This window comes from Sorex araneus, chromosome 3 (genome assembly GCF_027595985.1).
Source record: "Sorex araneus isolate mSorAra2 chromosome 3, mSorAra2.pri, whole genome shotgun sequence".
Lineage (NCBI taxonomy): Eukaryota > Metazoa > Chordata > Mammalia > Eulipotyphla > Soricidae > Sorex > Sorex araneus.
In genome coordinates this window covers 219,604,930-219,710,514 of record NC_073304.1, presented here as the reverse complement: position 1 = coordinate 219,710,514, position 105,585 = coordinate 219,604,930, and the positions used below count along the sequence as shown (strand labels likewise).

At 49.4% G+C, this 105,585-nt stretch overlaps 3 protein-coding genes across 9 annotated transcripts; all 3 read right to left on the bottom strand.

Moving 5' to 3' along the window:
- Nucleotides 1-5,829: 5,829 nt before the first annotated feature.
- HSD17B1 (hydroxysteroid 17-beta dehydrogenase 1) lies at nucleotides 5,830-8,966 on the bottom strand. Its single transcript, XM_055132257.1, has 6 exons — nucleotides 8,776-8,966; nucleotides 8,321-8,488; nucleotides 8,052-8,231; nucleotides 6,843-6,936; nucleotides 6,271-6,445; nucleotides 5,830-6,024 (listed from the first exon to the last, which is right to left on the bottom strand). The coding sequence occupies exons 1-6, from the start codon at nucleotides 8,870-8,872 to the stop codon at nucleotides 5,830-5,832; spliced, it is 909 nt and encodes a 302-aa protein (XP_054988232.1). The 5' UTR covers nucleotides 8,873-8,966.
- A 170-nt stretch (nucleotides 8,967-9,136) lies between these two features.
- Nucleotides 9,137-18,131, bottom strand: NAGLU (N-acetyl-alpha-glucosaminidase). The gene is made up of 6 exons (XM_004608969.2): nucleotides 17,703-18,131; nucleotides 16,893-17,040; nucleotides 15,991-16,137; nucleotides 15,804-15,889; nucleotides 14,921-15,177; nucleotides 9,137-10,689 (listed from the first exon to the last, which is right to left on the bottom strand). The coding sequence occupies exons 1-6, from the start codon at nucleotides 18,083-18,085 to the stop codon at nucleotides 9,431-9,433; spliced, it is 2,280 nt and encodes a 759-aa protein (XP_004609026.2). The 5' UTR covers nucleotides 18,086-18,131; the 3' UTR covers nucleotides 9,137-9,430.
- Nucleotides 18,132-28,180: 10,049 nt separating this feature from the next.
- On the bottom strand, nucleotides 28,181-102,559 carry ATP6V0A1 (ATPase H+ transporting V0 subunit a1). Of its 7 annotated transcripts, none has more exons than XM_055131516.1 (23): nucleotides 102,426-102,559; nucleotides 100,200-100,363; nucleotides 79,178-79,256; nucleotides 75,549-75,646; nucleotides 73,816-73,944; nucleotides 63,014-63,117; nucleotides 62,595-62,721; nucleotides 61,347-61,429; nucleotides 60,837-60,930; nucleotides 55,936-56,148; nucleotides 53,432-53,582; nucleotides 51,933-52,072; nucleotides 50,849-51,006; nucleotides 50,163-50,253; nucleotides 48,273-48,391; nucleotides 45,896-46,112; nucleotides 44,877-44,984; nucleotides 44,014-44,088; nucleotides 40,242-40,349; nucleotides 39,257-39,274; nucleotides 35,274-35,391; nucleotides 34,848-35,019; nucleotides 28,181-29,397 (listed from the first exon to the last, which is right to left on the bottom strand). In XM_055131516.1, the coding sequence occupies exons 2-23, from the start codon at nucleotides 100,314-100,316 to the stop codon at nucleotides 29,304-29,306; spliced, it is 2,613 nt and encodes an 870-aa protein (XP_054987491.1). In that variant the 5' UTR covers nucleotides 100,317-100,363; nucleotides 102,426-102,559; the 3' UTR covers nucleotides 28,181-29,303. The 7 variants fall into 7 exon arrangements, with proteins under 7 accessions (XP_054987491.1, XP_054987493.1, XP_054987492.1 ...); XM_055131518.1 differs by having other exon boundaries at nucleotides 63,014-63,096; XM_055131517.1 differs by lacking the exon at nucleotides 39,257-39,274.
- Between the last annotated feature and the right edge of the window lie 3,026 nt (nucleotides 102,560-105,585).

Sequence of the window (105,585 nt, the reverse complement as noted above, 5' to 3'; positions counted from 1 at the left end):
TTCCTCTGGCGCCCGCCCGGTGCACAGTGCTCCCGTGGGAGATAACGGGACAGCTCTGTCCGAACCCCCGTTTCCTCTGGCGCCTTCCCGGTGCACGATCCTCCCGTGGGAGATAACGGGACAGCTCTGTCCGAACCCCCGTTTCCTCTGGCGCCTGCCCGGTGCACAGTGCTCCCGTGGGAGATAACGGGACAGCTCTGTCCGAACCCCCGTTTCCTCTAGCGCCTTCCCGGTGCACGGTCCTCCCGTGGGAGATAACGGAACAGCTCTGTCCGAACCCCCGTTTCCTCTGGCGCCTTCCCGGTGCACGGTCCTCCCGTGGGAGATAACGGGACAGCTCTGTCCGAACCCCCGTTTCCTCTGGCGCCTTCCCGGTGCACGGTCCTCCCGTGGGAGATAACGGGACAGCTCTGACCGCGCCCCCAGTTCATCGATGGGGAGACTGGCCCCCCGGGTGTTTTAGGGACAAATAGGTCTCATGGATCGCATGGGGGCTCGCTGGGCCACCCGGAACCGCTGAGACAGGTGGGGGTTGCAGGTGAGCTCAATCTGGAGGGATTTCTGCCAAAAGCCACTGGGTTCCGGGATTGGTTAGTGTGTCTCTGGGATCATGGCCGTTAAGCAGCTTAATCAGTAGCTGGAAGGGCCATTAGTGGGCAGCAACCCGGGGTCTCATTGGGGCAGGGGAGGTTTTTTGTATTCTTGAAGCAGTCCCCAGAGTGGCTCAGCTTGGAGTGCCAAAGAAGCTGGACCTGCCCCCGGAGTCAAGGGTAGGGGAACAGGCTGCTTTGAGGTGCCATCTTCAGGATTTTAGAGAGAACTCCGTGGTGGGGATACACTCTTGTGTTTCGGGGCCCATTTATGGTGCTGGGAATTTAACCTGGGTCAGCTGCGTGTGAGGCAAGTGCCCAGCACACAGTAATAATAATAGTCAAGTGCAGCTTGCAAGATGGTGCTGCCCTGCCTGCCCTCTGTCCAGGCTGCTGCCCTCCCGCCGGCTGCCTTGCCGGCACTGTTCTCCATCGGGAATTGCCAGAGGACAAACCCGACTGGCTCAAAGTGGGGCTGACCTTGGGCGCCACCACCATCCTTTGGGACCTCCTTATCACACAATATAACGAAGATGTTTCAGAATATAAAAGAAGAAATGGATTGGAATACACTTTTGAAATAGTTTGCTCTCCATAGAGTTAACAGCAAGTCCTCTGGATCCACCAATTTGCTGATGGTAACTATGACTAGAGCGATAGCACAGTGGGTAGGGTGCTTGCCGTGCATGCAGCCGACCTGGGTTCGATTCCTCTGTCCCTCTCGGAGAGGGCGAGAGTATCCCGCCCATAGAGCAGACCCTGGCAAGCTACCCGTGGCGTATTCGATATGCCAAAAACCATAAGAAGTCTCACAATGGAGACGTTACTGGTGCCTGCTTGAGCAAATCGATGAGCAATGGGACGACAGTGCTAACTATGAAAGAAAAAGTTTTCCGGGCGGGCGCCAGAGGAAACGGGGGTTAATAATGCCAACTCAGCATTTATTTTGCATCATCAAAATGAAAAACTGAAAATTGTATCTGCGGTGATCACTTGGATGCATATGCCTTTTCATGACTCAGAGTAAAGCTGGGTCCAGTTAAAATAATAATAATAGGAAAGTAAAGAAAACATAATTTTCCTGGAAAGAAAGAAGAGCTGAACTGGGCTTGGAGAACAAGTCCTATGCCTTGGATTTTTGCCATCTGGGTCCAACCCCTTTACAGAACCTTCGCAAAGGAGCCATAGTAGACCAGAGAACCCTAACGGGAAGGAGCTGGGGCACTTCCAGTGGAGCCTTCCTCCCGCTGTGGTCCTACACAAATGCCCAAATCTCAGCAGGCTCCTCAACCCTCCCCTCTAAGCAGGCTCTGCCCACTACTGTTGGTAACTGTTGGTCGATAATTTCCCCCTCTCCGAACCCGCACAAAGGGTTCAGCCAGTAATGTAACACACAAGTGGAGTTTATTAAGCCAGCGAGCTGGGGTCAAGCTTCTAGACACACAGGCCCAAGCAAGATGTCGAACAAGGGAGAAGCCGCAAATTTTCTAGTCAGTGCTTATGTCATAGCCCGGGCTTACAAATTCAAACAGAAACGTAAGTGAAAATTGCAAGTTTCATAATTCAGAAGGAAACAATTTCAAATAGTACAAACAAATAGTTACAGAGAGGCCATCTAGATAGGTCTTCAGAATATTCTGGCAGCTGCCCGCCCCACCTGCATCCCTTCTATAGATAGCGGTTATGCAACTATTTGCCAAGGCCGAGTTTTCAGCCAGTTGTCCTTCCCTTGCAGATGGCCAGGGGGAGAAGCGGGTTTTTAAGAAAAACAAAAAGGTTTAAGTAAAAGAAGATGTGAAGCAGGAACCAGGCATGATGGAGTTGCTCCTGCCCGCTCCATGTCCAACAGCAACATTTCATTTCTTTCTTCTTTCTTTCTTTCTTTCTTTCTTTCTTTCTTTCTTTCTTTCTTTCTTTCTTTCTTTCTTTCTTTCTTTCTTTCCTTTCTTTCTTTCTCTCTCTTTCTTTCCTTTTTTTTTTTTGCTTTTTGGGTCACACCCAGTGATGCACAGGGGTTACTCCTGGCTCTGTGCTCAGAAATTACTTCTGGCAGTGTTCAGGGGACCCTATGGGATGCTGGGAATCGAACCCGGGTTGGCCACGTGCAAGGCAAATGCCCTACCTTCAGTGCTATCGCTCCAGCCCCAGGTTGTCCTTTCTTTGCCCAATCTGTGCTTATCTTTAACCTCTCCTCGGTGCTCTCCCTTTCCCTATCTGTTAATCACCTGGATCCCCAAATCAGGTGATTATGACTTATAAATTGTGACTTATGACAAAAATATGACTTACAAAGTCATATTCTTCTGAGGACTCTGGATTTTGAATATATTTTCTCTTTCTTTTATGCCCTTAACAGTTTTTTTTTTTCTTTTTTGGGTCACACCCAGCGATGCTCAGGGGTTACTCCTGGCTTTGCACTCAGGAATTGCTCCTGGCAGTGCTTGGGGGACCATATGGGATGCCGGGGATCGAATCCGGGTCGGCTTCGTGCAAGGCAAACGCCCTACCCGTTGTGCTATTGCTCCGGCCCCGCCCTTGACAGTTTACTTTAGAGTGATGTCCTTTTTGTATAAACACAGGAAGACAGACAGTGCTATACTTTTGCAACCTGGGAGTTAACTGATTCCGAATACGATTTATTTCTCAGTGTCCATCATATTTACTAAAGCCTCAAATGCCCTTAGTTCCTGACACGCCAAAAGGGGAGTCCTTCCAAGGAAATGGACAGGCCTAGGGCAAGCTGCAAGCTACCCTGGCATCAAAAATGAATAGGCTAAATGCCATAAAAAGTATAAGCTAAGAACACAGTCATGGAACAAACTCACAACCCAAAAAGAATTAACTGGATAAGGACCTGCTGGGGTTAGGAAAGACTAACCTGGCCTGAGGACTGTCGTGTGGGATATATAACGAGATGTCCCAGGAAGAGCCATGCTTTTTTTAAAATTAATTAATTAATTTTTATTTTTTTTAATTGAATCACCATGTGGAAAGTTACAAAGTTCTCAGGCTTATGTCTCGGTCATACAATGCTCAAACACCCATCCCTTCACCAGTGACCATATTCCACCACCAAAAAAAGATAAAACAAAACAAAAACAGTATAACTCCCACCCCCGCTGCCCCCAACACCCCCCCCCCCTACATAGACTGACAAATTTCACTTCCTTTTCTCTTTACCTTGATTACATTCCTTATTTCAACACAAAACTCACTATTGTTGTTGGAGTTTCAACACAGAACTCACTATTCTTATTGGAGTTTATCCCCCAAGAATACAGCCCTATTGACAAGGAAACATTTGATAATTAGTTTTCCACTGATGAGAATGAAGAGATATAAAGATTTTAGGATTTCTGTATTTTAGTAATTAAGTCCAGGGAGATTTAAGTTGGAAATAGCATCATTTCCCTTCCTGGAGCAGCATGGGGCAAAAGCTTAGTTCACAGTCTGGACACATGGCTGCAAGCACTCGCTGGGACCCCAAGTTGTATAGCTGAAGAGCCATTCTTTAAGCTCAATATATCTCTTACTGTGTTCATACAGAATGACCAGAAATATTATTAAGAAAAAATTTAAGACGACTTTAAATGAATACTGGCTAAGGGGGCTGGAGTGTTAGCACAGCGGGTAGGGCGTTTGCCTTGCACGCGGCCGACCCGGGTTCGAATCCCAGCATCCCATATGGTCCCCTGAGCACCGCCAGGGGTAATTCCTGAGTGCATGAGCCAGGAATGACCCCTGTGCATTGCCGGGTGTGACCCAAAAAGCAAAAAAAAAAATAAAAAATGAATACTGGCTAAGGAAAGGGGAAATCCAATCCACCCTTCAATAGAATCTGCCCCTTGCATGGATCTTCTGGCAGGAAGAGTAAATCCCCCACGGCAGAGAGTCTCTTGCCCACATGCCTGGCTGTCTTCCCCGGGGCCTCCTCAGAGGGGATGGGCTTCAGCTTCCCTCCCGGCCCCAAGCAGAGATCCCGGCGGCCGAAGACCTCCCAAACCTGGCCACAGCCATGCTCAAGGCCCCACTCCACACGTTTGGACAAGTCTCACGCATGAAGGTACTGGCAGAGGAACCCAGGTGTGTGTAATCCCATCAACAACCAACATCCAGAGACTTAAAAGCAAGCTCCTAGATGCGATATCTTATAACCTACTTCTCCCTCTGGGAAAAACTAGCAACCTACTGTGAGTTTCCTGCCCGCATGGGAGAGCCTCGCAAGCTTCCCATGGTGTATCCATATGCCAAAGCCAGTAACAAGCTGGATCTCATTCCCCTGACCCTGAAAGAGCCTCCAATGTGGCATTGTTGGGAAGGCCGAGTAGAGAGAGGCTTCTAAAATCTCAGGGATAGGACAAATGGAGAGGTTACTGAGCCCACTCGAGAAATTCGCTGATCAACAGGATTTCGTGAAATCCCCCAGAACTTCCCCTGAAGCAAGGGCTTTATATCTGTTCATTGTTTATGATAATGTTCAACCACACCATAGTGTAATTGCTACCCCCTACCCTTCATGATTTCTCCAGAATGTTCTGACTTGATAGTTTTGTTTTGCTGCTTTTTGGGTCACACCCGGTGATGCACAGGGGTTACTCCTGGCTCATGCACTCAGGAATTACTCTTGGAGGTGCCCGGAGAACCATATGAGATGCTGGGAATTGAACCCGGGTCGGCCTCGTGCAAGGCAAACGCCCTACCCGTTGTGCTATCACTCCAGCCCGGTTCATTTGTCTTTTTTTTGCTTCAGATTTTGCATCACATCCCGCTGACCTTGAGGCTCACTCTTGGCTCTGCACTCAGGAACTACTCCTGGCGATGTTCAGGGGGATCATTTGGGATGCAGGGGTGCTGGATCCCCGGGTCAGCAGCATGTAAGACTAACGCCCTACTGGCTTACTCTCGATCTGGCGCCCCCCTCCCACTAGCCTCCCATCCCGCCCCTATTTCTTGACTCATTAAGCAGCTGGCTGGTCTATTCAGCTGGTCTATGCCAGCACCATCAGGTTGGTCCCAATGAGCCCTTCCCTGGCCTGAACGGGGACAAGACACGCCCGGCTCCCCCTACCCCACTCCCCACCCCGCACCCAGTTCTCCAACTGCAGGGCCCGAACCTGGGAATCCCTCTCTCCGGACCTCCTTTTCTGGGAGGCCGCGTCCATCCCCCCCCCCCCCCGCATGCCGTGGAGGGTGCGAAGGACGACGCTGTGGGGGGTGGGGGGGGCAGAGAAACAAGCGTTTATTGCGGGGCGGCGGGGGACCCCGCGCCGTTGGACTCGTCATGCTCTTGTAAGAAGAGGCGGTGCGCGGCGGCCAAGAAGCTGCGGCCGCTGGGGTCGTCCTGCCGCAGGCGAATCAGGGGCAGTAAGGAGTCGGTGTTGGCGCTGAAGTAGCGCAGGGCCGGGTGCGGGTCGCGCAGCGCCTTCACAAAGAGCTGAGACGGCGGGAGGAGGCGCTGAGCGCACGGCACGGGCCCGGGGACCCTTCCCACCCCGCGCCCGCCCCGCGCCCCCGGCCACCCCGCGCCTGTCCCCGGCCACCCAGCGCCGGCCACCCCTGGCCCGCTCCCCGGCCCTGGCCACCCAGCACCGGCCACGCCGTGCCCGGTCACCCGCCCCTGAACACCCGCCGCCGGCCACCCCTGGCCCGCCCGGGACCACCGGCCATCCCAGCTGCCCACCTCCGCCACCTCCTCTGGCTGTTGAAACTCCTGCACGGTGCTCTCCATGAAGCGGGAGAACTGGGCGAAGAGCTCGCGGGTCTTGGTGTCCCCGCGTTCCAGCGCCCGGCCCGTGCTCTTGCTCACCTTCTCCATGAGTGGGGTGTGCACCGGGCCGCACTCGATGAGGCTCACGCTGTGGGTCCCGAGAGCGGCGAGTGGGCGGGAGCCAGTTCCCATCGCACCCCCCAACCCCGGCGCCTGGAGTGGGGTGTACAGGCGCCGAGGAGACCCTGAACTTTGTAAAAAGCGTTTCACTGGCCCCAAACTTACCCTGATGTCCTGTGGAGGGCGTGAGAGAAGCGGAACTCAACCCTGGCTGGGCCCCCTCCTGCTGTGCGCAGTGACCTGGCACCTCTGCGCCCTCACCACCCCACCATACGACAGACCCCCTGGGTGGGCAGGTGGGAGGGCCAAGTCATGTCAGGGCACAAAACACCTGTGGGCCATGGTGAATGCCCGCCTCCAAGGCACGGGTTCCCCCAGGCAGGGTAGGGAGGGTTGGGGGGTGAGGGGTGCTGGAGGGGACTCACTGGATCCCAAAGGGCAGCAGCTGCAGGGCCAAGCACTCACACAGACCTTCCAGGGCGAACTTGCTGGCGGAGTAAACGTCCAAGAAGGGCATGCCTTGAGGGGAGAGAGGCAACTGAGAACTTGGGGGTCGGGGTGGGGGACCCTGCTGTGGCTGAGCATCCCCCCCCATTGGGTGTTGGAGTCCAGAACCAGAGATGGAATGCTGCCCCCAGAGGGTCCCGTCGCTGCTGTCTCCAGGAAGAATTTCCTCCCAGGAAGCCATTTCCAGGTATGTTTATCCCCATAAACCAACCCCTTCGGCTATGTCAAATTCAAGATAGTCAAGCATCCGACTAAAGAGTGTTGCCGGGGGCTGGAGTGTTAGCACCTAGGGTAGGGCGTTTGCCTTGCACGTGTAAGATGTATAGGGTTGAAACAAAAACAGGGAGGAGGGGGCCAAAGGGGACAAGAAGTGGACACTGCTCCGCTATTTTCCTGGGTGTCGATGGTTATCAGATCCTGTTTTACTGGATACAGTGCACTGCACCCGCTGTGACAATTCCAAAAACTCAGCCCCCCCACCCCCCGTGAAGATTTCCAGCAGTTACAAGGTTGTGGTTGTGCCACCTCACTGCCTCAGCCCCCTGTATAGTGGTAAGATTGGAGCTGGCACATAGAATGCCTGAAACAACTGTATTATGAACAAGTTTGGACACCTGGTGTTTGAATAAAGTCTTAAAAAAAAATGACCCGAGGGGCTGGAGCAATAGCACAGCGGGTAGTACGTTTGCCTTGCACGAGGCTGACCTGGGTTCAATTCCTTCCATCCCATCTGGTCCCTGGAGCACTGCTGGGAGTAATTTGTGAGTGCATGAGCCAGGAGTAACCCCTGTGCATAGCCAGGGTATGACTCAAAAAGTTAAAAGAAAATAATTGCTGTTTTTCTGACGATAACCCATAAACCAATGCCTTTGGCTATGTAAAACTGAATAGTCTGAGATAGTCACGCGTCTGACCACTGAGTGTTGCTTTCCTGAAGATTTCTAGCATTACGTACTGTATTTAGAGGACAGTCGGGACTCTCCGTCCATGAGGCTGGGAGCCTCCGGGCCCCTGCTTTTTCTCTCTTATGCCTGGCTCCTTTCTTAGTCCTAGCATCCTGCTTCAAGCCTGTTCTCCTGGGGCCGGTCCCCGGCACCCCGCCCCCAGCCCCACCGGGGAGCTCTCACCTATTAGGCCTCCTATGCTCCCGGTCACAAAAATGTGTCCTGAGCGGCGGCGTTTCATGTCTGGCAAGAAGGCCTGCAGCACCCGCACCGTCCCGGCCACGTTCACATCCAACACGGAGGCCACTTCGCTGGCGGTCAGCCCCTCCAGGGGCCCCATCAGGCCCTGGGCTGCGTTACACACTGTGGAGAGACACCCCACCCCCCTGCCTCAGCACTGCCCTGGCCACCAGCGGAGAAGGAGTCCCCACAGGAGTCCCCCAGAGGCTCACCCAGCACGTCCACATGGCCTTCGGTCACCTGGGCCTGGGCCGCAGCCAAGGAATCCGCCTCCCTCACGTCCAGCTGCAACGTCTCCAGGGAGCCGGGTGGGCATCCTCGGGACTGGGCGGCCTCCCACAGCGGCCCCTTCGCCCCCAGGTCCCTCATGGTGGCATATACTGCAGGCAGAGGAGGCAACGGGACCTCAGTGCCCTGCAGACCCCTTGGGGTTTCTTTTTTTTCTTTCTTTCTTTTTGGGTCACACCCGGCGATGCACAGGGGTTACTCCTGGCTCTGCACTCAGGAATTACCCCTGGCGGTGCTCAGGGGACCATATGGGATGCTGGGACTCGAACCCGGGTCGGTCGCGTGCAAGGCAAACGCCCTACCCGCTGTGCTATTGCTCCAGTCCACCCTCTGGGTTTCTTGCGCCAGGGCCTGTCCCCTCTCCCCTTCTCTCAGGTACCTTTGAAGCTTCTGGATGGGTCGGACGCCAGACGCAGGGCCAGGTGCATGCCGATGCCAGAGGAGCAGCCGGTGATGAGCACCACGGTACGCGCCATGGCAGAAGGGATCTGAGAGGTGGGGGGGTCCCGTGCGGGAGGACCTCTCCTGGTTTATGCCCCACCCCGGCCCTGGGGCGGTGTTGTGTCTACGTCAGTCTCTGGGTCCCAGGCCAGCGGGGCTAGCCAAGGTTGAGTGAAGGTCAGTGCTCCGATAAGTGAGCAGGGGGTATTGCATAAGCAGGAGGCACATCTCGCCCCGGGTCCCACGTTCCCATCTGGCCATCTGAGCATTTTCATCCTCCATCACTGCGGTTGGGGGGTGCAGCTGTGCAGAGGACATGCTTCCCGTGTGGAAGAAGTGGTCCCCCACTAGGGCCATGTCACAGCCCTCCCAAGCACGGTGGCAAGTAAAGTGCTGACGACAGACAGGTCCCGGGGGCCGGAAGGAGGGGGGGACTCAGCAGTTTATTAGGTGTGAGGAACAGCATTCGGGTCCCCGCGTCACGGTGGAGGGAAGCTTCCCATGCTGGACCCCACCCACAGGTCCAGGCTTCCACTGCCCAGGCCTGAGTCCTCTGGGGACCCTTGCTCAGCTCCGGGTCCTGGGAACTGGCCTCAGGACTCTGCAGTTTGGGAAGAATCTGCCTGGGGGTGACACACGGCTAACAGAGAGCCGGTGACATAGCGGGGGTGATACTTGAGGAAGAGCTCCTTGGCCAGGTCCACGGTGCTGCCTCGGGGCTGGACGGGGTAGCTCCGCGGGCTGAGCACGAAGGCCTGCCCCAGCTGCAGGGCCTTCTGCTCAAACTGGCGCTGCGGGAAAGCACGGCTCTGCACCAGGCTCTCCACCAGCATCTTCAGGAAGAGGCGCCAGCGCGGGGTGTAGTAGTCAGCAACCAGGCCGGCCAGCTGCTTGTTGGCGTAATCCAGGATATTGCCCTCCGGCCCCCACAGGGTCAGCTGGTATCGAGCGTTGCGCTCATACAGACGGGCCTCGTCCTGGCTGGCCGCTGCCCCTCGGGCCTGCTCCAGCCAGCGGCCCAGCAGGAAGTGGCTGTTGCTCGCCAGGACCTGGTCGAGCGCCGGCAGCAGCTCGTAGGCCAGGATGCCCCCCGCCCGCAGCAGGGCCGTCAGGTTCTTTCCCAGGTAGGCGCTCCTCGCCTCCAAGTAGTACAAGGTGACCAGCTCCTGGACCACCTGGCGAGTGACGTCCACCAGGTCGTAGAGGAAGGCCGGGCGAGGGCCGAGGACGGAGGCGGCCGAGAGCAGCAGGCGCCAGGCCTCGAACACGTCCGAGCGGTTGTACCAGACGGTGGTGACCATCTGGAGGGACGGTCGCCGGACCAGTGGGCTGCGGTTGTGTCCCCTGCAGGCCTCGCCCGAGCAGTTGTAGACGCTCCTGAGCAGCAGCCTCCAGGCGGCCGCTGCGGCCGGGTGGGAGGCCCCGTAGCGCCGGGTGGCAAAGCCGGTCACCCAAGCGTCCAAATCTGCCACCGGCTCCTTCCTCCAGCCCAGCTCGGCCATGAGGGCATAGGCCACTTCGTTCTGCTCGATGCCCTCGGGCGCTATGCCCGTGCCCACCATGGTGGAGTTGGGGTAGCGGCGGGCGGCGGCGGGGCCTTGGTTCACGGCTTCCAGGGCCCCGAACAGGCCGTGGTTGCCCCCGAAGTTGTGCAGCATGCACCAGATGAAGGGCTGGCCCCGGAAGGATGCCGTGCGGACGTACACGGGCTGGCTCTCCGCGAACAGGTCCAGGACCAGCAGGCGGCCCCTTGGCACGGCCCCCAGCACGGCGTCCACTTGAGCGGGTCCCCAGAAGTAGGGCTCGTTCTGGAAGAGCCAACCCTGCAGCAGCCACACGGCCTCAGGGTCCACTGGGGGGGGGGGCAAAGCAGGGGGGAGAGAGAGGGGGGCGGGGTTGGATATTAATCCTGAGTGTTTAGGCTTCATCCGTGAGTTGCCCCTTTTCCTCCCGCCAGTTGCCCCTCTTCCTCCGAGTTTATCTTTAACCTTTTCTTTGTACTTGACCTCTCAGAGTTACATTCCCCAGGGCAGTCTTGATTATTTACAAGCCAAAACTTCTGGTGGTGATTCTGGACTTTGCAATTTTTTTTTAAAAAAAATTATATTTATTTATTTGTTTGCTTTTTTTTTTTTTTTTTTGGGTAATACCCAGCAATTCACAGGGGTTACTCTTGGCTCATGCACTCAGGAATCACCCCTGGCGGTGCTCAGGGGACCATATGGGATGCTGCTGCGTGCAAGGCAAACGCCCTATCCACTGTGCCATCGCTCCAGCCCCACAATTTTTTTTTTTTAATAATGTAGAAGTACTGCTATTTGTTCAGCCATTGATTAAGCTGATTCAATTGGGGATGAACTCCACATTACTTTTTTTTTTTCTTTTTGGATCACATCTGGCGATGCACAGGGGTTACTCCTGGCTCTGCACTCAGGAATTATCCCTGGCGGTGCTCAGGGGACCATATGGGATGCTGGGAATTGAACCTGGGTCGGCCGAGTGCAAGGCAAATGCCCTACCCGCTGTGCTATTGCTCCAGCCCCTCCACATTACTTTTTTATTTTATTGTATCACCGTGAGATAGAGTTACGAAGCTTTCACATTTGAGATTCAGCCATACAATAATGGAACACCCATCCCTCCACCAGTGCACATCTTCCACCACTGATGTCCCCAGTATTCCCCCCGCCATACACATCCCAGTCCTCCCCCTGCCTTTATGACAATTTCCCCAGTACTCTCTCTCTAATCTTGGGCATCATGTTCTGCTCAAAATTTCCCACCAACATTCAAGCCTACCTGCCAGGGGTAGACACTAGATAGTTTATTTTCCACTGCTCGTTTTGAATATCATGAGAGCTCGTGCAGCAGCAATTGTAAATGGTTGGATCCCGGAGACACCTCTGTATGGCACTAATCCATTTTGGGATTCAATTGGGAATCTCTGGGCCAGTGGACTTTGCATTTAAAGTGAATTATTTGCTTTTCTATTTCCCCTATAGCCTTTTTATATCTTACTACAGAGCAATGTTCTTTGCTTAAACACAGAAAGACCATTAATGCTGTGCTCCTAATATTTGGAGCTGATGGACTCTGAAATATATCTGTGGCATCTGTCATAATTACTTGATTCAGGCTTCAGTTCTTCTTTTTTTTTTTTTGCTTTTTTGGGTCACACCCAGCAATGCTCAGGGGTTACTCCTGGCTTTGCACTCAGGAATCACCCCTGGCGGTGCTTGGGGGACCATATGGGATGCCGGGGATCGAACCCGGGTTGGCCACGTGCAAGGCAAACGCCCTACCCGCTGTGCTATCGCTCCGGCCCCCAGGCTTCAGTTCTTAATATCCCAAAAAGAAAGTCCCGCCATGGGACTGGGATGGACTCGGGGAGAGCAGCAAAGCTATACCCTGGCATTGAAATGGGACAGTCTAGGAAGCATAAATACGTGGTTTTGATGCAAGCTGTTATGACTTAAAGAAACAGGACCCCCCTGGGGAAGTGTAGGATAACACTGGTTTTTTTTTTCTGCCTTGCCACAGGGAGCTTAGGTTTATTGGGTTACTCCCATCACAGTGCTCCCATTCCTCTGTGTTTATTTGTAACTTTTCTTTGTGCACTGTTGACTTGTAAATATTGTTTTTCTCTTCTCCTTAGGTCCTTTGCATAGTTAATTCAGAGCAATGTCCTTGTTGTATGGGCACAGGAGGACAGTAAATGCTATGCTTTCGGAACATGGGAGTTGACTGACTCTCAGTGAAATTTACCTCCCTGGGCATCTATTCTCTTGACTTAAGCCTCAGTTGCCCTTACTTCCTAGCACCCCAAAAAGCAGGGTCCTGAGCAGGGTCCTTGGATGGCCCAGGGCAAGCGGTGAGCTATGTGCTACCCTGGCATTGAAATGGGCCTGGCCAAAGTGCTATGATGCTTAACTGTAAGTTAAGAGCTTGGTTATGGGCAAATGCTGTCATGATCCAAAAAGTAATAACTAGATTTGGACCCTGCTAGAGTTGTAGCACTGTAGCACTGTCCTCCCATTGTTCATTGATTTGCTCGAGCGGGCACCAGTAACGTCTCCATTGTGAGACTTGATGCTACTGTTTTTGGCATGTTGAATATGCCATGGGTAGCTTGCCAGGTCCTGCCATGCGGGCAGGATACTCTCAGTAGCTTGCCGGGCTCTCCGAGAGGGATGGAGGAACAGAACCTGGGTCAACCATGTACAAGGCAAGCGCCCTACCCACTGCGCACTATCGCTCCAGTCCTACTGCTAGGGTTAGGAATGATTAATCGGGCCTGAGCACTGTAGTCTAAGTCTGTGGCAAGATGTTCCTAGGAGAGCTGCCCTACAAGCCTCAATGTATCTCTTACTGTGTTCATACAAAAATAACTAATATTAAAATGTTAATTAAGATGTTAGGAGAAGGGGGCTGGAGCAATAGCACAGCGGGTAGCGCGTTTGCCTTGCACGTGACTGACCAGGGTTCAATTGCCAGCATCCCATATAATCCCCCAGCACCGCCAGGAGTAATTCCTGAGTGCAAGAGCCAGGAGTAACCCCTGTGCATTGCCAGGTGTGACCCAAAAAGAAAAAGAAGAAAAGGAAAGAAAAAAAAAGATGTTAGGAGAAGAGGAATACCCCTAGGTGCTGTTTCTGCCCTTGAGCCGGATGGGCAGTCAGGAAGGGCTTTCTCATGTTGATTTTGCTACCAGACTGGGTATAGCGTAGGCCCAAGTCGGGGAGAGGGAGAGGTAGAATCCGGAGAGCTGGGATCGAGGAATGAGGGGTTAGGAGGGAAGAGTGTGTGAGACGGGAGAGACAGGCGTGGAGAGACGAGAGAGTTGGAGGAGTTGGGAGAGAGAGCAGGGAGCAAGATGGATCGCGGAGAGATGAGCGGGAGAGACAGGAGGAGACGGGAACGAGGGGCAGTGTGAAGCTCAGAGAGGCTGGAACAGGCGCGTGGGGAGAATGGAATAAACGGCAACTGGTTAACCAACCGGCTTGGCCCTCGTTTCCTCCTCCGTCTGCCCCATGGCACGGGCTGTCCCGGCTGGGCGTGTGGCCTAAGACCACCCAACCCGGGCAGCGAAGGAGAGAGGACAAGGAAGCACAGGGAAGGACAAGCTGGACAGGCCTGAGGACTTAGTTTGGGATTTACAGTAAAAGTCGTGCTTGCCCTCAGAGCCCAGCGGACAAGTTTTGGAATCTATATCTCTTACCGTGTTTATCCAAATAACTGCAAGTATTAATAAGGAGTAAACTTAATTGTTTAATATGTACAACTAAAGGGAACGAGAAAAGCAATATAGACGCCCCTGGGAGACAGAGCATCTCCTTGAATTAATCTCTCCAAGAGAACTGTCTCCACTGAAACGCTTTTCCTCTATAAATGACCACTCGCACCTCCATGCAGTCCCATACCTCGAACCCTCTCAGATGTTCTCTAAGTGTGCTAGCAGCTCTGCATTAAAGGGGGCATTTTGACCATGAGTCTGTGGTCCCCGGCCTCTTTGTTCCTCTGCTGAGGCTCTTGGGGATTTCCCGCCCCCCCAACCAAAACACTTGACAGATACAGAAGCCTCATCATAGGATGGGATGTGTATCTGCATGAGACCCCCCAATCCCTCAGCAGGTCCCCCTGACAGACCGTGGGCAAACTCTCTGGAGCTTTGAAGACCCAGAGCGATGGACTACACATGCCCAGGGCCTGACTCGGGAGGCCTGGGGGTGAGAGTTTGGGAGGGGGGACGGGGAGCAACGCTGATGCTGCCCGCTGGGGCTCATAGTTGGAGCAGCCCGGTCAGAAAGCCAGAGTCAGTCTGTTCCCTCCTGGCTGATATCAAGGTCTCCCCCTCCCCCGACACACATCCCCTACCCTCAGGCGCCAAGACACAGACTAAATAAACTCTGTGCAGCGGTGCTAATGACCCTGGACTCTGGACTTAGCTTCATTTCACCTCTGAGGTCACCCTGCTTTTCAGATTAAGTGAGGTGCTGGATGGAGGTGACTGTGACAGTGCCCAGTCCTTCCTGGAAAGTGACTGATAACCTGGCTCTGAGGTCCAGGATCCCCAAACCCCTCACCTTTGGCCATGGCCTGGTAGACAGCGGCGGTGGCTGCGGCCAGGTAGGTGGGCTCTTCGGACGGAGGCTGCATCTCGTTGAAGGTGTCAGCCCCGTAGATGTGGTTGGTGCCGAACTCCCGGGTCAGCTCTCGCAGGAAGAGGCTCCCGATGACGGGGAAAAGGGGGTCTTTCGGGTCCAGCAGGAAGGCGCAGGAGTAGGAGCAGTTGAAGTGGCCCCAGCTGCCCATCTGGGTGACACGGACCTGAGGGAACACCCTAGCCGGTCCGTCCTCACTGAGCCGCAGGTCCTGGCTCTCCTGGCCCCCGGGGCTGCGGGTCCCCTGAGCTCCGTGTGACTCTCAGGGCCCACCCAGCGTGAGGCTTCTGCCACCACTTCCAGGTCCCTGGCCAAAGCTGCTTCTCAGAGGCCTAGCACGTCCCCAACATTGATGGGTGCACACGCCCCTTCTCACGGCACTGCACCCCTGCTGGGGGGGGGGGCGGTTGGGGGGCGTGGGCACTGTCCTCAGGCTACTGCCACCCAGGTGGCCTAGCAGAAACCAAACGAAGGTTTGGGGGTGCTGGGCGGTGAGCCTGGGAACCACTGCCAGTGACCCCCACGAGGCTGCCTGAGACAGGGCTGGTCTCCATTGGGGAGGGCCGGGGAGCAGCCCTTGGCCAAACCCTGAGACACACCAAGGAACCTCTACAAGGGAGTAAACTGAGGCACGGCGCAGTTACACAGCCAGTCAGAACTGGGTAGTGACCCAAGCCAGGGGTTGACACCCCGCACCCCTCCCCCCCTCCCCCCAGCCTGGGTTTTCCTGTTCATCAAATGAATTCCCTCTGGGGGATACCTTGTGGTAGGGGGGGAGGGGGCGGGGAGGGGGAAACACACTCACCGGGTGAGAGCCTTGGGGACATGGCCCGGGAACGCAGGCAGCACGGGGGTCATGCCAAATGCGCGCATGCGCTCCAGGATGCGATGCTGGGAGGGGCAGCTGGTGAGCAGGGCTGGGAAGGCCCAGCCAAGAGCCCCTCCAGCTCCCTCCCTGGCCCTCCACAGGCCTTTCCCGCCCCCACTCCTACCTGCAGGTTAAGCTGCTTGAGGTGCCAGGAGCGGGGCAGGGGGCCGCCCCACGTGTGCAGGTTGCCCATGCGCCCCCAGGCCAGGAAGGCGGGGCCCGTGAAGTACTCCTCAATCTCCGCCGGCGTCAGGCCCAGCGCCAGGTACACCTGCAGGGGGCGCCCCACTCATCCAACAAGCCGGAGAGACCTGTCGCGTCGCCCTCATCCCACGGAGGGGGAGGCACCAACGCGCCGCCCCCGCAAGTGGGGATTGGCCAAAGTGCGGGGGGGGGGGTCTTCAAGGACTTCATGGAACAAAGGCTGGGGGGCAGCTGTGCCGGGACTGAGTGCAGAGAGCAGCCCCAGGAGGCCGGCATGCTCGGGGTGCAGGGTGCAAACCCCCAGGCCTGGAGGCCGGCTTCGTGCTTTAGAATGGACACACACAGGAGAGCCACACCTCCCCTCAGGGCTCCTGGGAAGCAGTGCTCGGGCGACAGCCCAAACTCAGACTTGGTTTTTTTTTTTTTTTTGGATCACACCCGGCGATGCACAGGAGTCACTCCTGGCTCTGTACTCAGGAACTCCCCCTGGCAGTGCTCAGGGGACCATATGGGATGCTGGGAATCGAACCCAGGTCGGCCGCGTGCAAGGCAAACGCCCTACCCGCTGTGTTATTGCTCCAGCCCCGGGAACTCAGACTTGGGACAAGACTGACCATGTGGCTACGGAGAATCTCCCGGGGAGAGGGGTCCTGGGCTTCCAACACTGCTGTGCTGGCCGCAGGGCACGGGGGTCCAGCCCATGCCCCCTGGCCTAACAGTCCTACTGCATTTTGTCTCTGCGGTCTACACAAACGCTTCTGCCCCCTCCTCTCCCCTCCCCTGCCCCCAGCCCATATGCTAGAGGTGGGCTGGGACACGCACCCGCTCCCAGATGGCCTCCTGACCGCTCCAGGCCAGCGCCAGGTTCATGCCGTTGAGCGCCATCCAGTCGATCTCCTGCTCCCAGCGGGCCCAGTCCCACCACACAAAGGAGTAGCTCTGCGTGCACACGTTCTGGTAATATCGGTACCTGCGGGCGGGGTGTGAGCTGGAGACTGGAACTACCTCCCCCCCAACTATAAACACGAGGGGTTCCACATGTGGTGCCTTCTTCCCTCCATAGAGCTGAGAAGGGGGGCGGGGTGCCTGCATTTCTGAGGGGCCCCACCTGCTGCCCGCAGCCCCTCTCCAGTGGGGGAGAGTGCCAGCGCGCAGGCTTTATGGTGAAGGCACTCCCCATCCTGGAAGGGAGGTGGGGGGTGTCCCTCTCTCCAGCGGTGTAAAGAGCAAATACATGTCCTCCAGGTGCTGGGTCAAGCTCTAGAACGGAGGGGCGGGGGGCGGGGCAGAGGCGGAATTCCTATGCTGACCAGCTGGGCACGGCGGGCTGCATGCCCATAGTCCTGCAACTTTCCAACCCAGTCGAGTCATGGTTTCCATTCTTCAGACCACCCAACAGCGGCTCTCCGAGGCGTGACTGGCTCCAGCATGGACCTTTTCTTTTTTTTCAAGGATTTTTAAAGATGCGGGAGCCACAGCCCAAGTTTCCCTCCCAGTCTCACTGGCTTCGCCGGCGACCCTCCCCGAGCAGGGGTGCGGCGAGAGGGTCACGCCTCCTCTGGAGGGCTGCGGGACAGGCTCGGGACACCCGACAGGCGGGGTCCAGACCACCGCCCCCCTCCCGCCCAGTACCTGTTGGGAGTGGCCTCGGTCAGCTCCACGGCGGGCAGCGGCTGCGGCAGGTGCAGCTGCGAGCCCGACCAGGCCACGTGGCAGCCGCAGTAGTCCCGCAGGTAGCGGTGCAGCCCCGCGGCCGCCGCCACGCCCGTGGAGCCCTGCACGTGCACCCGCGCCCCGGCGCCGCCGCCGCTCAGGCGGAAAGTGTCCAGGCCGGACTCGGCCGCCAGGGCGCGCTCCACCGACACCTCGAAGGAGGCGGCCGGCCCGGGGCCCAGCAGCCGGGCCAGCAGCTCCCGCACGGCCTCCGCCTCCCGCGCCTCGTCCGCGGACGAGCTCCCGGCCCCCGCCAGGAGGAGAAGGCTCAGAGCCGCGGCCACCGCCGCCGCCGCCCCCATGGTACAGCGGTCCCCGCCCGGCCCCGGGCCCCGTCGAGGATCAATTTGGAACGCGGGGGGCGGGGACGGGGCGGCCCGCGTCCAATCAACGGCGCGCCTCGGGACACGTGGGCGTGAGGGCGGAGCTGCGGCGGCGGCCGCCGGGAGTCCCGCTTCCGGGTCCCGGATCCGCTGCTCGTGGCGCGGCAGCGCGTGACCCCCAGAGACCAGGAAAGTTTGCGTCCTGCAGCAGCCCATTCAGGTGCCAGGCGCGTTCACATAGGAACCTCTCCACACACACTTAGCTGTCCAGTAAATGTTAGTTTTGTTTTTTTTTTTTGCATTTTGGGTCATACCCAGCGATGTTCAGGGGTTACTCCTGGCTCTGCACTCAGGAATTACTCCTGGTGGTGCTTGGAGGGACCATATGGGATGCCGGTGATTGAACCTGGGTCGACCGCGTTTATGGCAAACGCCCTCCCTGACGTACTACAGCTCCAGCCCCAAATTTTGTTTTTTTTTTTTTGTGTGTGTGTGTGTATGTGGGGGGGGGAGGTAACTGGGTGCTGCCACACCCTCTCCAAGGGAGCCCCCGAAACCAAACACTTACATAAAAACAAAGCATTAGTTTTGTGAGGCTGTGGATCAGTACAAGGGAACCCAGCCTAAGGTTTCCAAGAGAACTGACATTTCCGGGACTGGACAGATAGTACAGGAGGCAAGGTGCTTGCTTTGCTCGTGGTCAACTTGGGTTCGATGTCTAGGACCCCATATGGTCCCCTGAGCCTGCCAGGAGTGATTTTTTTTTTTTTTTTTTTGCTTTTTGGGTCACACCTGGCGATGCACAGGGGTTACTCCTGGCTCTTCACTCAGGAATTACTCCTGGCGGTGCTCAGGGGACCATATGGGATGCTGGGAATCGAACCCGGGTCAGCCGCGTGCAAGGCAAACGCCCTACCCGCTGTGCTATCGCTCCAGCCTCCAGGAGTGATTGTTGAGCCCAGAGCCAGGAGTAAGCCCTGAGCACCACCGGGTGTGACGCTCCTTCCCCCCAAAACCACAAAAACAAACAACTGACATTTCGCATAAGTTACACTGGCAGTGTATAGAAGAGGAAGGAAGACCTGAAAGGGACATTTGTATATGAAGAACGGGGAAAGGAAAAGAAAGAGATGGAAGATCTGAGGAACTGGAAGGTTTAGAAGCCGGAGGAGGCATGGAGCCCAAAAGGACCTCGGGGCTGGGCATTGTCTTTGTTTTTCATAATCTATTTGGGGGGTGGGTGGGGTGGGAAGGTTTCCATCTCACTTGATGGTGTGTGTGTGGGGGGGCTACTTCTTGCTCAGTATTCTGGGGTTACTCCTGGCAGTGCCTGGGGGAACCAGCTGTGATGCCAGGGATCAAACCTGGTGGTTGTCTTGCTTGGCCTCCTTGCTTCTCTTTCCTGTCCTTCACATTTGACCAGTGGAAACGGGCCAGTAGAAAAGGAAGTCAGGGGCTGGAGCGATAGCACAGTGGGTAGGGCGTTTGCCTTGCATGCGGCTGACCTGGGTTTAAGCCCCAGCATCCCATATGGTCCCCTGAGCACCACCAGGAGTAATTTCTGAGTGCAGAGCCAGGAGTAACCCCTGTGTGACCCTAAAAGCAAAAAAAAAAAAAAAAAGTCAGTAGGAAGACAAGATGATAAGCAGGAGCAGAGCAGTGTGCTTGCCACTATCCCCCACTCGAGGCAACTTTAGGCTTCCCCTCTGGGCAGGGGCGGGGGCAGGGCTGTATCATACTGAAAGGTCTGTTTTCTGCAGGTGTGGATGTACCCAGGCTGTCACACGAAGTGAAGGAGCAGCTCAGAGATTGCAAAGGGGTCAAAGGCAGGCTGCTGGCTGATCCGGGAACTCAGTCTGTGCATGGGTGTCCGCTGAGCTGCTCCCGTTCCACACCCTGACACCAGCTGCCAACCCGCCCCCCAGCCATGCTCAGCAAGCAGCCTCGCCCCTCCCAGTTCCTCATGTTCCCTGAAGTGAAATGTTTCAGAGAGGGCCAGGAGGATGGCTCACCATACTGAAGGACATACTTTGCATGTGGGATCCCCGGGGTTCTAACCCCGACGCCACAGGGTTCCCTGAGCTCCCTATGGTGGCTGAGTCAGGAGTAGTTCCTAAGCACTACCAGGTGCAGTGACCCCCCCCCAAAAAAAAAAGATCTCAATGAAAGACAGTTAATTCCATCACTAATCACCGTGACGAGTTGGAGCTGGGAACAGTCGGACAGATTTTACTCTGAGAGTACCGGGTACCACAGGACTGGGTACATCCAGAGTTGGAGGGCACAGATGCCAGGACAAGGCCTTTGCCTGTTGGCCCAGGCAGCTCGCTCTTTTGAGGTTGGCCCAGGAGGTCGGCTGAAGAAATCAGGGACGTGGATAAAATGACGTGGGTGAGTTAGTGCTAATCAGGAATGTCCTGCTACGGAGCTGTATAAATATTTATGTAAAACTCATACACGTGGGCCAGAGAGATAGCACAGAGCATAGGATGCTTGCCACCTACACAGCAGCTAACCTGGGTTCGATCCCCAGCACCCCATATGGTCCTTAGGAAAGAAAGTAAACACGCAGGGGCTGGAGCGATAGTACAGTCCCTGCGTGTTTATCTTCCACACGGAAGACCCAGATTCCATCCCGATATGGGTGCCCTGAACCCGCCAGGAGTGGCCCTGAGTGCAAAGCCAGGAGTAAGTCTTGAGCACAGCTAAGAAAGAAAGAAAATACTCAATCTCGTAGGGCAAACAGTGTGCTGATAAAAAAAAAAAAAAAGAAAGAAAAAAGGAACAGTGAGTTCTAATGGGCTTCCTAGGTTTTGTTTGGAGGGATTTGTTGGATATCATTGGTTTGTCCTTTCCCCCTTGCCACTAGGAGCTTAGGTATATCAGTCACGCCCATCAAAGTGCTCCTGAGTCACTCCCATTCCTTTGTTTACCTGTAACCACTTGTACCAGTTTGTCTGCTCTTCCTCTAATCAAACTCTGTTAATTTATAAGGTCAGACCTTGCTAGGACAGTGTAAGTTAATATTGTCTTTAAGTTAATATTGTCTTTCTCCACTCTTATGTCTTTTGAATAGTTTACCTTAAAACAATATCCTTTTTGTATGGACAAAGAAAGACATTTATTAATATGCTTTGGTAATATGGGACTTAATTGGCTTCAAATATTATTCATTCCTGGGCATCTGCTTTCTCGACTTAAGCCTCAGCTGCCTTTGTTTCCTAGCACCCTCAAAAGCAGGGTCCCAACGGGGGACGGGACGGACCCAGGGCAAGCGGTGAGTTGTGTGCTACCCTGGCATCGAGATGGGCCTGGTCAAAGCGCCTAATGCTTAACTATATGTTAAGAGCTTGGTCATGGGCTGTCATGTCATGATCCAAAAGCAACGACGAGACTAGGGCCCTGCTAGGGCTAGGAAAGACTAATCTGGCCTGAGCCCTGAGCGCTGTAGTCTGAGATCAAGGTGACTCCCCGGAGAGCAATTCTATAAGCTAATGCATCTCTTGCTATCTCCATACAAAATTATTTATAATATGAATACTTATATGTCAATCGGACAAAGAGAGGAGAAACACACCCATGGAATTCCGCTCTTAGGCGGATGTCCCACTGAGAGAGATTCTGTCCTAATGAAAGCATCCCCTAAGGGATAGAACTTTACCCCCTATGGACTGTAACCACACCTATTGTGTAAACCCCAGGAGGATGTGGGGGATTTAAGGTAGCTTTATGAGGGGGCAGGGGCGAGTTGGAATGGAAGCAGGAGGGAGAATGAAGTAGGATGGGGGATGAAGAAGCAGGAGGAGAATCAGAGGAGAATGGAGAAAGAAGATCGGAATAAACTGCGGTGAGACCAACCATCTTGGCTCCGTCCCTTCCCTCGCCCGCACTTTTCTTTTTATTTTTGTGTTTTACACAGGATTGAAGTGTTGAACTTTCCTAGTGTTTCCTAGGAAATACTTGAGTATTGTTGTTGTTATCTACAAGCCAAGGAGGCAAACCACGGAACAGTTCAGCTGTTCTCACTGTTAAACCTTGCCTGAACTGCCTCCTTTCAGCAGCCCCTGGACTGGGGCTCATTCCCTCCGAGCCATCTGCGTTTCTCTGCCTGTCTTCCCAGATCAGGGCAAATCCATTGTTTTGTTATTGTAGTTTTTCACACCCAGTGGTGTTCAGGGCCAACTCCGAGCCCGGTGCCTGAGGGTGTCCCTCTCAGTAGTTCTGGGGGACTGCATGCAGTTCCTGGGAGCACACCTGGGCCTCTTGCACTCAAAGTCAGTGCTCAGCTTGTTGAACCATCTCCCCAGTCCCCCAGCTTACCTGTGACTTGTGTGCATGCAAAGAACGGTTTTAAAATTTCAGCCTAGACCCAGGGAGAGGGATCTCCAAACTAAACTTCATTTTCTGGAGGGGAGGAGAGGGGTGTTTGGGCTACACTTGGGCAGTGCTCAGGGGTCACTCCTGGTAGTGCTCAGGGAACCACATGCAGTGGCAGGGGCTGAGCCAGGGTTGGCTGCATGCCTGGCAACGATCTTCCTCCCTGGATAACCTCTCCCACCCCCATGTGGAATTTCTGTCCTGGCTGGTATCAAAGACACTGTCTTTCCTGGGGATCAGCTCTGAGAGGGGTGGAGAGAGGGACTCCCTACCCCCCACACCCCAGGGCCCTTCTACTTGCTTTCCAGCATCTCTTCCCAATCTCCAACTGCCGACCCCCCACCACGCGCAACCCCTCCTACCTTCTGTAGGGGAGATTTACCAGACATGTCTGTCGATTTCCCAGTGTTTCAGAGTCTGAGAGCACATGGGTGGGGGTGGGGGCTGCAGGTTCAGGGGGGCCTCCAGTGGGACCTGGCACCATCAGGGAGTGGCCAGCAGGGACAGCAGGTGGGGATGGGTATATCCAGATTTTGAAGTCACGGGTGCTGGCACCAGGACGTTACTGGCCCAGGCAGCTTACTCTTTCCACAAACTGGAGGCCGGCTGAAGAAATCAGGGACGTGGATAAATGACATAGGTGTGTTGGTGCTAATTAGGAATGTCCTGCTACAGAACTGCATAAATCTGTAAAACTCATCCATGTGGGCCAGAGAGATAGCACAGCGCATAGGATTTTTGCCACCTACACAGCTAACCTGGGTTCGATCCCCAGCATTCCATACGGTCCCCCGAGCCCGCAGGGGTGACCCCTGTGTGAAGAAGCAGGAGTGAGTCCTGAGAGCAGCTGGGTGTTCTCCCGGCAAACAGAAACTTATACATGTATATGAAAAGGACCGAACCACTGTTTTGGTTTATCCCTGGGTATTGAGACACTTCCATTTGTAATTCATTTTGTTATTCTGGGGTCTGCACTACACCCAGCGGTGCTCAGGGGCCATGTGGTGCCTGCCAGGTACTGAACAGGGTCGGCCACATGCAAGGCAAGTGCCTTACTTCCTGTACCATCTCTCCAGACTCCCATTTGAGTTTTTTTGGGGGGTCACACCTGGCAATGCACAGGGGTTACTCCTGGTTCTACACTCAGGAATTACTCCTGGTAGTGCTCAGGGGACCATATGGGATGCTGGGATTCAAACCCGAGTCGGCCACGTGCAAGGCAAATGCCCTACCTGCTGTGCTATCGCTCCAGCCCCCTATTTGAGTTTTTATTTATTTTTTATTTTATTTTATTTATTTATTTATTTATTTATTCTTTTTTTTTTTTTTTTGCTTTTTGGGTCACACCCAGCGATGCTCAGGGGTTACTCCTGGCTTTGCACTCAGGAATTACTCCTGGCAGTGCTTGGGGGACCATATGGGATGCCGGGGATCGAACCCGGGTCGGCCGCGTGCAAGGCAAACGCCCTACCCACTGTGCTATCGCTCCGGCCCCTTATTTAATTTATTTATTTATTTTGCTTTTTGGGTCACACCCGGCGATACTCAGGGGTCAGTCCTGGCTGGGCAGTCAGGAATCACTCCTGGCGGTGCTCGGAGGACCATATGGGATGCCAAACCCTGAACCCAGGTCAGCCGTGTGCAAGGCAAATGCCCTGCCCACTGGCTCTGGCCCCAGAATTTGGAATTTCTTCAATCTCTCAATACATCTTAATAAATGTATTTTAGCACATTGAAAGAAAAAGAAAAGACAAATGTGATGTTGGAAGATAGCTCAAAGGCTGCAGCAAATGCTTCCCCCAACACAGTGTGGTCCTCAAGCTTGGCTGGGAACATCCAGAAGCAAGGAAAATAGGCTATGTCTCAGGGGCTCCGACACGGACTGGGAAGTGGAATGGGGAAGTTTGACCTCTTTACCCCGTGACACATCACCTTTCCCACTAATGTGTCTGAGCCAGTTTATCCCGCTCTCTCAGCGCTTTGGTTCCCTTGAAGGCCTCCAGGACTGACTGCTCATCCCCCTCTCTGCAATGAGCTGAGGGTCCCTCCCACCTGGAGGCCTGAGTACGTCCCTGCATGGCCACCAGGGGGCAGCCCACACCTGGCACATGCCTAGGGAGAGCTGGGCACCCCCGTCTAAGGGAGCTTCTTCCCAGCACTCCCTAAGGCAGAAAATAGCAGTTTCCACTCCAACCCGGAAGGAGGACAGGGCAGAGTCAGGAGCTGAAGGTGACTAGAGCGAGCAGGCCCATGTTCACCCTTTCTCATGTTGGCTCCGGGACCTCAGGATGAGAAACATTCACTGTTGCCCGAGGCTCCAGGTGACAGGGATTAATTAGGTAAAGGGAATGCTTCTTGAAAAACAGATCCTGGTGGGCTGGAGACATAGCACAGTGGGTAGGGCGTTTGCCTTGCATGCGGCCGACCAGGGTTCGGTCCCCGGCATCCCATATGGTCCCCCGAGCACCACCAAGAGTGATTCCTGAGTGCAGAGCCAGGAGTAACCCCTGTGCATTGCTGGGTGTGACCCAAAAAGCAAACAAAACAAAACAAAAAACAGATCCTGGGGCTGGAGCGATAGCACAGCGGGTAGGGCGTTTGCCTTACATGCAGCCGACCCGGGTTCGATTCCCAGCATCCCATATAGTCCCCTGAGCACCACCAGGAGTAATTCCTGAGTGCAGAGCGAGGAGTGACCCCTGAGCATTTGCTGGGTGTGACCAAAAAAAAAAAAAAAAAAAACAGATCCAGGGTCGGAGCGATAGTGCAGCAGGTAGGGTGCTGGCTCTGCAAGTAGCCAACCCAGGCTCTATCCCCGGCACTCCATATGGCCTCATGAGTCCCACAAGGAGTGATCCCTGAGCACAGCTGGGTATGGCTTTCAAAAAAAAAAAAAAAAAAGGAAAAGAAAAGGTTACCAATTAATGCCATCAAAGCAAAAAAAAAAAAAAAAAGGCCTCAAAGCAACATAGTCTCAGGTTGGACACTTTGGAGCATCAGGTATCATGTACTGGTGTCTCATTCCTTTTTGTTATTTGGGCCTTGGGGCCATGGGCAGGCCTGTGGAATCCTATAATACTCATCTGGAATCGGCACTGCCAAGACAAGGCCCCTGACCCCTGTACTATCTTTCTGGGCCTTTACTGGTGTTTCTGTGTTTGGGCACAGCTGGCGGTGGCCTGGGTTACTCTAGGCTCGAGGATCACTCCTGGAGATGCGCGAGAGACCATATGGGATGCCGGGATTAGAACCGAGTCAGCCGGTGCAAGGCAGGCTCCCTACCCACTGTACTCTTGCTGGCCCCAAACTTATCTTTCATCTCCTTTTTTGTCACTACTTTTGATGTTCCAATGGCCACTGCCTCGCCAAAGGTCACTAAGATGAAGTCCTATGCTCTCCTCTGAGAACTGTGATATTTTCCCTTTTTTGGGGGGCCATCCCTGGTGGTGTTTGGGGATCAAACCCAGGGCTTCCTAGAGGCAAGGCACTGAGCCACACCGCAAGCCCCAAGAACTGTAGTCTATTTTTTTTTTTGGGGGGGGGTGATGCTGTTTTTATTGCTTGTTATCAAACCACTTGGGAGAAAAGGTACCAGATAAGAGTACTAAGAAGCGGGTGTCTTTGGGCAGAAGTGGATTGTTCTTTTTTTTTTTCCCCTGCTTTTAAGAGCTGTAGTCTTTTTTCTTTTTTAATTTAAAAAATTTTATTGAATCACTGTGAGATAATTACAAGCTTTCATGTTTGGGTTACAATCTCACAATGATCAAACCCCCATCCCTCCACCAGTGCACATTCCCTACCACCAATATCCCGGGTATACCCCCACTTTTCCACCCTCCCCCTGCCTCTAAGGCAGACAATATTCCCCATACTCTCTCTCTCCTTTTGGGCATTATGGCTTGCAACACAGACACTGAAAGGTCATCATGCTAAGAGTTGTAGTCTTAAGTCTCACATTCAGACCTCTGCTCCATTCCGAGTTCTTTTTTTTTTTTCTTTGTCTTTTTTGAGTCACACCCGGCAATGCAAAGAGGTTACTCCTGGCTCATGCACTCAGGAATTACTCCTGGCGGTGCTTGGGGGACCATATGGGATGCTGGGAATCGAACCCGGTCGGCCGCGTGCATGGCAAACGCCCTACTGCTCCAGCCCCATTCTGAGTTCTTTTTATGTACAATGTGTGGTGGTGGTAATAGCCAGTTACTAACACGATTTGCTGAAAACACTCTTTTTTTCCCCTGTGAATTATCTTGGCTCCTTTGTAAATAAGCAATTGCCTGCAAACACTGGGCTTGCTTTCTGGACTGTCAGCTCTGTCTCTGCCACTGATTCTAAGTATCTCCTTGAGTGATGGCAGAGGCCCTGTGAGCTCCTCTGTCAGAATCTCCACCCTGCACCCCCCCACCCCGTGTCCCTGCTGTTGCAGTGACAGGGCCCAAGCATCTGGCTGTGCAGCTTATACACCTTAGTGGTGCCCACACACACATGAACTCACCAGGGCTGAAGCCGTTTGGCTGAGCTCACCAGGGTCAGACTCTTAGCCCAGGTACTGGCCTATCTTCAGCCGCAGAGAGCCTCCTGGGGGCCGCACACCTGAGCTGAGGCTGAGTAATGCAGACTACAAACTGGCCCGAGAAGGGGGGCTGGGGGGCGCAAACATCAGAGGTGCCAGGATTGTGTTCAGCACACGCGGCAGCACCAGGAATGGAACTCAAGGCCTCACACTCGCACGATGAACAAGGAGCCACTGTCTGGGCCCCCACTCTTTTTTTTTTTTTTTCTTTTTTGGTCACACCCAGTGATGCTCAGGGGTTACTCCTGGCTTTGCACTCAGGAATTACTCCTGGCTGTGCTTGGGGAACCATATGGGATGCTGGGGATCGAACCCGGGTCGGCTGCGTGCAAGGCAAACGCCCTACCCGTTGTGCTATTGCTCCGGCCCCTGGGCTCCCACTCTTGACTTTTGGAGGGGCCTGGTGGGGTGGAACCCTCCCAGGGAACAAAGCCAGGGAAGGCAGGTTTGAGGCTGGAGGGTAAGAAATATAAAACTGGTCCCGGGGCTGGAGTGATAGCATAGCGGGTAGGGTGTTTGCCTTGCACGCGGCCGACCCGGGTTCAAATCCCAGCATCCCATATGGTCCTCTGAGCACCGCCAGGAGTAATTCCTGAGTGCAGAGCCAGGAGTAACCCCTGTGCATCGCCAGGTGTGACCCAAAAACCAAAAAAAAAAAAAAAAACAACAAACTGGTCCCCCTTTGGGGGTGCTGTCCGTCGGCCCGTGCACATTCCCGTGCAGAAGGGCGGGCTGGAGGGGAAAGCCCTGCGGAAGAATGTGGGTGACTCCCCGCCGGGCGGCCTGTGGGCTCCTCGGCCATCTGCCGGCCTTGGCACTCCACATTCTCCAGCCGCCTGGACACCCTGATGAGTCTCTGCCTGCCCCGAGGCCAAGTGCACCAGGGCTCAAAATAGCCAGGCGGCTGCCCTGAGAGCCTGGTCTGGCTGGCAGGAGCGGGTGACGGGGTCTCAGGGCCCTTCATAGTGTGGGTAAAAGGGCCCGGGCCTGGGGCTGGGAAGGCGGAGATCAGGTGAGAATCTGCACGTCTGCCCAGCCGGGGTGGGCTCCCCCGGTGAGAGCAGAAGGGCTGGAGGAGCCGGAGGCAGTGCGACAGGGGCTGAGGGAGACACAGGAGCCTTCCGTCCAGGCAAACACTTTATTCAGCACAGAAACGTGGGATCAGAAGGGCCTGGGGTGGGGTTCCCGAGGAAGGGCTCTGCTTCAAGCCCCGTCAGCAGAGGGGAGGGGGTGGGCAGGGGGTGGAGCCAGCTCAGCCTTGGGGTGTCAGCGGCCGCTCCCTGCCAACAGCCAGGGCAGAGGGGCAGGGCTGGCCCACTGCAGGAGGCCCCCACGGCACAGAAGGCAGAGGGGGGGGAGTCTCTTCAGCAAAGCAGCACAATTGCTGCGTCTACACATGATTGAGAGGTCCTAAGGGCCTAAGCCTTGGGGGTGACAGGAAGTGGTCCTTGGGGGTGTCCACAGGGTGGGGCTGTGCAGCTCTCACCACTACTGGCACCAGCAGGCTGTTGGTCACTTCTATCAGCTCCCCCCACTTCCGATTCTCTGGGGGGGATGACCTCAGCCCTGCACTCGACTCATGATCACGATGGGGGGTGGGGGGTGATCTGGGGTCCACAGCAGGAAGGTGCTGCCAAGCCCAGTGGGCAGCCAGGACTCAGGCAGCCAGGCCTTGGCGCTCCCAGCTGGGTAACGAGTGAGAAGAGGGGTCCTGGGAGGGAGGAAGGAGAGGGCATGAGCAGGAGGGAGAGGTGAGGGAGTGAGTTCGGAGGGACCTTACAGGTGCTGGGGAACAGATGGCTCCCACGAATCCCTGATTTAAATAGAAGGGGTGGGCCAAGGACAGAAAGACCACCTTCCCCGATCCCCTTGCTAGCCCAAGAATGGGGGACATGACAGCCCCCCAAAACCCAGTAACCAGAAGGGCAGGGGCTGGGGCACAGTCTCGGTGGGGATGGCAGAAGGGGGTCCAGCGGCTTCACTCTGGGGAGGGGACAGGGACACACAGAGGCCTGGAGGGCAAGGCTGGGGCCTGTGGGGGTCACGGTGGCACGGGGGACAGTCCAAGCCCCACTACCCTCTAGAGTCACGGCACTACACACAAAGTGGGGGTACTGGGGGCCCAGGGGGACCGGATCTAGCTAACGACTCATGGGCATGGAAGGGGTGGTGGGGTGACACAGCGTCCCGGCACCCGCAAGTCACCACCAACAGCCATTGCCGTTGGGAGTGCAGGAGGCCTTGGGCTCACTCGTCAAACTTCCCTTCTCGAATGTGCTCGAAGGAGAAAGGCAGGAATTTAAAACCGGTCCCACTGTAGAATTTATTCTGGAACTCGACCCTGGGGAGAGGGGAGAGGAAAGTTAGTTGTGGGGCCAAAAAAGATGCCCCTCCCTGTCCCGTGCTCCCCACTGTCCTGGCCAGGCCTGGAGAAGCAGCTGTGGCTGAGGCCCACCCGCTACGGGGGGCGCGGAGCAGGACCTGGAGGCGAGAGACCCCACACCCTCAGCTGGCTGGGCCGGCTCCCAGTTCTCGGGAGCCCCAAATTGGCTGTTTTCCTGCATGTGTTTTCCTAGCAACTAGGTTGCTAGTTGAACAGCGGGGCTTTCGCTTCAGGGGAGGAAATTCCCAGGAAAGGGGGAAGCTTGGAGGGGAAGTCTCCTCAAAGCCAGGGCAGAAATATTTTCCAACTACAAAAACATCTGAGCGAGAGAATTCTCCTCTGGGGGACTGGGAGGAACACGAGCCCGTCGACTCCCTTCCCAGCGCCCGGCAGCCCTCTCGGCCACTCTTGGGGCCTGGGAGGGGGCAGGAAGACTCGGCAGGGCCAGGCTGCTCGGCGCACGGGCCCTGGACGGCTGCCCGGCCGCCAAATCACCACCAAATATGGGCAGAAAAACGCATGATTCAGAGGAGAAAAAAAGCAAAGGAACGCGGCCTGAGGAATAGTTTCCACTGGCTCAGTGACCCGGGCACCCGCACCCTGCGACCAGCCCCTCTGTTCGGCGACTCCACCAGCCCACCTGCACGCAGAGCCCGAGAGGGAGGGCTGTGGGGTGGGAAAGGGCCTGGGCCTGCCCGTGGTCCTGAGACTCAAGGGGGCAGGTGGAGGAGAAACGGGTGGCGCCCCTCCCCCTCTGACCCAGACAGAGATGAACTTTTGGTGTGTGGGGGGGGTCAGAACAGCCTGCCCCTCTCCCTGCAACCGAACGCCTCCAAGCCCGGTGGGCTCCCAGCCGTGCCTGTGCCCAGTTCCCCCCAGGGAAAATGAGCCCGGAGGAAGGCTTCGAGCAGGTCAGGTTTGGGGTCCTGGTGAGAGCAGCCCCAAACCAGTCCGTGGGTTTGCCCCCGCCCTCCCCTCCCCCGAGAAGCCTTCCATGGTTCTCTCTGGGAGGCCTCGGGGAGCCGTGCCAGGAAGGGGCAGATACATCCTGCCGGGGCTGTGTGCCTGCGGCGAGGGTGTTTCCCAGCTGTAAGTGGACTGACAGACCAACAGACAGACGTGCTCCCTTTCAGTCCACACAGAGCCCGCTGGTGGGCAAGTCCCCTTGGAGTCTGGCGGTTTCCCCAACTCCGACTGCACAAACAATTCTGACCCCAGATGGGGCCAGTTTGGTTTCTGCGTGCCTGGGGGGCCATCCCCACAGCCCTCTGCATGCCACGCGCACTCTGGAGGCAAGCCCGGGCCGGAGAGGGTACGAGGGTCTGCTGTGGCTGCCCTGACTCCAGCAGACAGGGTGGGCGCAGCCAGGCTCCAGCTCAGCCTCACTTCCGCTCCCTCCAGCTCCCAGCAGCGGGCAGGAAAGTGTCCCCGGCAGGGCCCCATGCCAGCTCCCTCAGGCGAGGCTCTGGGTGCTTCCGGAGAAAGCCTAGCTGAAGTCTCTGGCCACCCCCTCGGAAGGGCTGTCTGCCATGGGACCACTGTCCACTGCTTTGCGCAGGGACCCCTGGGGCCCTCCCAGGCTGCAGCCACTGCTGTGGGGCTGTGAGGCAGCCTCAGGAGGCTGAGGGCTGGTGTCTGTCACCCCTTCTGAGCCCAGCCCTTGGCGGGGGCCACCCATGATGCAGACTGGGAGGCCACAGAGAGGCCCCTGCTGTTTCCTTAGTCCCGCCTCCCTGTTCCCTGGGTCGAGGTGTCAGTTTTAGAAAAAGGGCTTGAGGCCAGGCTGCTTCTCTGCCCCCTTCTGCTCCCTAGGCGCCTCTCTGATGGCCCCAGTGGCAGGGCAGTGACGAACCGTGGTCTAGACCATCAGCTCCTGGGACAGCCATGCTGTCCCCCAGCCACCAGCAAGCATGCACACACGTCTGCCCACTCGTGGACTCTGCTCTACAAAGAGTTGGTCCCTCTGAACAGCCCCTGAGTGAGGACCCGGTTAGTGTTCCGGGTTGTAATGCTGAGTCAGCTCCCTGCCCTTGCCTTTCCTGAAAAGAAAGAGACTTCGGTTATGGGAGGCAGGAAAGCCAAGGCAGTTGCTCAGAAGACAGTGGAGCTGGAGCGAGCAGCACAGGTGAGTCTGTTAACCCGCTCATGGCTGTTCATGACCTACCTTCTTGTGACTCCATATGAAGCTGATGTACAACTAGAAACTAGGGGGACTGGGCTTGCCTTTTTTTGGCGGGGGGCACTGATAGTGCTCAGGGCTTGCTTCTGGCAGTGCGTGGGGGCTCACATGATGCTGGGGAATCAAACCCGGGCCTCCCACATGTGATGTGTATACCTCTGCCCTTTAGCCCCGAGTCTAGTGGTTCTTCTTAACAGATCGTATGTTTTTCTTCTTGCTCCCATGGCAGAGCCCCAGAACTTGTATAATGGGTAGCCTTCACTTAAAATCAGGACGCCCCAGTTGGAAAACTGGGGTAATGAGGACATGGAGACACTATAAAGCAGCAGCAAAACCTGTACAGCCGTGGGCCTCAGGACAGCTGTCCCCGGCTGCACAGCTCCTATTCCTTTTACTGGGCAGACCAGGACTCCCTGCAGCAGTCCTGTGAGTGGCCAGGAGAGGGCGCACGAGTACCAGCCTCCTCCCTTCTCCTTTGGTGGGGCCAAGGGCTTCTGGAAGCTGCACAAAGGCCTCCTTGCTTCCCTTTCACCCAACACTCCACTACCCCAAACTCCACAAAACCCAAGAGCACAGCGTGTCTGCCAAGCCTGCTCCTTGCAAACGACACCTGAGAGGCCCCGGTATGTCGTGTGCTCCCTGGGCCTCCTCGACCCTACATGGCCTCATGCAGTGTTCCCAGGAATCCAGCTTCTCTGCAAGGCAGCCGAGGCCCTACAGGTGAGGGCAGACAGTTCCACACGGCACCCTTGTCTGTCTCGGGGAAATCATTCTCCTCTCAGGTGAGAGAAAGCAGGGTTGAGAGAAACAGGCGCTCTCCTGAGCCATCCAGCCAGAGATGGTAGCCCTGGAGGTCGGCCCCAAGCTGGCCCTCTCCGCTAGCTGGGAGGATCAGGGGAAACGCCATCACTCGAAGGCCAGAGATCTCCCAGAGAGGGGCCTCCTCTGGCCAGAGATCCATGTCACATTCTGAATTGGCCATGAGGCCGCCTTCCTCGTACGGGGTTGTGCCTGGCTCCTTGCATGTGCCCCACCCTGTCCAGGGAGGCGGGAACAGGTTTCCTACTTGGACTGCAATTATGGTGGGGCGGTGACTGTTCCCTCAAGCCCGGGGCTCAGGAGACAGAGAAGTAAATAGGAAGAGAAGGAAGCCAAGAGGGCAAGAACAAGTGAGTCATCGCAGGCTGGCTGCTCAGACATTCCCTCACCCTGAGTGGCTAAGGAAGTGTGCTGGGAGAGCGGACGCTGATAAGCTTAGAATGGGTTGCTGGCCAGCAGGCTGAGCCCTGCAGCACGCCCAGCCCCCTAGCTCTGGCCCTGGCCCTGCCTGGGCAGTAAACAACAGCTGAGCGGGCAGAGGGTGGCTCTGCACCTAGGCCGCTCGGTCACGGGTGCTTTCAAGGGAAGGCTGAGGCCCACTTCTGGGCCTCCCAACATCAGAGTGGCACAGAAGCCTCCAGCAGCTCCCCAGGAGAAAGGGCACAGATGAAGGGATGGGGTGGGGGTGGGGAAGGGAGGTCCAGCTGCAGATCTCCCTCAGTCTGGAGAGCTGAGAGCCCCCCATGGCCCTCAGATCAGGACCACCACAGCACGACTCCTCCAGGGGCTCCCGAGGGAGCTCAGTCAGCTTCCCGCTGGCGACCAGGATGTGCACACAAGATTGGGCGGGGGGGTACCCCAGGGACAGAATTCTGAGCATCCACAGTCACTAAGGCTTGAGGCCCAAAAGCGGGGAGCAGGGGCCATCAAATCTGGAAGGAAAGGGAATCACAGAGGTAGACGAGCTAGATAAAGCACAGGATGCCCACTTGGGACACATCTGAAAATGACTCATTGTTTACCTGACATTCAGTCGAACTGGATGTTCTCAGCTTTTTTTTTTTTTTTTTTGGTTTTTGAGTCACACCCAGCGGTGTTCAGGGGTTGCTCCTGGCTAGGCACTCAAGGGTCACTCCTGGCAGTGCTTGGGAACCATATATGGGGTGCCGGGGATTGAACCCAGGTCAGCCACGTGCAAGGCCTATCCCCTGTGCTATCACTCCAGCCCCTATTCTCAGATATTTATTTTTATTTTGCTTTCTGGGTCACACCTAGCAATGCACAGGGGTCACTCCTGGCTCATGCACTCAGGAATCACCCCTGGCGGTGCTCAGGGGACCATATGGGATGCTGGGATTTGAACCCGGGTCGGCCGTGTGCAAGGCAAATGCCCTCCCTACCCGCTGTGCTATCGCTCCAGCCCCTCAGATATTTATTTGTTAAGCCTAATTTTCATTTGCAACCCGATTGTCTTTTTTTTTTTTTCTTTTTGGGTCACACCCGGCAATGCACAGGTTACTCCTGGCTCTGCACTCAGGAATTAACCCCTGGCGGTGCTCAGGGGACCATATGGGATGCTGGGAATCGAACCAGGGTCGGCTGCGTGCAAGGCAAACGCCCTACCCTACCCGCTGTGCTATTGCTCCAGCCCCTGCAACCCGATTTTGTGCAACCAGGATCCGTCCTCATGGTGGCACTGTGGGGACTCCCACCTGAAGACACTGGCATAGGACAGAAGGCCAGGATGAAATGGGGGCAGTGCTTTCTGTGGTTGACTTAAAGAAGATCCATTTTGGGAATTGGGTGGTGGGGTGGCTAAATTTATTATTTTTTTCCTGCAAAGGGGGTGGCAAATGAAACGAGTTTGGGAAACTCTGCTCTAGACCTATAGCACATACTTGAGCATGGTTCAGAGGACAGGAAGATGTGCCAGAGTGAAAAACCAAATAAATACAGGGCCAGAGGTGGGGAGTTTGGGGGTAGGGAGTCAGCTGCCAGGACCGTGGCCTGTGGGATCCCCAGGCTCCACTGGTAAGGAGCAGCTTCTGAGTATCACTGTATTATCTGGCCCCCAGAGCCAAGAACAAATGAGGAAAAAAAAAAAAAAAGCCTCGCTGTCAAACTTTCGGTCACCATGAATAGCCCTGAAGAACAGCTGAGAGGTGCAGAGAGAGAAGTTGAGAGCAGTGACCAGGCACCTCTCCCTGGAGACCCACATGCATCTGTGCCTTCCAGAACCTTCCCAAGCCTCCCTGCTAAGGGGTCAGGGATCTTGTCACACCCTGCTCAGCTGTGATAATGGAAGTAAACAGAGTGAAGAGACTGGCACTGGCATAGGACAACCCCGCTCCCAACCCCACCCCACCCCTGGTAACCGAGACCACTCCCTGCCACCGATCATGCCCCTCACCAGTGGAGCCGCAGCGCGTGCAGGAAGGCAGAGAGGCCCTCCATGATCAGCAGGATGGCCACGGTCAGGGTGGCGAAGGCAGCAAAGATGAAGAACAGCCCCAGGCTTCCTGCCAGGCTCTTCACGCTCAGGCCGATGTGGATCACCATGGTCCAAAGCACCTCAGACAGCTCTAGGGAGTGAGGAGAGATACTGTGAGGGGATCACTGGGCCATGACCTGCAGTGCTCCTGTAGCCCGCGTGCCCGCGGCCCGGGCTGGCCCACCCTGCAGAGCCAACCTGGCAAATGAATCTGGATTCAAGATGCTTGAGAAGCCAAGCACTGGGTTGCGATTTTGGATAGCTTCCAGTCCTCCCCCCACCACATTCAAGGGTGCCCAAGAAGGGGGAAGTGGCCGTTTCTGCTGGGTGTGAGGTGATACTCACGGGCGTGAGCCAGGCTGAGGGCCCAGAGGCGCAGGTAGGAGGCGGTGTTGGAGATGCAGCCCAGGCAGTACTCGATAGTGTGGATGGCCTGGTGGACCATGGTGTCTCCAAAATCAAACTGCCATGGAGGAGAGCAGAGACAAGAGCTCAGACAAGGAGATGCGGGGCAGGAGGGCGGGAGTTAAGGATGCCTGTCCCCTGGAGACTGGGCACAGGGCGTGGCCTCAGCTGTGCCAGCCACCCTCGAATGGGCTGCCCTGCTCCCTTACACACACTGCACTTTCCTGAGCTCCAGTTTCAGGGTGCCCTTTGTACGCACTGGTCTGCTCTGGCCTTGGGGTGTGTGTCTGGGTGGTTGGGTGCACTGCAGCCTCCCACCCTCTGTGTTACAGCAGCCAGAGAGTCGGAAGGTCTCCACACAGGTAGCATGGCTGGGGCTGAGCAGACGGACAGAGGCTGTCTGCAGGACAGCCACCCTCCACAGCTGCCTCTCTCAGGTCGCTTTTATCACAGTTGTGGGGGCTTTCCTGGGTGGGTGTTGGGGAGGACCCCAGGGACACTTCATAGGGTAAGGCCTGTGCTCACCACTCAACTACACCCTACTCTTAGCTGTCTTTACTTAAAATGTTTTACCTTTCAGGCAATGTGATTTACAAAACTGTTGACAACAGGGTCTCATACAATGTTTCAAGACCCTGGCAGAGCCCTTATTTTCACCACCCTTGGAAGCGAGAGAACTTCCTCTTTCTTTCCTGACTTCTGAGATCACACAGGGAAATTTTGGCAAAAGTATTAGTGATTCTTACTTGGAGAGTTGATTAGAACCAGACTGACAAGTACTGTCTCTGACTCTTTCCCTCCTGGTGCTGCCTTTCACCCATTTTCCTTTCTATACTGAGAGTTAGTTCTAGCATGGAGGGGAGGCAGGAACAGGCTCTACGCCTCCTTCCAGTGCCCAGAGCGGCCCTCCAAATGCAGTGTCACCCACACTAAACAAGCTCATTGTTCCCCTAAGACCCAGCCAACACTGACTGGCCACCGTTACTCCAAATGCCGCCCCTAATCCAGAGCACGACTAGGCCCCCACGTCAGTAATGAATCTTTGCTCACTCTTGCCCTTACACTCACTCAGGCCCTGAGACCTGCATGTTTTACTTCCTCAGCCTCCTGTTAGCAACCCCGCCCACCCCCACCCCCACCCCCGCCAATGCCTCACATCACTTCCGGCTGCCCACTTCTCTCCTGCCTTTTTTTTTTTTTTTTTTTTTTGCTTTTTGGGTCACACCTGGCGATGCACAGGGGTTACTCCTGGCTCTGCACTCAGGAATCACTCCTGGCGGTGCTCAGGGGACCATATGGGATGCTGGGAATCGAACCCGGGTCAGCTGCATGCAAGGCAAATGCCCTACCCGCTGTGCTATTGCTCCAGCCCCTCTCCTGCCTTTTTATCTCCAAACTGTGTTCCTTCCCAATTCTCCATGCCCCAGAAGACCCACCTGGACGTTTGGGCATGAGCTGTGCCATATTTGGCCTCACTGCCCTCCAGTGGCTCCCTGCTGTCCAACTACTCTACTCTGGCTGACTCTTACCAACCTTTTAGCTTCACCTTTTACCCGTGTCCATACTCCTGACTGCTCCGAGTCCAGGGGAATACTCAGGCCCGTATGGGTTACATCTGCAGGCCTCTGTGCTCCCCAATACCCTTCCCCGCCCTCAGGCTCCTGTGGGGGAAGTGGAGCTAAGTTTAGCAATAGTTTCCTTGGGGAGCCCTTTTCTGGTCTCCTCTTTCCACAACTGCACCTCAACAGCTGTCAGGTCTCTGGGCTTCTGAAAATATATCTTGAGTCCACCTTGATCTAGCACCCACTCTTAGCTCACTTATTTTTTTGGGGGAGAAGGGGTTTGAGGCCACACCCCGTGGTGCTCAGGGCTTCTGACTCCTGGCTCTGTGCTCAGGGATCACTCCTGGTAGGACTTGAGGGACCATCTGCAGTGGCGGGGATGGAAATGCTGTTGGCCAATGCAAAGCAAGCAAGAACCTCGCCCTTGTATTATATCTCCAGCTTGATAGAACCACTTTCTTAAAGGGATGCGGGGGTGATTGGGGGGGTTCCCTAATGGTGCTCAGGAGATCCAGGGACCCAACTGGTGATTCTTGACTAACCAGGCTGTGGGTTCACTGCAAGGGCTTGAGGATGCCATGCAGCGTGAGCCCCACAGGGCTAAGAGATACCCAAGCAACTACAGTGGTGCTATGGGCGTCTGGGGCTACACCTGGTGATGTTCCTCTTCCCTGGGGACCACGAGGTGCTGCTGGGAACAGAATTCAGGTCAGGCACATGCGAGGCATGTGCCCGAGCTCCTGCACTATTTGCCACCCCTCAAGAGTCTGTATGCCACAGATCAAAACCAGGGCATCACGGTGCAAATGCTTGACCACTGGGCTGTACGTCACCTCAAGGCATCTGGGAGCTCCACTTCTGCAGCACGAACTATAGTGCTTGGCCCACGGAGGTGAATGAATGGGTGGAGGGTGAACGCAGCGGTGAGAAGCACAGTGGAAGCGCTGCTGGACCTGGCTGACTGGCTTCTTGGGTGACTCCCTGACCTGCTGTACTCTGCACCTAGACTGAGCATCCCCACCCTCCAGCCCCCAAACTATGGGTTAGGGCTGCACAGGCTGACCTGTGAGGTCAGCCGATTTTTAGTCAACCCAAATGGGAAAGTTCAAGAAGTAGGCTGGACTTTTCAAAAGGTTCTGTTTCATTTGCCACCTTTTTTTGGGGCGCAGAAGTAAATTGTGCATATGTCTGATGAACACAGAATGATTTGACTACTTAGAAAGCTGTGGATGCTGAACCCCTATGGAAAGTGGGGGCTGTCAGTGACTGGGTTGGGGGTTCTGATTTGCAGCCCCCTGTGACAGGGCTCATGAGGAGCACTCTGACATCGACCAGTGCTGTGGGTGCTCAGCCAAGGAACTCTTTGGGTAGAGCAGAGGCGAGGCGAGGTTCCAGTGGGGACCATGCTCTGGACCGCTCACCCCACACACCCCACTGGGAGCCTCCCAGCCCGAACGAGGCTGAGCACTGTCTGTTTTATGCAGATAAAACATTTAATCCCACTGCACTACTGCAGAGCCAGAAGAGTCGGGAAAGGAAGGGGCCTCGGGTCTATGAATTTTACAGAAGAATTTGGGAAAGGTGCAAACAGTGCAGCGCAGCCTTTAAACATAAAAACAAACTCAATTCATCATTTGGGTGATACTCAGTGAATTACTGATGAGCTAGAAGACATTCCGCTCCAGACGTGGCCTGAACACTTAGCCGCCTTTCTCTCTGTCCTGCTATTCTATGTGTTTGGCTGGCAGAACATGTTCCCCTCTCACATGGCTGGACTCCTATTTCTGGGGTGCACTTCAGGAAAAGCCTCCTTCTGAAAGCTGGTGAACCCCCTCCCCCGGGGCACATGAAGGTGACACAGATGCCAAGCCAGGTCCAGTGAGTCTCACTAGGGGCATGATGAGAGCAGCAGAAGAGGCTGCTGAGTCTCAGACAGGGAGGAAGGGTGTGCGTTCACAGAAATACTCAGAGGAGTGGGAGGAACAGTGAGTCCCAGTGGCAGAGTGACCGAGGCATCACAGGAGAAAGGAAGGCAGAGGCCAGTGGATGGAGCTCCAGAGGGGAGTCACTTCAAGAATGCCACAGCAGACATTACTTGGAGCTCACTGAAAGCCATTCTCAGAGGTACCGGATCAGCCAGGTCAGTGAAACAAAGACACAGGGGACTGGCATGAGATGCGGTTTGTGGAGATGAGCGTTCTCAGAACACAGGCCCGCGAGCGCGTTAGAAATGGCCAGTGAGATGCAGGATGCACAGGTGTCACGGGTGGCCCCGGGATGCAGCGGGGTCAGCAGAGTGATCACAAGGATGGAAAGGAAAGTCACAGAGAGACATGAAGGCAAAGCCAGCATGGGTCTTACCACTTCATCCTCGGGAGGCTTGAAAACACAAATTTACACTTAGTGGGGAGAGCCAAACCACACACAAGGTCACAAGTCACAAAGCTATGGGCCGCTTCCTGGGAAGGAGGCTTGAGGTGCTAAGTGGGTCCACCGTGGTGGAGGTGGGCCCCCTCGGTCAACACAGCCACAGCAGCAGCAATCAGAACATTCAGATACATATTTTTAAAAGTATTCCCAACCTTTGCAATTTCTTTTTAAAACAGTGATACACAGAGTCAAAGTGGTCAGACTGAAAAGGCCAGTCACCTGGGTTCTCAATTCACGTTAGCTTAAAAAAAAAAAAAGAAAAAGAAAAAAAAAGAAAAGAGCTTTTGGCAGAGGAGATTTCCAACTTCTGTTATTTGTGAAAAGACTTCGTGCTATGAGTGATCAGGCAAGAGGAGTGGAATTTAAAAACCAAGGTGGCCTGGAGGTGATAATTAAAGAAAAATCTAAGCCTGGCCACGTCTCACTCTCCCTATAAAAAGTGGGCAATCACCAATTTGAAAAGCCGCAAAGAAAATGCCTGCAATGAGAGCATGTGAACAGGCCAAGACTTGAAAAGTGCCAGTGGTCCTGGTTCCAGCTGGAGCCACTCTTGGAAGGGGCCAAGGATGAAGATGCTACCCCCTGAGAGGGCTGCTGTCCACGGGGGCCTCCCCTCTGCTCTGTCCCTAGGAGAGCCAGGGGGGGTCTCTGAAACGCGTACATAGAGCCCTGTGGGCCACGTGGAATTCAAGAAATTAGACAAAGAATCAGACTGCTGTGGGCTCTGCTGGCAATACTGGAAGTCAGAGCCGTGTGGAGGGGCCCACTGGAGAAAGCTGCAGTGCCCTGAGAGGTCCAGAAGGCAGGGGCTCGTTAGTATTAGTATTTTCAAGAAGACCACGGGGGGCAAGGAAGGACGTGAGACAAGGACCAAGCTGAGATGGAAGGAGAGGATGCCCACGCCACTGGATCTTACCTCTTCTGCGTCCTCGGAATGGGTGGAGAGCTGGTCATGCTGAATAATCTCAGCATCCTCCTCTGTCGGTCCGTTGCCCACCCTGATCCCACCAAAGTTGAGAGTTCCCTACACAGACGAACAGAAAGAGTCGAATTTGCCTGGGCTTTACATGTGACATTCTGTGAGGTGGGGAAGGGCGATGGTTAGTACATACAAACCTCAGAAAAGCATATCTGCTAACAACACAAGCAAACCCCATGGACTGAGCAGCTAAACACGGGCCACTGGTCCCATCCCGCCCATCACCGCCCCAGCCCTGCCTCGATCTATACTGGCCCTGCTGTAGTGGGGAACAGGCACTACTTCTTCACCAAGAGACATTGGCCTGGTGTTGGTAAACACCACTTGCGAATCCTGGCTAGAATGAAAAGCCTGCTCCAAATGGATTCTCCGAACAAGTGTGGTTCTATCTGGCGAGCCTCCAGGGCCCATGGTTTTCTGAAACGAAAGCGCAGGCTTCCTATGCGCGAAAGGAGCCAGACAGTGACTATAAACTGTTCTAATGAGTTTTCAGCCTCCATGAGTGAAAGACAAGGTTTCTACTGAGGTGTCATGGACTTCTGAGGCCCAGGAAAGGGGAAAAAAATGGTGTAGTTAGAGAACACTAAAAGGGAAGGAAAAAACTGGAAGAAGCAAAAGCAGCTTCTTTCTTTCACTAGAGGCTTCTGGAGTGCGGCAACAACTCTTTCCAGCCCGTGGGCACTCCCATCTTACTTCTCAGGCAAGAGTTTTAAACAGGGTCCCCAGGAGTCAACTTGGATTGGAAAAACGTGTGTTTAATAAAACAAAAGGGCTCTTTGGCTACAAAACCCAGGCAGAACAGAGGTTAATATGCTGGACAGAGACCAAGAGGGATTAATAGGGGAGAGGAGCTGAAGAGACCCACACCCGCTTTATAAGGGTTGGCCTGGGCAAGAGTTTCAGGATTATTTCGAAACAACAGTTTCAGGATTACTTGCAACAACACAAATGACACTTGAGCAGATTTATGGTCAACTAGCTTGACATCAATGATAGAATTCAGTGGCTGGGCTAAAGCTCCCTTTGCTTCCAGTGGGGTTCTCACATGCTGGTCAGAGGACCAGCTGCATCAGAATCAACTAAAAGACTGTATTTCATTAGAAAAACATTCTCAAGTACTACTCTCAGAAATGGTCCACACTGTAGGTCTAGAAATCTGATTAAAAAAAATGTTCCCCCAAAATACAGATTTTTTAATTATTTTGATTGTCTCTCAAAATTGAAAAGGTATGTAAGCTTTGAGACTCATCAGTCCCACTGCTGGGAATATCTATGCTTATGAAATTTAAACAAAGCCCATGGACAAGGATGTTTCTGCTCTGTTTTTGGTTTTGGTTTTTGTGTCATACCCAGTTGGTGCTCAGGCATATTCTTGGCTTTTCACTCAGAGATCACTCCTGGTGGGCTCAGGGGATCATATGGGATGCTGGGAATTGGACCCGAGTGAGCTGTGTTCAAGGCAAATTCCCTACCCACTGTACTAAGGAACGGGCCCCTGAAAGCATGTCGTTTTTATAGGCAAGGAGCATCACAGCAGTGGATGTGGCTCAGAGGCTCAGCAGTGTGAGGCCTTGGGCTTGATCCCCCAGCACTAGAAATAAATAAAAAGTGAGCACCAATGCGAAACCATCTCTGAGATACACTTCATTTTAAAAAGCTGAATAAATCAAGGGTAGAAGAATGCTACAGTTTAAAACACACTTTCTGAATGTGTTTTAACTATGTACCTATGTACATCCATGCTTCTACCAAAAGATGATAGAAAAATGCTGGTTTATGTAGGAATGAAAGGCTGGCAGTCTCCCACCCTACCGTGAGCCATCCCCCTACTCTGGCAGGGTAGGGCGTGTTTTCTTTCAGTGCCATTTGCAGACCTAACCACAGGCACCTAATGCTTTCATTTTAGTTTTTAATATCATTAGGGAAACGAAGTCATGGGCCATGGTTTACTTCTTCCTCTTATCCATAATTTCTTAAGAAGCTTTAAAGTGTCTCAGGTGACTCTGTTGTGGAGACAGATTTTGGAGTCACGGGAGCACCTCAGACCATTTGTGCCATCCCTGCCAGCCCTTCACTGCAACGAAGACACTGGTGACAGGAGTGGACTTCAGTGCATCCCCAGATAGGCTCCGGGGAAATGGAGCCAGCTTCAGGCATCAAGGCTCCTCGAGCACAAAGCCGTTTCTGCTGCTTCCCCGAGCAGCAGGTCAAGGAGAGGCACACGCATGAAAGCTTCCAGGCAGACACTGACAAGTACCTCTCCGGCTCAAAGGTAGTGAGAGCTACAGGAAGGTGGAGAACGCAAACACAACAGCAGAAAAAAAGAAAAAGAAAAACTGTGGCATACCATTACAGACATCCAGAAGGACACGACACAGAATGAAAACAAGTCAGTTTTCATCACTCTAACCCTGGGGTCAAGAATCTAGGGTCCCTATAGCAGAAAGATCACATTAATGTAGTCATGCGCTCCTGGGAAACAGATGTGTAGAGAAGCAGCAGGATGAGAAGACACAGTGAATGTGCAGTGTTCTGGCCTAGGGCCTTTGAACGGAGAGCCAGAGAAGAGGATGTCAGGTTTACAAGCAGCAAGATCTTAGAAGCACATTTTAAATTCACTAAGGCTAGGGGAAAAGAAGAGTACATGGAAAGAAGGTCAATAAATAAACAGTATGTGCTTCATATACTTAAAAAAAATTCTATTTTTCATGGGGAAGGAGCAAATAACTCCCTAACTGAAAACAAGTTAATAATCAGCACTGAAATGGCTTCTGATGGAAAAAAAAATCACTTTCAGACTCATTCTAGAAGGATAATAGTAGTGCTCAAAAATTTAAAATAATCAGAAACACCTAAGAAACGAAACGGCTATCTCCCTAAGTACTGTTTTCTTAAAGAGTCTGATACTACCAGTGTACCACTGTACGAACAAATCAATACTGCTGGGAAGATAAACTGAACTATTTTGACATCAGTATAAGATTTTAGTTCAAGGATTTTTTAAGGGTAATTACTGTCATTCTAAGCATATAGAATGCTTTTACTGAGTCATGAGTTAGCATGGGAAGAAAGACAGGAGCAGGTGACCCTCTTTATTACAACAGATGCTGAGCACACACAGACATGCTGCAGAGTGGAGGGCTCACAGAACAGCTGAGGTGAGGACACATGGGGCTTCAGAGCCTCTCACAAGAAAACAGACATGCATGAGTCTCCACTTCAGAGAAGGGATCAAATGTCCAAGCATTTGTCTAAAGCAGAAGTACCCGGACATCAAATCAAGAACCACGCAGATGTCCTTGCTCTATGCTGGAAAAAAAAAAAAAAAGTCATCCAATTTACAACATACAGACACGAAAGTGAGTGAGTTCAAGAGCTGCCATCTTGGATTAAGAAAAGGGGGGTGGGGTCAGGGGATGGGGTGAGGGTAGGGGACTCTGAAGGAAAAAACAACAGTCACTTTGCTTCCAGAGACATGACTGTACTTACATAGCGGAATGAAACTTAGCGGGCCAATGGTAAAGATGATCTCAGAATCTACTCCTAAGAGGTGGATATCTTTTCTGGCATCATCTCAACGAGTAACAAGGACACACTTCCCAAAGGCACACGTGTCCCATGCTCTCAATCTGGTTAAAAAGAATTCGGCTGCACTGTTTGCCACCTCTTCAAACCAAATGTGATGGTTGGCTGGTTTTAAGTCACTCACTGTTGCAGCCGCTGCTGCCTCTAGTCCCTGTTGGCTCGGGGTTGGGCTGACTGGGGCTTCCACAGGTTGCCCTTCCTGATAGTGAACGGAAGAAAACAGGAAGGGAGAAGGAAACAGAAGAGGGAGGGAGTGAAGGGGGAGACGAATGGAGGGCGGATGGAAGGATGAAGATGACCAGAGAAGGGAGAAGGAGGGTCTTGTAACTCAGCTGCTGTCCAACAGGAGTAATAATCTAACAGCCGTATGAGAGTCATGCAACAAGATGTTTAGGGTCTTCCCAGGCATTACCGCATTAATACTTCCGCATTGCAAGAAACAAAAATGTGTCAGTTTAACTGTGTACGTACAGAATTCACATGCATACATACATCCTGTAAACACATGTATGTATGCTGCTTTTTAAAAGACCAAGAAAAAAAAGAACCCAACAGACTTTAAACTGAACCTCTTTCCTGGGTATCTTGGTTGGTGAGGCATCATATAGTCTCATTTTAAAAGAAGGTGTCTCAGCATCAGCCCTGTGGTTGCCCAGGCAAACCACATGGATGGGCTCACCCAGCCGCACAGTTCTTGCTAGTCTTTGGCTGCTGAGATAACCAGACAGGCCCAGGCCTGGATTCTGCTGAGCACAGCAAGAGCAAACATGACCAGAAAGGGTCAAGACTTTGTTCTCTACTCAAAACTAAGTGCAGATGTTCAAGGACATGTTTCTGTTCTTAGCAGGTGCACTGCTCATGCTGAGAGCTGACACAAATCCACCATAAGTGTCCACAGATGTATGTATGTATAGTTCATTATACTCAATCAGTAACTGCCTTGTTAAAAAAAATTCTAGTCACTTTTGGCAACAGAAATACACTCACCAAATGCTTCCTCCTCAAATACTGATGGCGAAGGATCAGTGGCTTACACAGTAGCATCCAAGGTACACACAGTAATGCAACCACTACCAGGAAACACTGAATTCCTTTCTGCAAAGGACAAGTACATCACATTAAATGATCAAAAATTTTCTGCCTCAGCACATATATTCGTTTTTCCCCTCCCCCTAAATATAACTCTTTTTTTTTCTTTTTGCTTCCAGGGCACACCCAGCGATGCTGAGGGCTTACACTGGGCTTTCTGCTCAGGGATCACTTCTGGTGGGGTTTGGGGTCCACATGTGGTGCCAGGGATAGAATCTGGGTAGGCTGCCTGCAAGGCAAGTGCATTACCTACTGTACTGTTTTCTGGCACACCCAAACAATACCTTCTCCCTATGATATCCAGTGATATCTATGAATATCACTGTTCAGTGTCTCAAAATAACTAGCACACATTACCAAGAAGCAAACTCCAGAAACTACCCACAGGATGAGTTATAAAGCTTTCCTTTCTGGCTACTGTGATTTGCAGCAGCATTAAGGAGGATGGGCCATTTGCGCCAAATACTAAATGCTTTAGAAAGGGTTTTTTGTGTTTTGAGGCCATCATGGCAGGGTTCATGACTTAATTCTGGTTCTGCACTCAGGTATCACTCCTCATGGGCTCAGGGGACCATATGGGGTATTGGGGATTGAATTCAGGTTGACTGCAAGCAAGCCAAGTGCCCTACTCACTCTCCTATCTCTCTGGACAGATTTTTTTTTTTTTACTTTTTGGGTCACACCCAGTGACGAACAGGGGTTACTCCTGGCGGTGTTCAGGGGACAATATGGGATGCTGGGAATCAAACCCGGGTCGGCTGAGTGCAAGGCAAACGCCTTACCTGCTGTGCTATCGTTCCAGCCCCCAGAAAGGGATTAAAAAAAAAAAAAAAAGACTTTTAAAAGGATCACGGCAGTATCTAGGGCTTCCTGATCTTAGGTGACCACCTCAGATAGTCCTCCCCTGATTGACTCACCTGTCCAGAATATAGCATGGCAATACCAGTGTCTTCATAGGAAAAGAGAAACATATTGATGAAATGGATCAGAAGGCTCGGGGCTTCCTTAGACATGTGAACATCATAGGCTGTCCACTTGAAAAAAATGAGGATGACCAAGTAGCCAAACAAAGAAGTCATAAAGATCACTTCTGGAATAAACCCAAAGTAGATATTGAGGGGCTTCTTAAAATACCTATGAAAGAAGAGAAAGCAAATGTCAAAGGAGAGCGACCCATGGGCCACTCCCACACCAAGTGGAATATTCGCAAGATCTTGGACTTGACATTCAACTCTTGGCTGGGGGACTTCCCGGCAGTGCTCTGCAGCCCTCTAGGGCCACTACAAGGTGGTGCCAGGCATGGAATTCAGGGCCAAGAGCATGCAAGGCATGGGCACCAGACCTTATGCTATCTTCCCTGCTGCTGGATTCTGTCTTTATCACTGCAGGAAGCAAAAACCAAAGGCACAGAAGGTAACACAACTGTTACTCCCAAAAGTTTGAATCTCGAGGAGGTCTCTAACCACCCCTGCAGTTTCCCAGGAGAAATGCACTAGAAAGGTCCTGTACATTCTGTGACCATAGCAAGGCATTTTATTTATTTACTTTTGCTTTTTAAATCAGACTGGGTGATGCTCAGGGGTTACTCCTGGCTCTGCACTCAGGAACAACTCCTAACGGTGCTCATGGGGCTATATGGGATGCTGGGAATTGAACCTGGGTTGACTGCATGCAAGGCAAACTCTATGCCTGCGGTACTATCCCTCTGGCCCACAGCATATAATTTTATATGAGGGAGAAAAATTGATTAGTTCTGATGAAAACTGTATTAGATTTTAGACTTTTTCTTTTTTGGGCTTTTTTTAGGTTACACCCAGCGATGTACAGGGGTTACTCCTGACTCTGCACTCAGGAATTACTCCTGGCAGTGCTCAGGAGACCATATGGGATGCTGGGAATTGAACCCGGGTCGGCCCCGTGCAAGGCAAACGCACTACCCACTGTGCTATCACTCCAGCCCCGAAAACTGCATAAGGTTTTTTTTTTTTTTTTTTTCTTTTTGGGTCACACCTGGCGATGCACAGGGGTTACTCCTGGCTCTGCACTCAGGAATTACTCCTGGTGGTGCTCAGGGGACCATATGGGATGCTGGGATTCGAACCCGGGTCGGCCTCGTGCAAGGCAAACGCCCTACCCGCTGTGCTATCACTCCAGCCCCTGCATAAGGTTTTAATCAAAGCTCTTCATGGCAAATGTACATCATTAAGGGACTAACAATTATTGACCCTCACTTAAGAATATAAGATTCTTATAAGAGCTTTCTTTATTGTGGGAGGGGGCATGCCAGACGGTGTTTAGGGGCATAGTGCTTGGGGGCCACTCCTAGGGTGGTATGAGGTGGCAGGAACTAAACTTGGGGTTCCTACACATAACACATATACTCCAGTCCTTTGACCTGTTTTCCTGGTCCCTAAACGTAGCACTGTAGCACTGCCGTCCTGTTGTTCATCGATTTACTCGAGTGGGCACCAGTAACATCTCCATTGTGAGACTTGTTGTTACTGTTTTTGGCATATCAAATACGCCATGGTAGCTTGCCAGGCTCTGCCGTTTGGGCGCTCGGTAGCTTGCCGGGATCTCCAAGAGGGACGGCTCTAAACATACTTCGTTACTTCGTTAAAACACAGAACAGGGGAGCTGGAGTGATAGCACAGTGGGTAGGGTGTTTGCCTTGCGCTCGGCTGACCCGGGTTCGATTCCCAGCATCCCATATGGTCCCCCTGAGCATGGCCAGGGGTAATTCCTGAGTGCAGAGCCAGGAGTGACCCCTGAGCATCGCTGGGTGTGACCCAAAAAGCAAAAAAAAAAAACAAAAAAACCCCAAAATAAACATACTTCGTTAAAATGCAGAACAGGGGAGCTGGAGTGATAGGACAGTGGGTAGGGCATTTGCTTACATGCAGCTGACCTGAGTTCCATCCCAACACCCCACATGGTCCCCCAAGCTGCCAGGAGTGGTCCCTTTGTGTGAAGGGCCAGGAGTAAGCCCTGAGCACTGCTGGCGTATTACCCCCAACCAACAAAATGCAGAAGAGGGTTCAGTTTGTTTAGTTGGCCACACTAGCATTGTTCTGGAAGCCAAGGCCAGTCCTGGTGGTGCTCAGGGGGTGACATTAGGAAACAAATGTGGGCCACACACATAAAATACATAAGCTCTGCGTGTGGACTATATCTCACCATATGATACAGACCATATCATATCCCATGTCCTCAGTTGTTAACCCCGCTCCCCCCCCAATTTCTTTAGAAAAAAGCGGTAACTGTGCACATTCTCAGACAGAAATGGTGGCTCACATGTGGTTGAAAAGGCTCAGGCTGACTCCAAACATCATATGGATGATACCGAGGATAACTGACATCTTCATCTTGAAGGAGTTGAGAAAGGTGAGTTTATTGGTAGCAATGTTCCAAATCTGTCCCAACCAAACAATGAGATATTACCAACAGTTCTTGAATGAAAATATACTATTCACCTACATGGTAAAAGTTTTTGTTTTATTTAAAAAATTTTTAGTATTATTATTGTTAATAATAACGGCAGAGAGTCTCTTGCCCGCGCGCCTGGCTGTCTTTCCCGGGGCCTCCTTGGAGGGGATGGGCTCCAGCTTCCCTCCCCACTCCGAGCAGAGCTCCTGGTGGCCGAAGACCTCCAGAGCCTAGCCACAGCCATGCTCAAGGCCCCTCTCCACACATTCAGACAAGCCTCATGCATGAAGGATCCGGAAGAGGAACCCAGGTGTGTGGGACCTGGGGCTGAGACCTCCAAGGCTGCTCGGATCGGGACTGGGCCTCCTCCGCCCAGATTTCCCATCTCCCAGTAGCTAGGCAGTCACACCCAGGGATAGCCGTGTAATCCTGTCAACAGCCAAGCATCCAGAGACTTAAAAGATACAGCTCCCGGCTATATCTTATAGCCTACTTCTCCCTCTAGGAGAACCTGGAAAACTACTGGGAATTTCCTGCCCACATGGGAGAGCCTGGCAAGGTCCCCATGGTGTATTAGTATGCCAAAACCAGTAACAAGCTGAGTCTCATTCCTCTAACCCTGAAAGAGCCTCCAGTACGGCATCGTTGGAAGGACGAGTAGAGAGAGGCTTCTAAAATCTCAGGGCTTGGACGAATGGAGATATTACTGAGACCGCTCGAGAAATTCGACCATCAACGGGATGATTATTATTGTTGTTTTGGTGTTTGGGTCACACCTGACAGTGTTTAGGACTTACTCCTGGATCTTCTGAGAAGTAGAAAAAAAAAAAAGGAAATCTAAGAACCCCAAGGAAAAAGCTATTTCTGCTTTGTTAAAACATCTGCTAAAAATAAAAAAGCACACTAAACTCAAATAAATTAAACTGGGATGGATTCTTGAAAATCAATCTTTCTGGAGTTAAAGTGATTAGGCAGCCACAGCAGAAAGCAGCTGGAGAGGAAGACTAATTGGACACTAGAAGATGCAGAAGTCTCCAGGCTTGAAAGTATTCTAGACAAGGGTTGGAGAGACAGTACAGCGGGTAGGGTGTCTGCCTAGCACACACAGACCAGGGTTCAATCACCAGTACCCCAAGAGCAATTTCTGAGTGCACAGCCAGGAGTAAGCCTTGAGCATTGTTGGGTGTGGCCCCAAAACAAAATAAACAAACAAACAAAAAAAATAGAAAAAGAAAACAGATCTAGACAGATACTCCAAAATTTTCTATAAATATGTTAACTGAAACCTAAACAACTCTTTGTTTTGTTTTGGGGCCATATCAGTCAGTGCTCTGGGCTTACTCTTGGCTCTGTGCTCAGGGATCACTCCTGGTGGGGCTTGGGGACCATATGGGATGACCATATTGAAGCCAGTTCAGCTATGTGCAAGGTAAATGTCCTACCTACTGTACTATTACTCTGACCCCCTAATAGCGCTCTCTCTCTCTCTCTCTCTCTCTCTCTCTCTCTCTCTCTAAGCTTTTTGGGTCACATCTGGCAATGCTCAGGGGTTACTCCTGGCTCTGCACTCAGGAATTACTCCTGGCAATGCTCAGAGGACCATACAGGATGCCAGAGATCGTTGGATCAAATCTGGCAAGGCAAATGTCCTCTCTACTGTACTATTGCTCGGGGACCCCCAACACTCTTTATCGTCACTTTAATCCTCTCACAGCTGGGAAATCAAGTGTTAGACATCTTGTAAAGAAGCTGTCTTACTGGATCAACGCCAAAAGGATAAGGTCCACCAAAGACTCCACGGATGGCTGGGTCCAGCTGGAGAACAGGGTTCCCCCGGAGCGTCTCTTCCCTGCCAAGTCAAGAGAAAAGCTGCATTTATTTTATCTCAGGAGAGGGAAAAACTACTGGAGTTCAGACACTTATCCCCAGAGAAACTAGTATAGCTATGTTTCTCTTTAATTGAAGATGAGGCACAAACATCTGAGAATTAGAAGACAAGAGAATTAAATACACTTATACAATCAAGTACAAAATGAGGAGGATCTGCTTTTATTTTTAATTTGGGGTGGTGGTAGGACTAGAACTGGCAATGCTCAAGGGCTAACCCCAGCAAGGTGCTTGAGAACCAGGTGGCACCAGGGATCAAATTCGGGGGCCTCCTGCATGCAAAGCATGCTCTCAGAATCTCTGCTGCAGAATCTGCTCTTAATTTGAAACCCAAAAAAAGTCTGTGCTTAATTTATAGTCTTGATTCTCTGATACTGCAGGAGATAAATAATAATCCCAGGGCATCTGGAGCAAAAAATGAGAGGGAATAATGCATTATTCTGAAACAGAGATACCGGAATTGCTTCCTAAAAAAGTGCTAGCTTGCTGCTGTCTGGACAATCAGAGCTGAACATGACAGAAATATGCTTTGTGTTCTAACTTCTTCTGCAACTTACGTCCAATTAGCTATCGTAAACATCGGTCGCACACTCCAGGATGACCCAAAGATATTAAGAGACTTGGAAAAGCAGTCGTTGTAGATGAGACCAGTGTAGATGGAGAACACTCCCATTAGCAGAATGATGTACCGACCACTGAACACAGTGCTAAACATCTGGGAACCAGAAGAAAGAAGCCAATGAAATATAACCCATGATATTCATGTTATCCCTCATTACTTAGAATATAACAGACGCTCCCACTTTATCCAAGCTTGGGTCAGAGAGTATATAATAGGACCAAATACAATGATAACAATATAGCCCATGTTCACAGTATGCCAACCATAGTTCCTTGTAGTGTTATTATGATTCAAAATTTTGGGGGGTTTTGGTTTGGGGACCACACTTGGTGGTACACAGAGCTTACTCCTAGATCTGCTCTCAGGGATAACTCCTGGAGGACCTGGGGGACAAAATGGTACGCTGGGGATCAAACCTAGGTTAGCTGTATACAAGGCAAGCATGCTACCAACTGTCTTATTGCGCCAGCCCACAGTTCCTGTAGTGTTACAATGACTATGTTATAGTGTTACTTCTCTACTCTCTATAAAGTCTCCAGATTTTCTTTTTTTTTTTGCTTTTTGGGTCACACCTGGTGATGCACAGGGGTTACTCCTGGCTCTGCACTCAGGAATCACCCCTGGCCGTGCTCAGGGGACCATATGGGATGCTGGGATTTGAACCCGGGTCGGCCGCGTGCAAGGCAAACGCCCTACCCGCTGTGCTATCGCTCCAGCCCCTCCAGATTTTCTTTAAAAGACTTCCAGATCATACTTTTCATAATGAATGTCTGATGATTAAAAATAGTTTCCACCTGACACAGATTTATCTTTTATTTATTTATTTTTGGTTTTTAGGCCACACCCTGTGACGCTCAGGAGTGACTCCTGGCTCTGCATTCTGTAATCACTCCTGGAAGGTGCTCAGGGGGCATTATGGGATCCTGGGAATCGAACCCACGTCGGCTATGTGTAAGGCAAGAGCCCTACCCGTTGTACTATCTCTCCAGCCCCTGACACAGATGTAAATTAAATATTACCTCATTCTCATTCTTCTGGGATAGGATGCGGCTCTCTCTTAACACCATCCAGACAGCAAAAAGGGTCATCAAAATGCCATGGCCAAAGTCCCCAAACATCACAGCAAATAGGAAAGGAAAAGTGATAATAGTATATGGAGCTATGAAAAAAAAAAAGAAAGAAAAAGTACAGAAAATGGCAATAATTCCTGATATCATACTTCTCTCCGTGTGCTAACACAAAGAAAGTATCTTTTTTTGGTTTGGGGGCTATACCTGGTGGTGGCTCTGGGCTTACTCCTGGCTCTGTGCTCAGGGATCACTCCTAGTGGTGCTCGGGGGACCATATGGGGTTCTGGGAATAGAACCCGGGTCAACCGCATGCAAGGCAACAAGCACCCTACCCACTGTGCAACTGCTCTGACCCCTGATGGCATCTTCTGAGCTTACCACCAACACCAGAGGACTGTGTGGTGCTGGGGGTTGAACCAGGAGTTCCTGCATGCAAAGCATACACTTCCTGTCACCATTTTATTTTGATGGTGCCAGGAATTAAACCCAGAGATGGGCACATGCAAGACAAGTGCTGTGCCACTGAGCTGCACACCAGCCCCTCTCGAGTACTTTCTTATTTTTCCTCTTTACTTAAACACTGTAGTTTACAAAGTTATTCGTGATGCATTTGTTAAAGGTATTCAATATTCCAACACCAATCCTGCTACCACTGTGACCTTCCTTCCACTACTGTTCCCGTTTCCTCAAGTAACCCCCTACTTTGGACCCCCAATATTTTATTTATTTATTTATTTATTTATTTATTTATTTATTTATTTATTTATTGGCTTTTTTGGGTCACACCCAGCAATGCTCAGGGCTGACTCCTGGCTCTGAACTCAGGAATCACTCCTGCCGATGCTCGGGGGACCATATGGGATGCTGGAAATCGAACCTGGGTCGGCTGTGTGCAAGGCAAACACCCTACCCACTGTACTATCACTCCAGCCCCCCAACATTTTATTTTTGATTTCTTTTTTCAGTTTTGGGGCCACACCTGGTGGTGCTCAGGGGTTACTCCTAGCTCTGCACTTAGTAATCACTATTGGAAGTTCTCAGGGAACCATACGGGATGCTGGGGATCAAACCTACGTTGGCTATGGACAAGGCAAGTGTTTTCCCCACTGGACTATAGCTCTGGCCCCACCGCAGGAGGAAGCCAGAACCTGCAGGAAAGCAGATTCTGACCTGGATTTACGTTAGAGTTAAACTTTGAATTTTACTATCCAATGACGCTTTTTTTTTTTTTTTTTGGAGGAAGGGGGATCACATCAATGTACTAGGATGCTAAGGATCCTGTGTTAGGATCCATGGGGTACCATGCATTGATCTTGGGCCTCCCACATGGAAAGTCTGTGTTCAACCAGTCACACTCTCAGGCCCATACCTCAAGGGCCCTGAAAAGGAGCCATTGAAAGACACAACACAAGAAAGCCCTCAGAGGGAGAAGATCCACAATCTCTTACCTGGATTTATCTCTCGGTAGGTTCCAATCCCGTATGCATCCACTATATTCTGAAAGCCATAGGTGAACTTGTTTGTTTTGTTGTAGGTTGGGGGAGTCTGGTTTGTCTGCATCCTGTTCAGAATGGAGGGCACCGTAGAACCACTGTGCTCCTGGAAAACATGAACACCATGTAAAGGGCAGTTCTATCTGCATGTTTGAATTCCCCTCCAAACATGGCAGTGGTATGGGTACATCCATTTATCAAGACCCATCTTACTGCACCACCAGGAGTGACTCTTGAGCACAGAACCAGGAGTAACCCCTCAACACTGCCCAGTGTTGCCCCCAAATCAAAACAAGACCAATAAGACCCATCAAACTATACATATAAGGTATGTGTATTTCCCTTCATACAAATTCAGTCTTTCCCAGTCTTTATGGAGACCTGGGCGAGATCTCATATGCACAATGAGGGCCAGAGAGACAGGGAGGTGCTTCGCTTGTGTGTGGCTGATCCCGGTCCAAATCCCCAGTTGGAATCCCTGGTTCAAATCCCTCCACCATGTATGGTTCCCCGAGCACTGCTAGGAGTCACTTGGGCTGAGTCAGAAATAGCTCCTGACTACCACTAACCCTTCAAAACAAATGAACAACCAAATTTACACAGAGGGGCTGGGAAGGTAGTATAAGCATTGTGTACATCCAGCCCAGTTTGATCCCTGGTATACACAGTCCCCCACAATTTAGTGGGTATAGCCCCAGAGGCCCCTAAACACTAATATATACAGCCCTGGAAGCCCCCAAGCACCCCAGAGGTGACCCTGGAGGCCCCCGGCAGCACCTCAGCTCCCACAGGCCTGAGCACTGGACAGCCCCGTCCAGTTGCAGGGCCCCCTGAATATAGCTTGGAAGTTCCCCCACCAAAGAATGGGAGATTAGGTCATATTACAGCAATTAAGGCACATGCCTCCCATAACCAGCCTTGGTTCGATCGAAGCACCATAGGCGGATGCTAAGCACTGCCCACTGTAGTCCAGTATCAGTCCTGATACTGCCTGATCAGCACCATGGCCTTGGGCCCTGGCACTAAACTACCAGCTCAGCTGACCAAATGTTGGGAATGATCGTTAGACTTCTGGAGTATCCCTGGAGACAATCCCTCCCCCATCCAGCAAAAGAATAAAAATAATGTTAAAAGTTTTTTACAATGAAAACTCAAAATAAGTCTCAGGGAAAATGTCTTAATTGTGAAAAATAAATTCTTGAATGTGTAACTAAAGAAAACACAATGTCTTCTTTAGAGTTTTCCACTTCTGTTTCTGCAAGTATCAATGTTCTATCCTTGTTTTAAGGAGAAAGCAAAGTTTATTTATTCTTCTTTTGGGGTCACACCCAGTGGTGCTTAGGGGTTATTCCTGGCTCTGCACTCAGAATTACTCCTGGAGGTGCATAGGAGATTGTATGGGATGCCAGGGATGGAACCAGGGTTGGCTTTGTGCAAGGCAAGTGCCCTCCCCGCTGTACTATCTCTCTGACCCTCAAAGTCTATTTTTTGACTCTTGCTTTACTACTAATTCTTAATTCCCTAAGCCCTTGCAGGCTATTTGAGCTATTCAAAACAGATGGCCCAGATCCAGAAGTCTTTTCTCTCACATGCAAGTGTCTGACACCAGAAAGCTTCCCTGTTTCACTGGTGAAAGTCTTTACTCCTCAGGGGATCCCTGCTACTCACCAACCATTCCTTTTCCTGCCTCCTTGTTGGTTCTTCCTCCTTTGCTCATCCTGTAACACTGGAGGGCCCCACAAGCTTCTCTCTGGCTTCCTTTTTGCCTCTCTTTGCTGTTTCCTCTTCTACCCTCACAGAACCCTTTTCTTTCTTTTCTGCCTTTCTATCTACGATCACTGCCGGGATTATACAGAAGTGATCTAATGGACAGAGAGTGGATCAGGAAACGTATCCTCTGTTCATGAGCTACCTCAAACAATCATGGGGATATAATCTCTTCCATTTTTTTTTTCTTTTTGGGTCACATCTGGCGATGCACAGGGGTTACTCCTGGCTCTGTACTCAGGAACTACCCCTGGCGGTGCTCAGGGGACCATATGGGATGCTGGGAATTGAACCTGGGTCAGCCGAGTGCAAGGCAAACGCCCTACCCGCTGTGCTATTGCTCCAGCCCCCGATATCTTCAACTTTTTTTGAGCTAGTTTCTGTAATACAGAGAAATACAAAACACACTGTCATGGCCAGATCAATAGTTCAGTGCTTAGGGGGCTTGCCTTGCATGTGGGATCCAGGTTCAATCTCAGGCACCACATAAGGTTCCCCAATCCCTGCCAGGAGTGATCCTTGAGCACAATTGGGTGTGGCCCCAAAACCAAAAAAGCAAGCAACAAGAAGATACTATTGCCAGACTAAAAGATGAGCAAGTTTTAGAACTCTGAAGTCAAAATGTTAATTAATTCATGCTCCTGTTGCTGGATTTGCTCTTTCCAGTCACAGGCTGCCCCAGGAAGACTCACCGTGCCTCTTCGGAGTGCAAACTGGATGGAGTCCAGGTCAGTGACGGGGCACCAGACCTCTGCAATCAGACACTTCTGGGTCACGTCTATGTTGCACAGGTTCAGAGTGTGGTAGATGGCCTTCATCTTCCGCACCTTGATGAACCACACCCGGATGCTCTTAGCAGCTGCCTGCAGAACCCTCTGGCGGTGATCCTCTGTCTGATTCAGAACCTTGTTGGAGAGAAAGGAACAAAGGAGTGATGCTTCTAACAACAGCCACAGACAGCAGGATATGAATGGCAACAATCCACAGGCTTCTAGGAAAGGTTGCTGGATACCTGCTCATTTATTTGTGTGTGGGGGAGCACACCCCGCAATGCTTGGGGCTTACTCCTGCCTCTGTGCTCAGGTATCACACCTGGTGGTGCTCAGGGGATTAGAGGGGGTGCTTGGGATAGAGTACATATGCATGCAGGATAAGTCCCCTAACCTGCCACACTACTGTTTCAGGCTGTGTATCCAGCCATCCCCCACTTCAGCAAGAATAGCTTCTATCCCTCACAAAATTATGAGAAATTTTATTTTTGGGGGCTGGAGCAATAGTATAGCTGGTAGGGTGTTTGCAATGACTATGACTGACCTGGGTTCAAGCTCTACCACCCCATTTTCCCTGAGCCTGCCAGGGGTGATCCCTGTGCACACTCAGGAGTGAGCCCTGAGCACCACCAGGTGTGACCCCAAAACCAAATATCCGCCAAAAAATTATATTTATAGTCACTAATATTCATTTTCCTTTTCTTGAGGGGTTGTGCCCTGAGTGATGTTCAGTGATGTTCGATTCTCGGCCAACATGGCCTGGAGTTTGAGAGCAGAGGACACATGGTTGCTGAGATGTGAGCAGCCAGACCACTGAGGAGTGTGACACTGGGGAGCCACACTTCACACTGCTCGGGGACCTTAAGAGCTAAACCTGGTGATGCCTGGAAGGACATAAGGCACTGGCCATGAAGCCAGGTAAGGCTCAGGTCTGGCACCCTAACCCCTGCACTATCTCCCTGGCCCCCAACATTTTCATTTCGCTTCAAGCTGAAGAACAGGAGAAAATGTTTCTTGCTTTTTCTTTGTTTGGCTGGGTTTTTGTGTGTGACATTGGAGATGGAACCCAGGGCCTACATATGGCGCTCTAACACGGAGCTGAATCATTAGTCCAAGAAAATGCTTCTTCAGTTTTTAATATATAACCTCTCTTTTTAAGGGGGGGCATACCTCTGGTGGTGCTCAGGAGTTACTCCTGGCTCTGTGCTTCAGAGTGACCCCCGAAGTACTTGGGGGACTATGTGATGCCAGGGATTCAAACTGGGGTTAGTTGCCCGGCAGGCCAGTGCCTTATTTCCTGTACCTTCGCTCCACGCTGCATTTATGATCTTAAACCCACAGCACCATCAATGTAGGTGACCGGCTTTTACTTTTATTGGATTATGGGAAAAGCAATGACTTTCCAGATGGAACCCAAAACTGAAGTCGGCATCACAGGGCCAGGAGCTGACAAAGTCAACAGACTCATTCTTAAGAAGGCCAGCTGCAGAATTCTCTGACAAAAGCCAGCACTAGGGAAGAGTGGGAAAGAGGAGTGCTGAACAGCACTGTCTAGAGGCTGAGAAACCCCATGCCAGGGAATGGGACCCCAGACACCATGGGTCAACAGGACCTATGGCCTTTGTGGGGGATTTACACTCCTACACAGCACTGTCAGTCAGGGGCAGGTAAGGTTTTATCTTACTGCCAGAGTAGTTCTCAGAGCCTGGGGACAGTCAAGGGAGTGGGATTTCAGGTTGATTTTTGGGAAAACTACAAATTTTCCTCAGACAAAGGTAAGAGGTCATGCTGATGATGTAGAAAGGGGCAAGGCAACCGTACATTTTACTACCTTGTTTATCGCCAATTAGTAAAGATTACTGTAGCAGCAGAGGGTTAAGCCCCTTTCTTCCAATTGGAAGGGGACCAAACAAAGCAAAACAAAACAACAACCCAACAAAAATAAAAACGAAAACTCTTTAGGGGCGAAAGTTATAAGACAGTGGGGAAGGCACTTGCCTTGCATGCGGTTGACCCGGGTTAGATCCCTGGAATCCCATATGGTTCCCCAGCACCACCAAGAATAATTCCTGAGGGGTTGGAGTGATAGTACAGTGGGTAGCTTATGTGTTGCACACAGCCGACCTGGGTTTGATTCCTGGCATCCCATATGATCCCCACAGCACCATCAGGAGTAATTCCTGAGTACAGAGCCAGGTGTAACCCCTGAGCATCATTGAGTGTGGCCTCAGAAACAAAAAATAAAATTAAAGGGGCTGGAGCGATAGCACAGTGGGTAGGGCATTTGCTTTGCACGCGGCCGACCTGGGTTCGATTCCCAGCATCCCATATGGTCCCCTGCGTACCACCAGGAGTGATTCCTGAGTGCATGAGCCAGGAGTAACCCCTGTGCATCGCCAGGTGTGACCCAAAAAGCAAAAAAGCAAAAAATAAAATTTAAAAAAAAACCTCTATTTTGTGTGTGTGTGTGTGTGTGTGTGTGTGTGTGTGTGTTTATGTCACACCTAGTGGTGCTCAGGGCTTAGTCCTGTCTTTGAACCTGTCTCTGAACTCAGAGATTACTCCTGGCAGGGCTCAGGGGACCATATCGGGTGCTGGGAATCAAACCCAAATTGGCTGTGTGCAACGCATAAGCTACCCACTGTACTACTGACCTGGCCCTCTTTTATTTCTTTAAAATAAAAGAATAAAGCTACTTTCTCTCCTCAACTGCTGACAATTATTATTCATAATTACTCTTAACATTTCTGGAACAATGTTTAATAAACCTGCAGGCAATGTTCTACTTGCTTTTTTCTTTCTCCATCTCATTCTCCACCCTATCCCTCTACCCTGCCTTCCTTGTTATTTAATTCTTTTTAAAAGTTCAGTTCATATAGCTGGGTGTTTTAAAAGACAACTTCTGGTTTTTATAATGATTATTGCCCATGCACTTTAAAATTTATTCATGAGTCAAGGGAGATAAGACAGCCCTTGAGCCACTGTTCTATGCCTATCACCTACTCACCAGCAGTTCTAAGAAATTCACTTCTTGTTTAAATAGATAAAAGGGCTGGAGCGATCCATCCAGCAGGCAGGGTGCTTGCCTTGAATGCACTTGACTAGGGTTCGCTCCCTGGCACCCCATATTATGATCCTCAGAGCTCACCTGGAGTGATCCCTGGTGCAGGGGTCAGGAGTAAGCCCTGAGCAAAACGAGGTATAGGCAAAAAACCAAATAAATAAATAAGTGTGTGTATATATATATATATATATATATATATATGTATGTATATATATTAAGGAGCCAATAGAGATCAAGGCAGTGGGTCATATTCAACAGAGATCAGAGGAGAAGGAAGACTGGAAGAGAGCTGAAATGGAAGTAATGATGTATCTCTAACAATCCAGTACCCGCTTAAAGGAAGTGCCTTTGGATTGTTGATTAATGTTTCAAGGCGGGAGTCAACACATTCTTCAACATACTTCAATCTGTGTATGAGAGCCCCATCAGCGTTGTGTTTCTCTGTGGGGTGGAGCCACGAGATGACAATGATACACACTGACTAGTTAATAGTGGCTGCTGAGGATCAATGCTGCGCTGGGGGTATTGGTACTTTAGTGAGAGATGTGGGATGGCTACACTGACTAGATCAACTCTGTACTCATAAAGACATACAGTGTTGTGAACCAATATCACCTGGATAAAAATATATATACATAAAGTACATCCAAAATATTTTGGTTCATTGGGGGAAAACTATAGCTAATTGAATAGAATGTGTATAACCTGGGTTCAGTGCCCTGCACTGCATACAGTCCTCTGAGCACCACCAGATGTGACCCCAAAGCACAAAGTCAGGAATAGTCCCTGAGCATCCCTGGATATGAGCACCACTGTGTGTAACTCACCCCACCACCACCCCCAAAAATCCTGTACTCAGTAAACTAGTGATAAGGTTCAACTGGAAGAACACACAGCCCTGAGTTCAATCCCTGGTACAGTCAGTGTGGCCCCCAGGCAATGCTGGGTATGGCCCCTATTTTAGAAAAATATCTTAGGGGCTGGAAATATAGTACAGCAGATAGGGTGCATGCCTTGCACATGGCTGACCCAGATTAGATCCTGGTACCTCATATAGTCCCTGAGCCCTGCCAGGAGTGATCCCTGAATGCAGACTCAAGAGTAAGTCCTGGATACCACCAGGTGTGGCCCCAAAACAAAACAAACAAAAAAAACCCTGTCAAAATCATAAAGAAGGGAACTGAATACTCTAAGCAGCAACTATTTCAGACACATAACATTCCTGATTCATCTGAAGATGATTAATGCCATTTTGTTTGGGGGCCACACCCTGTGATGCTCAGAGGTTACTCCTGGCTCTGTACTCAAGAATTACTTTTGGGGGCTGGAGTGATAGCACAGCGGGTAGGGCGTTTGCCTTGCACGCGGCCGACCCGGGTTCGAATCCCAGCATCCCATATGGTCCCCCGAGCACCGCCAGGAGTAATTCCTGAGTGCATGAGCCAGGAGTGACCCCTGTGCATCGCTGGGTGTGACCCAAAAAAGCAAAAAAAAAAAAAAAAAAAAGAATTACTTTTGGCGGGCTCAGGGATCAAACCTGGGTCAGCTGTGTGTAAGGCAAACCCCCTACCCACTGTTCACTCCAGCCCCCCCAATTAATGTCATTTTAAATGTCTCCAGCACTCTAAGAGACATATATATTACCATAGATATTTCTTTCCTGGTAACCTAAGCTGCTGCAGGTGCCCAGTAAACTAACTCAAGGAAGAAGTCTCCTAGGCCAATATTTGTAAAAAACTGAATTCTCTCCTCTGTATACCATTTGGAGGTCGTCAATCCTGGTGTTAACTCCGGAAGCCATTTCTTTCCTCTCCTGTGGTGTTTCGGGACAGGGATAGAGTGAGGCACGGAACCTGGAAAGTGCAGACAGAGCCTGAGGATCAGCAGATTATCACCACCTTAACTGCAAGGTTCTCAGAAGTCATCCTACACAAGCAGGAATGAGGCAGGGCAGGCTCAGAATGATGCACTAAGCAATTTTCACAGTTTACTGGAAATGACCTACAGACAGAATATTCAATTGAGGTGGGCAACAGTGGGGAGAGTAATGGAAATTACATTATATATTATTAGAGAGAAATGGCATTAAGAAAAAAGATCTTATGAGCATAGTTTCAGAAAAGTTTAAGGGGCTCAGTGCCTATGGGACACAGTGAGTACACCAGTCCCAGAACAGAGTTGAATTCTTAAGCCCGAATCCTACTTTTCCCCACCAAGAGGAAACTGTGGGCACTGTGGTGCTGTGCCCTCAGGAGGTGAGTACTCTTACCCTTCACAGATCTTCTTGACTCTGTTTTTCAGCTGATCGCCTTGGAAGAATATGATGAACACAGACTTGTGCACGTAGTCGCCCTAGGTCCCAAACCAAATCCCCAAAGTTCAGACTTCAATGCAGAAGAAATATTATCAGCAGTCTTTATTTCTGACAACAAGATAAATAAGAATCGTTTCTCCGGGGGGTAGGGGTTGGAAGGTGGGGTGGTTGGGGCCATACCAGGCAGTGCTCAGGATTTACTCCTGGCTCTGCACTCGGGGATCACTCCCAGCAGCTCAGGAGATCATATGGGGTGCCGGGGATCCAACCCCAGTTGGCTGCATGCAAGGCAAGTGCCCTACCTAATAGACTATTGTTCCAGCCCCTAAATAAGAATCCTTTTAAGGATACGTTAACTCTGTGCTTGTACTACTATCTTCAAACCATTTTCTCTCATTTTCTTTTGGTGGGGTTGAGGTGGGGTTGGAGCCGCACCTGGCACTGTTCAGGGTACCATATGAGGTGCTGGGGATTCAAATAGGAGTCAATGGGAGAATCCCATCTTTCCCCACTATCCCCCTACCCCAGGACTTCCAGCTGAAGGGGCTGGAGAGATAGCTCAAAGGGCCAGGCTTTGCACACCAGAGGCCCAGGTTTGATCCCAGGCACTGCACAGTCCTCCAAGCACCACCCGGAGCAAACCCTGAGCACAGAGTTCAGAGCAGCTCCTGGGCACTGCTGGGTATAGCCTCCAAGCAAATTCCAGTTAAGAGAGCTAAAACTCACTTTTCTTTTGGTTGTTGCTAAGTAACAGAAAACGTATGAAGCTCAAGTTTTGGGGGTAGAGTGATAGTATAGCGGATAGGGTATTTTTACCTAGCACATGGCCAACCCGGGTGGGTCCCAAGCACTTCAGATGGGCCCCTGAGCTCTCCAGGAGTGACCCCTGAGTGTATATTCAGGCATAAGCCCTGAGCATCACCGGCATTGCTGGGTATGAGCCCCATGGAGCAGAGCACATGCCTCACATGTGTGAGGCCTTGGGTTCAATCCTCCACACAGCACTGTCCCTGGGGCACTACCAGGAATGGTCCTGGAGGGCCCTCAGCACTGCCAAGTGCTCACAACAAGAAGGGAAGCAAACTCTTGGATTAAAGCAGGAGACATCCAGACTTCCTGGCAGGAGGAGGGGACCAGGCTATGTTGCTGCTCTGGACTCCCTTTCTAACGGCTACACCAGAGGACACAATTTCCTTGTCTTACAGTCACGGGATCCTCCAGGGGGTTCTCGATCTCAGCCTGTCGCAGGAACACATTCCCGCGGCACACCCGCCAGAGCATCCGCTCAAAAGTAGGGATGCGCTCTCGGTTAATCACACCAGCCACGAAGCTGTAGGGAGAAGAGCCAAATCGGGAAGGCTATTCCACACTGTGGACTGAAAGGCTTGAAGACACAAAGGGAGAGTGAGAGGCAAAGACGACAAACGTTGTTAGAGCCAGAGGGCTGCTTAAGTCTCCTAGGACAACGCAGAACCAACTTCAAAGTGAGGGAGGAAAGCGTTGCCAGCTTAGGGTTTGAGTGCCTCCTGGAAGTGAGCCAACACCCAGCCTCCCTTGCTCTCTGCAACAGCAACAAGGAACATGGCCCCATGGGAGTACGGGAGAAGTGACGTGGCACATACCCGAGTCTTAAAGGCGCGCCTCTTCCCATCTCACTTGGTTCCAAGAGGGAGGAAGACTCTTCCAACAGGTCTGGATCCGCCATCTGCTGATGATGCAATTCAGCCTGAATTCACAAATCAATTAATATCTAATGAAAATAGTTAGTGGCATGCAGGGAAAGAGGAACCAGGAGATAAGTTCAGAAAATAAAAATGAAAGACCACCAAAAGAGAAGACATACCCACAAAAAAAGAAAGAAAAAAAAAAGAAGATAAGAATATGGAAGGAGGGTTGGAAAAAAAAATAAAGAAAAGAAGATATGAAGAAAGCATAAATGCCCCAGGAAAGCACCCGGGGAAATGGCTTTTAGAAGTAAAGAAAAAAAAATTAAATGATGGTGACTTGTATAAAGCTGTTACTGGTGGAAGTCATTTTTTTCTCCAATATTTTTGAATGAGCTTGAAAGTAACAGGAAACACACCCAAATATGGACAGGAGTCCAGGCGTTTCTCCCTTTTGTGCAAAACACATGGCAGGTCTGTAAATGTTTTTATCATTAAATTTTCAGGAGCTACAAACTTGAATTTTCTTCGTGTGAGAGTGTGAAAGATGGAGATGCCCTTTCTAAGCAAAAACAAACAAACAAAAAACTGTCAATAGCCTTGCCATGTGGCTGCAATGGGCCGACTGTAGTCTGAATCCCTGGCACCCCATATGGTCCCTTGAGTACCACCTGGGGTCACTTGTGAGCACAGAGCCAGGACTAGCCTCTGAGCACCGCCAGGTGTGGCCAAGTTGCCAGATGTGGCCCAATCCCATGCCACCATGTCCCCCAAATTTCAGAACATGAAAAGTCTCAGCATGGCCACTGCAGAGAGCATTCCAGACCATGGGGTTTAAATTATAGGGGCTGGAGCGATAGCACAGCGGGTAGGGCATTTGCCTTGTACAAGGCCGACCTGGGTTTGATTCCCAGCATCCCACATGGTCCCCTGAGCATGGCCAGGAGTAATTCCTGAGTGCAGTGTCAGGAGTAACCCCTGTGCATCACCAGGTGTGACCCAAAAAGCAAATAAATAAATAAGTAAATAAAGATTAAATTATATCAAGGGGCCAGAGCAGACAGGACATTTGCCTTGTACGCAGCTGATTCAGTTTGATCGCCGGCATCCCATATGGTGCCTTGAGCACTACCTGGAGTAATTCCTGAGTGCAGAGCCAGGAGTAACTCCTGAGCATTGCCAGGTGCGTCCAAAAAATGTTTTTTTAAAAAAATTAAAATATCCTATTAGCTGACTAGGAACCTAGAAATACTAAAAAGTGCTGTGTCAGGGGCTAGAGCAACAGCACAGTGGGTAGAGAGTTTGCCTTGCACGCGGCTGACCCAGGTTCGATCCCCAGCATCCCATATGGTCCCCTGAGCACTGCCAGGAGTAATTCCTGAGTGCATGAGCCGGGAGTAATCCCTGTGCATCAGCAGGTGTGACCCAAAAACAAAAACAAAAAAAAGTGCTGGGTCAGAGAGATGGTTGAGCTGGGGCAAAAGCTTTGCATGTGGGAGGCCTGGGTTGAATCTGAGCACCCCACAGGGTGCCCTGAGCACAAAGCTAGGAATAGCCCCTGTGCATCACTGGGTGTGGCCCGACAAAAAAAAAACCCAAAAAACATAAAAGGTCATGTAGGCCTAATGCTAAGGATTCTTGAGAACACAGTTAAGACAACAATTGTCATCCAGTGTTTCTCCCTGAGGATGAATTCCCCCTAAAGGTAGGGAGCACAGATGTGGCCTCTAGTGCAGTTGGGGGGCACTTTCTGTTCTTCACATAGATTTCAAGGGTGAAAAAGGGTGATTTTTATTTTTCCTGTAAAAGGGGAAGCAAACCAAATAAGTTTATCCAAATCTAAACTGAAGAATATGATAAGCCTACACCTTATGGAACTCCGTGAGCTGGTTTGACTGTTTACATTTTAAATGATTTCCACCATCACAGTTTATACAATGAAATGAAGGAGTGGGACTTTCTCAGATGTAGGCCTGCATTCCCTGACCTCTCCCTGTAAATTCCCAGAAATTACTCTCATCAGAAAAGAGAAGCAGTCCTAAAAAAGGTGAAGAGAAAGCTCTCCACTGCCTCATCTCCCCAACTTTAACATCCACACTTTTCTTGTTTGACTCAACACTAGAAGTAAATCAGACCATCTGTCTTCAAAATCAAAACTAGACACTAAAGTCTGGAGAACCTCTCTATCATTTTTATTCCAAACTTCAGTCTATTCCCGTCAACCCTGCTTATCAGAAAATGCTACATGAGACCTACACTTCATGACTGTCATGGACCAAATACAATAAAGTGGGGAAAGAAGTATACAGATGATTCCTGACATAGAAAGGTTTGACTCAGGATTTTTTTCAATGTTAGGATAGTAAAATGCTTACACAGTCAAGTGAGGTGTTCACAAAGACAATATTTTAACTTTTGAATTGTGATCTTTTGCTGGCTGGCAATATATAGTCCCATAATATATGATCCAGCAATTTATAGTCCCAACAATACTCCATCATGTCACTGGGCAGAGGCAATGAGCAGCTCCCAGCAAGCCAAGTGATCGAGTATAAATAAGCAGGGCCAGAGTGACAATACAGTGGGGAGGAAGCTCGCTGCCTTGCATGTAGCTGTCCCACGTCTGATCCCCAGCACCCTGTAAGGTCCTCCATGCCTGCCAGGAGTGATACTTGAGCACAGAAGCAGGAGTAAGCCCTAAGAACTGCTGGGTGTGGCCTTCCTAAACAAACAAACAAACAAATAAGAGGATAAATAACCAATACTGTAGAATCAAGGTTGGGGGGGGCCAAGAGGGGTGCTCGGGAAGGTGTGTATGACTTGGCTATGAAGCACATCTTGCCTGTAAAGCCCTGGGGAACTGATCCCCGGCACCACAAGAAAACTAAAACACTTCCACAGTCAATATTCTATAGATTAATTTTCACTTTCAGTAATTATTAAATGACTATTTGAACTATTCAGTACTTTATTTAAAAACAGGCATTGTGAGGGGCTGGAGCGATAGCACAGCGGGTAGGGCGTTTGCCTTGCACGCGGCCAACCCGGGTTCAATTCCCAGCATCCCATATGGTCCCCTGAGCACTGCCAGGGGAAATTCCTGAGTGCAGAGCCAGGAGTGACACCTGTGCATCGCCGGGTGTGACCCAAAAAAGAAAAAAAAAAACAAAAAAAAACAGGCATTGTGGGGCAGGAGTGATCAGACAGCAGACAGTGGTAGGGTGTTTGCCTTGCATGCAGTTAACCCATGTTCTATCCCCAGCATTGCGTATGCTCCCCTGAGCACTACTAGGAGTAATTCCTGAGGACATAGCCAGGAGTGACCCCTGATCATCTCTGGGAGTGGCCCAAAACAAAAAAACAAAACAAAACCAAAAAAGGCATTTTTACAGTAGAAGCTACAGCAAGTAGAGCGGGTAGACCTAGCAACGTAGGCCTGGCCTGGTGGTGCTCAGGGGGCCACAAGGTGCGCGGGACTGAACCCAGGGTCCAGCAGATGCTGGCAGGTGCTCCACCACTTGAGCTATTTCCCAGGCTCTGAGTGCATTTTTGACTGAAATTACCTTCAACTAAGGACTTATCAGGATATCACCTCACTGTAAACTGAGGAAGGTATGTATAAACCATGTGATAAACCTAAAACTCTAAAACAAAAACCTGAAAGCAATTATTTTGGGACAGAAATTCTGGAATCAGGATCAACTCTGATCAAATAAAAAAAGTGGCAGGTTTTTGGAGTTCATGCCCACTTTAGTCAGCTAAATCAGTGGCTGATTAAATAGCATTAAAAAAAGGGGTGGGCAGGGGCTGGAGAGATAGCACAGCGGGTAGGGCGTTTGCCTTGCACGCGGCCGACCTGGGTTCAAATCCCAGCATCCCATATGGTCCCCTGAGCACGGCCAGGGGTGGTTCCTGAGTGCAGAGCCAGGAGTGACCCCTGTGCATCGCCGGGTGTGACCCCAAAAGCAAAAAAAAAAAAAAAAAAAAAAGCGGGGTGGACAGACAATGGGTAAAAGAGAGGGCAAAGAAATACTGTCTGGGACTTAGAAAAGTCTAAGGGGCATAAATTGGCTGCCAGGCTCCTTGCTCAGGGAGAGGCTCGCTGCTCAGACACTTCCTCTACCCTTCAGGGGCTCCTTCTGGTTTCTACTTAAAATCAAAGACAATGACCCCAAGCCCCAGGCAACTTGTTTTGAGGCTTCAACTAAGGACAGCTTTCAACTTACTTTTGGCACATCTTTCAGGAAAACCAGTGAAACTGCTACTCACAAAACTCTGTCCTACTTCCCTGGACAGTGCACATGCCCTTTTGAAGTAAACCAGAATATCAGACGCAGTATAAACACTTGTGCTCTATCTACAAGGGACCACCAATGCAACAGCAAAGTTCAGTAACCAGACAACACCAAACTCTGTATCGGACTCTTGGGGAATAAGAATCCCATTAGAATGACTTTAAAAAGAAAACTGCAATCATATTCTAATGACCAATTCTACTACTTCATATTTAAGAATTCTGTCACTGAAAGGATAAAATGTGCTTAACGGGGAAACTAGGATAACCAGAACCCCTAACTGTGAGGGTCTTTAAGACAAAATCCAAAACTATGTCTTCTAAAATCTCAATCCTAATCTGGACTCCTCACAATAACCTTATTTACAAACCTCTAAAGTTCTTGCTATCCGCTGGTTTCCTCTCCCCTATTCAAAATACTGCAGCCACACCCTGATAGAGGAAAATGCCACTGCTTCAACAGTTCCATGTCTGCACCTTAATGGAAGCATCACAGAGAGTTCAAGCTACATTATAATCACCAAGAGCCAACATTTCATTTCCGCCTACATTGAGAAAGAGATTTAATTTTGTAATCTAAAGATTCACCCACGCCCCAAAGGAGATGGCATATGGAAAAGAAAAGAAAGCAGATGGATGGAAAATGCAGAAGGAAAGGAAGGCAGGGAACTGCATGCCATTAACCATTACTTTTCCAGTCTTCTTTACGCTCTCTTATGTTATGGTGTTTATGGTAAAAAGATGCAGAGAAATCTCTCCAGCTCTTACAGCTCTTCATAAACAAGAAGACTGAGAAAAGGATAATCATTAACAAGTCATTTTAAGTGCTTTGGATAAGAAATGACTATGTCGAATTTCTAATCAGCCTAAATCATACAAATAATCAACCAATTTTTACTTTCCCCTTTTCCAGACCTCCCCAATCACAACCTCTATACTGAGACCCATGTTCTGATTTGGCCATTTTCTAACTCATTATTGCAAGCCATTGATCACATTCACCAAATCACATTTAAAAGAAGGGTTTGTAATGAGCAGTGTCTCTCAGGTCATTTGCAAGATGTATCAGTTCAAGCATGAAAGAAAATCTCAAGAAAAACCCAAGTTGGGGGCTGGAGAGACAGAACAATGGGTAGGGTGTTTGCCTTGCACATGGCTGACCCAGATTCTATCCCTAGCATCCTATAAGGTCCCTCGAGCACTGCCAGGAGTAATTCCTGAGTGCAGAGCCAGCAGTAATCCCTGAGCACTGCTGGGTATGGCCCTAAAACAAAACCAAAAATTGTTTTTTAAAAGAGTAAGAAAGAAAAACCCAAGTTGCTGAGACTTGGGGGGATCTGAATGAAGTTTCCCATCTTTTGCATCATTTAAAGCATGCTCAGATGTGCAAAAGCATTTCTCCTGTGAAGCCATGACTCTAGCCACAACAGTGACACCCAACACTGCCGCTCCAGCACCAGCAAGCATGCAAGGGCAGTTGAAAGGGGCCTGGCAGAGTCAGTGGCAAGAGAGGCCAAGCGCTGACTGGACGCTGGGAGGAATGTCACTGAGTGGTTCTTGCCAGGACTCCTGCACTGTGGTGAAGGTGGCAGCACTGAGGAGGTGCTGACAGTCAAAGCAGAGGGAGGACCTCTCACAGTCATGGCCTCAACTTCAAAAATACTTCCACAGCGGCCGAAGAGATAGCACAGCAGGAAAAGTGCCTGTCTTGCATGCAGCCAACCCAGGTGCAATCCCTGGCACCACATATGGTTCCCCAAGCCCCACCAGGAGTGACCCCCGAGTTCAGAGCCAAAAGTAAGCCCTGAGCACTGCCAGGTGTGGCCCCAAATCAAAAATAAAGAATAAAAAATAAAAAGGTGGGGGGACTGTGTCCTGACATGGAGATTCTAAAGATGTTTAGAGATGCTTAACCACGATGGGCATTTCAGTCTAGACTTAATCACAGACTTTCAAAATCCATAAAAACCTTGGGGCTGGAGCGATAGCACAGTGGGTAGGGCATTTGCCTTGCACGCAGCCGACCCAGGTTTGATTCCCAGCATCCCATATGGTCCCCCGAGCACTCAGGAGTGATTCCTGAGTGCGTGAGCCAGAAGTAATCCCTGTGCATTGCTGGGTGTGACCCAGAAACAAACAAAAAAAAATCCATAAAAACCTTCCATCATCTAAGTGGCTCTTTCTAGTCTGGTTTTCATTTTTTTTTAGCTATTATAAAATTAATAATTTAAATAACAATTTCACTTAAGGGAGTCCGTTTGTCAGTCTTTATTTGCCATTTCTCCAAGAATGAACTAAATGAGGAAGCCAAATACTTAGGAGGTTACAAAAGATCTTTTCTGCAACTCAGTGAAACTCTTAGCAATAAACTTGAAAGGCTGGTTTAAAAGTGGAGAAAGGAATTAAGTTCCAAATGATGCTACAAAAAGCTGGGCACTGAACTTAAGGCTAAGTTTACAGTGACCTGTGGGCAGTAGCTTGGACTCACTTAGACAAGCACATTTCTACAGGCAAGGTCTTCGGGGGCATTTCCTGAAATGATGAAACAATACATTCCATGAACAGAGACTATGTATTATTCATCTTATGCCTCACAAAAAGTAGATACTAGGATGTAGGGGTTAGGGCTCATGCCCTGCTTATGACTGGCCCCCAGTTCAATCCTCAGCACCACGGGTTCCCCTAAACATCACTTAGTGCAGCCCAGGAGGCGCCCATGCACCATCAAACTGCTGGGTACTCTCTTGCCCTGTGGAGTCCTTGGAGCACTGCATTTTTAGGCCCAAGCATTGAACTACAAATTTCATTGGCCAAGAATTGCCAAAAGGAGAGACCAGAAAGACAGTACAGTGGGTAAGGCCCTTGCCTTACACACAACTGACCTGGGTTTGATCCTCAGCATTCCATATGAACCCCCTGCCCCCAGCACCACCGGAAGTGATCCCTGAGCCCAGAGCCAGGATAAGCCCTGAGCACCACTGGGTGGCCACAAAACAAAAACTGAGAAAACAAAAAGGAAAAGTTAAAAGGAGCCTCCAGACCTCCGGAGTACTGCTTGGGAGGGGCCTAACAATAATTTAAAAAATAAACCAGAAAGATAGGCACTCATTAAATAATAATTTAATAAAAATACAATAATGCACTGGCAGTGAGCATACTGGAGCTCCAGGTTATCCCTTCATTAGAACAGTATGACTCAGTGGCTATGCGTGTTGCAAAAGACCTGAAACACTTGGAAAGAGTTAATCACACTGGCCCACACCTCTAATACAGGGATAAAGAGGTACACTGTAGGAAGTTACCATCATTTGGGCTCAACATTCTTAACGCCCATGAGCAAGCTGAATATCACAGCAAGCCTCTCTTGATGTAAGGCCAGGGTCTGGTTCTTGGGAGGACCAGGCAATTAATTTTATTATAGTTGTTTTCCCTTGCCCCAGCCCATCTTTTTAATTAGCACTGTGGCTTCTGAGTCAAATCCTTACTTACTGAGGAATGTGGCACAACACTTGTCAGCTGACTCTCTCTAGCCAAATGGTTCTCAAACTAGCAGGCCTTAGAACCACTTTGTGCAAACAGACTGCTGGGCTCCATGTTCGGCTTCTGATCAAAGAAGCCTGAACAAAGACTGATCATTTGTATTTAGATAAATTTCCAGTAAGGAGGATGCTGTAGATTGAAGAACTTTTATCTTTGGGGGGGGTCGACACCCAGCATTGCTCAGGGGTTAGGGATCATTCCCAGTGGTCCTTGGGGGATTACATGGGATTCCAGGATCAAACCCCTATACACTGCATGCAAGGCAACGCCCTACCCACTATACTATCTCTCTGGCCACAGATAAGGAATTTTTGATCCAATATAGAGAATTATGAATAACCCTTCTTTCCTCAAAAAACAAAAAGTGAAAGTACAACGGAAGGCCAGAGAGAATATGGCACTTGCCTTGTACAAGGCTAACCCCATTTTGAACCCTGGTACCATACGTGGTCCCCCAGCACTACAGGAGTACAGAGCCAGGAGTAAGCCCTCAGTACTTCTGAGTTTGACAAAAAAAAAAAACAAAAAAAAAAACTGAAGGAAGGGAGGGGTATGAGGAAAACTGAGGATATATTAGATGCTAATTAAAATAAGCCTCATTTTTCAAAGTTTTGCCAACATTTTTTGGTTGTGCAAAGGAATCAAAGACTCTTATGGGAAGTGCACGAACAGTGTCATTAACTATCTCTGAAGTACCCTGTTGCTGCTCAGATAGTGGCAAAGACATCTGTGAAGGACAGTTTTACTCATATTTTAGACCATTAGAAAAAGCATGTCGGGGGGGCTGGAGAGATAGCACAGCGGGTAGGGCGTTTGCCTTGCACGCGGCCGACCCGGGTTCGAATCCCAGCATCCCATATGGTCCCCCTGAGCACCGCCAGGGGTAATTCCTGAGTGCATGAGCCAGGAATGACCCCTGTGCATTGCCGGGTGTGACCCAAAAAGCAAAAAAAAAAAAAAAAAAAAAAAAAAAAAGAAAAAGCATGTCGGGGCTGGAGTGATAGCACAGCGGGTAGGACGTTTGCCTTGCCCACGGTTGACCTGGGTTCGATTCCCAGCGGTCCCCTGAGAACTGCCAGGAGTAATTACTGAGTGCAGAACCAGGAGAAACCCCTGTGCACTGCCAGGTGAAACCCAAAAAGCACTGTAGCACTGCACTGTCGTCCCGTTGTTCATTGATTTGCTGGAGCGGGCACCAGTAACGTCTCATTTGTGAGACTTGTTACTATTTCTGGCATATTGAATACGCCATGGGTAGCTTGTGAGGCTCTGCCATGTGGGCGGGAGGTGGGATACTCTCAGCAGCTTGCTGGGCTCTTGAGAGGAGGGACGAAGAAAGACCCAAAAAGAAAAAAAAAAAAGCATCATGTCTAGGTTGAAATTTAGACTCTTTTCTTAGCCGAGCCAGGTTATCTTCCTGGTATCCCGTATGGTCTTCCAAGTCTACCAGGAGTGATTTCTGAGTGCAGAGTCAGGAGTTACCTGAGCACTGCTGAGCATGGCCCCCCAAAAGCCCCCACAAAAAAAAACCCACAAAAAAAAAAACAAAAAACCTCAACTAGGTTTAAGACACTAATGCCAACATTGCAGTTTGTGTTAAGTAACCCAAGTGTGAGCTACAGCAGGTACATGGCAGCATCAACATGTGATTTAAGAATAGGTAGTCAAGTGAAATATTTGATTCAAACCTCTTTCATAGGGCTACCTTGAAAAACTCTGCCACTTTAATGGTCTAAATTTTAACCTAGGAACTTTCAAAATACTTTTCCCTATAAGATACTGCAGTTGAAAAATCAAGAAATTTCAAACAGGCATTCTGTCACTATCTCAGTACGACATAAAAAGAGACTCTTAAAAAAACAATCTTAAAAAAACAAACGGAAAGCGGGGTCAGGGGCAATAGGACAGCGGGCAAGGTGCTTGTCATGCATGCCACAGACCTGAGTTCAATCCCTAGCATTCCATACCGCCAGGAGTGAACCCTGAGTGCAGAGCCAGGAGTAACCCCTGAGTATTGTCAGTATGATCCAAAAACAAAACCTAAACAAACAACAACCAAAAAACCCAAACAAAAAACGAAAAAGTGTGGCTCAGTGACCCGCATCTCCTCTTGAGATAAGGATTTTCTTAGCCTTGCCTGCATCAGCCTGAGATGTGTACTTCCTTACTTTCGGGTAAGAAAATGCTTGGGATGTGTGATGTGGCTTTCTTTTCACTCTGGAGAAGCCCACGTTTTCTCTTGGGCAAGGATTTTTATCTACCATACTCCTCTCCTTTTATTTCCCGAATAAACTTATTTTACTTCACATACACACAAAAAACAAATGTGTTAGGTGATGTGTATCTGAAATACTTGAAAATGTACTCAAAGGTTCATGAGCAAACATATGAGAATAAAGGATCAAGGAAATAACTCAATGGGCTGGAGCATATAGTTGGTACGAGAGCAGCCTGGGTTCAATTCCCAGCACTGCACATTCCCTCAGTATCAAGTACTCCTGGATATGGCCCAAAAACAAAACCAAAATTTCCTCAGAAAATAAAATAAAAACTTGATGACAAGAGGTTTGGAGATTAAACTGCTACTATAGTTTTATGAATAACCATATGTTTCTTATAGTTCTTATACTTACCTTAAAATATAATGGAAATATTTCAACTATTTTGATACAGTGACATTAGGGTTCCTCCTTTTCCCATATCTTGGATTAAAAAATTGCAGAAAACTAAAAATATAAAAATCATGGCTGGCTGTGTACTGCATGGAAAAAATGGAACACAATCTGACATTTCTTCAACTAAAATAGGATGTGAAAATGGTATTGTTTTCAAACTAGCAAATTAAAACAATCATTGGAATAAAAATATGGCCCACTGGTACAGGTATAGTCAGCTGCTCAGATACTGAAAGAAACAATAGTCTGACCTCATCAAAAAACTGTTGAGTTTTGCGAAGTATAAATTTTAATTCAGTCAGTTCCAGGAAGTTTCTCTTCAGAGCCTCCTGGTTTGTATTGATTTCCTTCAGCTCATTTTCAATCTTCTCAAAATTGGCCTGCAGGAAAAAATTTTAAAAACTTAAACTATTAAGTCAAGTTAAATTAATACATTTTTTATGTATGAATTTATCTGTTCCACTGAAGTCTTGTCACACTGAGGCTTCAAATATAGTGAACATCTACTCAGCAAACATTGTTTTTATTTTATTAATTTTTTTGGGGGGTCACACCTGGCAATGCTCAGGGGTTACTCCTAGCTCTGTACTCAGGAATTATTCCTAGAGGGCTCGGGGGACCATTTGGGATGTCAGGGATTGAAGCCAGGTCAGTCACATGCAAAGCAAATGTCCTACCCACTACACTATTGCCTCAGCCCCAGCAAACACAGTGTCTTTACCCAGGCAGTTTTCTTCATGAACATTTTTTGTTCTGTTTTATTTTTTTTTTTTAATTTTTTTTTTTTGCTGAAGTCCAGGGAGATGGCTCAAAGCATTAGAGTAATGCCTGACATGCAGAAGCCTTGGCTTCAGCTTTCAGCAAGGATGGGGTGGCCCTAATAGTCCCCTGCACTGATGGGCCCAAACAGCACCAAGTTTCTTATTTTACTGGAGGTGACCCTAAGGACTTTTGAGCAATGCTTGAGAGACCCTTTGCTCTCCGATTTTTTTTAAAAAGGAATTGGGGGCAGGGGCAGAGAGATAATACAGGGGTTAAGACATTTGACTTGCATGATTGCTGAGCCAGGAGTAATCCCTGAGCACCTCTGGGTTTGGTCCCCCCCAAAAAAGGGGGGGCACAAAGGGACTGGGGAGATGACTCAAAGACCTAGCACTCAGGCCTGCCATGTGCAGGGACTAGGACTGGATCCCTAGACTGCCTGACCTCCTGAATGTCACCGGGTATATTACTAGTACCCTTGCTTCTGTACCACTGAAGAAATCCCAAAATCAAATATAAGAAACTTCTTGTTTTAAACACTGCCAGGAGTGAACCCTGAGCACAGAGCCAGGAGTAAGCCCTGTGCACTACCAGATGTGGCCCAAAAACAAACAAATGACATTTATTGTGGCTGGAGCAATAGTACAGCAGGTAAGGCCTTGCACAACCTAGGTTCAATCCCTGGCATTTCTTATGGTATTCCGAGCACCACCAAGAGTGATTCCCGAGTGCAGTCAGGAATAAAATCTGAGCACGAATGGTGTGGCGCCCTCCCCTACACTAAAAAGATATTTATCCAATAAGATTTTAATAAACTCAGGCCAGAGAGAGAAAGAGACTACAGCAGGTAGGGCACTTGCCTTGCATGCAGCAAGTTGATCACCAGCACCCCGTATGGTTACCTGAGCACCTCCAGGAGTAATCCTTGAGTGTAGAGCCAATAGTAAGCCCTGAGCACCTTTCAGTGTGGCCCCAAAACAACAAGAGCAAAAGATATTAATAAACCAATATTCAGTGGTAAGTTACTGTATGAGATAATGTTTTAGAGCATAAAAAAAAGGAATTTATTTTAATCCATTCACAAGAAATTTGGCATCAATAAATAATGCTCACAGGGACAGCGAGATGCTCACATGCTTTGACTCCCCTCTCCAAAGCCTGAGGAAATCACCTGTTTTAAATGGAAAGAAATCTATCCCGTTTACTTGTAAGAACTGTTTACCTCTAAGTCAATCATGTCCCGGGGGAAGGGCACCTCTGGGTTTTCACCAGTGTCCATAATTGGTATATTTGCTTTTCTTATCTCTTTCTCCACAAATCCTAAAATGACAAAATAAAATAAAGCATTCATATCTAGCCGCACAAGCCTAGGGTTCCTGAAATTTAAGGTTAAAAAAAAGGTTAAGACCCCAATGACTCAACAGAGTTTCATTCTAAGGAAAGAGCATTTCCCCAGACCTGCTAAAGTACCACCATCCCAGGAGGGTCAGCCTCTATGCAAGCCGACTTTGGATCTTCAAACATTTCCTTCAAAAAGAAGAAAGGGGAGAAAAAAAGAAAGAAGAAAAGAATTTGCCATAGCATTTGCCTTGCACACAGCCAACCCGGATTAGATTCCCAGCATCCCATATGGTCCCCTGAGCACCGCCAGTAGTAATTCCTGAGCACAGAGCCAGGAGTAACCCCTGTGCATCGCTGGGTGTTACCCAAAAGCAAAAGCAAAAAAAAAAAAAAAAGAAATCTGAGGCAGGCAGGTCTGTGGACACTGGTGGTGGGAAATGTGCACTGGTGAAGGGATGGGTGTTGGAACTTATGTCTGAAATTCAATCGTGAATAAATTTGTAACTGTGTATCTCAAGGTGATTCAACAAAAATAAAAAACATTTCCTTCATAGGGCTGGAGCATAGTACTGCAGGTAAGTACTTGCCTTGCACAAGCCATGCTTTTGATCCCTTATGTTCCCCAGAGTACCACCAGGAGTGATTCCTGAATGTTAAGCCAAGAGTAACCCATAAAACTTTTTTTTTCTTTTTGGGTCACACCTGGAGATGCTCAGGGGTAATTTCTGGCTCTGCAGTCAGGAATTACTCCTGGCATTGTCTGGGGGACCATATGGGAAGCAAGGGTTCAAAGTGGGGTGGGCCGCATGCAAGATAAACACCCTGGGGCTGGAGCAATAGCACAGCGGATAGGGTGTTTGCCTTGCACAAGGCCGACCCGGGTTCAATTCCCAGCATCCCATATGGTTCCCTGAACACTGCCAGGAGTAATTCCTGAGTGCATGAGCCAGGAGTAATCCCTGTGCATCGCCAGGTGTGACACAATAAGAAAGAAAAAAAAAAAGATAAACACTCTACCCATTGTACTATCACTCTGGCCCCTGTTTTGTTTTTCATTAAACTTTAATTAATAACTATCAGCTGAACTTTAGGGGAAACAAAATAAAAACAAGAAAATTAAAAAGAAAAAGAAAGAAAGACATGGAATAAGATCCCAAAACACCAGGAAAGCATTTCGGGGACAATTACTGTCTTTTCTTGGTGTAGGGACTCTAATTTCACCCAGCAGCAATCTGAAAGCTTCAGAGTAGAGCAGCGAGTTCCTGGGCTTTGAGACAGAACATCCCAAATTCAAATACCAATGACATCATGGCCACTATTGAATTAGGTATTTAGCCTCTCTAATCTTTGGATTATTCATTTTTTTTTGTGGGGGGGTGGCTTGGAGGCCACACCTGGCAGTGGGTAGGGGCCACTCATAGTGGTGAAGACCAGATGTGGTGTTGGGGATCCAACCAGACCTCCTGCATGTAAAGCATGTGCTCCATCTCATTGCGTGCTCACTCTCTCGCTCTCCCTTTCTCTTGCTCTCTCTCGCTCTCCCTTTCTCTCTCTTTTGGGGGGAAAAGGGGTGACCTACACCCAATGATGCTTTGGGGTTCCTCCTGGCTATGCACCCAGGGATAACTCCTGGCATATGGTCCCTTAGGGACCATATGAGATGCCGGGGATTGAACCTAGGTCAGAACCAGGTAGGTAGGGTGCAAGGCAAATCCCCTATCTGCTGTATAATCACACCAATTGGACTGTGTTACTTCATTTGTTAAATGAAGTGACATCCATCTTGAAGGACTATAGCAGAGAATGAACGACATACAGCATATGAAACCCTGACTCTCAACAGATCATAGTAAACGTTCATTTCTTCCTGCATAAATAGCTCAAATTAAAAGGTCACCAGGTTGACACCTAAAATTGATATTAGGACGCTCTCCGCCCAGATGAGATCCGGAGCAGCTGCATACAAAAATGGCTCCTTTGGGGCCGGAGCGATAGCACAGTGGGTAGGGCGTTTGCCTTGCACGCGGCCGACCCGGGTTCGATCCCCGGCATCCCATATGGTCCCCCAAGCACCGCCAGGAGTAGTTCCTGAGTGCAAAGCCAGGAGTAACCCCTGAGCATCGCTGGGTGTGACCCAAAAAGAAAAAAAAAAAAAAATGGCTCCTCTGCTCCTTAAAGACTATGATATTGGAGGTCTACTAACCAATTTTGGCACCCAGTGGCTTCTTATAGAACTGCATCTGGATTGTGAAATGAGCTAAAATATCAGAAATCCAAAACCTCGCAGCTGCTGTTGCGGCCGCGCGCTCATATATTCTTCATTCTCAGCAATGGAAAACAAATTATCAAATGATGCCTTTTCAGCAGGTTTGATTGTTGGGGGGAAATTCCAAATAATAATAGTGAGTTTTCTGTTGAAATACTGAATGTATTCAAAGAATAGAGAGAATAATGTGAAGATCATTAGCCACATGGGGTGGGGGGTGGGAGAGTATACTAGGGTTCTTGGTGGTGGAACATGTGCACTGGTGAAGGGATGGGGGTCTGATCATTGAGTGACTGAGAATTTAACCTGATAGCTTTGTAACTTTTTCCATGGTGACTCAAAAAAAAAATTTTTTTAAAAATTGATATTGCACGGGGGAGATAATTCAAAGGAACAGAACACATGTTTTTCTTGCAGGGGTCCCAGGTTTAATTCCTGGTACCACATGATCCCCCAAGCACTGCTGGGTATGGCCTAAAAAGAGATTATAAAAAAAAAAAAAGTAGTCTAGGTTCTATCTTTTAAAATTCTATATTAAGTTTGTTTTTTTATAAAGTCTTCTCCCCTATAAACACACTTACGCATAAACTACTGCTTTGAGCCTTATCTTTTCAAACAAGCACCAGTGAGACAAAACACCACCAAACCTACTTATATACAAGAAATTCATCTTAACATCACTATAAATTTTTCCCCTTTTTTTAATCCTTCTGTATTTTCTCTTTTCTTTTTTTCTTTTATTTTTGGGTTACACCCGACAATGTACGGGGTTACTCCTGGCTCTGCACTCAGGAATTACTCCTGGCGGTACTCAGGGGACCAAATGGGACCTAGGAATCGAACCCAGGTCGGCTGCATGCAAGGCAAACACCCTACCCACTATACTATCACTCCAGCCCCTCTGTTTTCTTTTTAGGGTGAGGATTAAAGTAATAGCACATTGGGTAGGGCATTTGCCTTGCATGTGCCCAACTCATGTTCGATCTATGGGCCCCCATAAGGTCCCCGAGCCACACCAGGAACGATCCCCAAACACAGAGTCAGGTGTAAGCCCTGAGCATTGGTCCCATTTGGTCCCCTGAATACCGCCAGGAGTTGCCCCCAAACAAACACACAACACAACAAACAAACAAAAAACAGGCAGGAGTTAGTCCTGAGCACTGCTGGGATATGACCCAATTCCTCCTCCCCCTCCCACCACTAAAGAAAAAGAGGACCATCATATGAAATAAAAATGCACATACGAAGCTTTCGATCCATTTCTTCACATCTTCTAACTTCATTCACAAATTTCCTCTGGAAAACGTTCACATCTGGATTCAACTGCAAAACAGGAAAACCAAACCAAATATTCAAAAATACAGCCTCCATTTTCTTCTATAACAAGCAATGTACCCTGCAAAGCCAATACCTAAATTTGTGTTAGTACGACAATACTAATAAGAATTAAAAAACAAATGAAAAGCATCTACCCACGCACATATCCTGCTTGGAAGTCTGCCCAAGTCTTGGAAGTCTTGGACAAAAGATATGTTCTTCACTGCTGCAATGCATGACTGGAAAGGAGGCAATCAGACGAAGCACTATGGTACAAAAAGTCCCCATGAAGAATTTGGTATCCTGAGTGGCCTTGGGCACAGGAGAGCTGGCCAGGCCCTCAGCTCAGCTGTGGGGCTGGGTGTCCTCAGACTGTGGCCCCTCAATGGCCTCTGGTGTGTTTGCGGTTGACTGTTCCCACAGTCACGCTCATTTCATATGTGTCAGGCGTTACAATATCCCTGCCATCCAGTGCTGGCCCCGTGTGTACGTGGATCGTTAGTCTGACTTACGTCCATATCGCTGCTTTCCTGGGAGTCCAAAGGGATGAGTACTAAGCCTGGAGCACAGTGGTGGGGAGTTCACCTTGCATGTGGCCGACCCAGGTTCAATTCCTCTGCCCCTCTCAGAGAGCCCGGCAAGCTACCGAGAGTATCCCGCCCGCACGGCAGAGCCTGGCAAGCTACCCGTGGCGTATTCGATATGCTAAACAGTAACAAGTCTCACAATGGAGATGTTACTGGTGCCCACTCGAGCAAATCGATGAGCAAAGGGATTACAGTGATACAGTGATGATAATAGAAGCAGTTTCTGGGCCAGAGCGATAGTACAGAGGGTAAGGTGTTTGCCTTGTACAGAGCCGACCCTCGTTTGATCCCTGGCGTCCCATATGGTCCCCAACTACCACCAAGAGTGATTCCTGAGTGCAGTCAGGAGTAAGTAACCCTGAACATTGACGAATGTGGCCAAAAACAAACAAATAGGGGTATGGTGCTGCCAGGAGGTGAACCTGTACCTATGGGGCAAGTGCAACAGCAACCTGATGGTGCCTTCAGACTTTCTGGCACCCCCAAATTGCCACTGTACCTTTGGCTGGACCCCAACAACTTGAGGCCAAGTTTACCAAAAACTTAAATGGCCAAAAGTTAGGTATGTGGAGCCACACCCACAAACCACCTCTAGCTCAGCTATACAAACTCATTTATTGGCCTTATTCCAGAGACCCATAAATCTCGAAAGAGATCAAAAACCACAGTTAGGGCCAGTGGGGCAGCATGCTGTAGGCAAGCAGGTGCACCCTGCAGGACATATGCCAGTAGTTTATTTCTCTTTAAAACATGGAAATAAGGGCCATGGTCCAGAGACACACAAAAAAATCTCTGAACTGAGCAGCTTGCTGCAGAGATGCCTCTGGACTTTAAGCCAGGCCGACTTCACCGGGGTGCCTCAGATGTCATCCCTTCACCTGCCCCCTAGAAACCCCAGTGGCCACCAACTTCCAGAACCCAATGAGAAGTGCAGGTATGCGGGTTCAGTGACCGCAAATTTCAGGCCTCAAGGGATAGGGGATGGGCTGGCCCTTCTCATCCTCCATCCCCATGGGACACTGGAGGTCACGCCCACAAACTGCCTCAGCTGCTATTTAAGCTCCTTAAAATTCATGATCCAGAGACACACCAAAGAATCTCTGAACTGAGCAGCTCACTACACTGATTTCTCCAGACCCTAATTATCTGGAATTTTGGAGCACTCAGCTGCTCTCGAGGCCACACGGCATCTTACGCTATTCTTAACAAGAGCAATACAAAAGAAAGCATGGGAGAGATTGTCTGCCATAGAGGCAGGGGGAGCTGTGTGTGGGGGATACTGGGGTTCTTGGTGGTGGAGGATGTGCACTGGTGGAGGGTTGGGTGATCGATCATTGTATGACTGAAACTCAAACAGGAAAGTTTTGTAACTGTATCTCACAGTGATTAAAAAAATAATAAAATAAAATAATAAAATAAAATTAACATTGTGAATTTTAAAAAAAGTAATATGGAGTTCTTGCCCAAGTCAATCAATTAATCAATGGCTGAGTAAATAGCAGTAATCCTACATTAGAACAAAACAAAACAAAACAAAAATAATAAAATGAAGCAACAAGCGGTGCCTGGGTTTCCTTCACTCCTTTCCAATCAGGAGAAATATAAGATAAATTAGATCTTCACAAGATTACAGGCTGGATTCTTCATTCATCCATTTAAGTAATTTTAAAAGCTATTCTTCTGGAAATATATAAACTAGACTTAAACAAGTTCTTACTTATTGAAAAGTCTGCAAACTAGAAAATAAGCACAAAGAAATATAACCTGTAAGATGGCATGTGTCAAACTCTATAAAATAAAAACAACTATAGTTGCAGTGATAATTGCTCAACACTTATGGGGTGGCAGGTATGTCCCAGACACTATATAGCAGGTTCTTTTCAGGGTCACTGAATCGAATGTTTTTTGAGGACTTGCTTTCATCCTGGACTGGAGCAATAGCACAGCAGGTAGGGCATTTGCCTTGCATGAGGCCAACCTGGTTTCGATTCCTCCATCCCTCTCAGAGAGCCCAGCAAGCTACCTGTGGCATATTTGACATGCCAAAAACAGTAACAAGTCTCACAATGGAGACATTACTGGTGTCCACTCGAGCAAATCAATGAACAACGGGACAACAGTGAAGATAATAAGCATTTAAAAATATTATTGATAGTTGTTTTTCTCTTCTCTCCCCCCCCCCTTTGTTTGTTTATTTTTGTGTTTGGGTCACATCTAGCTGTGCTTAGTGCTTGCTTCTGGCTCTGTACACTGGAATCACTCCTAGGTTCAGGGGATCATATGAAGTGCTGGGCATCAAACCCAGGCCAGCCATCTTCAAGGCAAGCATTTTACCTGCTGTACTATCTCTCTGGCCCCATTTTCTTAAATATATACCCCATGACTATTGCTAGGTATTTGCTTGACAGAAATGAACACCTGTTTGCTGAGAGACTGGTAAAGAGTGTGTGTAGCTGTTTTATTAATAATAATTGAAGGGGCTGGAGAGATAGTACAGCAAGTAGGTCACTTGCCTTGAATGCGGACAACCTGGTTTGATCTATGACATCCTAGATAGTCTCCTGAGAACTGCCAGGAGTGATCCTTGAGCACAGAGCCAGGAGTAAGCCCTGAGTACCATGGGTATGACCCCCAAAAAAAAGTGGGGGCAAAGAGATAGTGCCAGGCTTATGGCACATGCCTTGCATGCAGCTGATCCCAGCTCAATTCCCAGTACTATATGGTCCCCATGCATCACCAGGTTTAGCCCTGTCAGTCCCTGAGCATTGTCAGGATGGCCAAAGTGATCCTCAGCACCTCAGGGCTCAGGCAACAACACACCCTGAGGCCCTCACATTGATGGGTACAAGTTAGCTGACTCAATAACCTAGGCCAAAAGGAACATTTTAGGCCAAAAAAAAAAAGTGGGGGAGTCAAACAGAAAAGAAAGAAAAAGAAATTAAATACACACAGGAAGAATACCTTGTTCTATCTGGGGAACTAACGGAAGAAATAAGTACAGGATCAGAGAGATAGTATGGGGGTAAAGCATGTAAACAACACTACTTCAATGCCCTGCAATGCATATAGTCTCCCAAGCATCACCAGGAGTGACCCCTGAGCACAGAGCCAGGAGTAAGCCCTAAACACATTGAGGTATAGTCCCAAAACCAGAAAGACGAGAAAGAATAAAGGTAACACCTGAGCTAGAGCACAGGGGATAGGACAGAGTTCACCTAGCACAAGCAAGCACAATGAAAACAGGTCACGGAAGACTTCATCCAGTGGGAAACAGGGAATCAAATGATCTAATTTGGGGTGGAGGTGGGTGCTCCAAAGCACTGCTCAGGGGACCTAGGGCCACTTCCTGTGGTTACTGGCCAAGTGGGCTGGCAGCTCAATGCCCGGGCCAAGAATGCTATGCTGCTTTAAGCCTAGATGCTGGGGGCCAGCAGGCTAACCCACAGTGCTCAGAAGCCCTGGACAGGGCTATACCCAGTGTTGTTAGGGGTCTCCAGGGCTATACCCCACATGCTTATGATGTTATGCGGTACCAGGCATGGAACCTGAGTTGGGCATACTAATCCCTGTACTCTCTCCCTGGCCCCATGGTCTGTTTTGTTTTGGGAGGCTACATGCATCAGTGATCAGGGCTTACTTCTGGCTCTGTGTTCTGGAGGTGCTTAGAAGACCATATATGGTGCCAAGGGTTGAACTGGGGTGGGCGACAAGCAAAGAAAGCACCTTAACCCCTATTTTATTTTTCCAGCCCCTGACTTGTTTTACTTTTTAAGATTTGTGATCTTGAAGAATAATATTGTGTGTGAAGAGTGAGGCATGAGAGAGAGAGAGAGAGAAAGAGAGAGAGAGAGAGAGAGAGAGAGAGAGAGAGAGGGAGAGAGAGAGACTGGGGCCGGAGTGATAGTACAGAGTGTAGGACCCTTGCCTTTCATACAGTCAAGTTCAATCCCTGGAATCTCACATGGTCCCAAGCTCACCAAGATTGAACCTTGAGCACAGTCAGGTGTGGAACAAGAGAAAGACAGAGACAGAAACATAGACAGAGAAGGAGAGAGAGAGAGAGAGAGAGAGAGAGAGAGAGAGAGAGAGAGAGAGAGAGAGAGAAATTGGTGACAGAGAAACTGTAGTACTGTCGTCCCATTGTTCATCGATATGCTCAAGTGGGCATCAGTAACATCTCCATTGTGAGACTTGTTACTGTTTTTGGCATATCGAATACGTCACCGGTAGCTTGCCAGGCTCTGCTGTGCGGGCAGGATACTCGAAGTAGCTTGCCGGGCTCCCCGAGAGGGAAGGAGAAATTGAACCCAGGTCGGCCTCGTGCAAGGCAAATTACCCTACCTGCTGTGCTAAACTGTAAGGAAGTTAGTATTATTATATTAATATTAGATAAAAGGTATTAGAGTGTCCAGGGAGCTAGCTCCAAGGGCAGGAGCTGATGTTGCTACCTGGTACCATATGGCAACTGAACAGTGCAGATGTAACCCTTGATGTCCAAGCAGCACCCCCAGGGGAGGATCCTATGTCCCCTGAGCACTATTAAGAAGACTACCCTACTCTAAAATATGCATTATTAGAGATAAAAGGAATTACTACACAAAAGGACCAATTTCCACAGGCCAGAGTGATAGGAGGGTAGGAGGGCACCTGCCTTGCATGCAGCCAACTTCAATACAGTCCCTGGTATCCCATATAGTCCCCCAAGCACCACCAGGAGTAATTCCTGAGCTCAGAGCCAGGAGTAACCCCTAACTTCTGGGTGTGGCCCATGAAACGAAAACCAGAACAATGTTTAGAAAGATAAGACAATTCTAAACATGTGTGTCCCAAGTTCAATGTGTGCAGAACCAGAGAGAGGACAGCAGGTGAGGAGCTTCCTGTGGTTCCATCTCTGACACCACATATGGGCCCTTGAGCACTGCCAGGAGTGATCCCTGAGCACAGAGTAAGTCCTGAGCACAGTGAAGTGTGACCACAAAGCAAAAATTAAATGTCTGTACCGAGAAGGCAAAATTGGAGCCACACATTCAGAAATTTCCACCTCGATGAACATGAGACGGAAGTGAAAGCACTGACTTGACTTTTTTCACAATCTAGAGGGCAAGGGTCAGCATATGTCAGACAACAATGAGCAGAACCTCAGGAAGGAATAGACAAGTCTGTCCAGGTAGGAAGAATTTTAAGTACAGTTTTTAAACTACTGATAATATTAAGTCTATCAAATGTTAAGGATCAAGCAAATGACTAATGTGTTTAATTTGATGTATACACTTTTTCTTTTTTCTGCCTACATCCCAAGAATACCTATGTAAAAATTCACCAGCAGGGCTGGAAATAAGGCTTATTTGTGTCAGGCCTCAGTTCACCTTCTGTACTTTATTTTATTTTTTTTTTGGTCACACCCGGCGATGCACAGGGGTTACTCCTGGCTCATGCACTCAGGAATTACTCCTGGCGGTGCTCGGGGGACCATATGGGATGCTGGAATTCGAACCCGGGTCGGCCGCATGCAAAGCAAATGCCCTACCCGCTGTGCTATTGCTCCAGCCCCACCTTCTGTACTTTATGACTCCCAACCCCAGCTATTCTGGGTATTGTCCTGGTGACCCCTGAGCTCTCCAGATTTTTTCTTTTTGGGTCACACCCAGCGATGCTCAGGGGTTACTCCTGGATTTGCACTCAGGAATTACTCCTGGCGGTGCTTGGGGGACCATATGGGATGCCGGGGATCGAACCCAGGTCGGCCGAGTGCAAGGACCATATGGGATGCTGGAATTCGAACCCGGGTCGGCCGCGTGCAAAGCAAATGTCCTACCCACTGTGCTACCGCTCCGGCCCTGAGCTCTCCAGATTTTAAACATTACCACAAAAATGGGTTTTACAGCAGGTCTCAGGGAAGAACTGGCACCAGCCAATGTTTTCTGACTACAATGGAATTAAGTTAGAAATCAATATTTTAAAAAAAGGGGTCTGTGGGGTAGCTGAGTGGCTCAAGGCACCTGATTTCCATGGGGAAGGCCACAAGTTGAATCCTCAGCTGCCACGTGTGCCATGTGCAATCCAACAGGTCTGTTTCCTGCGATTCCCTGGGGTAAAGTAACTTCTTCTTCTTTTTTATTTTATTTTATTTTATTGAATCACCGTGACAAAAGTTACAAAGCTTTCAGGTTTAAGTCTCAGTCATATAATGATCAAACCCCCATCCCTTCACCAGTGCACCTGTTCCCCCACCAAGAACCCCAATATACCCCCCGACCCCCACCCAAGCAACCGAGTGGCCAATGATCTTCACTTTATTCTCTCTATAGGTAAAGTAACTTCTGGCAACACCACAGCCAGCTGAGCACGTGTGTCACATCACAGTGACTCCTAGTGAGCATGACAACAGGATGTATTTGTACACATGACAAGAGCTCAGCTGTGGGGCTGGAGTGAAGTACAGCGGGCAGGGCGTTTGTCCTGCAGAACGGCCAACCCAGTTCCATCCTCATTACCCATGTGGTTCCCTAAGCCCTGCCAGCAGTGATCCCTGGGCACATAGTTAGGAGTAAGCCCAGGGTACCACTGGATGCGGCTCAAACAAAACAAAACAAAAACTGCACTGTAGCACTGTTGTCCCGTTGTTCATCGATTTGCTCGAGTGGGCACCAGTGACAGCTCCATTGTGAGACTTGTTGTTACTGTTTTTGGCATATCAAATACGCCATGAGTAGCTTGCCAGGCTCTGCCATGCAGGCGAGATACTCTCCGTAGCTTGCCGGGCTCTCTGGGAGGGATGGAGGAATTGAACTCGGGTCGGCTGTGTGCAAGGCAAACGCCCTACCTGCTGTGCAAGCTCATTTTTCAGCATTGCTTCAGAGACCCATAAATTAATCTCAAAAGAGATCAAAAGCCGCAGTTAATTGCAGACCCACAAAGTCTGTAGGTTTTTAACTTACCTTTGTTCCAGCTTGTAGATCCTTCATGTCTTTTTTGTTATTGCTAAGCATTTCATACTTTCTGGTGCAGTGTATGTGAGAAAGAGATAGTTTAATGCTTATTGCTAGTACAGAAATATAGTTGAGTTTTGTGTAAAAGCTAGTATCCTGTAATAAAACCTACTTCATTGATTAATACCTATAATTCCTTCCCCCCACCATAAATTTAATTGGCTTTTCTGACACAATCATATTGTCTACACATAAAGTAGTATATTTTTCCATTCTTTTCAATGTCATTTTTCTGGCCTCACTGCACTGGCTAATCAGTATTGATGTGGTGGGATTGTGGGATTAGACAGTCTTATCTTTTTCCTCATTTTTGGTAAAAGCATTTAATTTTATATAAACATTAAGTGTTAGGTTTTTTTAAGGTATCCTTTAATAATTAAGGAAATACCTGTTTTACTTTCCATTTTGCTCCTTCCCTCCCCCCCCACGTGTACGTGCATGTGCATGTGCTTGGGGGCTTCTCGCTACTGGGCATTAGGAGAGGGACAGACATAGAAAGATTGCACTCATCTGTGGAATATAAAATAACATAGTAGGAGACTAACACCCAAGAGTTGTAGAGATAAGGATTAGGAGGTCTGCCCCACAGCTTGGAAACTGGCCTCACATGCTAGGGGAAAAGGCAGCTTAGATAGAGAAGGGAACACCAAGTAGAGGATGTTGGGAGGACCCATTCGGGTTGGTAGATGTGGGCTGAAAGTAGACTATAGACCAGACATGATAACCACTCAATACCTCTACTGCAAACTACAACACCCAAAAGGAGAGAGAACAAAGGGGAATGCCCTGCCACAGAGGCAGGGTGGGGTGGTGGGGGATGGGGTGGGGGTGGTGAGAGGGATACTGGGATCACTGGTGGAGGTGAATGGACACTGGTGGAGGGATGGGCAAACGATCACTGTATGAGTAAAATGCAAACACGAAAATTCATAAGTTTGTAACTGTACATCACAGTGATTCTCTAATAAAAAAATTTTTAAAACGGAGAGATTGCAGTACTAGCCTGTAGAGCGTGGGCTCAAAGTGCTTAGAACTATCTCCCTGGCTCCTACTGAGCACTTTATCAGAAAGGAATGTTGGCTATTGGTAAATGTTTTTCCTGTTCTCTACTTCAGTGATCATCTATCTGCATTGCTTTTGGGGGAGAATAGTTAAGTTTTATGAATAAACTCTTTTTTTTTTCTTTCTGGGTCACATTTGACGGTGCTCAGGGGTTACTCCTGGCTCTGCATTCAGGAATTACTCCTGGCGGTGCTCAGGGGACCATATGGGATGCTGGGAATCAAACCCAGGTCGGCCGCGTGCAAGACAAATGTCCTACCTACTGTGCTATTTATTGCTCCAGCCCCAAATAAACTCTTCTTGATTATTTTAATAGTTACTATAATTCCATAGCAGATTAACCCAAAATGTGGCTCAGCAGCAGACCAGTTATTTCTGTGCATCTGGAGTCTTGGGATGATTTAGGCAAAACAAAAATACTATACCAAAATTTTTAAATTAAAATGATAATAAATTCCAAAGAGAAAAGTGTTAATAATCAGTTAATAACTAAGATTAGCCAGTATAACCTTAACTATAAAATAAGGATAAGAATCCTTTGAGCAGGCTGAAGAACTAAACCTGGGGTTAACTCATTTGCCTTGCATCCCACAGACAGACCCTGGTTCAAATCCCTAGCACTACATGCGGTCCCTCAACATGTCCGGGGGTCACGCCTGAGCACAGAGCCAGGAAAAGTGCCTGAGCACAGGATGTGGTGTGGCCCAAACCCTATCCCCACCAATAAAAATGACTCCTCTTAAGGGCCAGGGAGCTAGCTCAAAGGGCTGGAGTGCATGCCTGATAAAGGGACCCAGGTCCAACTCCTAGGGTAGCATGGCCTTCCCAACCACTGCTAGGTTATCCCGTGGTGGCCCCCAGCACTAGGCTTGCACACACACAAATCCCCTGAAGGTCAGAAGCAGAGGAAGAATGCCATGGGAGAGCAGTTTGTCTCACTTCCTTATTAACAAATAAATTAATCTGGGGCTAGAGCTACATAGTACAGCAGGCAGGGCTCTTGCCTTTCACATGGCTGACCCGAGTTAGATCCCAGGTTCCACATATGGTTCCCCCACGCCCCACCAGAAGTTCTCCCTAAGTGCAGTCAGGAGTAAGTTCTGAACACAGCATGGTGTGATCCAAAATGCAACAACAACAAATTCCAATTTGATTCAGAGCAGCAACTCTCAGTTCACAAAGTACTTTTCCCGAAGAACCCTGCAACTATGCCACAATTCTGGCCAGTGATAAACTAGCACATCAGCTGTGGATTTCTTCTGATACAAATACTTCTCCGTCTTAACACTTCCTTCTTTCTGCCTAGAAAACAGAAGAAATGCCTGGAGTTGTGACCATATGTAACAACAAAAGCCAAATGTGTGTATGAAGGGGAGAGGGCAGGGCGGGGGGGGGGGGGGAGAAATATAATACAACTGGTGAGATGCTTTTACAAACATTCAACCAGGGTTCAATCCCAGGTATCCCATATGGGAGAGCATTGAATCCTAATCACTAGATTACTAGGGGAAAGTTCAGGCATCCCATATGGTCTCCCAGCACTGCCAGAAGTGATTCCTGAGTGCAAAGCCAGAAGACCTGAGCTCTGCTAAGTTGGCCAGGGTGGGGGGGAGGGTAGAGAATCAAATGTTGGGGCCAAGAAGATAGCTCAAAGGGCTGGAATACACATCTTACTTGCTGAAGCCATAGATTTAATTCTCAAGCAATACAATGCCAAGTTGAGCACCAAGCCAGGAGGAGCTCAAGAACACTGCTTGGTATGGTGCAAAAGCATTCAAAAAGCCAAAGACAGAAATGCGTCCGGACTTCACATTAGGTTACTGGCACTGGGCCACTCCGGGTAGGAAAAGGTGCTGTCCCTCCACCTATTCCCCCTGGCAGCCTAGTGGCCGCCATCTTCCAGAGGGCAATGGACAGTCAGGTGTGGGTCAGCAGTGACAAGACATACGGGGCCTCATGGGATGGGGGTGGAGCCGGCCCTTTCCACCCTCTCCCTAATAAGACCCCGAGTCGCCGCCCACAAACGGCCCTTCTGGCTACTGATCAAGCTGCTTAACGGCCATGATCCCAGAGACTCAGAACCCAGGGGCTTTTGGCAGAAATCTCTCCAGATTTAATTATTAAAATTTCAGAATTCTAAAATCACAGGCTGCTACTGCAGCCATGCGACATCATATGCTCTACATAATCAGCAATAGAAAACAAATTATATAATGTTGGGGCTGGAGCAATAGCACAGCGGGTAGGGCGTCTGCCTTGCACACGGCCGACCCAGGTTTGATTCCCAGCATCCCATATGGTCCCCTGAGCACTGCCAGGGGTGATTCCTGAGTGCAGAGCCAGGAGTAACCCCTGTGCATTGCTGGGTGTGACCCAAAAAAAAAGCAAAAAAAAAAACCAAAAAACAACTACAAATTATATAATGTTGACTTTCCATCAGACCTAAGTGTTGGGGTAAAATCCCAAATAATAATGATGGGTCTGGTGTCAAAACATTGAATGCAATCAAAGTAGAGAGAGAGTAATATGGAAAGCATCTACCACACAGGTAGGGGAAGGGTGTGGGATGGGGTTATACTGGGGTTTTTAGTGGTGAAAAATGTGCACTGGTGAAGGGATGGGTGTTTCATCATTGTATGACTGAGACTTAAACCGAAAGCTTTGTAACTGCTCTCATGGTGAGTCCATAAATAAATTTATAAGCACAAGCACTGTAGCACTGTTGTCCAGCTGTTCATTGATTTGCTCGAGCGGGCACCAATAACGTCTCCATTGTGAGACTTGTTACTGTTTTTGGCATATCAAATACGCCACGGGTAGCTTGCCAGGCTCTGCTGTGCGGGCGGGATACTCTCAGAAACTTGCCGGGCTCTCCAAGAAGGACAGAGGAATAGAACCTGGGTTGGCCATGTGCAAGGCAAATGTCCTACCCGCTGTGCTATCGCTCCAGTCCTAAATTTATTAAAAATAATAATAAAAAAAAGCCAAAGGGCCCAAGGGTGGTCAAAGAAATATAGAATGATTTTATAATACTGATGATGGGGTGAGACTAGGCTTCATGTTATGTAAGAAAAACACACCCCTATCATTTGGGTTTCATTTACAGACGCTAAACACAATCCTAACCAGTACTAGCTTGCTCTTACTCCTCTTCCACAAGAAAGCCCTAATGCCTAATTATCTTAAGGTAAAAGAAAAGGATACAGGAGTCACTTGCTAAAGATTATTTCAAATGTAGCAAAATAACAAGTAGCATCTAGGGAAACTACATAAAAGTTCAGGATTAAACATTTCCAAAACCAAAATTTAGGGGAAAATGGGGCTGGAGCAACAGTATGGCGGGTAGGGCCGTTAGCCTAGCCTGTGGCAGATCCAGGGTTGATTCCCTGCATCCCATATGGTCCCCTGAGCACCACCAAGAATGAATCCTGATTGCAGAGCCATGAATAAGCCCTGAAGGCTGCTGGATGTGGTCCAAAACAAAAATTAAAATGTAAAAAAAATTATGTAATGACAAAATATACACTAAATAAAGGGAAAAGAGAAACCAAGCCTGTAAGAACCAGTTATGCATTACAGAAAAGATTAGTTTCCAGAAAACACAAAGAACTTTTATAAATCCTACAAGTCAGAGGCTGGAGCGATAGCACAGCGGGTAGGGTGTTTGCCTTGCATGCGGCCGACCCGGGTTCAAATCCCAGCATCCCATATGGTCCCCTGAGCACCGCCAGGAGTAATTCCTGAGTGTAGAACCAGGAGTAACCCCTGTACATCGCCGGGTGTGACCCAAAAAGAAAAAAAAAAAATCCTACAAGTCAATAAGCAATAGAGCAGCCCAACAGGAAAAAAAGGAAGATGACATACATATTCATGAAAAAAAAAAACAAAACACTGTATCCAACAATAGGGGCAGGAGAGAATGATCATATGTGGATTAAGGTGTGTGCCTCACATGCAACTAACCCTGGTTTCATCCCTGCCACTGCATATGGTCCCCAACACTGCCAGGAATGATCCCTGAGCAGAGACAGGAGTTAAGCCCTCACTATTGCCAGTGTGCCCCTAAAACCATCCTCCCACCACCAAAAACAAAACGGATAATAAAGGTATCAACTGTTTTAACTAGTTAAGCACAAATAAAAGCAGCGAGATGCCGCTTCTTACCTGCTTACATTAGCAAACTTATTTAAGCCTGAGTAAAGAATTAAACAATTTTTTGTGTGTGTTTTGGGGGGAGCCACCCTGGCAGTGCTGGGGAGTTGCTCTCAGGAGTGCTCAGGGCCAGGATGCAGTACCAGGAAATGAACCAGCACGTAAAGCATGCATTCTGGCCCTCTGAGCTATCTCCCCAGTCCCTAAAACAATTCTTCACTGTTGACACAGTAGGAACAATGGGAACTCTCAATCATGACAGGAATGCCTGTTGAGGTGTGCTCAAGAAGTAAACTTTGACCCTAGCAGTGAAAGGTGCGCATGACAATCAGCAGCATCCTCCCAGTACGATCAGCTGTCAATGATTTCAAATCTATTCCCACGACAATAATCAAGATACAATTCCCCTCTTCCTTCTCATCCTCTCATAAATGCTTGGTGACATTGTCCACAGGTTCATGGTGTATGGTGTAGCAGACTATAAAAGCAAAGGTAAGCATCCCCCCCTCTTCTACTAATGCAGATATGAAAGCAATTTTCAGAAATGCAAAAACAAGGTAGGGACACTGATGATGGGTGTGGTATTGGAATTTCATGCATGAGAAACCATCATTAAAAGTATTATATACACAGAATCCTAATCAATAAAAAATCTAAAAATATATTTGTAAAAACTGGAGCTGGAGCTATAAAAATATATATTAAAAACTGGACTAGGGCATTTGCCTTGCAAGTGACCAACCTGAGTTCTATCCCTCAAACCCTGTATGGTCCCCTGAATCCCACCAAAGTAACTCCTCAGTGTAGAGCCAGTAACCCCTAAGCATGCTGGGTGTGGCCTACAAACAAACAAACACACAAAAAAGCAAAAACTGGAGGCAGGGGCTGGAGCAATAGCACAGCGGGTAGGGCGTTTGCCTTGCACGCGGCCGACCCGGGTTCGATTCCCAGCATCCCATATGGTCCCCTGAGCACCGCCAGGGGTAATTCCTGAGTGCAGAGCCAGGAGTAACCCCTGTGCATCGCCAGGTGTGACCCAAAAAGCAAAAAAAAAAAAAAAACTGGAGGCAGAATGATAGAACAGTGGGTAGGCCGACCCTTAATGCAATAGACCCAGGTCTGATCCCCGAAAGATGGCCAGAAGTGAACTCTGATCACAGAGCAAGGAGTAAGTCCTTAGTATCACCAGGTGTGATCCCCCAAAACAAAAATATAAATAACTTTTAAAATAAATTAAAAAAATATAAAAACAATGACCACTCTTCTAGCTTTCTTTTTATTGGAAAAATGTACTCCTGATTTCATAAAAATACCATTTATGCTAACATGTAGTTGGCCTATTATTCAAATTTTTTAATTATTCAATAAATTATTTTTTAAACATTTCTCAATTCTAGAGACCAGAGTGATAGTACAGTGGATAGGGCATTTGCCTTGCACTCGGCTGACCCAGGTTTGATCCCCGGCATCCCATATGGTCCCCCAGCACCGCCAGGAGCAATTCCTGAGTGTGGAGCCAGGAGTAACCCCTGAGCATCACTGGGTGTGACCCAAAAAGAAAAAAAAATAAACTATTTCTATAAACATTTCTCAATTCTAATTGTCCAGAAGTACCCAAGGGCTACTCTTGCCCGGCGCTTGGGGGTCACTCTCAGCAGTGCCGAGGCGGACCATGAGGTGTAAGGTATCAAACTGAGGCCTCTAGTATGCAAAGCATTTGCTCCAGACTACTGAACTACCTCTCAGTCCCTCTCCACTTTAATGCTGTAAATAATAGCATAATATGGGGTCTACAGTAGTTAGGGGGCAAAAAGGATTCAGCACAGAGCTTCATACATGAAAAGCCTTCACCCTACCATTGAAATATGCCCGTAACACCCAATATTTTGTTTGTTTGTTTTGTTCTTGAGCCATACCAGCAGTGCTCAGGGGTTATTCCTGGCTCTATGCTCAGAGAACCATATGTGATGCCCCGATGGCAGGATGGAAGGCCAGCACCTTAACCTCGTACTATCTCTCCGGCTCCTCAATAATCTTAAATTAAGATTTTCAGAGTACAAAATCTTAAAGTCTATCAGAGCAACCATGTAACAGCAAAGAACTGCTATCAATCAAAATGTTCAACAGAAAGGAAAACAACAACAACAATGAACTAGGGGTGACTCCTTAGACCCCTATTCCCTGGCCTCTGGGCTTGTGTTTGGTGCTCTCTTTTCCTTAAACAACAATTCACTTCAACTAATCCCAACTGGTGTTTGGGATCTCCACAAACACCAAAATACCAATAAATATTTCTTGTAATAGCTACATAGCAATTTAGAGGAATGAATGAATGCTACGTATATGAATAGTAATTGAAACTCACATATGGGGGCTAGAGCAATACGACAGCAGGTAGGGCACAGGCCTTCAACTTGGCTGACTTGGGTTGGATCCCTGGTACCACATATGATCTCCAAAGCCCTTGCCAGGAGTGGTTCCAGAGCACAAAACCAGGAGTAAGCCCTGAGCACTGCCTGGTGTGGCCCACAAACAAATAATAAAATCACAGGTGGAAGTCAAAGAGATAGTACAGTATTAAGACGTTTGCCTTACCTACTGTCGGGCCAGTTTGATCCCCACACAGCTCCCCCCACAGTCCCCCCTCTCACTGCCTGAGAAGAAAAAAAAAAGACAGAAAGGGCTGGAAAGAGAGAACACAGGTTAGTTTGGTTTTTTTTGTTTTGTTTTGTTTTGTGTCTTTGCTTTCTGGGTTAACACCCGGCGATGCACAGGGGTTACTACTGGCTCATGCACTCAGGAATTATTCCTGGCGGTGTTCAGGGGACCATCTGGGATGCTGGGAATCGAACCCAGGTCAGCCGAGTGCAAGGCAAATGCCCTACCCGCTGTACTATCACTCCAGCCCTGAAAGAACAGAGATTAAAGCTCCCACCTTACATGCAACTGACCCTGGTTTGATCCCGGCACCGAATATGTTCCCCTGAGCATCATTAGGAGTGACCCCTCAAACCTGAGTCAGGATTAGCTCCTGATCACTGCCAAGTGTGGGCCCCTCCAAAAATAACCCACATCATTTTTATTGATGTGTGATCCCTTACACCACAAATAAATAAATAAATAAATAAATAAAGCAAGCAAGCTTCACAAATGGGTGTGGTCCTTGACCAGCAGCTCCACCAAACAGAGGAGCAAGCCCTATAGCCAGAAGTTCGAGCCTGGCAAGCACGTGTAGGAGCACTGCAGCGAGTCCCGTCAAGCACTACAACCAATATCTGTAAGTAAACACGTGTGTGACCGCAACTGAAGGAGTACAAATCTAAGGGGGGCACCATATCCAAGTGTGTGAGCACCACCCTGTGCTGTGTGACTCCCAGCCAGACCTGAAGGTGCAACCCTGGTCAATGCAACATCAATAACAAGGAAGGAGGTGGGAGAAAGTTGAAGAAAGAAAAAACAGCCACATATGATGACCTTTAAAAGCACCTGGAGGGGGCCGGAGCGATAGCACAGTGGGTAGGGTGTTTGCCTTGCACGCAGCCGACCCGGGTTCGATCCCCGGCATCCCATATGGTCCCCCAAGCAATGCCAGGAGTAATTCCTGAGTGCAAAGCCAGGAGTAACCCCTGAGCATCGCTGGGTGTGACCCAAAAAGCAAAATAAATAAATAAATAAATAAATAAATAAAAGCACCTGGAGGAATATACAATGGCACTATAGATGTACATAGTAGTTGGTTTGGGGACCACACCCTGAAGAGCTTGGGAGAGGGGGCGGGAGTCACTCCCAGTGGAGCGAGGGACACCATACAGCCATGCAGTGGCAGAATTTGAACTCATGCCCCCTGCATGCAAAGCATGTACTCCAGCCTGTACAGTTACCTATCTAGTCCCATATATACAGTATCAGAACATAAAAATTAGGGGCTTGCTATGCTCACGGCCAATCTCCACAGGCTTGGATGAGCCTCATCCATAAGTGAATTTGCTGAAAAACTCAGATATGTGGGTTTTTTTTTTTTTTTTTTTTTTTTGCTTTTTGGGTCACACCCGGCGATGCACAGGGGTCACTCCTGGCTCATGCACTCAGGAATCACCCCTGGCGGTGCTCAGGGGACCATATGGGATGCTGGGATTCGAACCCGGGTCGGCCGCGTGCAAGGCAAACGCCCTACCCGCTGTGCTATCACTCCAGCCCCAGATATGTGGGTTTTGTAACCAAAATCTCCAGGCTTGCACAGAGTCAGGAATGGGTGACCTCCCCCCATCTCCCTGGAGCCTGGCAGTCACACTCACGAACTTCCTCTGGCACCATGTAATCATTAATGGCCATGATCCAGAGACTCACAAATAGACCTCAGAAGAGCACAACAAGCTGCAAAGATGCTGCTGGATCCCAGAGTCACCATCCAGTTAAAAATTTAACTCCAGCTATATCACCCTATTTAAAAGTTTAGAATTTCTGAAGTGCATAGCTGCATTTGCAGCCACACGACATCTCATACTCTTCACCACTGATGTACCAAGAGTAGCACACCACATTGGATGGAATGCAAAGTAGAAGGCAACAAATCTCAAAGAAATATTAGCAAACAAGGCTCAACCTGTAACAACATGTTAGTAATCTCTTATACAAGGGCTCAATGAGATACAACAATCTTCACACACTTTCCTCTAAGGAAACTTTTTTTTTTTTTTTTGCTTTTTGGATCACACCCAGCGATGCTCAGGGGTTACTCCTGGCTTTGCACTCAGGAATTGCTCCTGGCGGTGCTTGGGGGACCATATGGGATGCCGGGGATCGAACCCGGGTCGGCCACGTGCAAGGCAAACGCCCTACCCGCTGTGCTATCGCTCCGGCCCCTGTGCAATGCAGAGTGTGACCCAAAAAAGCAAAAAAAAAATAATAATAATAATAAAATATATATATATAAACACTACATATATTTTGGGCTGGATCCATAGCACAGCGAGTAGGGCGTTTGCTTTACACGAGGCCAACCCAGGTTTGATTCCTCCATCCCTCTCGGAGAGCCCGGCAAGCTACTGAGAGTATCCCGCCCGCACGGCAGAGCCTGGCAAACTACCCGTGGCATATTTGATATGCCAAAAACAGTAACGTCTCACAATAGAGACGTTACTGGTACCCACTCGAGCAAATCGATGAACAATGGGACGACAGTGCTAAAGTGCTACAGTGCATACTTTAGTGAAGTAAAATAGTTTTATTTAAGCAATATGAGGGAGAGAAGAGTAAACTTCATGTAGTAAAAGAAAGGAATTATACCTCTAATTGAGATGTGGGCAATTCCAATTCCAAAATGAAATGCCTATTAGTGATATATACATAGCAAAAGTGAAAACTGAGAACACATAAAAATCCTAAAAGCAAAAATCACTGAAAATACTTTTGTGAGGAGGGGAGAGAAACAGCATATAGGAAGGACATAGAGAAGGGGCTAGAGCAATAGAATAGCAGGCAGGATGCAGGGCGCTAAGCAGGCTGCAGTGCACCCAAGTTCACTCCCCAGCAACCCCGTGTTGTCCCCTGAGAACTGCCAGGAGCGATCCCTTTGTGCAGATCCAGAAGTAAACCCTGATCACTGCCAGGAGTGGCTCCCAAAACAAAGCAGAACAAAAAAAAGGAAGGACCTAGAGAAGACTTCAATTATATGTGGGCTTTTATCTCTTAATTAGGAAGTAGAAATATAGGTATTCATTACATCACTCCCTATAATTTGGAAATGAACTCCATCATAAGTAAAAGTTCAGAATGCTAAATAAGGCTAGAGCACCTGACTTACAGAAAATGAGGCTGCGCATTCAATTCCTCATCATACTGCTAAGTACAATGCTGGATAGAACAGCCATTTTAAACGCTGGTTGCTCAAGGGACATGATATTTGGTGTGCTGCAAAGATAGGGTATGCAATCCCCAGCAAGCACAACGAAGTATGAGCTCCACCGTCAAGTGCACAACCTCCATTCATCTCAACAACCACAAACAAGGGCAGGGGAGAGGGAAAAAACAACTCTGTATAGACTGGTTTCACAAACAAAAAACTGGAAAAATATAAACACACTACTTCACATTTAGAAAGTTCAGATACGGTGAGAGTGACAGAACATCAGGTAGGGCACTTGCCTTGCATGCAGCTAACCTAGAATTGATCCCTGCACCCCATATGGTCCTCCAAGTCTTGCCAGAAATCATCCCTAAGTAGACAGGAGTGAGCTCTGAGCATTGCCAGGTGTGGCCCCAAAACCAAAGCAAACAAACAAAAAACTTCAAAAAATAGGAAGACCAGATGAAAGGTAGGATTCAGGGATTTAGATGATTAAGCCTGAGAAGCAGAGATGACAACAATATAGGGCTAGAGAGAAGAAGGTAGGGTGTATGCCTTGCATGCAGCTGACCTGGGTTCAATCCTCAGAACTCCATAAGGTCCCTGGCATTGCAGGGAGTAATTCTTGAGTACAGAGCCTGGAGTTACCCCTCAGCATCATTGTGTGGCCCAAAAACAAAAATAAAGACAAAGAGATGACAAGAATCTAACAGAGTTGTAAATACAGAGATGGTGCTTGGGAAATGAGATTTGCGGGTTAGTGAATAAAAACAGAATATTTGAAGAGAGGGGAGATCACCAACAAAAAGGTGGTAAAGGAAGACGAGGGTGTGGGAAACCTTTTCCAGAGCAAGTAGAGAACAACTTAAGGAACAGTAAAAACTAGAATGAGGAAAGCCCACCAATTGATGAGTCACCAAAAGGTAAGAGAAAGTATCAGGCAGGGAAGAGAACATATGAAGAGAGACTGTATCAAAAGGCTCTAAGAGCAAGTTACGGGCCTGTCTTTGTGCAAGTTCTGGGCAGAGTAAGAACTTCCCGAAAACATGTCAATTTCAATAAGTAGATATTAATCCTATTACTTTCTGACACCTCCTATTTCGTTCAGCCGTGCATCATTATTCATTACATACTAAATATCTTGTGGGCACCAAGGCTACTGAAAGGTATCTTCAGAGTGCTTAGGTCAAAAAAGAGGAGAGACTGTAATCAAGTGCTCAGACTGAGGAATGTAAAATCCTGACAGTGTGTTATTCTTAACATAGAGCCTGAGTTGGCATAAGGAAGTGCTGAGTCCTCCATCTTTCAGCCGCATATCCTGTGCCTTCCTGATCAGACCAGAAGCCCAGAAGACACTGGTTTTTACTTATATGGTCCATGTTCTTCTAAAATCTTCTCCAATGATCCAGCTGAATGCCTCAAAATAAAGGGACACTCAGTTTTTGCTTATTTATAAAGAGCTTGACAATGAAAAGAAAATAAAGAAAAAAACCCAGTACAGGTGTTAAGAAGCCCAAAAGCAATCTTCGAATAAGCTAGTGTGTGTGTCCTCTACCCACACTCCCAGTACTTAGCTTGAGAATGCTCAGAATTATTCTCAAGGGGGAGCCAGCAAAAGCATGAAAGGACTGAATCAAATCATTCTCACTTCTAGAAAGACAACTGGAAGTACATACTCCACCAACAGTAAAACCACGCAATAATGTTATTTTGCAAATGTAAAATATTCAGGGGCTGGGAGATAGTTTAAAGGGTTGGAGGGGAGGGGGTGCTGGAGAGTGGGTAGGGCGCTTGCCTTGCATGCAACCGACTGGGGTTGGATCCCTAGCACCCTACATGGTGCTCTGACGCCCAGCAGAGGGATTTCTGAGCACAGGAGTCACCCCTGAGCATTGCTGGATATAAACCAAAAAAGCTAAAATAAAATTAAGAGCTGGAACACATGCCTGGAATGCAGTGGGTCCTGGGTTTGATCCTTGGCACCACATGGCTTCCTGGGCACCAATGGTTATAGCCCTGGTGGTCCTCAGCACCACAGGGAAGGTCAAACAGAAAAACAAAATAAAACACATTCCACGAATAATACTGGATATTACCGAGCACGTGGCTGTCCTGGGTTCAATCCCCAGCACCCCATATGGGCCCCCTAAGCATGCCAGGGGTAAACCCTAAGTGCAGAGCCAGGAGTACAGCTTGAGCACAGCAGCAGTTTGGTTGTGACAAAAAAAAAAAAAAAAAAACTCATAAGGCAATTGGCTATGATAAAAAAAAAAAAGAGATTGGCAATAATAAAAGAAACATCACAGATACTTACATCACGAAACTGCACCTTTCCTAGTTCTCCTAATTCACTGACACAACAATAAGCAGCTTCAGACTGTAGAAAAAGCTGGGCCAGCGTCATCTCCTCGCTCCGGAAAAGCTCCCCCATGGTGGCAGAGAGTACCAGTCAAGTGAGTATGTGGATTTCTCTGGAACCTAAGGCAAAAAGAGAAAATTACATGACCTTGGAAATTGCTGAAAGGGCTAAGAGCCAACCACAGCCCTGGAAGTGCATTTCCTAGCTTCCATCCCATGCTGACAGTTGTCTAACGACTGTTTTGACATCCTGCTTCGAAAGATGGAAAGGAGAAATTGCAAAGGCTGCTGCTGAACCCTCTCCCACAGAGAGCCTGATGGAAAGCCACTCACTTCCTCTGCAGTCAACATCAAGACCAAATGACAATATTTGGGACAACTCAATACATGAGAACATTTCCAGATCAAAACAGGAAATGGGAATCACCAGCAGCTCTTGAAATATTCAATGCAGGGCCGGAGAGAGATCACATATTTTGCATGCTGGAAGCCCAGATTTCATCTCCAGCACAGGGTTGGGAGTAGTCCCTGAGCATCACCAGGTATGACCAAAAAACACCAACCCCTAAAAAACAAATACCCCAATACGCAACATCATGGTGTAGCGACAGAGCCACTGCTTTCTTTTTCTTGTTCTCTTTCTTGGTTGAGTCAGAAAACAAACAGCAGAGCCCTGGATTACCATCTCACCATCTCATTCATAATGGATGCCTCTGTTAAGGACTAGTTTTCCCTCCGCTCACTGATCATTTTCAATAGCCCAAGCACCAGCACTGTCTTAAAGCTGTAACTACCGTAAAGGGTTTAACCTTCCAAACCTTTGAAAAGCACCGCTTTCTCCCTGGGGTCTCTAAACACACAAGTATTCCCTAAAAGGCCAAAATGAAAGAAAAAACACCCAGCTTCACGCTAAGCTGGTATCAAGCACGACAGCATATTGACCATGGATGACAAAGCAATTTTATTGAGGCACAGAGAATTCGCTTTCCACCTCCGCCGCCGCCGCTTCTCATCCCCACATTCAAGGTTAATTACATTCTTCCACTTCTCTACCACCAGCCCAACGAGCTTTCGTTTTTAGGGTAGTCTTATCGCGGCCGGTTATGAAAGACAATTGGCGCTATCAGTGGTCCTGAAACTGCAATTATTTTTTTTTCCGCCAGCTATATAGCGCGGTGCAGCGCAGACGGGCAGGACGACCCACGGCGTGTCCTTTCTAGCATGAGGACCTCCTGATGGAGACATCGTGACTGGCCTCGCAGGAAGAGCGATGATGCCTCGGGAAGGCGGGGAGACATTTTGAGAGAAACCTTGACAAAAAAACCTTCGTGCATTTCATTCGGATGAACACGGGGTTTCCGCAGGGATAATAGCGCTTGATTTTTAAGAGCGTTCTATATATGAACTCAAGTCAAAACCAACAAAAATAAAATACCCTGTTACCAGCTTCTCACATATTCTCCTCCGCTCCAGAAAAATAAAAAATAAAACAAAAAAAAAAAACCACAATAAAACCAAGGGCAGATTCCACCGCCACTAAAACCATCAAATCGAGACTCTGTCAATGCCGAGGCTGTCAATAACGACCAAGGGTGAGTTTTTCTCGCCTGTTCGGGAACATCTCGGATCTGCCACCACGTATTTGACCGCCCAGGGCCAAGCAGAAATAGAGGCAAAGCGATGGGGGGGGGGGGTGGCGCGTGGGGGGTCATGGGTGGGGTCCTCGCCAGTCACATTAGAAATCACCTGCGCAAGGTGAGTCGGAACCCGGGTGCCCACGCCCCGTTCCCTTCCGGGCCTCCCCTCCTCGGGAGGGGTTCAACTTCACCTGCTGCCCGACTCCCCCAGAGCCCAGGCACCCCGACCTCCTCCCGGGGGCGGGGGTTCAAAGCGGAGGAGCCCCCGCCCCCCAATTCTTCTGCAGACCCAAGACGCTTCCGTTCCTCCCCGCCGCCGGCCCCTGAAATAGGGGAAGGTTTCACAGAGAAGTGAGTCTCCGGTCCTTCCTCTACCCACAGGTGGGGTCGAGTGATCACCCATTTCTTCTCACAGACTTAAGAGCGCGGCTAATTCCTTCAGACAGGCGACGGACAGGAGGGAAGGAGTCCGTGTGCCTCTCGGGGGGAGGGGGCGGCTGCCGCGCGGTCCCTCCAAGCCCCCTTTCACCCAGCCCGCAGCTCACCTCCAGCCGCGGAGCCGGCCGCCACCACAGACGCGCCGCAAACCGAGGCCACAGCCCCCGCGGCTCGGGCAGCAGCAGGGCCCCGACGCGCGTGCGTGCGCAGAGCTCCGCCCCCGCGCCGCCGCCCGCCCCCGCCCCCGCCGTGACCTCATCGGAGCCGGCCAATGGGGTGCGGCCTGGCTCGGCCGCCGCAGTGCAGAGTCCGCGGGGGCGCGCGCGGGGGCGCAGCCGCGCGGACGCCATCTTGTACCGCGGCTGCGCCGAGGGCGGCCGACCTGTGGGACGGGCTCGGCAGGTGCGCGGGGCCGGAGACGTCTGAGTGCTTCCGAAGCTTTTTTTTTTTTTTCCTTTTCGTCCCCTCAGTCTCCCCCACCCCGAGGCAGCGCTGCCTGCGCTTTTTAATATATTTTTAATAAATTTTTGCCTGCACTTTTAACGTCCGCTCCGTGGACTGAGAGTCTCAGCTCCTCGAGGAAGGGGCCTGAAGGAAGGGGAGAGACCCCTGAGATGAAGCTTGCGTGGAGACCTGCCTGCCTTTATTTTAGCGGGGAGAAAGTTTACAACACCAGATATGGGGGGCCCAGAGCGAGTGTCTAGCGAGAAAGGCGTTTGCCTTTTTTTTTTTAACTCACCTTTTTTTTTTTTTTTTTTTATTGAATCAGCCGAGATAGTTACAAGCTTTCATGTTTGGGTTATAATCTCACAATGATCAAACACCCATCCCTCCACCAGTGCACATTCCCCACCACCGATATCTCGGGTATACCCCTCCCTTTCCCACCCTGTTTGCCTTTTACATGGCTGATTCACATTTCCCCTCCCCCCCAGGAGTGATTGGGGGGGGTGGCCCCATAAATAATAATAATAATAAACACCAGAGTGGGTAGTGACTTTTAACCAGGGGCTCCTTCTCTTAGTGTGAAAAACCTAAAGTGTAGCTGACCCAGTTGGCTCCCTGGTACCTCATGTGGTCCTCCATGGTAGCCAAGAGTGACCCTTGAGCACCACCGGTGTGACCCTCCCCCCCCCAAACCCAGACCCCTTCTGCCCCCTCCAAAAAAGAGTGCTTGAGTTCTGTCCTCTCAACAGCTCAAGTCATTCAACTTCTTTCCAATTACCCGTTGGGGAAAACTGATAGTAAAATTTCAATCCTGGGCCTCCTTGTAAGCCCATATGATCACTTGGATTCATACACTTCAAATTATTTACAAGAATCACTTCATTTTTATTCGATGCAACAGTGATGGCAACATAGTATTGATAACCCCTTTCTTGAAAAATGATATTGACTCCTTTGGCCTATTAAGGAACCCCAAGTTCTTCCTAATAACCAGAACTAAATCCGGAAAAACTCGGGAAACCAGTTCTTGGGTCTCCGTGGGTGGTAGAACCCTATTGAGATTCAGATCTAATGAGCAGATAGAAATGTGATGTGGGTAATATTTGTCAATCTAGAAAAAACAAAGAATGTAATCTTGCCTAGAATGTAAGTTATGAAGAGCAAAAACAGCGTTTTTCTCTGAATTTTTTTTTATAACTTGAGGTTTAGTTGAGAGGAAACACCCAGAGAGATACAGATGTGAGTTTAAGAGAGGAACTTGAAGGCTTGCCAACTTTTAGAAAACTATTGCACAAAAGTCATTTCCTTTCTCTGAAACTTTTTTTTAATTAATTTTTGGGTTACAACCAGTGGTGCTCAAGGGTAACTCCTAGCTTTGCACCTCAGAATTACTCCTGGCAGAGCTTGGGGACCATATGGGATGCCCAGGATCAAAATGGGCTGAGTGCAAGACCAAAGTTGCTGAATAATCTTTCCAGTTTTATGAAACTATTTTTTTCTTTTTAGCATGTTTTTAACTTCAGGGTCAGCTGCTCACTAACTACTGACTTTTCATTGTCCAAATTTAAGATGATTTGGCCTGGACTCCAGTCTCATTACAACTTCCTTTCCCTTGCCTTCCTTGAAAGTTGGCACATTTCGCGTCTCTGCTTCAGACTCCTGCCATGAATCTTTCTCCAGCTTCTGTTTCTTTTCCCTTTGTGCTCTCTTCCTTGGCAGTTCTGCCTGTTATCAACTTTCAGGACTTCAGTGTGGGATGCGTCTATTTTTCCATCTATCTGCCTTCTCTGGACTGGAGCGATAGCACAGCACGTAGGGCATTTACCTTGCACGCGGCTGACTCGGGTTCGATTCCTCTGTCCCTGTCGGAGAGCCTAGCAAGCTACTGAGAGTATCCTGCCTGCATGACAGAGCCTGGCAAGCTACCCATGGTGTACTCGATATGCCAAAAACAGTAACAACAAGTCTCACGATGGAAACATTACTGGTGCCCGCTCGAGCAGATCGATGAACAACGGACGGCAGTGCTACAGTGCTACTTCCTTTCTCCAAGCCCCAAAATAGCTGAATAATGCCACTCAGGCCACAGATGTTTGGTGAGAGCCTGCTATGTGACAGACTAGGTACCAAGCACAGGGAAATGAAACACGCAGGCTTCCAGTCTTAGAGTAGCTCCCAGTTGAATAAGAAATGAAGTTCCAATCATTAGGAGAGAGTGGTGAGTGCCATGTAATTAACGTTACACTATGTCAGGCACTTTTCTAAGTGCTTTATAAATAGGAACTCATTTAATCTTCACCAACACTAGGAGATAGACACTGTTATCCCGTTGAACAGATAAGGTGAAATTAAGACACACTAATTTGCCCAAGGTCATGCAGATTGTAAATGTTAGTTCCAGGTTCAAACCCAGCCAGTTGGACACCCTTTCCTGTGTTCCAGAATATTACACTGTTTGAGGGGTGAACGTGTGGCTCAGTGGTAGACCACTTACCTTGCATGTGTGAGGAACTAGGTCTGATTCCTGGAACTGTGAAAAATAAAATAATGAAAAATGGCTGTATCTGGAAGTAGGGATGGGCTCAAGAAGTAGAACAGATACTTTGCATGTTAAAGCCCCAGCATGGCTGCCTACCCACCCTCAACTCCCAGTAAAGAGTGCTTCTCTTAGTTAGCCTAAATTAGAATCTTTTGGGACTGGAGAGATAGTACTGGGGGTAGGTTGCTGTCCTTGCACATAACCGACCTGGGTTCAATCTCCGGCATCCCATATGGTCCCCGTATCACTGCCAGGAGTAACTCCTGAGTTATCCCCAAGCC

Coding starts and splice junctions, on each gene's coding strand:
- HSD17B1 (XM_055132257.1), bottom strand. CDS start 8,872: ATGGCGCGTACCGTGGTGCTCATCACCGGCTGCTCCTCTGGCATCGGC. Junction 8,232..8,320: donor AGGCCATGTGGACGTGCTGG/GTGAGCCTCTGG, acceptor GTCTCTCCACAG/TGTGTAACGCAGCCCAGGGC. Junction 6,937..8,051: donor GAGCATAGGAGGCCTAATAG/GTGAGAGCTCCC, acceptor TCTCCCCTCAAG/GCATGCCCTTCTTGGACGTT.
- NAGLU (XM_004608969.2), bottom strand. CDS start 18,085: ATGGGGGCGGCGGCGGCGGTGGCCGCGGCTCTGAGCCTTCTCCTCCTG. Junction 16,138..16,892: donor AGGAGGCCATCTGGGAGCGG/GTGCGTGTCCCA, acceptor CGCCCCCTGCAG/GTGTACCTGGCGCTGGGCCT. Junction 10,690..14,920: donor CTACCAGGCCATGGCCAAAG/GTGAGGGGTTTG, acceptor CCCCCCCCCCAG/TGGACCCTGAGGCCGTGTGG.
- ATP6V0A1 (XM_055131516.1), bottom strand. CDS start 100,316: ATGGGGGAGCTTTTCCGGAGCGAGGAGATGACGCTGGCCCAGCTTTTT. Junction 53,583..55,935: donor TTGCACTCCGAAGAGGCACG/GTGAGTCTTCCT, acceptor CATGTTTTCCAG/GAGCACAGTGGTTCTACGGT. Junction 29,398..34,847: donor CACGCGCTGCGGCTCCACTG/GTGAGGGGCATG, acceptor CCCTCTCCCCAG/GGTCGAGTTCCAGAATAAAT.